This window comes from Tursiops truncatus, chromosome 19, assembly GCF_011762595.2.
Source record: "Tursiops truncatus isolate mTurTru1 chromosome 19, mTurTru1.mat.Y, whole genome shotgun sequence".
Classification (NCBI taxonomy): domain Eukaryota; kingdom Metazoa; phylum Chordata; class Mammalia; order Artiodactyla; family Delphinidae; genus Tursiops; species Tursiops truncatus.
The window spans coordinates 28,889,660-29,033,838 of NC_047052.1; the positions used below are offsets into that span (position 1 = coordinate 28,889,660).

The 144,179-nt window shown below is 44.0% G+C and overlaps 3 protein-coding genes across 4 annotated transcripts; all 3 read right to left on the reverse strand.

Annotated features, from left to right (window-relative positions):
- Positions 1 to 21,773: 21,773 nt before the first annotated feature.
- LPCAT2 (lysophosphatidylcholine acyltransferase 2) lies at positions 21,774 to 85,356 on the reverse strand. 2 transcript variants are annotated; one of them, XM_033844210.2, is made up of 14 exons: positions 85,055 to 85,355; positions 77,380 to 77,519; positions 75,880 to 76,097; positions 74,455 to 74,567; positions 72,482 to 72,542; positions 71,312 to 71,370; positions 70,002 to 70,036; positions 66,703 to 66,757; positions 56,730 to 56,812; positions 54,021 to 54,146; positions 52,284 to 52,437; positions 32,185 to 32,283; positions 26,960 to 27,095; positions 21,774 to 23,467 (listed from the first exon to the last, which is right to left on the reverse strand). In XM_033844210.2, exons 1-14 carry the CDS (start codon positions 85,223 to 85,225, stop codon positions 23,283 to 23,285), a joined length of 1,635 nt encoding a protein of 544 aa, XP_033700101.1. In that variant the 5' UTR covers positions 85,226 to 85,355; the 3' UTR covers positions 21,774 to 23,282. The 2 variants fall into 2 exon arrangements, with proteins under 2 accessions (XP_033700101.1, XP_033700102.1); XM_033844211.2 differs by lacking the exons at positions 72,482 to 72,542; positions 74,455 to 74,567 and having other exon boundaries at positions 85,055 to 85,356.
- On the reverse strand, positions 38,573 to 39,602 carry CAPNS2 (calpain small subunit 2). The gene has a single exon (XM_004316757.3). The coding sequence runs from the start codon at positions 39,503 to 39,505 to the stop codon at positions 38,756 to 38,758; it is 750 nt and encodes a 249-aa protein (XP_004316805.1). The 5' UTR covers positions 39,506 to 39,602; the 3' UTR covers positions 38,573 to 38,755.
- Positions 85,357 to 87,858: 2,502 nt separating the features above from the next.
- On the reverse strand, positions 87,859 to 113,414 carry MMP2 (matrix metallopeptidase 2). Its single transcript, XM_004316758.4, has 13 exons — positions 112,962 to 113,414; positions 110,171 to 110,397; positions 109,144 to 109,292; positions 107,972 to 108,100; positions 107,579 to 107,752; positions 104,749 to 104,922; positions 103,727 to 103,900; positions 101,661 to 101,816; positions 100,275 to 100,410; positions 96,096 to 96,232; positions 94,925 to 95,084; positions 90,236 to 90,345; positions 87,859 to 88,762 (listed from the first exon to the last, which is right to left on the reverse strand). The coding sequence occupies exons 1-13, from the start codon at positions 113,115 to 113,117 to the stop codon at positions 88,659 to 88,661; spliced, it is 1,986 nt and encodes a 661-aa protein (XP_004316806.1). The 5' UTR covers positions 113,118 to 113,414; the 3' UTR covers positions 87,859 to 88,658.
- Positions 113,415 to 144,179: the final 30,765 nt, after the last annotated feature.

Here is a 144,179-nt window from a genome sequence, read left to right on the forward strand (position 1 = left end):
CCTTGGAGCCTGTGCGCCACAACTAGAGAAGAGGAAAAACCCGTGCACCACAACTAGAGAGAAGCCTGCGCACGACAGGGAAGAACTTGCGTGCTACAACGAAAGATCCCACGTGCCTCAACTAAGATCCAATGCAGCCAAAAAAAAAAAAAAAAAAAAAAAAATTCTGAGACTGGGATGAAGTAGCAAATATGGGTTGGTATAACAACTATGAGTGTGGATTTGGAGTTTAAAAAAAAAAAAGCTGGGTGGGTTCAAAACTTGCTTCACCATTTACCTGCTGAGTGACTTTGGTTTCTGAGCCTCAGGTTTCCCACCTGTAAAATGGAGATAACACAACTATTAAATAAAACAATCAATGGGATTGTTTTATTATTGTCCCACTACAGGAAGGGACTCGTTTATCAACGCTCTGTGACGTCAGTTACAGTCATGTCCTTGAAAGTAATCTGCTTCTTCCTAGAGTTCTGTTGCCTCTTTGCCACTTTCCCAGTTCACATTAGTCTAGCAGATTGTTTAAAGTGCAGATTCCTGGGCCTGCCCCAGAAATTTAGATTCAGTGGATCTGCATCTGCCTGTCTGTGGCATGTTTAATTCCTGTTAAAAAAATATATAATTCCAGTATTAGTGATATGTTTCATAAGCACAGTCCCAGTTTGAGAGTGGCTATAGCGATTCACACTGGCTTTGCCCTACCTGAGTGCCGTCTTTCCCGAGCACTGGGGCTTCTTCCCTTTGCTCTGGCTACACTTAGCAAAAAACTCGCAACCACTTCCTGGCCGAGCTGTCTTCTCCCTGGGAGGGGTGAACGGGTGCCCTCTAGGGCATGGAAGGAGAAGAGCTGCTTCCTGCTCACTGTCTAAGGGACAGTTGTAGAGGTACCAGGAGCAGCCATAGAACCCCCAGAGCAGGTGTGTGGGATGGGCAAGGGGATGGAGGTGGGAACTGCACCCTCATCAAGGTGATTGTCAGGAGGCCTCAGCCCAAGGAAGCCAAGGGCTGTGGGATCTGCCCCCAGCCTGGGCTGGTCCCGCTCCGCCCTCGTGCCCAGGAACCTGAATCTAATAAGCCACTTAGTGACGGCAGCACAAGCAGTAGCCACACTCTGTGCACCACAGACAGAAAACACCAGCCTGAGGCACGCCCTTACGAAGCCCGTCTCCTCCTCTGCCTGTACCCTTGACCCCCAAGATGAAAGTTGAGTGGTTTTAGGGCAAGGGCAGGGGAACTAGAGAGCAGGGCTCAGGGTAGTGATTTTCTGCCCCTCTTTATGGTAAACACCATCACCCTCCCCTCCTAGTTTCTCGGGAGACCCCTGACACACTGGCCTCCTTTATGTGACAAGCAGGCAGAGTGGCACTCAGCTTTCATACTAACTGCTTGGGGCTTCAAATCCTGGCTCTGTTCTTACTAGTTGTGTCAGCCTGGGCTGATGCGTGCCTCAGTGTTCTGTACAATGGTGCTCATCATAGTACTTACCTCACAGGGGACTCGTAAGGCTTAAATGCACCATGACTGCCAAATGCTTCGTGTTGGGCACATACTAAATACACAAAAGACATTTGCTATATATTTGGCAGTCTTTCCATTCATTGGTTTTAGGTACCACGCTAAGTATTATTTCATATAATACTCACTATTATTAGCCCCATTTTACAGATTAAAGAATTAATGGTATTAACCAATAAAATTTTTAAAAATTTTCCAAAAAGAACAATAATGGTGAAAGTGGTTAAATGCCTTGCCCAGGGTCACATGGGTAGGATGGGACAGAGGGTGGGATTTGAACCTAGAACTAGGCTGGCTCCAGGGCACACGTTCTTAACCATTGTTCTATCCTGGTGGCTCAGGGTCTCCCTCTTTGGTCCCCACCTTCTTCATCCTCCTCACCTTCTCACCTTCCCCCTTCCCCACTCAAGCTTCCCATTCTCAGCAGGGCTCCTCTCGCTTTTTGCCTGGGAACCCGGAGGCTGTGGCTGATGCAGTTCTGAACCCCAGCATTGTCTGTTTGCAGCCACCATCTTCTCTGGCCCTTTCTCCTCAGAGCTGGAGTCCTTCCCTCTCCAAGGCTTACCTCCTCTCCACTCCAGTCCCTTATGTCCCCCCACCTCTGGGACCTGCCCCAACACCATCCTGTTTCTCTTCTACTTCTCTTCTCTCCTCCCCTTCCCTCTGTCCTACCCAGGTCTTCTCCACCTGATGGCATCCCCCCTCCTTAGTGCTGTATCACGCTCCTTTCCCTTCCTCCCAGGTAACTCGAAGAAGAACCCCCCACTCACAGCTTCCGTGCCTCACCCCCAACCCCCAGGGTCACACAGAACAAGCGCTCAGACTCTGACTCCTGACATGTGGTCCAGGGCTCTTCCCACACGCCACATCTTCTCTGTGGAGCATTTATCAGACTAGGTAGTCTGGGCACACCCTGAAGGGATGAAACAAGGGACGGGGAAGCTGAGATGAGGAGGCTGGCGAGACTTTGAGGTCTCGGTGGAGGAGGGTCCAGGCTGGGCAGAATTCTGGGTGACAGAGTCGAACACAGGTCATCATTAGGTCATCCCTGCTTATTCCAGGGGACACAGAAATGCACATACTAACCCTCCAATGCACTGCTTTCCTTGTGAGGAGACCGGGTAGCCAGTTCATACTGCCCAGGCATAGATGGGGGCTGTTGAGTTGAAGTCAGTGCAGACACTCGGACACCCCCGCAAATATACTGCATATTTCTGCTTGCGTGTGTGCCGGGGAGTGTGAGGAGAGGGGGTGGTAGAGGGGCTTGTGGCCTTAGGAGACTGAGGGACAGACCTGCTGTCCTCATGGGGGACATGCAGTCAGAGAGGGGAGGTGGCAGTTATATTCTCTGTGACCCAAGAGCAGGATCAAAGCCCATAAACACACACTGCAGGGAGTCAGCCCCCAGCTCCCCGGAGCACAGGAGGGGGCTTAAAGAGCTGTACCGGGGTGGACGAGGCCCCCCTCCCAGGCGTGAGGGCCCGGCTCCCAGAGGCGTCCAGGCTGAGCCCCAGCGTGAGAACAAATCACATGGTGGGGACTGTTTGCCTGACAGTTTTCCAGGCACTCATGAGGCCTGGGAAGAGGGTCGCAGGAGGAAGGGGGCTCTTCCTCAAGGCTTTCCCAATTCTGCCAATCATTGCTAATCATTTTACTAATAATAATCCCTCCACTTTTGCCTCCCTGTCTCCCAGCCCACTCCTAACAAGACCTACTCCACTCCCCAAACCACTTAGAAGGCAGGACAGCCAGGGCTTAGAGGGACCTCGCTACCCTTTCCTGAAGTAGAGCAGCACCATGGGTCGTGAGATGTTGATGATTTAGGCCCATGCAGCCCCTGCTTTAAGTGCCTTTGCCTCATATAGGAAGAAAGTGTGACCCCCTTCCCACTGTAATAGAGAAGAACAAATCTGACTCCATATTAGATCTGTTTCTTCTGTTTTAACCTTTGTATTCTATTGCTTTTGCTTCCAGTTAAGAATGTTGCCTATAGCCTGAAATATACAGCACAGCCCATTCTCAAGGTCGTGACCTTTAAGGGTATAATACTTTCCCATTCATATAGAGATAAAAAGTTGCGGAACAGAGAGAATAACATTTTCTTCCTTGGAGGTTTACAGGAACATCCTGACCTGACCTACATGGACAGCTACAAGAACAAACGATTCTGACACCAAGAAGTTTGCAAGAACAAGCCACGCTCCTCCCTCACCTTGTCTTTAAAAATGCTTTGCTGAAACCCTTCGAGGAGTTTGGGGTCTTTTCAGGCATGAGCCACCTGTTCTCCTTGCATGGCCCTGCAATAAACCTTTCTCTGATCCGGACTCCAACGTTTCGTTTGGTAACACCATGTCCTTTTAACCCTGACTATTGAAGTAGCACCTCTCTCTCCTTCACTGATCCCCATTTCAACAGAGGGAAGTGGGGCTCAGGATCAGACCCTTCTAGCCCAAACAGTGTCAAAGTACAATTGAATAACAGTGTTTCATCTCATTGCATATCTATTGTTACGCTTACCATCTATTTATAGCATGTGGTAGTGGTTTTCGATTTCTGATATTATATAAAGTTTCTTTCATTATTTATTACTTAATGATTTTAAACTTATGACATATCTCAGACTTACATAAAATTATAGACACTCCTATAACAAACAACTAACTAACTTAAGAAATAAAAACATTAGAAATATGGTCGAAGTTCCTGAGTCTCTTTCCCAATTGTATTCCTCTCCCTCCCACCTGCCCTGGCCTGCCACCATCCTTATATAATATTGATTATTCCCAAGCATGTATCTATGTTTTCACTAGATGGATGATAGATTGATAGGTAGATGGATGGATGGATGGATAAAGACAGAGACAGATATAGGGATATATATCTAAAATTATATGTGTATACTCCTAAAATTATCTTACATATATGTGTGTGTGTCTATGAGGTTTAACACACACAGAAAAATACAGAAAAGTGCAATAATTATGAGTGCATTTTTTACATAATGAATATACTTTAAAAAAAATGACCAGCACCCCAGAATTCCCCTTTGTACCCCCTCTCCGTCACCATCTCCTCCCTCCTCCCCTCTAATGGCATGGACTAGTTTTGCCTGTCTAAACAACAGAAAGTATCGTTTTGCATTTTTTTTTAGTTTCTGCTTTATAGCAAAGTGAATCAGCTATACATATACATATATCCCCATATCTCCTCCTTCTTGCGTCTCCCTCCCACCCTCCCTATCCCACCACTCTAGGTGGTCACGTAGCACCGAGCTGATCTCCCTGTGCTACGTGGCTGCTTCCCACTAGCTATCTATTTTATGTTTGGTAGTGTATATATGTCCATGCCACTCTCTCACTTTGTCCCAGCTTACCCTTCCCACTCCCTGTGTCCTCAAGTCCATTCTCTACATCTGCATCTTTATTCCTGTCCTGCCCCTAGGTTCTTCAGAACCATTTTTTTTTTTTGCTAGCTGATTTTCCATGAATGGTTGCTAATATAGGGTCTAGCTCAAGAACAAACATTTTAGAACCAATTATATCTTTTTTTTCTTTTTTTTTTTAGATTCCATATATATGTGTTAGTATACGGTATTTGTTTTTCTCTTTCTGACTTACTTCACTCTGTATGACAGACTCTAGGTCCATCCACCTCACTACAAATAACTTTGTAGCTTTTTATGGCTGAGTAATATTGCATTGTATATATGTGCCACATCTTCTTTAACCATTCATCTGTCGATGGACACTTAGGTTGCTTCCATGTCCTGGCTATCGTAAATGGAGCTGCAGTGAACATTGTGGCACATGACTCTTCTTTTTTTGCGGTACGCGGGCCTCTCACTGTTGTGGCCTCTCCTGTTGCGGAGCACAGGCTCCGGACACGCAGGCTCAGCGGCCATGGCTCACGGTCCCAGCCGCTCCGCGGGATCCTCCCGGACCGGGGCACAAACCCGTGTCCCCTGTATCGGCAGGCGGACTCTCAACCACTGCACCACCAGGGAAGCCCCACATGACTCTTTTTGAATTATGGTTTTCTCAGGGTATATGTCCAGTAGTGGGATTGCTGGGTCATATGGTAGTTCTATTTTTAGTTTTTAAAGGAACCTCCATACTGTTCTCCATATGGCTGTATCAATTTACATTCCCACCAACAGTGCAAGAGGGTTCCCTTTTCTCCACACCCTCTCCAACATTTATTGTTTGTAGATTTTTTGATGATGGCCATTCTGGCTGGTGTGAGGTGATACCTCATTATAGTTTTGATTTGCATTTATCTAATAATTAGTGATGTTGAGCATCCTTTCATGTGTTTGTTGGCAATCTGTATATCTTCTTTGGAGAAATGTCTATTTAGGTCTTCTGCCCATTTTGGGATTGGGTTGTTTTTTTTATTACTGAGCTGCATGAGCTGCTTGTAAATTTTGGAGATTAATCCTTTGTCAGTTGCTTCATTTGAAAATATTTTCTCCCATTCTGAGGGTTGTCTTTTGGCCTTGTTTATGGTTTCCTTTGCTGTGCAAAAGCTTTTAAGTTTCATTAGGTCCCATTTGTTTATTTTTGTTTTTATTTCCATTTCTCTAGGAGGTGGGTCAAAAAGGATCTTTCTGTAATTTATGTCAAAGAGTGTTCTGTCTATGTTTTCCTCTAATAGTTTGATAGTGTCTGGCCTTACATTTAGGTCTTTAATCCATTTTGAGTTTATTTTTGTGTATGGTGTTAGGGAGTGTTCTAATTTCATTCTTTTACATGTAGCTGTCCAGTTTTCCCAGCACCACTTATTGAAGAGGCTGTCTTTTCTCTATTGTATATTCTTGCCTCCTTTATCAAAGATAAGGTGACCATATGTGCATGGGTTTATCGCTTGGCTTTCTATCCTGTTCCATTGATCTATATTTCTGTTTTTGTGCCAGTACCATAGTGTCTTGATTACTGTAGCTTTGTAGTATAGTCTAAAGTCTGGGAGCCTGATTCTTCCAGCTCCGTTTTTCTTTCTCAAGATTGCTTTGGCTATTCGGGCCTTTTGTGTTTCCATACAAATTGTAAATTTTTTTGTTCTAGTTCTGTGAAAAATGCAAGTGGTAGTTTGATAGGGATTGCATTGAATCTGGAGATTGCTTTGGGTAGTAGAGTCATTTTCACAATGTTAATTATTCCAATCCAAGAACATGGTATATCTCTCCATCTGTTCATACCATCCTTAATTTCTTTCATCAGTGTCTTATAGTTTTCTGCGTACAGGTCTTTGTCTCCTTAGGTAGGCTTATTCCTAGTTATTTTATTCTTTTTGTTGCAATGGTAAATGGGAGTGTTTCCTTAATTTCTCTTTCAGATTTTTCATCATTAGTGTATAGGAATGCAAGAGATTTCTGTGCATTAATTTTGTATCCTGCTACTTTATCAAATTCATTGATTAGCTCTAGTAGTTTTCTGGTAGCATCTTTAGGATTCTCTATGTATAGTATCATGTCATCTGCAAACAGTGACAGCTTTACTTCTTCTTTTCCCATTTGGATTCCTTTTATTTCTTTTTCTTCTCTGATTGCTGTGGCTAAAACTTCCAAAACTATGTTGAATAATAGTGGTGAGAGTGGGCAACCTTGTCTTGTTCCTGATCTTAGAGGAAATGGTTTCAGTTTTTCACCATTGAGAACGATGTTGGCTGTGGGTTTGTCATACATGGCCTTTATTATGTTGAGGTAAGTTCCCTCTATTCCTATTTTCTGGAGGGTTTTTACCATAAATGGGTGTTGAATTTTGTCAAAAGCTTTTTCTGCATCTGTTGAGATGATCATATGGTTTTTCTCCTTCAATTTATTAGTCTGGTTTATCACATTGATTGATTTGTATATATTGAAGAATCCTTGCATTCCTGGGATAAACCCCACTTGATCATGGTGTATGATCCTTTTAATGCACTGTTGGATTCTGTTTGCTAGTATTTAGTTTTGCATGTTTAACATTTATACAAATGGCATCATTCTGCATGAATCTTTCTGCAAATGTTCTTGAGATTTTTTCATATTGATACTTGAGTTCCTTTCTAAAACAAATGTATTTAATTTAGAAGAGTGAGTTGATTTAAAGGAAAACATCAAGGGCACACAAGGACGAGTTGAACTTGGACGGCCAGAGGAACAATGGCTCTAACTCCACTGCCTTCCCCCCTTACAGATGTGAAAACTGAGGAGAGTAAAAGTCATACCCTCAGGTCACTTTGCAAGTTCGGGACACAACTGGGATGAGTGCCCCAGCTCCAAATGCTAGAGGCCAGAGATCTTTTCTACTGTGTCATGTTGGCAAGAACTGTCTCCCTCACCCCACCCCACCGCAAAAGATACCAACACTATTTTCTAGCCAGGGTTAGTTCTTAACCTTGAACTGCAGAAAGTAAACTGTTTTTGTGAGTTGATTGTTTGAGAATTAAGCCTGGGATTGGGGTGTGTCGTGTGGGGGGAACAAGACAGCTGTCCAGCCTTCAAAGTTATGACAAGGCTTCCACTTGGCAGCCCACCTCGGTGACCTATATTTTAATATGTGCTATTAGATTATTGCTAATGAGACATCTTAGGGATAAAAGAATTATGCTCGCTGCCTGGGCTGTGGTAAAAGTAGAATTGAATTAAGGGCTGAAATCGTTTAGGACTCTGCTAGACAACCTGTCCCCCAGGCTGGGCCTGAATGGAGATATTAAGCTTTGGAAATTACACAGGAAAAATAAGTATAATTGATCTAAGGTAACTTCACTCGTCTAAATTAAATAATGTGATTGTCACAGGCAGAAAGGATGGGGATGAGGAGCCGGACAGAAAAGGCTCACTATCTGCAAACAAAGTTATAAGTAAAAGCCGTAGGGAATTGACTTTCCCCTGATGAGCTGAGCACCCTCCCGATGGCTCCGAGTGTCCACTTGGGCATCAGCGGGAAATGGATCTAGTCTGGGCATCATAGAATAATCTGTGGTGTGGCAGGGACTCAGACCACCGTCTTTACCATCTCCTACCTAACACCTGAGCACTTCTTCCTCTCCTCGGCCTCCAGTGTGGGAAGCTCCTGCCCGCTCCAGCCCCCTAGTCAAGCTGTCCAGTGTCTGTCCAGCTCTCGGTTAAAAGAGATTTCTCTGCTGGTGGCCAGCCAGCTGCTTTTGTGTAGCATGTGTCCAGCCACATGAGTCCTGCCCTCTGGAACACCAAAGGTTGGTGCAATGCCACCTCCCTGGAACAAGGTCCCACCCCCTCCTGAGCCACCTTCATCATAGCTCAGTTGTGTGTGCAGTGCCCACCTGAGGCCAGGTCTTGAGTGACATACTTCATTTGCATAACTTCAGAAGACCTGGGTCCCGTCTCCAAGGACCTCATGGGCTGAAGGAGGGAAATAAATTATATTCCTCACTCTGACCTAAATATTTGCATTCCACCAGCTCTTTCATTGATTCTACGTTATTTGAGGGCAAGGCTGGTCCTAATGCTGTTTATACAATGGCAGATGCTACCATCACATGCCTGCCAGGCAGGGCCGATCCTGCCCACCTGTGAGGGCGGAGACTTCTCCCCTCCTCCATCCACTCCATCCAACCATCGCGCCCCACTGGCAGCTCCCTTTACCTCCCCAGCTCCTGTCTGTCCTCCCCTGGACCACAGAGCTGGCTGCCTGGAAGGTGAGACTGAGGGCTCCCCACCCCCAATCTGCCCCCCAATATTGCTGCTTATAATGCATTAAAACCCACAGTTAATCCTTTTGTTTTAGCTACTACCCTCTTCAAGCTAGACACCAACTAGTATATGTAGATATAAGAGGCTTCCTTTATCCTTTCTCTTTTTCTTCTCCCATTCTTCCACCCTCCCTCTTTCCTTCCTTCCCACAAGTATTTCTTGAGCAACTATTACACATCAGGAACGGTTCTATGAGCCAGGATTGTAATAATAAAGAAAACAGATGAGGTCCCTCTTAAACTCAAGCAGGGGGAAGACTAGAAAGAAATAAGCAAGTAACTAAATCAGCTATCAACAGATACTGACAAAGCCTTGCAGACAATACCAGAGCAGTGGGTTAACTCAGAAAACCTGGGAAGGGCCCTTTAGTTGGGTGCTCGGGAACGCCTTCTCCAAGCCCTCCCCAATGAGACCAAAAGGTGAGAGGGACCTAGGTCGGCAGGGAGCAGGGAGGGATGACTCAGGTAGACGAAGCACCGTGTGGGTTGGAGGGAGCTAGCAGCAAGGGGCAGTGCCTCCCAGGGGTGTGGCCAAGGGCAAGGGAGAGGAAGTGGAGAGGTGGGCGGTGGCCTAATTTTAATCTGCTTCTTGGCCACCCTGAAGAGGATGGCATTTACTCAATGCAGTGAGAAAGCCACTGAGGCCTTTATACAGTGAGCAGCACAATCAAAATTGTATTGAAAGGGTCTGTCCAACACTGTGTGCAGAGTGCCGGGCAGGGATGGGGCAGAGGCCTGGTCAGGAGGTCCTGGAGTCACCGGAAGAGAAGAGGGGGCAGTGTGGAAGGGGGGCTGAGCCCTTCCTCACAGGCAGGAGAAGGAGGACAGCAGGCGCAAAGGGTGGTTTTAACGACGAGTCTAAATCACACCCCAAAAGAACAGTCTGGGGACATTTTCTGATCCTGAAAAAAGGTAAAGAAATACTGAAAGAGTAAATGGACCTGCTCTCTCTAGTTCCTTACACACGTGACCACCCTGGCTCAGAAAACTGCCTAACCTTCCCAGTCCTGCTGGGAACCCTGCTGGGCCTCTCTGTGTCTTTCAAAGTGGGCCAAACAGGTTCCATGCCCCTGAACCACCCAGGGATGGGCCTGCTCTCTGGGTGGGTCTGTGAACAGGGCAGAACACAGAGCCTGGTGGTACTTAAGAACATCCCCAAACCTCACCCTGTGAACAAAAACGTGACTTTTAGTGTGTGGGACAGGAGAAATCTCTACTTCTCAAAAGCCAGTTATTGAGTTGGAGAGACTCCCATATTAATCTCCAGAGATGATGTTTTTTAACGCAGAAGCGTGAGCTCTATCTTCAGTGCTGTGAACTTCTTTTCTATTAAGTTAGGAGAGAACATGAAGCGGCTCTTGCACATCTCAATCTTCCCTGTCGCACTTGGTACAGGGACCGTTCTTTGGGCCTCCGCTTTCCCTTCTGTACGATGCATGCAGTGTTTCCCAACATCTAGTCTACTTCTGTTCTGATGTTCTGCGTCCTTACTGAGGGGGAGTGATGAAATGGACTGCTCAACACTATAACTGGACGTGAAGAAGATCACTTGCGCAAATGGTGAGCCCCTGGTCTCGTTGGGTCCTGGGGTGGGTGTGAGGGCTGCTATTGACCGGGAAGGAATCCAGTGATAGGTGAAGGCCGGAGCAGGACGTCTGGCTGCCGTGAAGGACTCCCCTAGCAGGGTGTAATTAACTTTTCCTGACTTCTCCTGTTGTGTTCGTCACCAGGGGTCTCTGGAAAGCCTTCATTACTCTCCAAGTGTCGATTTTCTTTTTTCCATTTCTTATTTTTTCCTGTTACCTTCAGACTTGGAAATTATCTCAGTGACTCAGCCATTTGACTTCTTATTAATTCCAGGATTCCATGTCCTATCTGCCCATTTTCCTTCCTGTTTCTCAGAAGCCTGGCTTGTACTTTAGTTCTTCCCGGCAGCCACAAATTAAGGCACTGTCAGTGACTCCCTGCTACCTTCGCCTCGAAAGTGTCGCAGTCCAGGGTCACTTTCCACTCCTCATAGTTCCTGTGCTGAGAGTTCTAAGTCCCATTTCTAGAGTGGAAAGAGAATTCTGAAGTTTCTGCATATCTTCTAAAACAAAACAAAATCAAATCCCAAACAAACAAAAAACAAGACCCCAAATAAAGCAGGTCAATTGAACTGTGACTAGTAAGATAAATCACAGAATTTCTAGGATGGATGGAACTCCAGAGTCTGTCCAAAGTGATGCTTCTCTCCACCATATAATCTCCAAACGGTGGGCACTGAACGTGTGCTTGGATGCCTCCCACGACGGAGTGCTCATTTCTTCCAAAGGCAAGCGACTCCACCTTTAGACCTCTGATTGCTAGGGAGTTGTTTCCCTATAGCTTCCACCTGCTGGCCCTGGGTTTAACTCTTGGATCCTCACAAAAGAAGCTACTTCCCTCCAACTGTAACAACCGGCGGGTATTTGAGGACAGGGATAACTACTCCCTCTCCCTCCGTTTCACCACGCCCTCGCACCTTGGGTTTTCTCTTCTCTGGGCCAGGCATCCAGCCCCAATGCCTTTAAGTGTGTCTTAAGAGACTGATTCCAAATCATAGCTTCTGGAATTGCCTCTGGAATTCAGCAGCTGCTAGGGACATCAACGCTAATTGCTTAAGAGGCCACACGACACATTTCTTCCCCTCCTAGCCCTTGACTTTCTCAGGTTTCCTTGATCTGGTTTGTAATGATCGCATCCCAGTGAAATGCAAACATTCACACTGTTTCACTGCCCCAGAGAGACCTGCCCATTCTCCGCACCAGAGAAGGCCATAACCCTTTGTGATCACTTAGGAAGGTGCCTAAGGGCCACTAAAGCAGCTGTGGCCACGCACAGCCAGATGTCAGGGTGGATGGTGGAAGGAGTTAACTCACCAACCAGTGCCTTTATGGGCCCACCTTGAGGTCCCAGTGTTTTACTTGGCCCACCCAGTGCTTTATAGATCAGGAAATTTCACATAAAAATCTAGGTCTCTGCAGAGAAAACAAACTTATTGTTATCAAAGGGGAAGGGATGTGGGGGGAGGGATAAATTGGAAGTATGGGATTGATAAGATGCACACTCCCATATATAAAATAGATATACAACAAGGATTTACTGTACAGCACAGGAACTATATTCAGCATCTTGTAATTCAGTATAATGGAAAAGAATAGAAAAAGAATTTGGATAACTGAATCACTTTGCTGTACACCTGAAACTAACACAATATTGTAAATAAACTATACTTCAATTAAGAAAAAAATCTTGGTCTCTGGCTTCCCATAAAGCTTGGGGAGTTATGTCTGGCCACCCTGAGTCTTGGAGAGGGCAGGAGCTCTCCAGATCACTCCAGACCCCTTATATCTTGACAGCCGTACTCACTTCCCTCTCTGCCGAGCCTCCGTGGCTTTTAAGTTTGCAACCACGGCCCTCGGCCCTTCCACTCCTTTGTCACCAGTGTTGCCCCCGCGATGTGGTGCTGCCTGGGAAAGAGTTATCGCTTTGCCTCTACACGGGGCTTTCCATGTGCACTGACCTCCCCAGCCATCGCTGGCCCTCTGTCTGAATTCCTACCTATGTCAGTGTTGCCAGGTGATTCCTGACCAGATCAGGTGCCTTTGGGCCATCCTCCTGGTCTAGCATTTGAACCTGATCAGATGTTCTGCTGAAATAGGCAGGAGGGTTAGGGAAAGAACCATGGGTTACCAGGCTAATCTGAGTGTTAATTAACCAGTTGCCCTCAGAACGTGTGGTCACATGCTTCTCTGGTGGAGGCCTGGGAATCTGAAGGGCTGTTGCTGAATCTTGTTCAGCGCCATCTTTGGAAACAATACATTTACCAGAAAGGACTGTATGAATTTCCTAGGGCTGCTGTAACAAAGTACCAAAAACTGGTGGCTTTAAACAACAGTTACTGTCTCATGATTCTGGAGGCTGGAAGTCTCAAATCAAGGTTTCTGCTGGGCCTTGCCCACTCTGAAGGCTCCAGGAAAGAATCCTTCCTTGCCTGAGGAAGTATGGGCCTTAGGTGTGGCTCAAGGGCTGCCATGTGAGGGATTAAAGCAAAGGAGGTCTCTTCAAGGTACCACTTCTACCCTTATGTGGACTTCACGAGCATCCTGAGCCCTCTCCCATCTCTTGTCGCGTCAGCTTTCTCCAAAGGCCCTGTGTGGTCGACAAAGCCATGATGATGATTTCCTTTTAGAGAGGCAGAAATTGAGCTCAGAGAGATGAAAGTGGCTTCTTGGTGGTGTGTGGGAATCAGAGTTGACCTACGAGTTAGAGGACTTGGAACACTAAGCCAGCTTGGTCCCCAGAACTCTGCCCCCAGAGCTGGATCCGGCAGTGACTTCGCCTCATGGGGTCTCAGCTTCCTCATTTGTAAAGGAGGCCTAATGCTTCTTTTGAGACACTGCTAGTAGGACCCAAATAGGTAGCTTCATTTTGATAGTACCTTGAGAATCATTAAAAAAAAAACCCCAACTTTCTGGACCCATCATTCAAATGATCTACTGATTCAATGAATGAATGGAGACAAAGTTAAGGTATATGTGTGACTATTATGAGTGAGCTCAAGGCAGAAAACAAAATCATTCTCCAAAAATGTCCTCTGAGGGTCAGGACCCCATGATCTGGTTCCTTCGCTTCTGAGCCATTTATGGTTTACATTTGAATGTTCCCACAACTGTTCTGCATTTGCCAACATTTAATGCAGGCATTGCAGGGTGATGATGGGGAAAGGGGCAGTTCTGGCAGATTTAAAAGCAGCTTACTAGCAGGTTGGGTTTCTGTTTACACACAATTTAAACAAAGAGTCAAATTGTCACTGGGGAAAGTGACAGTGCTTCTCTCTCAGGATTTCTGTGTTTTGTTTCTTCACCAAGAAACTCTGAGGTTGAGAGTATTCAGTTACTTATTTGTCCAGAAATATCATGGCAGAGTTGAGGAGATAATGCGAGGCCCATAAATGTGGCAGAATTTGGATGAAGAGGAAATGTGCTATGTAAAGATGACACTGATACGGTACGGTAGGGTTGGGAGATCATTGAACAAATGTTGGATTCTATGGCGGGTTGAATCTATTGCCTGAGAAAACACCTTTGTTCAAATAAATTTCCTGTATCGGAAATCCGTTTTAGCCTCCTAAAATTTTCCCTGTTCATTTTATTTGACAAATCATTTGTTCTCCTCCACCCTGTGCATCTGAAAGGAAAGTAACCCTGAATGGAGTGAAAAGTGATTTCAGCAGGCCCTGTCAGTGCTGTTCATAAGGCCTGTGTTTACCTTTCAAAGGAAATTCCTTTTCCGTAACCCGTAACAATTGTGCCGAGCACAGAGATTTTGCTTCAATTATCTCAATTTAATTTGGAGTGCCTTCTAGTTTAAAACACTGACAAGCAGGTGATTGAATCTAAGAAACCTGGAAAAATTTGCAAGTTTATATTATGAATGTTTTTCACTGAAGAAAACTCTGTGTGTGTGTAAAATAAATTTAGGGGAAACTTTGGGCTTTTCTACTATAGAGAAGTGGATTACAATTCAGCAATGCTATTCAAACAACCACTTTGGAAGGGATCCTTTCCTTCCCCCACCTCCAGTTCCCCAAATTATCACTCACTTGAACTTTCTCCATCGGACACATATGCTTCATCTTTCTATACGGCAAAAATGCATCCAACAACTTGTGAAGCTATCTACTGGGAAAATCAGTCTGGGTTAAAACTTACTAATGTTAAGAATAAGAAAGTATATCATTAAGATTGTACAGACATCAAAAGGATAACACAGGAATATTAAGAACAAATTTATTGTAATAAATTCAACAACTTAAGTAAAATAAATAAATTCCTTGAAGAATGCAACTTATACTGACTCCACCAAATGCTAGTGAGAATGTAGAGCCTTCAGGGTTCTTATCTATTGCTGATGGAATGTAAACTGGTACAGCTACTTTGGGAAAAACGTCTTATAGTCTTATGCTTTTGGTGTCAAGTCTCAAAACTCTTTGCCTATCCATAGAGCCCAAAGATTTTCTCACACATTTTCCTCTGAAAGTTTTATAGTTTTTCATTTTACATTTAAATCTGTGATCATTTTGAGTTATTCTTTGTATAGGGTGTGAGGTTTAGGTTGAAGTTCATGTGATACTCTGCAAGTAAATTAACTACCTGGCAGAACAAAACTCAAAACTCTGTTAAGGATGATAGCCAAATCTAGACACTCAATACAGTGGCATCTACAAGGTACAGGATATAGTACAAAATTACTTTCATAAATAAACTGTACACATTTGTGTACAAAATAATTTGTATAAAGACACGTGAAGAAGGAAAATATGACCCATTACCAGGAGAAGAATCAGCCAATATAGACCCAGGAATGACAGAGATGATGAAATAGGAAACAAGGACTTTAAAACTACTATTATAAGTATATTCCAAAAGGTTAAGAAATCTATGAACATAATGAGGGAAAGAAATATGGATTTCTCATTAGCCAGGTAGAAACTAAGAACCAAATGAAAATTCTAGAAGCAAAAGTTGCAGTATCTGAAATGAAACATCTGCTGTGCAGATTAGATGAAGAAGAATCAGTGAACCTGAAATAAGAGCAACAGAAATGACCAAAATTAAAGTACACTGAGAAAGACTGAAAAAAAATCCCCATTTGAGGTCCCACTCAGTGACCTGTGGGATAATCCAAGCAGTCTAACATATGTGTAATTGGAGGAGAGAAAAGAGAAATATGAGGGGCAGAAAAGTTATTTGAAAAATATAATAGCTGAAAAATTTTCCAATATGATGAACTCTAAACCTATAGATCCAAGAAGTTCAGTAAACCCCTAGAGGATAGCATAAAGAAAATCACACCAAGGCAAATCACAATAAAATTTCTCAAAAATTTCTCAACAGTAATAAAGAAAAAAATGTTAAAAGTAGCCTGATGGTGAAAATACATTATATACAAGAGAGCTATGAAAAGAAATATTTCTAACTTTCATCAGAGACAATAAAAGGAAGAAGACAATGGGATCTTTAAAGTACTGAAAGGAAAAAAAATGTTAACCTAGAATTCTGTATCCAGCAAAAATATTCTTCGAAAAGGAAGGCAAAATAAAGACACATTTAGACAAAAGAAAGCTGAGAGAATTTATTGTCAGGAGACTTGCACTACAGGAGTTGTTTAAGGACATTTTCCAGGCTTAAGAAAAATGATGGAAAGGTGGAATTAGAATGCCAGGGACAGTAAATATGTAGATAAATAGACCTTTTTTTCTAAATTTTTAACTTGACTATTCAGAGCAAAAATGATAAAAGTGTCTTGTGGGATTTAAAACACATAGAAGATATATTACAATAGCACAAATGATGGGATGGAGTGAATTGGAAATATATTTGTAAGGTTCCTATGTTATAAGTGAAAAGTATACTATTATTTGAAAGTAAACTATATTAATTTAAAGATATCTATTGTAAGCTCTGGAGAAACCACTAAAAATAAATAAGTACAGCTAAGAAGGCAAAAGAAAATAAGATAATAAATGACCAAAAAATATTGATTAATCCAAAATAAATCAGGAAAGGAGGAAAAAAGATCAAAGAAGATCAAAGAAAGTCAGACAAAATATAAAAGCAAGACCCAAACAGACCACAAAACACTCACTTAAGAGATGCATATTAAATATAAAGTAAAAAGACAGAAAAAGGTAAACATGCGAACACTAAGAAAGTTGGTGTGGTTGAAGTAGCTATGTTAACAGAACAAGTATTACTGGAATTAAAGAGGAATATTCATGATGATAAAAAGGTTATTTTATCAAAACTATATAACAATTGAAAATGATTATAAACCAATGGCAAACTCCAGACAAACTGACAGTTGCTAAAACCACAATTACAGTTGGAGATTTCAACATCCCTCTTCAATAATTAATAGAACAAGTAGACAAAAAACAGTAAGAATAAAGAGGACTTATACAACACTATCAAATAACTGGATCTAACTTATGTTTCTAAAACATTACACCCAACAACTGCAGAATACACATTCTTTTCTAGTACACGTGGGATATTCACCAAGATATATCATAGGCTGGGCCATAAAATGAGTCTCAAAACATTTAAAAGAATTGAAAGTTTTAAAAAAGTTATCAGAGGAGGAGTTTTTCCCCCAAGCTAGAACCCAGGCCAGGACAGAAAATTTCCTCAGAGTCTTCCTTTACCAGAAGATGAATTTTCGCAGTTCATTATTTTACTGAGGGTGTAGCCCTTCAAGTGTCTTTTTTTTTTTTTCCTCCCCTGAGATCTCAGTTCCAAATCCCCACATCATATAAAAACCTTGTCTTTTGTTTCCCATAGCCACAAAATACAACCCTCTTTGTTACTAAGATTGACGAATATCCCCAGGTCAACTATAACTTATGCCTTCACACAGTGCTGGGGTCCAGCTCCCTTTTCATTTTTGGCCTTTGAGCATTTCCCTTAGTATTGTGCATGCTCAGCTACACATTTCAAATATGTTGGTGATATTTTGTTCAACATTCTAGGGGTTTTGTGGCCAGAGGGTTCTCAGATTATCTAGTTTCCACGTTTCTGGAACCTGAAGCTTGTCATATAAGTTTTTACTTACTTTATGGGTTCAGGTTACCTTGGCCTAATCAAAAGTCCCTTCACTTAGGAGCCAGGCAGCCTTGGGTTTGAATTCCAGCCCTGGTACTCACCAATTATGTAACTCTGAGCAAGTGACAAAACCTCTCTGAGCCTTATTTTCTATATTAGTTTTAGGGATCATAATCCCAGGTTTTCAAGTTTGTTGTAAAGATGATCTCTATTCTAAATACAATACAAGGCACAATAAGCGAAAGATAATGTTATCATTATTCATTCTTCAAATACTGAGTGTTCACTGTCAGGTACACCCTCTTAGTGCTATGAATAAAAGACAATAAATACATGAATAATACATTATATAAACATATTTTAATATATAAATATATATTTGTTTTATATATATATATATAACAACAACAAACCCCCCAGAAGTTTAAGTGCACTACCAAAAAGGATAATGGGATTGAGACTGCCCATAGAGACAGAGTGAGCTTTTTGATTAGGTGATAGGAGATTCCCATTTGATGGTGTGACATTTGATTTAAAATCTGAATGAAGTCAAGAATAAAAAATTTAGATGAGAGGTGATGGTTGCACAACTCTGTGAATATGCTAAAAAAGCTGAATTGTAGGGCTTCCCTGGTGGCGCAGCGGTTGAGAGTCCGCCTGCCGATGCAGGGGACACGGGTTCGAGCCCCGGTCCGGGAAGATCCCACATGCCACAGAGCGGCTGGGCCTGTGAGCCATAGCCACTGAGCCTGTGCGTCTGGAGGCTGTGCTCCGCAACAGGAGAGGCCACAACAGTGAGAGGCCCGTGTACCGCAAAAAAAAAAAAAAAGCTGAATTGTATACGTTACATGGGTGAATTGTATGGTGTGTGAATCATATCTTGATGAAGCTGTTTTTCTTTAAGACTGAAGGAAGAAGAGAAAACAAGGTGAAAATCTTTGGGAAAGAGCACTCCAGCTAGAGGGAACGGCAGTACAGAGACCATGAGGTTGGAAGGGACTTTCATCAGTTGGAGGAAAAGAAAGATTGGGTGGTGGGAGTTTAGTTAGGGAGGAGATTGGAGATGGTGGAGATCTAGACTATGGTAGGGGACAGACCAGGCAGGGCCTTGTAGATCATGTTGAATACTTGAGATTTTATCCAAAGTGCAATGGGTAGCCCTTGAAAACATTTAACTGGAGAAGTGATATCTGGTTTATGCTTTCAAACAATAAACTTGTGCTTTCTGTATGGCAAGAGGATATATAGGAGGGCAAAAATATAAGCAGGGAGACCAGCAAAGGGAATGCTTCACAATAGTTAGAACGAAGGTCCTAGATATTGCAATTCTGGCTTTGTCCTCAGTCCCTCAGACTCTCCTTTATTGATCATAAACTTTATTCTGAGAGCAGAGATGTGACAGAAAAGGCCACTGCAGCAGAGGGACCCATGAAAAGTAGAGAATTCATGCTCTACCACTACCCACAAAGGAAAAAGGTTACTGTAGTACCCTGGCATTCACCTCACCTTTGGTTTACAGTAACTTGTACTATTTCTACAGGAAGGTTTCAGGGTTTTCAGCTGATCTATCCTGGGCCACAATGAAGAGGGTCAGGAGGGTTCACTTTTCTAGGCTGGGGTTGGCCAATCTTTTTCCCCATCTCAGCCACTGCTTGGAACCATTCTGAACTACCTCTGTCTCTCTTTAAGAACTAAGTCAAGGGCTTCCCTGGTGGCACAGTGGTTAAAAATCCACCTGCCAATGCAGGGGACACGGGTTCGATCCCCAGTCCAGGAAGATCCCACATGCCGCGGAACAACTGTGCGCCACAACTACCGAGCCTGCACTCTAGAGCCCGTGAGCCACAACTGCTGAGCCCCCATGCCACAACTACTGAGGCCCGTGTGCCTAGAGCCCATGCACCTCAACAAGAGAAGCCACCGCAATGAGACGCCTGCACATCGCAACAAAGAGTAGCCCCCACTCGCCACAACTAGAGAAAGCCCACATGCAGCAACGAAGACCCAATGCAGCCAAAAGATAAATAAATAAAAAATAAAAAAATAAAAAAAGAACTAAGTCAAAATTTCCCACAAGTAGAAAAATACACGGGCAGATGCTCAATCTATAAATTTTATAAATCAGGCAGCTTTGCTGCTTTATATAAATGATTAGAAGCATGGCCTTTGGAATCAGACAAAATTAGGTTTAATTGCAAGCTCCGCCACTTAATGAGTAACTTAGGGATAGTTCTAAATTTTGTTTAGTAAAACTAGGGACAACAATACCTATGCTTCATTGAGTGTTTAAATGTGTTGATGTCTGTAAATCACTTAGTACAATGCCTGATACATAGTAAGGATGCCAGATTGGTAGTATTATTATTATTACTTATTGTAATAATTAGTAAGTCTGTTACTTTTACAAAGGGAAAAATACCTTCAAAAAGATGAAGTCTACTTACCTTTAAAAGACATGAACCTGTTAACTACTACATGAGGTTAAAACTATGGAATCAAAAATAATCATTTCAATTTTTTCCTGTAATAAAATTAATTTAAAATAAAGTTAATAATTATAAAATCTTTAGCCAAAAAATTTTTCATTTTGGAATTCAGTAAGTATAAATAAGCCCCTTAGCAAACTACTCATAATTATAAACTATTATGGAGTATGGAGTTGATTATTTTTAATAGTCCCAAAATGAAAATCAAACTCACAGTTTCAATATTTGAAGAAAGATCACATATATTATGTTATAGCTATATACTATGTTATAGCTATATACTATGTTATACTCTGAAGGAGTATTAGGTATACTTTTAAAAATTTACATTTCCAGGTAATTTTAATGATACTGGAAAATGTTATATTGCAAGTGAAAAAGCAGTATATAAATATCATCTACATTGTTTATGATATGTATACGTGATATGTATGTTGGATATATGTCAAGAACTTTGTGAGGGTCTTCGCCTCTATCAACTCACAGCATGGCATCGATGGAATACTCTGGTATAACAATTTACCAAAAATGGAAAAGTCCATTCAAGTGAACAGAAAAGAAAAAAAGAATTATAAACATGTATGCTTTCCTAGGGGATGGTTTCTTACTAGTGTCTTTTAATCCTCTTTAGTGATTTCTTTATAAGAATTCCACAAGGACCTTTGTGGTCGAGAGCCCATTTGTTCCAATACAGTCAATGGTGTATCAATTAACTGGCATCAACTAACCACCTTGCATCTGTAACAGTCTGAAAGGGAGAGCTCCCGAGTCTGGGAGTCAGATATCTGTACTGCTGTGCCTCATGCAGACAGCAGACCATGTGTCTTCTAAAAGGGGCTCTTTTAAATATCCATTAGAGGTAGCACTACTAGCGATCACACTCAGCCTTCCAACACTCTAAAAGCATTGGCAAAGGAGAATTAAATATGCATAATGCAAGCAACTTGTTCTATAAGCATTCAGTATGCTGTTATCCTTCAATAGAACTGTTCTGATGGAAATTTTTATGGTCTTTATAGGTCTTAGGATCTAGTATTTCTCATTTCAAGGAGTAACCTCGTTTTTTCAAACTATTATATAAAACCACAGTGCATTTAACTGATTTAGTTAAATTTAATTTCTTACTTTAAATTCTAAGAGGAGAAAAAACTCTTTGAAGGAAATCTTTGTTTAGATGGCATAAAAGTAGAGGCCTCGTTGGTAGTAGTACTGACAGTCATGACTTGTGTTATTACATACACCCTACCAGTCAAAAGTTAACTTCTTTAGGAATAATAACTATTGCTGCTTTGGCTAAAATTTGAGTCTTTCATTAGAGTAAAATTATGTCTGACATTTCATAAGGCTTAAATGCAAACAAAAATGATTAATCACATTCATAAATATGCAAACTTACGTTCAAACCATGATATTAAAAAGGTATATTACATTTGAGACAAAATGGCAAAACCAGAATTTTTAATTGCCAAGAATTTTATGTAGCAAGTTTGTTCAGTAACATAATAAAATAGGAATATTACATTGGCAGAAGTGGAATTAAAGAACATAAAATATTACTTTAAAACAGGAAAACAATGGGATCACTTTCAAGAGCCTCACAGCAAGCTTGTAATTTAAAATGCTACCTTTTCATGATTAATGGGATTAATATGTGGGTTTTCTGTGATAAAAATCATGGTACCTGAGTAATACATACATTCAATTGCATATGACAACCAATATTATAAAGATGTACTTTCCTAATTACTTAAGAAATTGTTTTCAGCTTATTCAATGCTCTGTCTAAATAGCTTAAGATATGTAAAAAGCAAACAATCATACTGTTTCATCCTTCATACTTAAGGATGAAACTTTTTAGTAAGCATGTGTGACTATAATAAAATAGCACTTGAGGGAAATTATTGCTTAACCTAAAGGAAAAAAATATCACCGTTAAATTCCTGCCTGGGGGTTAAATTGTGGTCTTGCATTAATAAAGTAGGTTTTTGGATTCCTTAGCTTTCGGTGATAATTTGGAACCTTTCGTATTTTCCCTGTAGATATTTCAGGCAAGCTCTAAAATTTGAGAGGACACAATAAAATAAAACTCCCACTTAGATGATAAAATATATTAATTCTAATAATATATAAATAAAGTAAATCTGATTCATTTACTGGGCAAGGGCTACATTCTAAACTACCCAACTAAAATTAAACTAAACTCTGTGGCAAACAATTTTTCTCGTTAGGCAATTAATGTTACCTTCGATAAGGCAATTCCCACACAGCCTTTGGCCATAGCTGTTGTCTTTAAAACAAAGTTCTAAATCTGTAGATCATGCAAAAGGTTATGATCTCCTTAGCAGGTGGTTAAGGAAATCTACAATAGGGATGCATGGTCAAGAGAATATGAGTTTTTAAGAAGTCTCATCTAATTAGCGGAGCTCTCCCTTCCAATCCCCCCATTTTTAGTGATCCAAGAAACTGAAATGCAAATGGAAAAAATGAATCTGTGAAGTTAAAGGTATAAAATTCTGCAACGTTCCTCAGACTCTTCATTCTTATTTCTAGAATGGGAAGGGATTAAAGCTAACCTTATTTCTTTAGAGGAAAGTAAATGAAAAATTATTTATACTTTTAAAACTTTTTGCAGCATTGATTAATGCTCATCAGTAAATAAGGGAGACCATTTCATTCATTTGGATATGCAAATTAACCTGGAAAATCCATAAAAACATCTTTATTGCCAATAAGCCCATCAGTATAGCAAAATATAATGTAAAAGAAAATGAATATTACTTGATAAACACATGTGAATAGAAGCATTTCAATAAGAAAATCTATCATTTTTTTATAAAAAAGCTTTCTATTTTAAACATCATTACTCAATCACAAATAAAATACTATGAGTAAATGCCTTTGAAATTTCAAGTAAAAGCCACCGCATTTTCCTTATTAGGAATGTTTGCTTTCAGTCGTCCTTTTTGTCTGAGGTACTCTCTTCATGACTTTCAGGGCTGACTTTATTACTTACGACTGAAGAAGTTGCTTGGACTTCTTTTGGTAATGAAAACACATGGCACGTCTGGAGGTCTAAGTAGGTTGTAAATATCTTAGCATATTCTGGATGCTTTAGGGCAAAACTTTTAAATTCCTCTAAAAGAGGAAAAAAAACAAAATCCAATAAATTGAGGTGAATCTTCTTTTGGCATGATGCAGATTAACACATGATCTTAATAATACAATGATCGTAAAAGTCTATTACTCAACCCCTATAAATTACACAACCACTTTGGGAGATAGTTTTTTCCATTATCTAGTCAAGTTGAAGATATACATACTTTATTCCAGGGTATATAAGTGAGAGAATTTGTGCGTATTGTGCTCTGGGAGACATGTATGAGACTGTTCATAGCAACATTATTCATAATAGGTAAAAAATGGAAACAATTCACATGTTTGTCAACAGTTGGAATGGCTAAGTAAATCATGGCATATTTGTGGAACAAAGTGCTACACAGCAATGAAGATGAATGAATAGCTGTGTTGTAACAATGTGGATGAATCTTAAAACCATAATGTTGAATGAAAAAAGCCAGATGCAAAGGAACACATATTGTATGAGACCATTATGTAAAGTTCAAAAACTTAGGCAAAACTAAAATATATTTAAAGATGTGTACTTTTGTGGTGAAATGCTAAAACAAAGCAGGCAAAGATTCCTTTTTAAGTCAGGTCAGCAGTTCCCTCCTTTAAGACAGAGGAAGGGGTTCTATTTGGGAATAGGCACATGGAGGCTTCTAGAGTTATTGAAAAGCTCTATTCCTTGACCTGAGTGGTAGTTACACAAGGGTTCATTTGTAAAACTTTGTTGTGCTCTATGTTTATGTTTTATGTAATTTTATTATTTTTTTGTAATAGAAAATGTTAACAAAATTTATTACCCAGGACTCTCTATCACTGGCTTTTAAAACTATTTTAACCTTTAACTCTGGTAAAGAAATAAACCATCTTGAAAAGCTGAGCCCTGACTTATGATCAGTAAGGGCAAGTAGCGTGTACAATATTCACTAATCATATCACAAGACCCCTGAGTAGTAGGCCTCCTTTTATCTCAGGTGTTTGAGATTTAGGAAGTGAGGTAGAGTATAGAAGGCTTACAAAATTAACCACCAGAATTTGAACCCAAGCCTCCGGTAACCTGGAGTTTCTGAAATATGATGCTACCCTCAAGTTTGACATTTCTCTCTCCTCTTCTGTTTGGACGGAGAAAACTTTATTGAGCTTATATAGCAAAGTGAGCTTGGTCTTTGAATCAGCTTGCTATTTGACTCTATAATAAAAGGTTTTTAACCCAATATCCTATTTCTATCCATTCACTAAAAAAAAAAAATCCTCTGATAACCAAGTGTCTACTTCATGGCACATTAGACTATCTAGCAACTCTTGAAGATAAAAACAGGTCTTAGTGATGAGGAAGTCACCAGATAGAGCTCAGATCATTCTTTGCAATTACAACATTATTTTGCATTGACAGAGCACTTTATATTTCCAAATCAGGCAAGCTATTAATTGTTCTTTCTTAACATCCAAAATAAAGATTTATCTGAATGAGTCTATTTCAATGACAAAGATACAGAGGACATAAGTGACTTCTAAGATACGTGGGCAGGAGTGTTGATCTACTGAAACCACGAGCTTTAATTTTAAGACTTGTGCTCTGGTCAAAAGATCAAGGCTCTCTGTCCTCTTTGGGGATGCTAGTGGCATTAAAGAGTAACTCATTTCTAGAAGTGCTGAGAGCTGGCAATAAGTAGAATTTAGGCATTAATTTGGCTAAAGGAAAACCAAGAATGAAAACAATTTAAACTATCACATTTAAATAATGTAAATGGATACATTCATGATACATTTCTATACCTATTCTTTCATAAAATCATACTTAAATACCTCAAACATTCCTGCAAAAAAAAGTGGGCTTGCATAATATTGGGGAAAGGGAGATATTCTAAAAAGAAAAAGGTTGAACTCCAAAAAACAGAGTAGATTTCCCTAAAAACATACTAAAACTGACAGGTAAAAATATGACTACCTACAAATAATTCTTAGTATTAGTTTCCATTGAAATAGCTATTCCAAATACTTTTTCAAAATTTGTAGTTTGGAGTAATACAGAGTATTAACTATGCAATGAAAATGGTCAGCGAATTAGTACACATGGGGTTTTTGACTCTTAAGTTTTTTTTGTTTTTTTTTTTTGTTTGTGTGTGGTATGCGGGCCTCTCACTGTTGTGGCCTCTCCCATTGCGGAGCACAGGCTCCGGATGCGCAGGCTCAGCGGCCATGGCTCACGGGCCCAGCCGCTCCGCAGCAATGTGGGATCTTCCCAGACCGGGGCACGAACCCGTGACCCCTGCATCGGCAGGCGTACTCTCAACCACTGCACCACCAGGGAAGCCCAGACTCTTCAGTTTTATATCAGTATCTACTTGCCATTTTATCTTTTTTTTTTTAAATGAACTTAATAGATAAGTGCACTTAATTACCTAAAATAGAATAAGGACAGCCAAAATGACAGTAATTAAAAACAGAAGAGTAGGGCTTCCTTGGTGGCACAGTAGTTGAGAGTCCGCCTGCCGATGAGGGGGACACGGGTTCATGCCCCGGTCCGGGAGGATCCCGTATGGGGCCCGTGAGCCATGGCCGCTGAGCCTGCGCATCCGGAGCCTGTGCTCCGCAACGGGAGAGGCCACAACAGTGAGAGGCCCGCGTACCGCAAAAAACAAAACAAAACAAAACAAAAATCAGAAGAGTAAGAGAAGTCTATGAACTAATTCCCCCATCCCATGAAAGTTATCGGGTTGAAACTCTTTGAACACCAGAAGGAAAAAGGCATTCAAGAGGAATCCCCCTCTGGCCCATGAGAGAAGACTGGGGAAGATAAGCCACGCTGACAACTACGACCATATCAAAGCTAAGGCAGAGGCCTCTCCACTGAGGTGTGTTTCCCAAGGACACTGTGAAACTGATGAACCATCCCTTCAGCCCTTAGGGGACTTGTCTTCATGTGTGGACTCGAGCCATCAGGAGAAAGGCTGGTCACTGGTGGACGGACCTGCCACTTGGCCACAAGGTCTTCCTCCACGATAGTCCCTACCTCACAGGGGTGCCATCAACATGATGTGAGATAATGAACGTGAAAGCTCATCTAAGCCACTAACAGGAAACATTAATAGATGGTTTAGCTACTGTTATTACTGTGGGTGCCTCAGTCCATATCCCTCTACTGTGGCTACAACTCTGACATTCTCTAGTAGATGATCTTAGGTAAGTCACCTAAATTCTTTGCATCTCAGTAACATAAGAACAATGAAGAGTACTGATTGAATAGGCTTGCTATAAAGAATAAATGAATTAATACATATAAAATGTGTGAAGAGTGCTTAGCATACGGTAAGTCCTCAATAATTAGCTTCTACCATTACACCACTACTACTATTATTACTATCATCATCATTGTTACTATTACTTCTATTGTTAACATATTAGTGGGGGGAAACAACACTCTTGTATGAGGGTCAGTCATAGTCTGGATGTACACTGTATACTGTACAGTACACCGAACCAGGAGCCAAACTGCCTACTCACCATATGAAACAGAATCCCCCTGGGCTATTTCCTTGAAGAGACCAGAAACATCAAGGTCAGGCACTCCAAGGGAAGCCTGCATAATGGTGGCGAACTCTTCCTCTGTTATGAAGCCATCCTTGTCAACATCAAAGAGCTGAAGGAAAAAGAAAATAAAGCCTAAGAATGAGCTCCTCCAGAGCAATGGTGGTATGTAATAATCTTAAAAAATAAACTGTTTAGTAATTCAGACATTCATTGTGTGGGGGGCTAGGGATATATGTCCATAAGTATGGTATCTGCTGCCTTCACAATACTTATAGTTTAGTGGTAGAAAGAGATAGGATTAAAATAGGGGCTATAGGGACTTCCCTGGTGGTCCAGTGGTAAAGAATCTGCCTTATAATTCAGGGGTGCAGGTTCGATCCCTGGTGAGGGAACTGGGATTCCACATGCCGCGGGGCAACTAGGCCCGCACGCCACAACTACTGAGCTCTCGCACCTTAACTAGAGAGACCCCATGCCACAAACTACAGAACCCACGCTCCCTGGAGCCTGTGTGCCACAACTAGAGAGAAGCCCGTGCGCTGCAACAAAAGATCTTGTGTGCCGCAGCCAAAAATAAATAAAATAATAAATAAATCTTTAAAGAAAAATACGGGCTACGACCATAGTAAGTACAAAAGCACATGGAAAAAATAGGGGATATAACCACAGTAAGTACAAAAGCACATGGGAGTCCTGTGTAAACAAGATGAATCCTACCCGGAGAGGTCAGGGAAGGCTTTATGACATTTGAGTTGGGTCTTAAAACATGAAGAGATGTTCCCAGAACATACAAGTACTGGCAGGCAATTGCCTGGGGCTCAAGTCAGGAGAGAGAAAGACAAGCAAGGATCAGATCATGATGGCCATATAAGGCCTCATCTACCCCTGCAGGATTATGATGGGAAGGGCTGTGGGGTGATTGCCTGTGAACTGAGGGAGCTCTGAGGCAAAGTGTGGAGGATGGAGAGAGGGCAGAAAGTTGAAAGGACTAGAGGCATGAAAAACAATTAAGAGTCTGGGGTGGAGAAGCAGGAAGGGCAGGAAGAGACAGAATTTATAAGGAAGCAAAGACAGGACTTACATATCAGTTAGAGGTCTGTAGTGATGGAAAAAAAGGAGCTAAAGACGGCTGAGGGATTCTAGCTTGGGCAAATGGGTGAAGGAGGGTTATGTTACCAAGAGTGGGAAAACAGGTTCCCAATGAGATCAAGGGTTAGACCTGGAGAGCTTAAATTTGAGTCAGAAGTGCCAGGAGGAAGTTAAGATTGAGCACATCAGCTCAGGAGAGTGATGAGGCTTCAGATATGAATTCAGGTAAAGATTGAAACTACAAGTGTGTTTGAGCTTCTCTGTGGAAAGTGCACAAAGTAAGGCAGAGCCCTGGGAACAGCAAGGGTTGAGGTGTGTGCAGGGAAGAGGAACCGGCCAGAAAAACTCAGAAGCAGCAGCCAGAGACATGGAGAAGCAGAAAGAAAGAGCATGCATCTTGGAAGCTAGGGAAGGTTTTCAGCAAAGAGGAAGAAACTCTGAGTGTGGTAATGGCCAACAGAGTAAAATGGCATAGGAAGGCCAAGCAAGAAGCAAGAAGGTTTGCTGGATTTGGCAATTAGGAGATCCTGGCGACGGATGGTAACAGGAATCAAGCAATGATTAGAGAGGTGAGTCATGGAGGCAACAGGCATGGCTCTTCTTTTAAGAAATTATGGAATAAAGCACAGGAGATAAATGGGGTAATAACCACGTACAAAAGGAGGCTGCCTTCAGGAAGGGAGAGACAATATGTTTATAGGCAAAGGGGAAAGGGTGGGATAGTCTGAAAGTCAAGCAGCAATGCAGGGGTAACTGATAGATAATTAATATGACATATTCATAATCCTCTCCAGGGTATTAACATTTTTTCATGATATCAACACTGACTCTTTGCAGGCACTGATCCAACATGTTCAAATCACTTTACACACTCATTGAACCCTAATAATAGTCTTATGTAAGGGGGGGTGTTGTTATTAGCCCTATCTCACGGATGAGAAAGCTGAGCAACAAGGAAGCCAGGTAACTTTCCCAAGGTCACACAGCTTGTAAATGGTCAAGCTGTCACCCAAATGCAGGCAAATATCTACAGTTCCTGCTGTTAAGGTATCCACTTCTGACCAAATACACGATCAAAAACAGGCATTGGATGAGGTGTGATAATCATGAAAAGAACAATAAGCAAATACTGAATAGTGTTTTAATTGTTCACTAGGGTGGGAGGAGAAGAATATAATTCGAAGTTGTGATTTGCTGCTCCCAGATAAGAAGGCACTGGGACGCCTAGTCCATTTTCTACTACTCAGCCCCTAAATGGACGATAAGATAGCTGGAAAGCGCAAAGTGAATTAGCTAGCATTTGTTTTCACAACAGTAGCCCCGGGGCTCTTTATGGGCCTTGGACTTCAGGCGCTAACTGCCAGGATTCAGTCACAACCTCCCCCCACCTTCTCACAAACTCTAATTTTTCTGTAAAAGTCTTCCATTCCTAAAGAATTCTCACCAACTTATCAAATCATCTAAATTTCGTCCTTTGATGGCTCTTCCGTCTGTGTAAGTTTCCTTCACACGTCCATTCTGGGGACTTTTACTTCCTCTCCATTTGTCCTTTGTCACAACTACCCCACGAAAACCCCTCCATTTCTCTCAATTCCTCATCGCTCCCAATAGCCTCCCTACTACAGAGTTCCCAGATCTAAGGTAAATCTCATGATCTGGGCTCTGGTAGAAGTTTTAACACCCCATTTTCCTTGGAGAATGGGGGAGCGATATCTCCCCAGTGCACGGAATGCTGTGGGACTCTGCATCAAAACATCCTGTCTTTCCTAGCAAGCACATGGTCCAAGACCATTTGGACTCTGCCTGGAATTTGAATGATGAACAGCGTTGGAGTTTGCTCACTCTAACAGCAGTGCCCAAGGGAGATGTAGAGCAGCTCCCGCAGCTGGGACCTCTGGAGCTGCCTGCTTTGGAGTATTCCCTGGAGCCTGCTTGCTGTCCTCACAACTGATTCCTCCACCAGAGTCTATGCCGACTGCTTACAACTGAAGAATGCTGACTAATATTCTACCTCTAAAGGTCACCGTGATGATGAAATATGATCAAAGATGGGAAGTTAACTGTGAAGTGTTACCCAAATAAAAGGATGTGAATGCATTCTGTATATATACAAAATGATACTACTAAATGAAAAATAGAAGCATGCCAAAATAATTTTCAAAAACATCATACAGGGACTTCCCCGGTGGCACAGTGGTTAAGAATCTGCCTGCCAATGCAGGGGTCACTGGTTCGATCCCTGGTCCGGGAAGATCCCACATGCCGTGGAGCAACTAAGCCCGTGCGCCACAACTACTGAGCCTGCGCTCTAGAGCCCATGAGCCACAACTACTGAGCCTGTGAGCCACAACTACTGAAGCCCACATGCCTAGAGCCTGTGCTCCACAACAAGAGAAGCCACTGCAGTGAGAAGCCCGTGCACCGCAACGAAGAGTAGCCCCTGCTCGACGCAACTAGAGAAAGCCTGCACACAGCAACGAAGACCCAACATAGCCAAAAAATAAATAAATAAAATAAAATAGGCAAATAGACACTTAAACAAAACAAAACAAAACGAAAAAACCAAAACATCATACACCCCTGAGAAGGATAAAAAAATAACCAAAGTAAAACATGACACTTGCTTTACTGAAGAAAAGAGCTAATTATAGTTTTAGGTTCTTCTTTCCTCTCCCTGTCCCCCCTCAAAACCAAGGTCTAGGCAAGAGAAAAATCTCAGGACTTCTTTAAAGACAATAATTACTATGATTAAGGGCCAAATTTTCTATCAGGTCTTTCATTGGTAAACCCAAAGTGACCACTTGCCCAGCTGACCTTATAATCACACAGACAATCTCAGAACAGAAACAGAAATGTCTGGGTTGGAATAAGTTAGCTATGTGTATAATTTTAGGTTTTATGATGAATAAGTCTGTAAAAGTTTTCAGCTTGGAAAGAGTTCTGGCCCTTGCCTTGAGACCATCTGCTAAGCATCAACCTCTTACGTTCTTTATAGGCCTAGCAGTTAACTCAGTTGAAACCAATCTGAAATAAAAAGTCAACCTGGGGACTCCTCTGTCAAGGACAGAACACATGGAAATTCGTGAGGCTAACCCAGGTGGCCTCTAAGACGTGAGAAAGGACTCTGGGAGGAAGAGAGTCTTTCTAGATGATAGAGGGGAAAACACTTGTTGAGGACACAGTGGGATATTCTTCTCAGAGAAAATAAGGAAGAAATAAGAGTAGGAAAGAGGCATGGGGAAGGTCCTCGGCTGTTATGGTGGATGAAGCAGAGACTCAAAGAGCTGTATGATAAGATTCCACATACACAGCTTGGTAAGTGAGATCAAGTTTTTGTTTTACTTGAGAGCAAATCATGTAAGATTAAAATATGGAAGGGAACATCCCATTCAAATACTAATTAGATAAAGCACGTTTCATCTCCAAAGAACCAAAACACACTTTGGGAATGTACTCTTCCCTCTCCTTTTTGCATATATAAGTGATAAAATGGAATCTGAGTTCTCATAATTCAAACCTCCATTAAGTTCTGCTAGGGATGGGCGACATGGATTTTATTCATCTGCCCCTCAACCCCCCATACTGCTGTGACAATATATGTGATATACAGGAAAACACATAGGGTGGAAACTTGAGACATTTATGATGGTATTCACCTGACACCACCACAACAAAGTAAACTCCATCGGGAAAAGATCACCTAAAATATCTCTGACATACAGAGTGAGAAAATAAGGATGGATCAGAACTTTCTGCCTGGTGAATTGGGATGACTATAGACAGGTGGTGTTTATTTATAAACCTCACTTTGGGGCTCCAAAATGGGGAGGCTGAAAAGAAATAATTTTTAAACTAATTTATGAAATCACCTGCTCTTCAATTTTAATGCTGTTAACTAGGCTGCTTCCAAAGACTTTCTTTTTGCTTAAATGGATGCTTGTCTTTTCTTTATTCTCGGTAGCGATTGTCTTAATCACATTGCCCTCGTGTACATGTCACAGCAGATCTATAAACACTCGTAATAGATGCACTGATTTTCAGATAATACACTTAGAGTCAACACTTGTTTACGAGACAGACCAAGATGATTTCAGTGGGGCTGACAGTACCTTAAATGCCACCTGGATGATCTCCTCTGTGTTGGCAGGGTTGCACAGGACAGCCAGGCCAATTACATACTCTCGGAAGTCGATACTGCCATCATGGTTCTGTGAAAGGATGGTAGAAATCAGTTAGCAGGGCCACTGGTTGAATGACTATTAATCACAGCCCACAAGGTGAAATTCAGACATGCCATGCAGCTCAGCCTCGTCATGCACTGAGCCAATTTGGAAAAATGTTCGCACTGAGATAGAACAGCTAGTGAGTGGCCCACCTATTCCCAACTCAGAAGGAAGAAAAATATATTACTGTTGAGTGATCAATATAAACATTTTATCACTGAGGCTCATTTAGACTGGCTCTATGGCACTCATTGTGGGTTCTTGAGCTCAGCCTTGATGGGAGCCTCTCTGGGAAGCAGGATGGGGGATTTCATCCTAGGTGGGACTGAAGCCTTCATTCCACCATCGATGGTGGGCCTGCCATGATGGCCAACACCAGTGGGTCACTAAGAGACTCTCTCCATGTAGGAGATAGAAGGGAAAGGAAAGGGGCAAATTGAGGCAATAGTCACAGCTACATTCTTTCTCCTTTCTGTGCTTACTCTGCAATAAAGCAGGAGAAAGTAAGCAAACCCGAGCAACTTCAAGGGCCCCTTAGCGATATGGGGCCCTGGAAGATCCTGCACTTCTAAGCCTTGGAAACTAAACCTAATTCGTATGATGTTTATATCTATACACTGCAGCAGGTATTTCTTGATGGTATTATAAAAGAAGGGGTTGATAATTCTAATCCATGCTGACCGAATACAGAGTTTTTCCTACACATGAACTACTCACCTAGATGGGAACACTGAGAAGATGAAATGGGGAGAAAGGAGAGAAAGCTTAAGGAAGAGAGGAAGAAAGGGAGAGAGAGGCAAGGCAGAGAAGGAGGGAGGATGGAAGGAAGAGAAAGAAGAGAGAGAACAAGAAGGAAAGGGGAAGAGGAGAAAGGAAAAGTGAGATGGAGAGTGGAAGAGAAAGATGGAGGGGGAAAGAGGAGGAGGAGGAGGAAGAAAGGAAGAGGACAATAAGCTCAATGATTATAATCCCAGGTGTGGAATCATTTTGGCAGCAAGATCTTCATGTTGTCAGATGAACTATGAACTAGTAACAACAAAGCTAAGTGTGATACTTGATAGGTTAGCAGATGTTTGGCACTGATGAGAGCGTAATCTTTAACTGTGACTGAGTGTCTACATTTCAACCATCAAGAGTTCCTCTAGGGCAGGGATTGCCTTCCTCTGTGCAGTGTATTCCCATTGCCTAGCACACACAGGTAGGTGCTAAAAAACGATGCTACCTTTTCCTCACCTACTCTCACCTACTACTGATACTTTGGGTTCACCTTAAGACACTTAGGCAGTGTTTTTCACTGGGGTTTCACAGATGAGCTTGAAAGGGAAGGCTGTGAAGCCTCTGAAAGGGTATGCCTTTTTTTTTGCTTTTTTGTTTTTGGCTGAGCCACAGGGCATGCGGGATCTTATTTCCCTGACCAGGGATCGAACCCTTGCCCCCTGCAATGGAAGCGTGGAGTCTTAACCCCTGACCAGGGATCGAACCCGTGTCCCGTGCAGTGGAAGCATGGAGTGTTAACCCCTGGACCGCCAGGGAAGTCCCAGCCCTTTTTATATGTACATTTTTCTAGGGAAAAAAAATCTTGTAGCTTTCCTCAGCTTCTCAAAGCAACCAAGACTCACTGTCACCATACTACTTTATCTTGCTGCAGGGTGGGAACTAAAAAGGAATAATTTACCTTCACTTTCTCATCGGAGAAGGTAGAAACAGAGGATTCAAGATTTCCCTAAAGTAACAGGGTTTCTTCCTAGGATTTAAAACTCAGGTCATCCGACTTCCATTTTTGTCTGATTACCAGCCTCTAAGACAGCTGTTTTCTGCCTTTCCTTTAATCGACTTTATTGAGGTATCAATTACAGTCAATAAAAAGCATCCATTTTAAGTGTACAGTTTGATGTTCTTTGAAAAAATGCAGACACCAGGGTAACCACCATCACAATTGATGGCTACGATATTTTCATCACCCCAGAAGTTTCAGAGTTTTAAGGGACATAATTTTCCTTGTGCCACTAACGTTTAATTTTCTTCTGTACTATGGAGGGCTGTTGTTCATTAGGCCTTAGAGGCTGAACAGCTTATGGTACCATGAATATATGCTCAATAAAGGTAAATTTATTCTGCAATTGGTTTTCTCCACTAAGCAACATAGAAGTCTTGAATAGAAGTTCTGAAGTATAATGAACCGGTTTGCAGGGCAGAAATAGAGACACAGATGTAGAGAACAAATGTATGGACACCAAGGGGGGAAAATGGCGGGGAGGTGGGTGGTGGTGGTGTGATGAATTGGGAGATTAGGATTGACATTTATACACTAATATGTATAAAATGGATAACTAATAAGAACCTGCTGTATAAAAAAAATAAAATTCTAAAATTCAAAAAAAAAGAAGTTCTGAAGTATAGATATAAGAATGACCTATGAATATATTCAATATCCTGTGATAAACCATAATGGAAAAGAATATGAAAATAAGTATATATATGTATAACTGAATCACTTTGTTGTACAGTGGAAATTAACACAACATTGTAAATCAACCATACTTCAATTAAATAAATTAAAAAAAAAGAATGATCTATGGACACTGAAGATATGGTCATAGGTAATATGATTGGAAATACGCCTTTGATTTATTGTGAGGCATCCAGTTTTTATCTATATTACCGGACCCTATGTATAATACAGGTCAAGCATTATAGCTTATTTTTCAGATGGAGGAAGAGAAATGTAAAAGACCCTTAGTATTACTGCTATTCACGAATAAAGGTAATATTCTGGACCCCTGGTTTTCTTTAACAGTTTTATATGAGTGGCTTTGACCGACAAAAGAATATTAAAGCAGACTCTTGATACTCAATCACATGAGAAACTATATGTAAGTTTTCATCCTAGTAATGTGAAGGAAAAAAGGCAGCATAGAAATTATTCTGAGAGATTTCATTATAGGACTAATAAAATAATACATTTTAAGGTTCCAATTTCAGAATAATAAAATTTAGAACTGGGAGGAATCTTAGAAATCATCCGTTCAACTTCTTCATTTTTACTAATGAAAAATTGAGATGTAAGTTTTACTTGAGGTCACAAAACTCACTATTGCCACAATGACAATTAACATTTACCTAAACATTTACCTGACTCCCAATCATTCAAATTAAAGCAGGCAAGTTGATAAAATATATTCAAAAACAGATAATAAAAAAGTATACAGCAAAATACACTCCTTTAATTTTTCAAATTCAAATCAGTCCCATGGTAAAAAATTATTCCTCAAAGCTGTGGTTCTTTCCTTTAAAAACTAATGGAACTCCTCAGGAAGAGTATTATTATTCAAATTCAATAAATTCTCAGTTATCCAGGAGAGTCAGGGAAGAGGTATTCTGTTTACCTCAATATTCTTATTTAGAGCATATTTCTACCCACCTGCATAATTGTATTATCAATTTACTAGGGATTAAATTGTTTTAATCTACTTAGCATTAAAAATAGACATTTTAAAAAAAGTAATTCTGAAAGCACTTCAAGATTAATATGTACATTAAGTATCAGTGCCCTGCAGGTGCCTCAGCAAATATTTTTTAAGGCCTGACTATGGGTTAGTTGTGCAATATTACTGATGAAATTTCTGATTGAAGTTGATACATAAATCAACTTTTAAATCACATGCACTATTACTCAAAAAATATTTTAAAAGTGACCTTTAAGACGATATACAAATTTTGAATGTTTTTGGACATTTGCTGTTCTTAGGTACAGAACACACAGTTCTTTTTCCTGCTATTATAGGTTACAGAATTCAGTGTATTAAATCAAGACTAAGGTGTTTTTCAAAATCATATGGGATATTTTGAAATTAAAAAATGTAGCTGTATAATTTCACATTTAAACAAAATCATTATTATTTTCAACTTACTACATTGATTGTATTGCTTTTAGAAATTTGAAAATGAGATGGAGTTATATTAATGAAAGCCCTTCATCTTAGGCTATCAGTAGTCTTCCATGTAGAAAAGGCAACATTTGAAAAAAATTATCAGGTGAATACTCCCTCTTACACTGAAGATGTGTCTTTAAAACACCAACTAAAACAAACAAACAAACAACAAAAAAACCCATTGGATGGAAATTAAGAAATTCAATCACTTGTTAGGCTATTGGTTCTACACAATGCCAAAGGTTTGTTTACTTGGAAAAATCCAGATTTCGGACTAAATTTTCTGGGATCCACTCTAGTGCCTGGGGATATTTGTCAAATTTTACACAAATTCAGAAAAGAACAAGAGAAACTTAGGTAACTTCAGGATGTTTTGCCCTGTGCATGCAGGAAGAGAATCATAAAAGTAGGTAATCCCTTAACTTGAAGAGCAAGAGAAATACTTAATACCACCCCTAGTGTGAGATAATTGTCTTAACTTTCATAAAACATTTAAAATGAAGTGAGGGGAGAAAAGTGGGGCTACGTTTTCTTTTCCCCAACCATCATGTGGAAAGATTAAATTATAAACTTAATATTCTGAGACCTTAAAAGGTATCTTGGCAGATTTCCCCTTTCCTGGCTATATTACTACAGCCATGCCTAACATACTAGTGGCCATATTCTAAAACAGGGATCCTGATATTAATGTGCGGTTGCAGCCTCATTCTAATATAACCACACCTGTTTTAAGTAGCTCCCCAGACCAAGTTTAAATTACAAGTCCCTTGAGGAAAGCGGATGTGATCTCTGGGCTTGGCTCAATTCAGAATTACACGCATGTGGTATTTCATAAATATTATGTGATGGTGATAATGGTGTCCACAGAGGCCAAATGCCAACCTGTCCTATTTTCACTGGGGATTTCTAACAGGCAGCTGAGGGCTGTTAACAGGCCAGTTACATCATTTCAACAGTTACAGCTTTCCTCTAAATGACTCAAAAAGGAAGGATTTATCTTCAAACTCAGGATGATCCTCCAAAGTAGATTGGGAGAGAGGGAATGCATTAAAACCCAGAGAAGCAGGAGGGTAGAAACCAATTAAATAGGCAGATGAACAGAGCACTTGAAAATGCAGCCTCTCTAGCTGAGTCTACTGGCCCGGGATTCCTGGATTCTCTTTGCCCCGTTATCACCACCTGAATCAAAATGAAAAAGCCAAACCAAGGGCCATTCACAAGAAAGGCACAACTACCCCTGCTTTTTGGGTGGCAGTTTCTCCATACTCCTATCTTCTTTCTTTTGGAAGCTGGCAACACTGACTCCTGTGGGGACCTCAGTTTTCAGCTGAGACTAATATGAAAAATACAGTGAAGACAGACTAACCTTAAAGCTGTGGCTGTCAACCTTGGTTGCTCATCAGAATCACCCGGGGAGCTTTAAAAAATACTTATCTCTGAGCTCCACCTCTAAAGATTTGTATTTAACTCATGTGGAGTGGGACTCAGCTCAAGAGCTCTCCCGGTGATTCTAAATTGCAGTCAGGGCTGAGAACCACTGCAATAAAGACTCAGCAACATTTATATATATTTATACATCTCTCTATCGCTTTAGATAGCAAATAACTGGTTATGATTTGTGTACATTTTCTTTGTTTACTTTTTTTCCTGTCTGCAGTTTTCAAACAAATGAAAGAATATTCTTTGCTCTGAGGCAGGGCAAGACGTGACAAGAGCTGGCTAACATCAGCAGGGCGTGCCTGATTTGAGGTACATGTAAGAGCGATCACTTTGATTCATTAAGGCAACCAGAGACATTTCAACTATAAGTACACTCTTTCATTCCCCAATGCCCTGATTCTCTTTACAATTATATCAAAACAAAACTGTTACATGCTTATTTTGCTAGAGAAAAGGGACTAAAGAATTCTAGATTTTAGATAGTTGTTCCACCATTAAAAAAAATACTACCTTTTATAAAACTGCTTAATTTCACATTTCTGAACCTGTTTCTATACAGTTAAACAGGTTACCAGGAAAACACTTTTTTTTTTTAAAATGTAATAGAAAGACCTGATGTGAATTAACAGAAAAACAGGTTTTGAATTTCCTGCCTCCTCACCTTTTTTAAAGGAGAAAAATATATCTCCTGAGAGCTTTCTTGATTTATTCCAGGATTTTTTTCAAAATTTCATTCTTAACAATAACAACAACAGCTTTCCTGCTCTTTGGAATTCATTCACCAAATAAGAAATGATCTATTAACATCTACTCCGTTACAGCCTGCCTTGCATTCCCATCACATATATAAGTCCATATTAATCCTGCGTCTCAAAAAGCCGACATACAAACCACTCAGAACATTTTTCATGAAAAATCTGTTTAATTAAGCAGTAAAGGGCAGCACAAGTTCAGAAATAGGTCGGGTTATGAAAGAACTCGGCAGGAAATGACAGCTTTGGATGGGGTAACCGCAACCGTGCAGAGAGCATGGCTAAGCTTCCAGCACTCCTGTCCCCCAGGGTAGTCCCGACTTAGTGCCCACTTTAGGAATACATGGTCAGCTGCAGCCATTCTTGGATAGACACCTGAATCAGGCCATCCGCATCTCTATCCAGGGATTTGAAGGCACGAAACATGGCATCCAGGCGAACCAGGCAGCTGATGAAGTTGTTAAAATCCATACTTCCATCCTCATTGGCATATCGGCGGACAATCATTTGGTAAAGTTGTTCCTTTAGCTGGAAGCCTGCTGCCTGCAGAGCCCCCCGCAGCTGAGAACTTCCCAGAGACCCAGAATGGTCCCTGTCATATTGCTTATAAACACGCTGCCATTTCTTGATGTTGCTCCAGAGATACTTAAATTCTTTGAAGCCCAGCTTTCCAGTTGTGTCACTGTCCATGATGGACACGATGCTCCGGCAGGTGTCAAGACTAAAGCCGTCAGACTTCAGATCCTTGTGCTTAGACAGGACTTTGTTGAGAATATTCATTAGGTGAGTGGCATCCACTTCCATGTCTGGTCCAGCCAGCTGTGCAAATTGTTGCCGAAACCGCCTAACTTCCTCACTTTCATTGGCCTCCACGTTGGTGAAATGCTGCTCAGTGGGTGGTGGTTCCGGGGTATACTGAGCAGCTGCAGTCTCGCTGATAAAATTCACAATTCCTCCAACTATCCCTCCAATATTTCCTGCTCCTCTACTTTTCTGACTGCCTCCTCCAAGAAGGTCTCCAAGAGCTTGTCCAAGACCTTGACCTTGATCTCCTCCTTCCAATAGAGACTTTACAAGAAACATGCTTTTGGTTTACCGAAAGAGTAAAGGGTAAAGGCTGCTGAAATCTTGGAGGTGGTATGAGAGCGATGAAATGGAGTCTAAGTAGTTTACATGTGGAAGAACTGGCTTTTCTGTACTTGCTTGCACTGTACAACACCCTGGGTGCACCTCCTACCCTAGTTGCCTGAATTCCACTAGGTCCTAGCACCTGCCATTTTTCAGAGGGCGTCAATAAAATACTCCTAAGTTATAGTATGTCTGACAAATTAGAAGAAATCATATTTTTAAGTGTAATATATTAAACTATACATTTCTATATGCTGTTAACTATTTTTAGTTCTCTTTCTCAGCACCTGAAAGATGACGTGGAGTTTCCTAACAGGAGAAGGTAAATGACTCAAGGATATCAAGAATTTCTTTTCTAAGGAATATTTATTGTTAGGGTACAACTGAAGAATTCTGGGGCACTGGAAAAATATTTACCTAATTCTCTTCCTTTAGCAAAGATCTGCAGCATCCAACGTTCTTAAGAAAAACTTGGAAGGGGGATTTTTAAAATGCAGGGTCCCCAGGTCCCATCCTCAGAGATTCTGATTCTGTATAGTCTGCTGTGGGGCTCATGATTTACGTTTCTGGAATCTTTTGGAAGTGTAACATTCACATAGAAAACTGTACAAATCACAAATATATAGCTCAAAGAATTTCATATATATATATATATATATATATATATATATATATATATATATATACCCATGTCATACACCCCGATCAAGAAATAGAACATCATCAGGACTTCCAAAGCCTCTTCATGCCTCTTTCCAGTTATTCTCCTCTCCCAAGGGTAACTAACCATTGTCCTGACATCTAACACCACAGATTCATTTTTGTACCTTAAATAAATGGAATCATATAGCATATACTTTTTTGTATCTTGTTTTTAAATTTTTAATTAAAAAATTTTAAAATTGTGGTTAAATACATGTAATGTGCAATTTACCATTTTAACCATCTTTTAAAAAATATTTATTTATTTATTTGGTTGCACTGAGTCTTAGTTGCGGCAGGTGGCTCCCTAGTTAGTTGCGGCAGGCGGCTCCCTAGTTGGGCTCCTTAGTTGTGGCACATGGGCTCAACACTTGAGTTGCAGCTCGTGGCCTCCTTAGTTGTGGCAGGTGAACTCTTAGTTGTGGCATGCATGTGGGATCTAGTTCCCTGACCAGGGATCGAACCCGGGCCCCCTACACAGGGAGCGCAGAGTCTCAACCACTGTGCCACCAGGGAAGTCCCCCATTTTATAATAGTTTTAGCTCTTATGCTTAGGTCTTTGACCCATTTTGAGTTAAATTTTATATATGGCATAAGGTAAGAGTCCACTTCATTCTTCTGCATGTGGTTATCCAGTTTTCTCAGCACCATTTGTTGAAAAGACTGTTCTTTCCCCATTGAATGGTCTTGGCACCCTTATCGAAAATCATTTGTATGCACACACACAGGTTTATTTCTGGGCTCTCTATTCTATACCATTGGTTCATATGTCTGTCTTTATGCCAGTACCACACTATTTGGATTACTGTAGCTTTGTAGTAAGTTTTGAAATCAGGAAGTGTAAGACTTCCAACTTTGTTCTTGTGCAAGACTATTTTGTCTATTCAGCATCCTTTGAGATTCCATATGAATTTTAGGATGGATTTTCTGACTTCTGTAAAAAAAATTTTTGTCGGGATTTTGATAGGGATTGCACGGACTCTGTAGACCACTTTGGGTAGTATTGACTTCTTAACAAGATTAAGAATTCCAATCCATGAACACAGGATGTCTTTCCATTTATTTGCGTCTTTTTAAATTTCTTTGAACAACGCTTTGTAGTTTCCAGTGTACAAGTCTTCTACCTCCTTGGTTGTTTATTCCTATTTTATTCTTTTTAATGCTGCTGTAAATAGAGTCACTTTCTTAATTTCTTTTTCATATTGTTTATTGTTAGTGTATAGAAACACAACTAAGTTTTTTTTAAAAAAATAAATTTATTTATTTTTGGCTGCATTGGGTCTTCGGTGCGGTGCACAGGCTTCTCACTGCAGTGGCTTCTCTTGTTGCGGAGCGTGGGCTCTAAGCACGTGGGCTTCAGTACTTGTGGCATGCGGGCTCTAGAGTGCAGGGTCAGTAATTGCATTGCACGGGCTTAGTTGCTCCATAGCATGTGGGATCTTCTCAGACCAGTGATCGAAACTGTACCCCCTGCATTGGTAGGCAGATTTATTTATTTATTTATTTATTTATTTATTTATTTATGGCTGCATTGGGTCTTTGATGCTGCACGTGGGCTTCCTCTAGTTGTGGTGATCAGGGGCTACTCTTTGTCACGGTGCACGGGTTTCTCATTGTGGTGGCTTCTCTTGTTGTGGAGCATGGGCTCTAGGCTCGTGGGCTTCAGTAGTTGTTGCATGCAGGCTTCAGTAGTTGTGGCTTGCGGACTCTACAGCATAGGCTCAGTAGTTGTGGCGCACGGACTTAGTTGCTCTGCGGCATGTGGGATCTTCCCAGACCAGGGATCAAACCCGTGTCCCCTGCATTGGCAGGCGGATTCTTAACCACTGAGCCACCAGGGAAGTCCCCACAACTAAGTTTTGTGTGTGGATTTGTATCCTGCAACTCTGCTGAATTAGTTTATTAGTTCTAACAATTGTGTGTGTGTGTGTTGTCTGCAGGATTCTTTTACATATAAGATCATGTATTCTGTGAGCAGGGATAATTTTTCTTCTTCCTTTCCAGCTCATATTCCTTTCATTTCTTTTCTTGCCTAACTGTTTTGGCTAGGGCTTCCAGTACTATGCTGAATAGGAGTAGTGAAAGCAGGCATCCTTCTGTGTTCCTAATCTTAGAGGAAAGGTTTTCAGGCTCAAACCATTGAGTATGCTGTTGGCTGTGGGCTTTTCATATATGGTTTTTATTATGTTGAGGTACTTTTCTTCTATTCCTAGTTTGTTAAGTGTTTTTATCTGAAAGGGTGTTGAATTTTGTCAAATGCTTTTTCTGGATCGATTGAGGTAACTGTGTTTTTTCCCCTTTCATTCTGTTAATGTGGTTTATTACATTGATTGATTTTCATATGTTGAACCACCCTTGCGTTCAAGGAATAAATCCCACTTAGTCATGACGTAAAATCCTCTTTATGTGCTGTTGAATTCTGTTTGCTAGTATTTTGTTCAGAATTGTTGCATCAATATTCATATAGGGGACTTCCCTGGTAGTGCAGTAGTTAAGAATCTGCCTTCCAGTGCAAGGGAGATGGGTTCGATCCCTGGTCAGGAAACTAGATCCCACATGCATGCCACAACTAAGGAGCCCATGAGCCACAACTAAGGAGCACATGTGCTGCAATTAAGTAGCACACGTGCTGCAACTAAAGGAGCTGGCGAGCCGCAAGTAAGGAGCCCGCCTGCTGCAACTAAGACCAAAATAAATAAATAAATAAAAAATTCATATAGGACATTGGTCTGTAGTTTTCTTTTCATGTACCGTTGACACTTGAACAATATGGGTTTGAACTATGTGCCTTCATTTCTACTAGGATTTTATTCAATAAATACATACTACAGTACTACACTTGAGCTTGGTTGAATCTGTGGATGCAGAATCATGGATACATAGGGCCGCCTATAAAGTTATATGGAGATTTTCGACTGCATGGGGTTTGGTTCCCCTAACCCCTGTGTTGTTCAAGGGTCAACTGTACTATCTTTTTCTGACCTTGGTATCAGGATAATGTTGGCCTCATAGAATGAGTTGGGAAGTATTCCCTCCTCTTCAATTTTTGGGAAGAGTTTGAGAAGGATTAGTGTTAACTCTTCTTTAAACATTTGGTAGAATTCACTAGTGAAGCCATCTGGTCCTGGGATTTTCTTTGTTGGGAGTTTTAAAAAAAATTACTCATTCAATCTCCTTACTAGTTAGGTCTGTTCGTATTTTCTGTTTCTTCATGATTCAGTCCCGGTAGGTTGTACATTTCTAGGAATTTGTCCATTACATCTAGGTTAACCAATGTGTTGGCATACAGTTGCTCATAGTACTGTTTTATAATACTTTTTATTTCTGTAAATTTGGTAGTACTGTCCTCTCTTTTCTGATTTTGTGTGTCTGGATTCTCTTTGCTCAAAATTACATTTGTGAGATTTTATATTTTTAATAAGTATCTTCAGAAGTCAGTCTATGACAGATAGTCCCAGATAATACTTTGAGAAACCTCACCCTTGATACTAGGTAGAGTCAGGGTACAAGCCCTTCAGCAGTCTTTGGAAGTTCTATTGGTAAACTCAGGGAAAAGTGGCCAGGACATAACTAAGTCCTTATATCACTCAGCATTTTGGACCTTAATTTCAATCTGCAAACTGATGATAATAGTATCTCCCCTGCCTACTTCATAATGATTCAATTTCTTTTATTATGTTTCAGGACTTGGACTCAATATTTAGGAGAGAAAGATGAAAACATCAGGATTGCTGTCCTCAAGGATCAAAGAGACCCACAGAAAACTAGGTGTTGTAACTATAATCTGAGGTCTATTTTCACATTTCTACTATTAATACTAAACTATTACATTTGTATATAATATTCTTTGGTATATCGATTTTATAGAATTTCCATGAAAGACATAAAAGCATTTGAAATAAGGAAAGGAAAACTCAGAGAAGTTAAGCTACTTATAAAAGGTCACACAGCCAATATATTGTATAGGATTATCAAACCAATATGGGTGCCCAAAAGGGGAACAATAAGTTCTGCTGAGGAAAGGAAAGGAGAACATTTACCTACAGAAGAGGTAATGTGTAGGCCTGACCATAGGCTAAGTCAGAGTTCTCCAAAAAGACAAGATATATATATATATAAAGGGGTGGTGTAGTGAAAAGATAGAGGAAGTAAAGCATGTGTGGTATTCAAGAGATAATGAGTAGTCCAGTGTGATGAGAGTTTACTGCTGAGAATGATGGGAGATAAAGGCAACTCAATAGAATAGAATGAAATTGGAAAGGACTCTGAACTGCCATGTGACAAAGTCTATCTCACAGGTTACTCTGGAAACTACTAAGGCTCAAATATGAAGTCAAAAGGAGATTAAACGTAAAATTACTTTATAAACTGTACAATTCTAGAATTAAATAATGATTATTCTAGCTATTATTAGGGAGAGAATAGTAGCTGGGAGACACTGCTCTGTGTAGGACATGAGAGCAATGTCTCCTGCCACACTTAGTGGTTTATAGAAAACTCTCCATCAACTGGTTTTATGGCACAATGACTCCAATAACTGGTCTCATGGGCACCGTGAAATGGTCTCTGTAAACACCAAAGGCCAAATGTCTTCCTTTACCACACTGAAGAAGCACCACAAAAGGACTTTCTTCCCTTTAGGGGATCACAAGGGGCCATCTGGCCTCAGACAGATTTAAATCCATTCATATAAGCTTCTGAGGAAATTACATGGGCTTTGTTTTTATAATATTGCAAATTAACTTGACAGCATCCATTGTCATATAAAATGTGCCTCCTTATGACCATCTGAAGTGTTTTTCGCTGAAGTTTAAATCCAATTCCTCTCATTTATTTTCTGCTAAGATGGAAAGCATTTGGCTAACAGTTTCTCATAAACCATCATAGAATAAAAGACTGTTATTAGATTAACAAGCCTTTTCTTCTCTGGACTATTTAATCCCCTAAGGCTATTTATTAGAACATTAATAGGAACTTTGGTTGCTGTCTGGGGGAACTCTACTGTGCAGCTCTGGAGAAAAGGAGTAGGGGAAGAGGCCATATTCAATGGAAAATTTAACCCTCAATTTGAGGGGGAAGAGTTATTGAACTTAAAAAGTTAACAGTGACACACGAATGCTACTAGCAACACTATTCATAATAGTTCCAAAGTAGAAACAACCTAAATATCGACTAACAGGTGAATGAATAAACAAAATGTGATAAACTCATATAATGGAGTACTATTTGGCAATAAAAAGGGATGAATTACTGATACAGGCAACAACATGGATGGACCTCAAAAACTTACAATAAGTGATAAAAGCCAGACATGATACTGTATATTGTAAGATTCCATTATATGAAATGTCCAGAAAAGGCAAATCTATACAAGTCTCTATTCTAGTCTTTATTCTAGACCAGGTCTAGAACAACACAGGAGGACTTACTATAGTGGTTGCCTAGGGTTGGGAGATAGGTAGGTGACAGGAATTAACAGTTAATGACACAAGGAATCATAATGGGGTGATGGAAAAACTCTAAAACTGATTTATGGTGCTGGTTGCACAACTTGGTAAATTTACTAAAAAAATCATTGAACTGTATGCTTGAAATGGCTGAATGCTATGATATGTAAAATATGCCTCAAGAAAGTTATTTTTAAAAAGTCCAGAGATGGTTTGTAGTAAAAAGAATACTGAACTAGGAGTTCCCAGTGCTGCAACTAATCAGCTCTGTAGCCTTGAGCATACAACTTCCTCTTTTGGGCTGGAAGCTTCCTGAGAAATGAGGAAGATGGGCAATTTGACACTAAACATCCTTTCAGCTCTAGAATGCTGTGAGTCTAGATCTTCACGTGCCATGAAGTGGTGACTGCAGCTTCGTTCTTACCTTGCATTCAGTTTCCTTCTCATGCCCAAGTATTTTTATGTTATATATGACTGTAATTTAATCTTTTTCTTGGGTCTGGTTCTACAACTTTTAAAGACATACTTACATACCCTTATCCTCACTTTGACGTATTGTCTGGTTTTCAAAAGTATTCTGGTAACCTATCAAATATGTTGCTCCTCCAGACAGAACTCCAAGGTGGGGGGACTGAAGCAGGTCTCGAATAACACAGGACACACAGCTCCCGCTGTCAGTGAGGGCTCTCTGTCAAGTGGGGCTTTCACCTAACTGCAACATGATCTGGACCAGACCTTCCTAATTTATTGATGAGAATGTCACGTTGGATGAAATAAAAAACCTTTCTAGAGTCCATATAGATAATATCTATTTCTTCTTCTTTATCATCTTGGACTGTCACTCTGTTATAGGAGGAAATTAAATTGGTCTGACACAATTTGCTCCTTACAAAGCCCTGTTCTTTACCTCTTTATGCTCTTGGAGGAGGCCACTGCTCACTTGTTCCAATAAAAAATCGAGCTTTAATCAATGCCCTCTCCTTTCTGTTTCCTCTAAGTGTCTCCTAGGTAGATTTGCATTGAGAAGCCAAAAAGAAAGCATACAATTCTCATGCTTAAAAGGATATTTCTAGTGTAAGAACACTCAGGGAGGGAAAATATTATGCTGGACTGCATGGGGGAGTTAAGTCACCATGAGAATTGAAGAAGGAAATGGTCAGACATATAGGCCATCAAACTTTCAGGATGACTGGTACAACTGGATCGGAATGTTCATCTAGCCCACTCAGAAAGTTATAGCTTTCTTCTGTTAATTATATCATATGAGCTTTAGATTTCATATAACAAATCCTGATTAATTGAGATTGGAATCAAGATGAGTTCTTTTCACATGAGCTATGAAATACTAAAGTACACATCAAACCCGAACTGGAAATTTAAAGGATAGAAGAAAGGGGAAGAGGGGGGTGGAGGAGGGATAAATTAGGAGCTTGGGATTAACAGATACACACTACTAGATATAAAGTAGATAAACAACGAGGTCCTAGTGTGTAGCACAGGGAAAAATATTCAATATCTTGTAATAACCTATAATGGAAAAGAATCTGAAAAAGAATATATAAATATAACTGAATCACTTTGCTGTACACCAGAAACTGACACAACATTGTAAATCAGCTATACTTCAATTTAAAAAATAGGATAGAAGACCTTACTGTTGCAACCATTCACCTCTGGCACTGTATTATGAAAGCAGCCATAGACAGTACATAAACAAATGGGCATGGTTGGTGTCCCAATAAAGCTTTATTTACAAAATAGGCGTCAGACTGGATCTGGTCTATCAGCTGTAGTTTGCTGACTGTCACCTGCTATATTTCCTAAACTGATGAAAATAAAGCATGCTGGTAAAATTTAAGGACTGATCGAAGGATTGCAGTCAAGGCTTATAGCCACCATCGTTCCACGTCTGATTTAAAGGGGGTCATTCTGAATCTTTATTCTCACCAAATCTGTCTACTTCTTATTGACATCCTCCCCATTTCTAACTAGTGGTATATCTTCATCTTCACAGATGAGAGACTGATTTCTAATCACTCAGCTATAGCCTGGCATGAGCTCACTCTCTTTTTACCAAAACCATTATGCACACAACAGACCACAGGCTAAGAAAATTTAGATAGTTGGTTACTATTTCCATTCTCTAAAAAATGTGAAAACTGTCCTGATTTTTCCCATTTCGGCCTTCTAACGGGTACTTGGTTCTTCTGGCATTACTATGTCCTTTGTTTAAATATTAGAACAGGAAAGTGTGTGTATACTTTAGCACTTTGACAATCCATCATTTTTGGCTATTCTGGAGATCTTTTATTACTCTTTTGCATTGTGTGGAATGAATGCGTTTCTTTATCCGAGTTCTTCCTGTCTGCCCTGTTCTTGGCATTAGTTCAAGTGTTAAACCATGAGCAAATAATGAGCATATAATAACAAGCATCCTTGCTTGCCCTTCCCTGTTAGAGAAGGTAGGGTGCTGTATTATGCAGATTTTCAAGCTGAGAGTTAGGACAGGGCATTTATGTGGCTTAAGTGACTGAAAAAAAACAGAGAAATCTTTCTGAGTGGGGTGGATTAACTTTTCTATTCAGTTGTACAAATTATACTGAAAGTTTAGGACCAAATGTCCCACAAAGTCAAAAACATTTACAATCCTGCTCTTTGCTGAAAAAAGCCTGCTGATCCCTGAAATATAGCTTCGCCACCAGCGAATATACATACCGTTATGGTGATGTGTGCCAGATGGAACATGACCCTGAATGTATCATGAGATGTGCAGATGAGATGACTTGCCACTAGCAAGAGGTAAGAGGTAGATAACATGGTATACTGTCAAACTAGCAACAAAGATGATATGTGTGCTGCAATATTTGAGGACTTTGTCTCATAGGTATGTAAGATACTGCTGGCAGGGCAGCACATGGCTCTGCTCAATAACACAGCGTTGAAGAATGAATGAAATAAGGTGATGCTGTGTAGATATTCTTATAACTGTACAAATGTGTTATAATTATTTCTGACTTAGCCAGTGTTGTTTCTCAGTCCCATTAAGTGTATTTAAATGCCTTCAAGAGGGTTGGCAAAAAAATCTAGTCTTGAAAACTGAATTATGAATATAAAAAATGTTGAGAAGCCACTGTTTTAAACTACTGTCTCAGCTCTCAACTGTCTCTAACTCATGTGGACTTTTGACTAATCCCTATCAGCCTCTGATTCAGAGAGTTCAGTGTACATTTGGGAAAATAAAGAAGCTGAATGAAACCTAAAGATGAAAAGGGTCTTCTTTTCCTTTTTTTCAGAGATGAGACCTCTCCACAAAAAACTATCCTAATCCAATGAGCCATGCTATGCTTTGGACCATGAATGCCACATTTCTGTTGGACCTTGAAACCATCTGCCATCGCATATCTGACAATCTAAAAGAACACATCAGATTGTCAGAAGAAACTGAATGGACAGCACATTTTCTTTTTTTTAGGACAGACTGAGATGAAAACCATTATGAAGTTTTTGCAGACTTGCCAGGAATGTATGTGGGAAGAAGGAGTAAGGGGACATGGAGAGATATACAGATCTCTCCCCTTCCCCAAAATACCAACCACAATTGCACCAGACCTGGGGAGAGATTGAGAGAAGAAAAGAAGGAAGGGGAAAAGGAGAATAAAGTGGGAAAGGCACATGGGAGGAGCCCTCTGCCCTGCAAAAATTTATAGCTACTGAAATGAAAGAGCAAGAGGAACATCCCACCCTCTCTTTCCCACCCTTCTTCCTCCCCCACCCCTCATAAGTATTGAGTTTAGCAAGATAAGCTACTCAGAGAGAAATAAACTATGACGTTACTGAACTTCTTTGTCTTTTCCGTGGAACATTTCCCAGCTAAATCCCTCCAAGAGAGCATGGAAGTGGGGATGTGCACAGGGTGTGGCAACGATTACATAATTCAGCTTCTCAAAACAAAGCAAATCTTCACAGGCACAGACATGCAGGTATGTTAAAAACAAAAAAAAAAGGAAAGCGAGAAAGACAGAGAGACAAAGAGAAGAGAAAAGGAAGAGGTAAAGAAAGGTCAAATGCATTAGTTGTTAATTCTCCAGATTATTTTCTCTACCTTCCAGTATGTTGGAGATCAAAAGTGTTTTAAAGACCAACTCATGGTCTATATCTAAAGCTAAGTCTATACACTATACAAAGAAGTGAAGAAAACTTAACAGTTACAATTGATACGTGAGCTGATTGAAGCAGTCCATGCAGAAGTGTGATTGACCACACTGGCCACAAAGGCTCACCAGTCTCCAAACTGCTTGGAGCTAATTGTATTCTTTCGTTCAGAGTGAGTCAATCTGGCTAACTAGGGCTTATTGTAATCCTTGGTTTACACTCTCTTCCCCACTCCCAAATCTTACCACATATCCCAGTGCTATAGAAACAATGGGGCCACTGGCAGGTATCATCAGTCATCAAAAGACAGAACTGGTGTCAAAGCAATCCTGTTATTGCTGTTATGACAGTTTGACACCTGAAAGACAGGGCAACTTCTATGGAGACTATTTTTTTTTTTGCGGTACACGGGCCTCTCACTGCTGTGGCCTCTCCCGTTGCGGAGCACAGGCTCCGGACGTGCAGGCTCAGTGGCCATGGCTCACGGGCCCAGCTGCTCCACGGCATGTGGGATCCTCTCGGACCGGGGCATGAACCCGCGTCGCCTGCATCGGCAGACGGACTCTCAACCACTGCGCCACCAGGGAAGCCCTCTATGGAGACTATTTTTAATCTTGATTAAAAATCCTGATGAGCATAAAGTCTATGATGTGCTTTGAACTTCCCTCTTGGTCCCTGTTTCATGTCACTTCCCATTTCCCCATCTCCTGTTCTTATTTGTATGTCCCTGCCATATTCCCTCCTGTCACCAAGTTCATATTTATAGAAACTTTATTTAAAATTGCTTGCATGGTTTCCAGAGCCATATTGAAAAATGCTATACAAATCTCACAGAAATACTAGTAACAGTACAAGTGAAAAGTGCCTGTATTTTCCCAACTTGCACTGTTACATACCATAATTTACATCTCCTTTTCCCTAAATCTTCATTACACTTTAAAGTAGCACTATTGCAGTGACACATTACCATTTCACGGACAAGGAAAAAATATTTGTATGCTGCAACAAGCACAGAAGAGAGGCTTGTGCACTCCATACGGAAGAAGGTTGCTTACCTGTATCATGTTAAAGAATAGTTCATCTAAGGGACATCCCTGGTGGCGCAGTGGTTAAGAATCCACCTGCCAACGCAGGGGACACAGGTTCGAGCCCTGGTCCGGGAAGATCCCACATGCCGCGGAGCAACTAAGCCCGCGAGCCACAACTACAGAGCCCACGTGCCACAACTACTGAAGCCCGCACACCCAGAGCCCGTGCTCCACAACAAAGAGAAGCCACCACAATGAGAAGCCTGCGCACCGCAACGAAGACTAGCCCCCGCTCGTCGCAACTAGAGAAAGCCCGGGCCCAGCAGCGAAGACCCAACGCAGCCAAAATTAAAATAAATTAAAAAAAAAAAGTTCATCTAAGAGAATAAGTCACAGAATAAGTCATTAGGAATGTTAGTGACCTCTGGGTAAGAAGAAAAAGAAAAGCTCTGTCCTGGTTTCTGTCAGCAGGCTATAATTTCTTTGCAAAGTATCTTTTCCCAGTGGTTGATAGAGACCTGGGACTTCTGGTGCCAGCCAGGATGGAATGAGCTTAGTTTAGCCTATCTCTCCTTCTCACTACAATTAGAAACTCTGATCGAAATACAAAAAGCACTACCTCTGGATAAAATACCATGGCAGGAGGAACTTGAAAAACAACCAGATAGGCCTGAAGGCAGCAGGATGAAATTATTAAATTGTTGAAAGTGAAGAACTCTATACAGAATTCCATATATGTACAACAAAAATATCCCTCAGGAATGAATGTGAAATAAAAAAGATAACAATCCTAAGTATTTACCCAACCCTAAGTATTTACCCAAGTAAAAGGAAAACTATATTCACTCAAAAACCTATACATGAACGCTTAGAACAGTTATATTCATAATTGTCCCAAGGTGGAAACAAACCAAATGTTCCTCAATTGGGGAATGGATACACCAGGTATGGTACATCCACACAATGGAATACCACTCAGCAATAAAAGGAGACAAATTACAGATACATGCAATAACGTGGCTGAATCTCAGGTGCGTTATGCTGAGTGAAGAAGCTGGACTCAAAAGGATATACTAAATGATTCCATTTGTATGGCATCTGGAAAAGGCAAACCTATAGGGATGGAGTGATTGCCAGTGGTTAAAGGTGAGGGAGGGGCTTGACTATAAAAGCCTAACTACAGGGAATTTTTTTTTTTGCAGTTGTATTATTATATTACTATTATTATTGCTACTACTACTATTAAGCTGAAAAACAAAATCATGCAATTAAACAATGGGCTCAGCCTTGCTTCTTCTAACACTGACCTAGCAAGTTTTTCTAATGCCTGCCATACTGATTTATACCCTGTGGGGACTCACGAAATAAAACTATTTGCATGTTAAAGATTAAACTTTAACCTACCCTGTCAAAGAGCGCAAAAAGTTGTCTCAAGACATCTGAAACAGGCAGCTTCAAATACTCCGCAAATTCTTCAATTCCGATTCTTCCTCCTTTAGAGGAACTTGCAATAGCGGCATATTCATCCAAATGCTTACGGATCCCATCCCAATCTAATCTAAACAAAGAGTTATGAAGATGTATTAGCGTTTTACAATCCACATGGACATTTTGTGAGTTTTGTTTTATTCATCTGTCTGAGGGAAAAATATATTCAGTGTTACATTTGAAAAGGAGAAGAAAACGAATTAAAAAATTTTTTTTTTGCGGTACACGGGCCTCTCACTGTTGTGGCCTCTCCCGTTGCGGGGCACAGGCTCTGGATGCTCAGGCTCAGTGGCCATGGCTCACGGGCCCAGCCGCTCCGCGCCATGTGGAATCTTCCCAGACCGGGGCACGAACCCGCGTCTCCTGCATCTGCAGGCAGACTCTCAACCAGTGCGCCACTAGGGAAGCCCCAAAAACGAATATTTTAAGGCACACTTTGAACATGGATACAGACTTCTAATTTTTTAAAGGATATTAACATAACTATAATTATCCCAAATATCTGAGGGAAAGAAAAGTAACTGGGAAAAGGAGCAATGTGGTAAGATAATAAATGACTCATGAGAAGAAAAAAAGAACTCACATTTTAATCTAAATATTACTTAGTAAGTCAACAGTACTTACTGAGTTGTTAAAAAAAATATACAATTCTTGCTTTCAAGCTTTCCGGATGATAATGAATTCACATTTCACAAAATGTTGTGATGGGGGATTCATTAGACTTTGTACACTTCCTCCAATATTAGTTATAAAACACTTTAAAAAACACTGGAAAATATACTGTAGCTTACATCACATCCTGTAGAGTTAAACAGGTGACTTAACATATACTTCTACATCCAATTTCAGTAACTATCTAATTTTTTCAAATCTATTGGAATATTGTAAAAATATAACATCAAAACATTGCTATCTAGAAGATATAAATAATGTTTGCTACATCAGTTATCAAAAAATATTTTTTAATATTGAACTTTAATACAGTAACTGGTTCTGCAGCTCCCTCCTAGGGAGGATGCCAAGGTCTACTGAGTTAATAAATTCTGCAGATCCCTGTCAGGGCTGAAAACAATGAACTGTAATCAGAGAGGGATGTGGGAGTTACACCTTCATACCGGGAAGTTCAAAGGGAATGTTCTAAATGGTTTAAACCAGATCATTAAAATCACAATTTTTTTTTTTTTTGCCTTTTCAAAAAAATTATGTACCCAGAAGGAGAAGGTTGATCTAGGGAAGTATTTAAAATTCAATGATAGTCAGAATTGCTGCTCTACAAGTCAATTCCTATTTCACATGAGGAGTTCTGACCACCTCGTGCCAGTACCATATAATTATGCCATCTTTCTTATAAGAAGGTGGCAGGACCAACTACTCAGCTGTTTCTGGGTAGGGAGGCAGATCTGTGCTGACTCGTGTTTACTATCTCGTTCTCCTCTCATGACCAACGCACATATTTCTAAGTTAGCTGTTCTTGAAAAAACAAAACTAGATGAACTAAATGGGAGATAAATTCACATCCCTGGCTTTCTTAATAAACACCACGTAGGCTCTAGAGTTTGAGCACTAATGAAAGCAGAGAAAATAAACATAAGAGGAGTTCAGGTCTCTTTTGGACACCTTTAGGAAAGCGTGGTAATTTTAAAATATGCTTACTTCAATTTCCGGCTGATTTTGGTAAATTCCACCAACCCAGCTTCCATAGGCAGTGTTAGCTGTCCTGCTGAAATCATCAATCTGCAGTCTTCATAGGTGTGATCTGTTACTGGAATTCTCAGAGCTCTAAAGTATTAAAAAACAAACAGATTCAACTTTTTAAAAAAGGTGATGGTTTTTCATTAGGCCTGAATTGGTCAACAAACGACAGTAAATGGAAAAGTATTTACTACTTTTTGAACCAGTGGCTTTGGCTTATTATTGCCAAAGAGATATATTTCTCTACTTCACAGACTTATTGTGGCTCGAGTTAATCTCCTTATGTCTGTGTGCTTCTGCCAGCTAGTCATTTTTGTTCTGTGTTTTGACTACAGTGATAATAATAGTTGAGTTCAGTCCATGGAAAGTAATGAGAAGACTTAGGTTCAAGTCCTATGGAGTCTTTTACCAGCTGGCACTTAACCTAAGCCTCACTTTTCTCATCTGCACATGGGAATAATCACTTCCTCCACAGGGTTATTTTAAGGACCAACTAAGAATGCCTGTGGAAGTGCCATTTAAACAGATAAATGGTACCTGTACATATTATAAGTGAATGGTCTATCCATATTGGTAGCTAGCTGCGTCTTTCCATCTTTTAAGACTGAAGATCACCTTCTTGCTACATAGCAATCTTCAAAAAATACTAATGAGGACTGATTATAAGATCATATTTCTTCCAAACCTAAACACCCTCCATCCTCAAAGGAGTGCACAATACCGACTACCTCCCTCCTGCTCAGAGATCTACTTATAGTGAAACAGATTTGGAAAAAATACATATTAACAAGAACTTGAAATAACACTGGAGTGACAAGAAGAAAATCTGTGCTGTACATAAAATAATTTCCTGCAGATCCCTCTTGGCTAAATTTTTATTCACACACATTCAGTGACAATCATAAAATTATGTCATCAACTGTTATTTGATTTTGTTGAATCATGGCTAAGAACATTCAATTTTCAATGAATGCAATATGAATAAACATTTTTTTCCTACCTGCCACTAAGCTGTTTTTGATTAATGACTATTTGGGTGTAAGAATATATAAGGAAAATAAAAATTAAAAACACTTCAGGAATTATGAGTAAATAGTAGAACAAAACAGTTAAGAGCTTGGGCTTTGGTAATAGGAAGCGTGAATTTGAATCCCAGCCCAGAAACTCTCACTACCTCAGAGCCTCCATTTTTCTCACTTGCCTCAGAGCTGCTGTGAAGATTATGTTAGGTAACACAAGCAAATGGCCTAGCACAGGATTTGGTAAATATTTATTAGTGGTCGACCACCACTACTTACCTCGGCTTTGCTCTTTACCATTTTCAAATGCTTTTAACATTTCCTACTTGACTCTCATAATAACCAAAACTATGAGAAAAGCCAGGCAAGGATTAGAATTCCCACTTTACACATGAGGAAAGGAGCCTTGGAGGGAACTTATCCAAGGTTGTACAGCTAACTGAGGTCTTTCTTACTCTTTATCCAAGGCCCTTCTACCTCCACGCCTCCAAATCCAGGAAAAGGCTGCTTAAACAAACCTTTCCTGTTTTTAGGCAGGTTTTGGGAAGTCAAACTATCTGATATGAATTCTCTCAGTTCCTAATACTTATCTTCCTTCCTAAATTTTGGACATAAGCTAGTATGAAAACATAATGGAAGAGGGAAGAAAACAATATCAAAGCAAATTTTGTAGCTGCTCTAGAAACTAGGTAAATCAAGTACATGTAGGGACACGTAGTAACAAAAGTTTTTCAGCCAAACACGTAAACATTTATTCTTTTTTGAAAATAAAGTTAGTCTCCTGTGAAATATTAATATATGTAATATACATATAATATATATAATCTTGCTTATAATGCCAAATTCAGCTATGAAGCTCAATTCAGAGTTCTCATTGCATTTTTACTAAGAGAATAAATACTGCTGGCTTATTAGCTCCAAACCTACCGTTGGGCATGACTGAGGGAGGTGGTGCTTGGGGAGAGGGTGCACACCTGGAGGGTTCTGAGGCTGCCTGGGTGGTGGGGATAGTATAACACACTCTTTCATTACAGGAGGAGAGGTGATTTATCTAATCAGGATAGTGGCCAGTTCAAACTCCCTTAAGTGCAGGAAAATACTTGCCTTATGTTTTGCAGTTTCTAAATCCTAAATTTATAGCCATCCCCTTAATGAGGGTGACTTTCCCCCTTTTCTATGCATCTATTGCATTCCCTTGCAAACTTTTCCCTTTTTGGTGCTATAATCATTAATGCCTTTGAAACACGTGGCCTTGGCAGCTATATGGAGGCTGAGGGGATAGAAGGTGGGTCACAGCAGGAACCACTCAGACCACCATTAGCTTTGTCTGACAGCGACTGGCCAGCTTGGGAGAATTCACCCTTTGGAGGTCACTGGCTGGTTTCTCCTGGTTCATGTACCCTCCCTGTTCACCTTCTGGCAAAGCTACGTCTGCATTAGTTTGGGGTTACGTCAGGGAAAATATTTATAGATTGTCTTACTGACTGCATTCCTAGGCACATGATTTTTCCTTACCAAAATGAGTTGGGGAATGAGGCCCTCAGACAGAAAAAAACAAAGACAAAAAACAAAAAAACAAAAACAATGTTAAATGCCATTTACCAATAATTTTAAAACTATTTACTGATCATAATCACATATAGATACTTACTCTGCCATTAAATTCCGGACTGTACTGGCAAAAAGGACAGGATCACTTTTTTCTTCATCATTTGGTATTTGAACAGGCATAAACTGAAAGGCAAATATACCTTTCCATTACAATTGTGAGGCCTAAGACTTTAAATGCTAAATTAATTTATAAGCTGTCATTATATGAAATCCCCTGCCTTTCTAGCACACGGGTTATAGGATAGAATGTAAAGAGCACTGTGCTTGGACTCAAGAGATCTGAATCCAAGCTCTGGGTCTTTCTGTGTGTTAACTAGTATGACCTTTAACTTTTCTGAACTGTCTCCTCAACTCTGAAAGGAGGGCTATGACCACCTATGTCCTGGGTTGTGGTGAGGATGAAATGAACCAATGTCTGGAATTCTGGAAGTTGTAAAGCTGAAACTACTCAGATCTTACTCTCAAAGCTGCATTTTCTCCCACCTACCCTCTGTGTGAAAATGTTATTAGTGGTAGTACTTTGTTTTTTGTAGTTTATCTTCTCTATCCATTCCTATATCAGCCATATTTTTATCACTTGATCAAGCTTTATGTTTGATCATTTCTTCTGCTTGTTTTTGAACCCTTATATTGGTTTTCTACCATTTTTGCTTTATCATTTTAAATTTTACTCTTTTTTCTCCACTTGATAATCTGTGATACCTCATTTGTACTATTCTTGTTTTTAATTATAGTTTCCTAACATTAACAAGCTTTCAGTGCTATATTTAAGTCATTGTACATTTTTTGAGCACCTACTATATACCAGGCAAGATGAACAGGACCCTAATTCCCACTCTAAAGAAGATCCATATTTTAACAGGATAGACTGACACAACACACACTATCATTACCCCTAATGATAGGGCTTAAAAGCTTAATTAACTTACTTAAAGTTATATGGGTCACATGACTAGGATTCAGCTCAAGGCCTGTCAGACTTTAAAACCCTTGTTTTTCCCACTAAACCATCCTTCCTCGAGTATGAGCACAAGGGATAGGAAACGATTAATTTGGTCGGGGGCTGGGAAAAGCAACCAAAGAGGTTTTATAGAAGAGCTAATGCTTGATCTTGACTTTCTGAGGATAAACATGATCTTGCCAATTCCTACTGTTTATTAACTGAACCAGGCACCACGCTAGGTTTTTTATATGCATTATTTCATTTTACTAATCCTCCCAATTCTAGTCATAAGGAATTGGGGATCACAAAGATTAAAAGACGTGCTCAAGATTTCATGGCTCATTTCCATTCAACAAATCCTGCTTAAGCACACTGTTATATGCCAGGCATCACACTAAGCCTTGAAAACATGACAAGGAAGTTCTGCCCTCAAGGAGTTCTTCATGCAGTGGGGAATAAATGTGCGATACAGTGAGCTAAGTCCACCATTAAGGGCTACCATCCTTCAAGAACCTACTGTGTACTGGGTACTTTATATAAGGGGTTTTATGTGCGAAATCTTGCAACAATTTCTTGAGGCAAATTCTACCATTTCCCTTTGATAGGTAAAGAATGTGGCTCCAAGAGGTTAAACGATATAGCTAAGCCACACACAAATGGCAGGGTCACAATTTGAAAGAAAAGTAAGTATCTGTATAAATAACACCACTTTCAGACTCACATGGACCTGTTTTCAAGCTTGTTAACCATGTTTAAGAAGCCTACGGGGGGCTTCCCTGATGGCTCAGTGGTTAAGAATCTGCCTGCCAATGCAGGGGACATGGGTTCGAGCCCTTGTCTGGGAAGATCCCACATGCCGCGGAGCAACTAAGCCCGTGAGCCACAGCTACTGAGCCTGTGCTCTAGAGCCCGCGAGCCACAACTACTGAGCCGCAGCTACTGAAGCCCACGTGCCTAGAGCCCATGCTCCGCAACAAAAGAAGCCACTGCAATGAGAAGCCCGTGCACCGCAACGGAGTAGCTCCCACTTACCGCAACTAGAGAAAGCCCTCGTGCAGCTATGAAGACCCAAAGTAGCCAAAAATAAAATAAATAAATTTATAAAAAAAAAAAAAAAAAAAGAAGCCTACGGGCAATAGTGACTCAGAGATGAAGTTTAAGCAAGGGAGTGAAATGACCCAGTCAAAGTTTTTGAGCAGTAACTTTGGTGGCAGGGAGTGGATAACCAAAGAGGAAGAGGCTCGGAGCAGGGAGAACCCCTGGAGGCAACCACAATCACTCTGTGAGTGATGGTAAGACCATGAATAGAGGGAGGCAGGGAGGGTGTACAGGCCAGCATGGACCCAACTGGCATTTTTAGGATAAAATGGACAGAAATCATAGGCTAATGTGCTATTTGTTATTTTACTTCTCACATTTATTTTATTAACATCCTCTCCAAGAGGACAGTGGCATGCTGCGGAGACAGCACTAGGCCTGGGTTGATGCCTTGGCTCTGCGATCCTGGAAAAGTCATTTAGACTTCATAGGCCTCAATTCCCTCTCTTGTCAAAGGAGAAGTTTGAGTAGGTGCCGTCTAAGGTCCTTTCCAACTGGACTTCTAAGTCTATCTTTTCACTTAGTATCCAGTCATTCTTTAAGATGGAAAAATAAACTAAGCCACCAGAGGTCCCCACATCACTTATATATCCAGAGCAATGAAAAATCTTTGCAAATAAATATTTCTAAAAATTCCCTCCATCCTGTTCTAGTAAAATCTCTTATAGTTGCTTAGGATGAAATCCAAGGAAGAAAACTATGTTAAAATCAATGTTCATAAAAACCTAACAAAATAATACAATCAATTAAAGTTTTAAATTGCCATTTAATTCTTCATTAAAAAAAGCTAAATACTCATTTATAATATATTTGATTGGTAGGTCATAAAAGTTCATACTGAAAACCCTAAAAAATAATTGCTGTTACACTGTTAACCAAACACAATACAATGAACTATGGGTTTGGTTCCTTTTAGTGCAGGGAATATATTCCATAAAATGATTTTTAATAATGCTTATATTGGCATGGCATCTTATTCTTGAGGAAAATAATTCCCCTGAGAGTTCAAAATAGTTAAAAGCCTGGATTTGATACTCACTGGTCTTGGAGGCCCCCATGCCTCCTGAGAAGCAATTCAATGGAAATTCTAATAAAAAGTCATCTCTCCTTGGATAAGATCTTGCCCTCTATATCACATTTCCAATTTGTACAACGTCATTCAAGGGTCACAGCATGAACATATCTTTTACTTGGGAAGGAAGATCAGCCAGAGAGAGGGGAACATGATTGTCATTGTCTATTACTGAACGCTAATACACACCTAAATACCCCAGTGACCCCAGGACCACAAGTTATCCTTTCTACCTTTATCTTCTCTCGTTATCCCCAGTATCCACATTGATGGCCCATCTTGATTTCACACCCCTTCATCTGGCCACAGATATTCTCCTCAACTCTACCTTGGCCATGGAAAAAACATGCAATTCTAATTCCTCCTCTGACAAGTTCTTCCATGAGAGTTTCTCCTCATTATCTATTAGTGTTTACTTCACCCCTAACCTGGTCCTGCAGAGACCCCAAGAAACTGACGGTCACCCTCAGGAACTATTCATCCCTCTCTGCCACCCCCTGCTGACAACATCTGTCTGCCTATCTACACTGTACTTTGAGAATCAGACACTTCTCTATGACCCTTCTGTCACCTAGAATCTGTCACTTCTGCCACATACTCGGTCACCTCTCCTGATCCCGCCTCCCTAATCCTGTTAGAGAGTGATGCTAACTGAGAGATGCTAAACAAAGGTACAAAATCTTACTGGCTGAGGCTACTACAAATTCATGTTCAGTTCCTTGGAGCTGCTTGAAAAATTATGTAATTTCCCAAGGTGACCATGCTGCCTCCAAACATAAAAAAATACTTTTTTGTTTCTGTTGTCAAACATCTTCTTTTATCCTTCTAATCTGTGTAGGTGGGCCAAAATATGTGATCTTAACATTGGGTCTATTTCTTTAATGTTTATGTGATAGGTGAGGATCAAGTTACTTAAATCGAACCTCACTGCTGCTTGGCAGGCCTCTTCTGTCCTTCTTTGACCTGCTGCCATCATATTTTCCTGTTTCAAACGTGTTCCTTGCTTCTCAAGTTGCAATTCCACTTTCATCTCAATAATACTTCATTTTCAACTTTAGAAAGAAGACAGTGAAGGAGTTCAGGACATGCAACTGCAAAATGTGCCACTTGGGTATATCAATTATTTTGAGCTGTAGGCACTTAAAAACAGCACTGCAGGGAGAGGTTTTCTCTGAACTCCCCTTATCTGCCCATGACAGATCCTCCAAAAAGAACTCAATTGTCCTAAATGTGCTCCTGGGGAGTTTCATCAAACAGGGAAGACTGACTCTCATCAGAGGGGAGGAGACTAGAAGTCAACATCACACCCAGACAAACTTTATCACACACCATCATGTCTCCCATCTGTTCTAAAGGCCCACTCGTCTTTCTTAAAAATCATTTACTCTCCCCTAAGTGGCCTATGCCCTCCCTCCCCTGCTTCTTTTTTTCTTTTTCTTTAATTTGAAACTTTTATTTCTGCTATAAACTATGTGGAAGCTCTAATTCATCTTGTTTTTAAATTGGAGTAAAATTGCTTTACAATGTTGTGCTAGTTTCTGCTGTACAATGAAGTGAATCAGCTATATGTGTACCTATAACCCCTCTCTCTTGGACCTCCCTCCCTCCCCACCCCACCCATCTAGATTGTCACAGAGCACCAAGCTGAGCTCCCTGTGCTATACGGGAGGTTCACGCGTATTTACGTCAAACCTAATCTCCCAATCTCCCTCTTTTTCCCCGTGTCCATATGTCCATTCTCTACGTCTACGTCTCTATTTCTGCCCTACAAATAGGTTCATATGTACCATTTTTCTAGATTCCACATATATGCATTAATATATACTTGTTTTTCTCTTTCTGGCTTACTTCACTCTGTATGACAGACTCTAGGTCCATCCACATCTCTACAAATGACCCAATTTCGTTCCTTTTTATGGCTGAGTAATATTCCATTGTATATATGTACCACATCTTCTTTATCCATTCATCTATCGTTGGACATTTAGGTTGTTTCCACATCCTGGCTATTGTAAATAGTGCTGCAATCAACATTGGGGTACATGTGTCCTTTTGAATTATGGTTTTCTCAGGGTATATGCCCAGTAGTGGGATTGCTGGGTCGTATGGTAGTTCTATTTTTAGTTCTTTAAGGAACCTCCATACTGTTCTCCATAGTGGCTGTATCCCCTGCTTCTTTTAATATGGTATATAAGCTCTCAAATCTCACTTTTTTGGGTATTCACTTTTTATTCCCTGTGATGCCCTTGTGAATATCATATTAAAACTTAATAAATCTGTATATCTTTTCTGCTGTTAATCTGCCTATTATCAGTTTATTTCACAGACCCAGGAATCAGACCTGGGTGGGTAGAGGGAAGTCTTTCCTCCCTGACAGCATCCTGTGTAAACTCTGTCAGTTCCCTTTCCCGTTGCACCTGAGATGGGCTCCACAGCTCCAGCCCCCTCCTCACTGCAGTATCCCCTCTTCCCTCACCCTGCTTACTCTGTACCATCCTGACCCAGATGAGGAGGAGACTAACTGGCCTGTCTCCCACACCAGCACCTCTAGTTTGCACTTTTGGTCCCAGAGCCTCCTACCTCTTCTTGGGCCTTAGACTGCACATAAGATAAAGCCCAAATTCCCCTGCCTATTGTTTAAGACTCTCCATTACCCAGAGCCAGTCCTTTACATGAATACTCACTACCAGTGAGACTGGTGTATTCATTGTTTACTGACCACATCAAGCACATTCCTTTCTATTAAATAAGTGATGATGAGAGGGAGAAAGATTGACGAGTGATGACGCTACAATCAACTTTTTCTTCTTCTAAGGAACAGAAAAGGATTTTAACAGGTGAATCTTAAGAAATGTGCAGTTCTGGGAATTCCCTGGCAGTCCAGTGGTTAGGACTTGGTGCTGTCACTGCTGGGCCTGGGGTTCAATCCCTGGTCAGGGAACTAAGATCCCGCAAGCCGCGCGGTTCAGCCAAAAAAAAAATAAGAAGAAGAAGAAGCAGAAAAGTGCAGTTCTCGTTCTGTTCGTGATTCTCCTTTACAGTCTTCAAAAGGAGAAATGCAAAAGAAGAAAGGTTTTATGAACGTTAGCTCCTTGCTTCCCCAAAGAACAGGAAAATCTAGTTGATAAGGTGAATAAAGGTTAATGCCTAACTCACCACATACTAGCACACAAGCAACCTGATTAAATCCTCACAACCCTATAAAATAGGTATTAGTATCCCCCTTTGACCAGTGAGAACACAGGCTTAGAGTGGTTTAAGTAATTTGCTCAAGCAAATACAGGTAAGTACTAGCAGAACTGGAACAAAAACCCCAGCTAACGCTCTTCTTGTAGCACTCTATTTCTCCACTTACAAATTCCAGAATTCTACCAAGTTCCAGAAGAAATTACCTCTGTTAGAACAAGTACATATGGGGTGTGTTGTGTGTGTATGTATGTATGTATTTGTGTGATGGTTTTCTAAAAGGCCCGTTTTAGATTAAAAACTACACATCATTTTAGTGCATTCGGATATTTAAATAAACTATATAAATGTATTTGAAACTTCTCTAAGTAATTAGCTTTAAGAGATTTAAAAAGTGATATATTTCTATAGGTGTTGATCATAACACTCATTATTATAATCCTTTCCTACATCAGAAATTTTTTAATGAAAAAAAAAAACCTCTTTCTATCACAAGGCAATGAATTACCTACCATTAAGTAATGCCAGCAGCCACTAGAAGCTCACTATAAGCTTTGCCAAGGAAGTTTCCTAAAGCAAAATATGTATGTCTACAGACAAATCATTTTTATGTATCTCTAATATAATGGATGGCTTTAAAGTCAACATATTTTGAATGCAAACTAAGACACAGCCCATGAAAAAGGAAACTGATTGTAGAGTCAATGTGAATGTCATGTTTCCATTCAGAAACTAGCTGTTATCCAGAGTGCTATATAGTCTGACTTTGCTTATATTCTCTCTCATGAGATAAACTAGAAGGCTCTTTATTTATGTCATATTTTGGGATGTTCCCTACTAGCTAGCTTATTCCGTATGCCCCTAAGCCATATGCTTATTAAGGAATACTTGTGGAGTAGCTGGCTGATAAAAGTGATCACTAAAAGATGCTTTAAGTACACCCACTATGCCACATTATGATTCAAAGAATAACTTTCAGTAGAACCGTTCTGTAGACACACATGGCATCATTGTTCAAAGATGCCACAAGACCAATTACATAGGGCATGAGGTTTGGAACTTGTTGTATTTTTAAGATCCAAGAGTCAAGAAAATAATAACCTTTTCAAAAATAAGTCTTTTTGTTGGGGAAGCAGAGAAGGAGTGGGTAAGGAAATAGTCCTAAATACTATATTCCCTAGATTTTTAGATATCTGATCATTTTGGTAATTAAAGAGATTGATAATCATCATTAATGAGGGGAGACTTGTGAAACTAAAGGATACAGCCTTCAACATACTGAGAAGTCCTTGACTCACAAGAACAAGGGTGTCTAAATGGACATTATAGTAACAATCCACTCATAGCTCATTTTAAAAACCATAAAGGTAAAGCTATATTCTTGAATAATACATCTTGAATTAGGTTTACCTAATTAATATTCAAGAAGGTCTAAAAACACATGTTAAAAATAATACCTAGGATTTCCATCCATTTTAAGAAAAAGGAAAGCAGAGGAGGTGCTTTTGAATAACCAAGACAACTGAAATTGTAGCAACTAAATGTACTGAGACTTCTGACTAAGCTGCATTGGGGCAGTTCAAGCTGGGCCTCCTTTGACGTGGTGGAAAAGCTGGAGCCTCAGAGCTAGTGCCCAGCCCCTGAGAGTCTTGAGCCAAGGTGTGGGTATACTTAGTGCCTGGCAGTCTGCTGGGATACATTTTCCAGTTACATCCCAACAGTGGGGAATTAAAATATTCAAAAATCATAAAGTAGTTAGGAGTCCCCTGGGTGAAAGGTAGACTCATAAATCTCAAATTAAATTACAGTTAAAATAAGAATACCCAATTTGAAGCCTAAAATTTCCATCTTCTTACCCTGCACCACAATTCTTATATATCAAATCCCTACCTATTCAGCTTTTTTCAACTGGTTGAAAGCCATTTTGTGTGTGAAGTTATCGAACAAAGGATATATTCTTTTATTTGCAGAAAATATTACCCAAACAGGTCTGAGGACAGGTTGGAGAATGCAAATATTATAATTGAAAAGAAAGAAGGACAGCCATGACATGGAAAGGAAATGTGGTAATAGTGGTCAGGGCAAAAGCATGAGGAATTTGCAACCTCTGTTGTAACACAATTTGACCACTGACACGCGTGCTAGACAAAAAAATGTACAGTTCTATGTGCATTTCCACATCTATTGCTAGATTTCATCTTAGCTAAAGAGGGGTAAATTCAGAGGAAGGAACAGCATATATATATAAACAATATCTTCCAAATGTGCAGAGAATATGGGTTTTCTTGTTTATTTATTTATTTTTAGAGAAAGAAAACAGGGCTAGCTATCTGAGCAGCTTTTCAAGAAGGAAGAGCAGTGCTCAGTCGAAGTACTTAGAAATAATAAGATATTTCTTTCTACCGGGGTTTCCCAAAATGTATTCTATGGAAACTGGCTCTAGGAGGTATCCAGAGAAAAAGGGGTTCAGTGGTCAAACATTTCAAAGGCACTGAGAAGTCTTGAGAAAAGAAACCTGATTCATTTTATTTACCCTGGTACTTCCTAAACTTATTAGGATACAGATTAGTTTTTTTCTCTAGAAACATCTAACTATATTCCAAGATTTAGTGTTTTCTGGTCACACTGAGAGATACTGAGCTGGTTTTAAAAGTGGGGAGGTGTGGCATATAATTAGTAAACAGGTATTTTCAAGGCAGGCAGACAACCTGCAAGTCTCAAGAAAAATTTCACTGAAGTTAAATTCGCTTTGACATAATTTGCCCTCCTACATCATTTGGTAGTGCTGACAACAACTAAATGGCTGAACAACCAAGCCATCCAACAAAATAAAACAGGATTCTTGTGACTTCCATTCCACAGTCCTTCACCTGGAGAACTGGCCCCCCGCTCAGAACTCTGAATTACATATGTAAACTTAAGGTTTTCATTACAAAAGCCATGGATGCAATTGGAAAATCCAGGCAAGAGTCTGGAGAACCACTATTCTGACCCTCTCTCTTCAGAGGCTACCTGAGGGTATCACTGAAGCCAACGAGATTCTGAATTCAGGGGTCCATTATTCCATGTCATTCCTGGAAACTAAGCATAGTTCTTGGAATCAACCTTCAGAGTCTTAAAAATCTGGTCAGAATTTTCAGAACATTCTAATCACTCCTCCAGTGTTACAGCCTGCTACTGTAACTTAAACTGAAAAACTGTCCTGTGAACGATGATATGAGCTGCCTTCACGGCTCATACAACATGATTTCCTCAGGCTCTCCAATGTGCAGATTGATTCCAAAAGTGAGGGTTTCTCACTCTGTACCTCTCCCACAATCTCTCAGCTTTCACAGAACATACTTCTTCAAGAAGTTGTGGGGTTCTACCAGCTACTGTAGTCCTTTGGTCAGCATGTGAAGGCATATCATACAACTTGGCAGAGGTCAGCACTAAAAGGATTAAAAGATAGGAACGGGTGATGCAAATCTGGCCAGCCAGGGTGGTGACACGCTGGAAGTTCCCAGAAGTTAGGAAATTGTGTTTCCTAACACAGTTCTAAGGGCTAGGGTTGACAGATGGTTTAGGCACACAATTTGCAAAAGACCAGGGCTTATTTTCAAGGTGGCAGATTTAACTTCTAATCTTTCTACATCTGGTCTCTCTAGACTAAAAATTCACAATGAAAGGAAAGGCCAAATCTTAGGCTCCAAGGCTACATTTTGAACCACTTACCTCAACTTCCACCTTTGTGAAGGGCTGGCAGCAAGTGAGCACACAAAGTTGAATGCTGAGGAGAAAAAAAGAGAAGGCCATCTTTATGTGGTAATACAAGTACCATCTAATATTACTGAACAATCTTTTCTTTACATACAAGCAACCCCATGTCACTCTTTGTATGTATTCTGCATTTATAAATGCCACACTGTAGCTACAACACTTTTTGGGTTTAGAGAACTATTCTTGATATTCAAAAGTTAAATTGCTGAATGCAATACCAAATATGTATTTGTGGGTCAGAGCCGCAGCTCAGCAGACTAAACCCCAAATTTGAAGTCTTCTTGACAGCTAAGACTCATAGGCCTAGAGAAACTAACCATGGTCACATCTTAAGGTACATTAATATGTTTATAGAAAAACTGCTGAGTAGAACATTAGTAAATTCTTTTCTAATATTAAAAAAAACAAAAAACCAGTGGGCCTTTCCTTAAAAGCAGAAACTTTATCATCATTGTCCCAGTTATTAATAAATGTTTTAGCTATGGGGAAATTTTCTGAAAAGTTTCAGATTTCATTGTAAAGCTAGACGACGGCTTTCTTTTTTTTTTCTTTTTTTTTTTTTTTTGCGGTACGCGGGCCTGTCACTGCCATGGCCTCTCCTGCACGTGGGATCCTCCTGGACCAGGGCACGAACCCATGTCCCCTGCATTGGCAGGCGGACTCCCAACCACTGCACCAACAGGGAAGCCCGACAAAGGCTTTCTTTAAAGTGGTTATAATCAATCCTCTCAAAGATAATTTTTGAAATGGTTCCTACTTGCAGCTTTCCAGTGTATATTTAGACTCTCTGGCTAAGATTTCTACGAGATTTTTATTTCGCCTAATGTAGACGGATGACCCAGAAGTCAGGCAGGGTACATGTTTAAGAAAACAACCAACCAAGCTTTTTCTGCTATTAAGAAATTAAAATATGATTTACCTGTAAAAATTGCTTGAAGGGACTTACTTAAGACAAGGAATTTAGGAATTTAAACAAGGAATTTACTTAAAAGAAGGAATTTAGGAAACAGGCTTATTAATTCCATAATTCATTATAAATTGTTAATGTGTCAGTTCTCATATCTTCTGTTTGAAAGGGAAAGAATCTTTTACTATCAACTCCAAGCCACAAAGCCAATCCATATTATCTATCATTAAGTAAATTGTTCTTTAATGATTTAAATTGAGCTTTGGAATTCAATGACTTGAATACATATTTTGTTCTGAAAATTCTGAATGCTGTTAAAGAAAAAAAAAAATACACAAATGAAACCACACACAAGATCTCTTTAAACTTGACTTGTCCACACTACAGACAAACCAAACAACACTTCTTAGACTGACATGAAACAGCTTTTCCAAGGCTTTCCCTTCTTGATGGTTAGTCCCTGAGTCTCCTCTCCCCTAGGACATCTGCTTTGGTGTAAAATCCCTTCCCTAGATCCTGAGTCAGAGTAGTACTTGGAGCCAGGACAATTGAGAAAACTGATTTAGAAGTAAGAGACACAGTAAATATAACATGAAGACCAGAAGATAAAGGTGGAAACAAGAGGTTACCACACGTAAGTGTGATGTGGCACTTGGATAAAACAACGTTGTATCTTTAGAAGATTTTGTGTTTGTTTATAAATCCTAAGAAAACTTTAACTCTGAAAATAACTTTTTTTCCTCTCTTTCTTTGCTGAATTCTATTTTTCCCCCTCTGTCACACATTTCTCAGGTTAGAGCCTAGATTAACTCAACCACTCTATTTACCCCTGATCTCCCTTCCAGAAAAGCTTCCTATTTGACCTTCACATCCACCAGCCCAGCGGCAAAACCAAAAAAAGTCACAATGAACCCAAAGTCACTATCTCTATGAGGACTTAACTTGTAAAGGCCCCAAGGATGACACACCTCTGGAAATATAAATATGTTATCCCCTCAATTTTCAGGCACTTCTTTTTCTAAAATGCTCTCATACTACTTGTTTCTCCTACTTTCCCCTTGTATAGAAGTTGAAAACCAGGAATTCGTAATTAGTAATGACAGGAAATATGTATTCTAGCCAAGGGAATAGACTGATTTCCTGTAGGGTTAAAGATAGCATAATGTCTAGATACCTTTTACAATTTATGTTCCTTACTTTTGGTGTTGTTTACTTAACTTCAACTACCAGGGACTGAAGTATAACAGGAACATAAATGTCTCAGGCGTATCAATGTTTATTAACACATGTAATTGGCCCATCTATTCTGATTTAAATGTATCATTTCAAAGCAACTTACATACACAAAAAAATGGAGAAAATAAGTATGTTTTAGTTAAAAAAATCTAATTTTCAGAAGTTGTTTGGATTGTCTACAATGTACTTGAAGGCAAATGATGATTTCTTTTAAATATTTCCAAGTGATCGTCACCTATCCATCAATAATTTGAGCTCTGTGTATAACAGTACCAAAAGGCATTATTTCATAAGTCCTGGGAAAGTCCTCAAATCCAAAATATAAACAGGCTGTCTTTTTAAAATTTTTTTAAGTTTGGGGAAGGTTTATTATTTTTTTTCTCTTCTGCCACCCAAAGCCAGCCAGGCTCCTTGAGGTGAACATAGATGGGTGTCGACACTCTCCATGCAGGTAAAGGACCAAAGGAGGCACGTAAACAGGCAGGGGAGCCAAACAAAAGAACTTCTTGAGAGTAAGTAAGATTCTACATGTTCTGCTCTTTTTAAAAGGTCTAGTTCACTTCAGCTAGCTTAACAGTGAAACTGTATTCTTCTCTTCAACATTTATAGAAACTGCTGATCCTTAGGCTCTTAAAATCCAAGAGTGGAAGTGAAAGTTTGGTTAGCTATTTCCTCAACTCAAATCAGACACATCACAACTATTTCAGGCCATATGACTAAAATGCTCTGGACTGTTTAAACGAATACAGTAAAATAAAGATGGAGACACCAGATAATGCTAAATTTGCAATGGGAATGAAATTACAAAATTTAAGCTGAGTAGGATTCAAATGAGATCACTGGAATGTTTCTTAAGAATAGGTAGATAAACACTTGAGACCCATTAGAACATGACAAACAACTAGAATTCTGCACATGGCAGACACTGGGGTTTAATGGGCAAGATAGTTATGCTCTCTACAGAAACTTTTCAGTTACAAGATTCAAGGATCTGATTAGAAATCTTTACTTCTACAAAAACAAGGCTTTTTTTTTTTTTTAAAAAAGAACAAATTCTTTTTCTTCACTCAAAAAAAATTTATATAAACTAATAATAATATAAGCAACTTACAATTTATATCCTTGCCATGTCCATGTCACAGTATCCTAGAATAACAATAGTATTAAACTGTTAGTTCAGAGAAAAAATACCAAATAAAACAAAAATTTTATTTTGATACTGAATATACTTTCTTTCTGAATGAAAAGCAATATGCTGAAAAGTAAGACAAGCATACTATTATTGTTAAACAAGAGTGAACTGATCTATAAATTCTTGGATCACATATCTACATGGCAAAGATCTGTCTTCCATATGTAACCACCTATCTTTTTATGGAATTAAGTTGCTTTGAATTTTTTTAAAAACTTGTGCATGCTTAACTATTTTTCTCCTAATATGAACATATCTGGGTAATTAATTGGCTTACAAAAACCAGAATACATCAGTTCTTAAAAAAAAAAAAGTTTATTTGGGGAAAAAAGACTACAGTAGTGAGGTAGTGCACAGTGAAAGAATTTGAGTAAATGACAAATGCAAACCCACAGGTAGAAGTACGCTGAGTAAAAATTTGATGAATTTTAATTTTTTAACTACAAGTGTCCAAGGTTGAGAAATAAGCCGCTGATAGAAAGTTGAATGGATTAAGAACTCAATCTTAAATGACACAGATGATTAATAATTACATTCTGCCTTTTAATGTAAATTCTCTAGTAAAGAAAGCTCCTCTCCAAAACAGAACATCCCTCCCCCTGCCAAAAAACCACTTTTTTTAGGAAAATGGTGACGCAGTCAATACCCAGAAAAAGACAAAGCTCCTCGCTGGAGCAGAAGAGTATTTCCTGACCCAACATGGACTTTCTATAGGATGTTAGGTTCTTTTCAGATATTTCCTTATTTAAGCTACTTGCCAAGTGTCACACAGCTACGAAGTACTGAGCCCGTAATTAAACACCAAGCCTCTTCCAAATTTATCCTACTACTTCAATCCTTCTCCACCAGTAATGACCAGTGAATCAGGAGATTTCTCCTTCTAAGCTTAGTGAAAACTACAAATTTATGAGAGTTTTCTGAAGTCCAGTCTAAGAGACCCTGAATCTGAGACTTAACCATACCATCACAGTGACTACAGGGTAGAAGCTAAGGAAATATCTTCCTATAGCTTAGTAATAGCAAAAGCAATATGTCAAATTGGTATCAACCAATATGTTCCTATCTTGCAAATTTTTAAAAACTAAATTATAGCAAGGAGAATGAGTCTACCCATCTGCTCCCACCATTTATCTATTCATCTATTTTATTTTTTCAAACAAAAGGGGTCCTAGAGAATTTGTGCTGTTTGGAATGTTGAGATTCTTCCCATAGTAAACTATGATGCTTACCAGCTTGTTTGGGTATCTGAGGAGAACTGGCTGTACTGGAACTCCTGGAATGAAGGCCCCTATAACCATATAGTGAAATTTTATAACATGCTCTTTATATGAACACAAACTTTACAGTGAATTAAAAAATTAATAATAAATGATGTAAATATGTTAAATGTTTTAAGAGTACATATAAACTATTGGCTAAATGTTGGTAAATCCCTAGTGTTAGCCAAAATGACAGATTTTTGAATTCAGAATTATATAAGCAAAATATTAAATGTTATGCCTAAGTCACTTAAAATATTACTTATATCTCCATTTGTTTTCATTTGCCAAATACCTATTATTCAACAGGATTAAAAAAAACAGTAATGATGAAACCAAGACAAAGAGAAAATAAAGAGAAGAAAATCTAGTTGAAACCAAATGCTTGAACCCTAAACTATCACACTTGCTAGAATTGAGTTCTAACTTTGGCTCTGAGCATTCTAGCAGCCAATACGAAAACATTTTAAAGTATTAATAATTACTGTGAAATGACATATGAAATTACAAATTACTATAAAATTCACAACTTCATTATATATATATATATTTTTTTTGCGGTACGTGGGCCTCTCACTGTTGTGGCCTCCACTGTTGCGGAGCACAGACTCTGGATCCGCAGGCTCCGCGGCATGTGGGATCTTCCCAGACCGGGGCACGAACCCGTGTCCCCTGCATCGGCAGGTGGACTCTCAACCACTGCGCCACCAGGGAAGCCTTCATAATATTTTAAAAAGGAGTGAACCTTAGAAGGAACTGAAGGTATTTTAATGATAATTGAAGTAGGTTTTCTAACTTGATGACACAGGACCCCAAGTGTCTGTGAGGGTTATCTTTGGAGGAGAAGAAAAATCTGCTAGTGGCTTCTGCTCAAACACACACACACACACACACACACACACACACACACACACACACACACACACACACACACACGGGACATTCCAAGGAAGAAGGGGTTATGATACCAAAAGAGAAAGCAAAGGAGTGAGTTCTGTGGATCCACATCATTCAAAACATTTTATCAGAAAATAAGAAATGCTCCAAGCAAACTGACAAGTTATTTTGTATATTTATTATCAGATCATTGAGAAATCTTCCATACTACTTTGTCACAATACATAATTTAATTGATCTCACCTGGTTTAAAAGTAATCAAACAGGAACGATTAGTACAAGTACCTTCTGGGAAAACTAGTATCTTGGGAGAAAAGGAATAGATTTAATATTTCAGTCTAATTAATAGATTAGCTCTTTACTTGCTTTCTTAAGACTTTGCAAATAGTTGCCAATTTTTATAAAGCAAAAATAAAATAAAAGGCTAACACCTGATTCTAGTGAAAGCTAGAATCTGATTATTTGGTTTTGCTCTAAAAGAAGTGTAGTCTGACCATTAAGATAACTAGAAAATGAATTAAAGCTTTGAAGAGAAAATACACATAGTAAATATTTCTTAATGATGATGCTAATGATCTGAATAGACTTCGAAGAAGATGTAGACCCTGAATCATGGTCAAAGTGTACATTTTAGGCAATATTAAATGCCTTCTTCTACTGCTGTACACCTTAACCAAATCATTTCCTACTTCTTTGTTTCAGTTTTCCCATTAAATGATATTCCCTCTTACAACATATAGCTTTGGGACGTACTGAGAAAAAAGGAGGAAATGCCTACAATATGCTTTATGCTTACTTCAATTCGTTGACATATGGAATACAATTTAATGTCCTTTTTTGAGGAGGTGTTTTTAGCTTTTAATATACTTCTTTATGTTTTCCACACAAAAGACAGGCAGTACAGTTCCTCATTAACTGAACAGCATAGCAGCTTCATTTCTCTGAAGCTTTTAGAATTTAGCAATGAGTAAATTGCTAGGCACATAAAACAAAAAAGAAAATCCCTGCACTAACAGCAGTTAGTAATGGGTATTTTATAATAATTAGAGAAGGAAAACATTATTAAGCTAAATTGTCACAATAACAAGTTATTTGTAAAATAAAAATTGTGAATAGGTGCAGTTCCATCCTCCAATTAAAAAAAAACCAGGTTTCTTACCCCAATCGGATACAATATCAAATATGATTCATGGAGTGGATATTCTATATACTATGAACAATAAATTAATATAGAGTAAATCATAAAATCTCAAGAACTGGATGGGGCATTAAAAGTCATATAGCATCTCTAATGCTTGAATTCTTTTTACAATATCCCACCCAAGTTGTTGCTTAGCCAGTGCCTGAACATTCCAGAAAGAGATTCCAAATCAGACCATTCTAATTCTGGACAGAAAACTTGAGATGAGCAAAATGAACTGAAATCTACCTACTTGTTAACTTTCACCCACAAGTCCTAGATACATTCCTTGGAGCCAAGAGCAAAATCACACCCTTATTCCAAATGTCATTTCTTCCCAGTGACTTTTTAAATCATTCCTTACATGCCTTGGTTTCTAAAACCTCCTGGTTGGTCATATGCCTCTTGGTACTTTAACAACTACAAATCACCATGAGTGGCCAGACCACCTCAGGACCATGAGTTCTGCTAGAGATCACTTGTTTTCACCTGGGCAAAGATAGAGGGGTACTTATCAGAATCATCCATGAGGCTCCATTTATGCAATAAATGTTGCCCCTTCCACACCTTCAAAAAGCATTCCAGGGGAAGGAGGTGGTGGGATGGTAAAATGTGAAAAAGTTCTACAGGTGATTCTGATATGTCCCTGAACTAAAAAGGCTGTCTAAATACACTTCAGATAAACTTAAGATTTTAATCATTTCCAAAATAAACCCACCATATTGTTGAGTATAACTGAGCTTCAGTATCTCATCTTTAAAAGGGTAAATAAATTCAGAGGTAGAGAATTACTTTTTATTAGACAAAGTAAAAACCAGTTCAAAGAGTTTGGAGAATAAAAAAGAATGATACATTTAATTCCACAGAGTATCTCATGGGGAAGAGGACTTTTTAATATTCACTCATTTATTCTGCTTCTAGACATCTAGCAGAAGGTGTCCCCCAGTATTGGATCTGTGGATCCAAATGAGTATGTATACAAGTGTACAATAAATAAATTTTCAATATATTTAAATAAACATCTACTATGTTTTACCTGGGGCCATTCCCCTCCTGATGTGGCCCGCCTTATTATTTCATTTATTGTGTTTTTTCGAGAATCTGGATCTACACGGGACACCAACACTGGTTGCAGAGCCCGCAATATTCCTTTAAAACAAATGAAAAGTCACAACTAAGTCATTTTTGGGGCTAAAGCTACGACAGCAATGATACCAGATAAATCATAAAACAAATTGTATGGAAAATTAAAATGACAGCAAATCAAAGAGAACAACTTAAAAAAGCCCTCTAATTTAAAGTTTATTAGAACTTAGCTTCCAGTTTCAAAAGGATAGGTGGATATTTAGACCTAAAAATATTTCACTGATTTAACAGAAGTTAGCAGCAGGAATATGAAAAGAAGCAAATGCAGTTTTCTCCCTAAAAGACTTCTTCCTCAATTGACATTAAACATTTGGAATATACTATAAGATTATCTTGTTTTATTTCAGGAATATCCTGCAAACCGATTATGTGAAGTCATAGTACACGTGGGTAGGAGGCAATTATTATTTATCTTACTAAAATTTTCAGCGCAATAGTCTTTTAAGTAGGTAGCTTCCTAGCACATGCAAAATAAACCTCAATTTACCAAAAGACTATTGCTAAACAACTTTTGGGGAAAATGTCATATTACACAAAGCAAGGTGGTTACCTTAAGAAAAAAGAGAGAGAGAGAGAGAGAGTCTGTCTTTCTTAGATGAATGACAAAGCTGTAAGAACTACTATTATTTCTCCAGAGTACCAAGGCAACATCAGGCAGTTTTCACACGCACTTTCTCACCACTTGATGCTTGGCAATAACCTTGGGACAACTGGTAGCAGTTACTTGGAGACTAATCCCCTGGGGAGAGAGCAAAGCATCTGGTGGGAAAAACATTTCACTTGCTTCATTATTTTTTATGGCAGGAAGCATTAATTTTTCCACATCATAATTTTCAAAGAGTTACACATTTGTCCCTCATGGAGATCTGGACAATAATGAAGAAAACAGAGTTAGGAGAAAAGACTTAGTGCATTTATTTATCAGTCTAATACGCTAAAGAGAAATTCACTGAAATAGCATGTAACCAGTGCTTTCACAGATTCTTAGATTAAATTCTCTCTCCAAAAAATCTACCATGTTTGGTATTTAAAAACTGTTCTTTTTGGCTATATTTAGGAGCAGAAAGAGGTGATGGTGCAGTGACAGAGTTTAGACTTAAAAAGAATGATAAGGGTACAGATACGGAAGTCTTTAATCTTTTTTCATAAATTCATTCTTGTGATATAGTACCTCATTAAAAGCAAGGAAATATGTTTGAAGTGTTTTATTATTTTAAAGTTTTTAAAAAGCCTACCAATGAACTATACATGATTTTCTAAATTGAAAGCATGAACATGAAAATATTTTATCTCTGTTATCTTATAAAGTACTTACTGCCAATCAGAGGCACCTGCACATTCTCATGTCGAGATACTATAGAAGGTAACCCAGCCACAACACAGGCAATTCCATCAAAGAATGTTGAATGAGGGGCAACAACAAAAATTGGTGCTTCCACAGGACTTGCGATCTTTCCTTTCACGGTAACTATAAATCCCATTGAAAAGAACATGGCATGGCCTAGAAACTTCAAGACTGGCTGAGTAATTGTCCTTTGGAAATAAATACAAAAAAGGACATAATTAGCTTTGCCAACTGCAGCTAACAGCAGGGTTTTACTCTAAAGCACAATGCAAAAACCAAGACAAGCTGGAGCACTTCATTTTAAAACGTGAGCTAAGAAGAATAGCTAACACTTCAGTGGAGCTCTTTCTGCCAGGCACTGTTCTAAGTAATTTATGCATATTAATTTCTTTAATCCTTAGCCCAATTTTATGAAATAGATAGCATTTATTATTATCCCCATTTTACAGACATGAAAACTGAGTCCCAGAGAAGTAATTTTCCCAAGGCCATGTGGCTAATAAGTGGCTCCTTTATTCTGTGACTATAAAGTAATAAGAATGAATCTTCAACATGCATCCACCACTGAGAAATCCAAATCAGTACTGTCCTTCAAAGGAGTCACCTTGGAAATCTATATTTGTGTAACAAGGATGCTGCTACCTCCCAAAACACTTTTAGAACCGGCATGTGGAAATTGTCCTCAGAATTATTTTAGGAATAAAATTTTAAAAGTAAGCCTTATTACCTATATCATTATAGCCCTTAGACATCATCAAGAATCTTAAGAAGTAAATTTACCATCTCACTTCTCTGGAACAAAGAAATTTCAATTCCAGAAATTGAATTATTTACTCTTTAAAAAGAACCTGTCATTAAAGATTAGTTAATTCATCAAATTGTGCCAGGAATTGTGTTGGACACACAAGACAAGTAAGATCCAGGTCTCTGTCCTTGATAAACTCAGTTGGGTAGAGAAACAAAAAAATAGCCCTGGAAGTACAAACACATGACAGACATCTCAGTATGTGAATAAGCGTTATAGCTTTGCATGAAAAATGTCTCCCATAAGACATCCAGTGGGAGCTTTAAAAAATGGGCTTCCTATAGAATTCTCTCAAAATTCACATAATAATATAGCGAGGCGCTATTAAGCAACTAACTCCTGGGAAGTTTCTCTAACTTTAATTTCACGGTAAGGAGAAGTGAGACACAGAAAACCAAAGAACTTTTCCAGAGGGCACAGGGAAATGACCGATCTCTCCTTGCCCTGTAGTTTAGAGTTGAGATCTCTATTTATTTAAAGATAAAGAGCTTATCCCTTCACAGAATTTCCATACCTCTTATTTTTTATTTTTAGTGACATAGCCTGTAAAAACTATATTCCAAAATATCCTATATTCAGAGTCATAATTGTTGTTCACTGACTAAACTTTGACAAACTCTTCTTTATCTTGATTTTCCTAATATTTAGACATAGTTATTTCTTACCTCTTCCAACCAGTTATTGGGTGGGTCAGCTTTTCAGGACAGCATGTTGTTGAAATTGCAGCAAATAGCCACGCCAGTAATAAAATTAATGCAAGCAACAGGGCACGAATTGGAAGCAGGATAATTCCAAGAAAGAAAATCTGAAATCAAAGTTGATTAAAAAAACAGATGACATTATTTTAATGCTGTAGTTATCAAACAGAAATACATAAGAGGAAAATCTTATGCTATTCATGCATTCATTCAAAGATGAATTGGGCATTACCCTATACCAGACAAGGATCTAAGCACAAAGAAAATAAGACATTGTATCTGACCTCACAAAGCCTACAAAGCAGCAAAAGAAACAGGGAAGAAAACCAAGTACTGCCTGATCTGTATATCAATGAACGTGAATAGGGCTGCTGAGGGAACAAAGAAAAGGTTTGTTGGACTTAGTAGTCAGGGAAAGCTTCCTGGAGGAGTTGAAGCTGAAACGTCTTGCTTTAAGAAGCAAGCAGAAGCTGGCAAGGTAAGAGGGGGAAATAGTTTTTTGAGAGCTATAAGTAGGATGAATATTAGTAAAGGCATTAGAGTGTGAAGAAGTAAATGTATTATTTTATATACCTGCCAGTCCTTTATAACTAACAATAAGGAGATGGGGGAGGAAATACAAGAAATAATAAAAACTAAATAAGAATAAGAATAAAAACTACATAAATAAGAACAGCAAATAATACTGAGTGCTTACTACGTACCAGGCACTCTAAGCACTTGGCATGTAGTAACTTATCTGAGTCTTACAACCTTAAGCTGTTTTACATACAAGAAAGGAGTGGCACAGAGGGAATTAAGTTAAACTGCTTAAGATCACACAGTAAGTGGCAGAACCAGGATTTGAAACCAATGTGGTTATAAAACTCTTGCTCTTAATCCTATCCCATAATGTCTTTCAAGTGAAATAAACTATCCTTATATATCACAAATTGTCTTCTTTTTTTTTAGCCAATTACACTACTCAGACAGTGCAGCCCTTCTTGTCTCTATTGGCCCGTAATGTGAATCTGAGCATCATCAAATAATTTATGAGAAATGCCAAAAATATTGTAGTTATCAGATCTCTCAAATTATATGTGTACATGTGTATGACTGAATTAAAAATTACATACAGGGCTTCCCTGGTGGCGCAGTGGTTGAGAGTCCGCCTGCCGATGCAGAGGACGTGGGTTCGTGCCCCAGTCCGGGAGGATCCCACATGCCGTGGAGCGGCTGGGCCCGTGAATCATGGCCGCTGAGCCTGTGCATCCGGAGCCTGTGCTCCGCAACGGGAGAGGTCGCAACAGTGAGAGGCCCGCGTACCGCCAAAAAAAAAAAAAAAAAAAAAAAATACAAGGAAATATACAGATCTTAAATGTATAATCAATGAGTTTTGATAAATGTGTACTCTTGTAAACATCACCTCAATCAAGATACAGAACACGTCTGCCACTCAGAAAGTTGCCTCATACCTCTTTCAGTCAATACTTATCCTCTTAGGCAACGAATGCTGGATGTTTATCATCATATATTATTAGTTTTGCATGTTCTTGAGTGTCATATAAATGGAATCATACATTATGCATTCTTATGTGTCTCACTTCTTCCACTTAACATAATGTTTTTGAAATTCAACTATGTTGCTTTCGATGTCAGTAAGTCATTCTTTCTGACTGCAGAGTATTATTCTACTATATGACCATATGACAATCTGTCTATTCTCCTGTTGATGAACATTTGGGCTGTTTCCAGTTGTGGGCTATTATGAATACAGCCACTACAAACATTCTTCTACAAGCCTTTTTGGGAATAGTTGCTTTCGTTTCTCTTAGGTAAATACCTAGGAGTGGAATTGCTGGGTCATAGATGTAGTTTAACTTTATAAGAAACTGGCCAAACAATTTTCCAAAGTGGCTGTATCACTTTAAAGTGTCACTGGTAGTGTATGAGAATTTCAGTTACTGTACATCCTTGCTGACATTTGGTGTTTGTAGTCTTTTATAAAAATCAATTTTACTAAGGCATAATTTACATAAAATAAAATGCACCTATTTTAAGTATGAGGTTTTCAAATGCATAACCCTATGCAGACACCACTATAATCAAGATATAGATCATTTCCATCATCCAGAAAAGTTCCCTTATGTCTCTTTGGTTTTTTTTTTGTTTTTTTTTTTGCGGTACACGGGCCTCTCACTGTTGTGGCCTCTCACGTTGCGGAGCACAGGCTCCGGACGTGCAGGCTTAGTGGCCATGGCTCATGGGTCTAGCCGCTCCGCAGCATGTGGGATCTCCCCAGACCAGGGCATGAACCCGTGTCCCCTGCATCGGCAGGCAGACTCTCAACCACTGCGCCACCAGGGAAGCCCCCCTTGTGCCTCTTTGCAGTCAATATATCCTCAGTGTATAGCAACCACTGACAGTCAGTCTTTCCTTCACTATAGTTTTTGCCTGTTCTATATTTTCATATAAATGAAACCACACAGTATGTACTCTTTTATGTCTGGCTTCTTTCACTTCATATTTTTGAGATTCAACCATGTTGTCATATGTATCAGTAGTATAGTCTTTTTAATTGCAGAGTAATATTCCATTGTATGAATATATCACATTTAATCTATCCATTAATCTGTTCAGGGACATTTAGCCTATTATAAGTTTTTAGCTCTTATGAGTAAACATTAATGTTTGAGTCTCTATGCGGACATACATTTCCATTTCAAGGGGAGTGAAATTGTTGGGCCAGGATATGCCAAACTGTTTTCCAAAGTAGTTGTATCATTTTATATCTCCACCAACAAAGTATGAAATTTCCTGTTGCTTCACATCCTCATCAACATTCAGTGTTGTCAGTCTTTGTAGCCATTCTAGTGGGTGTAAAATGATATCTCACTGTGGTTTTAATTCATATTTCCTTGATGAACAATGATGGTGAGCACATTTTTTCATGTGCTTATTGGTCATCCCTTTAACCTAACTGTCTGTTCGAGTCTTTGGCCCATTTTTATTGGGTAGTTAGTCCTTTTCTTATCAATTTGTAGGAGTTCTTTATATGTTCTGTTTATAAGCCCTTTTTCAATACATGTATTGAAAATATTTTCTCCCATTTCATGGCGTGCCTTTTCATTTTCTTTATTTTTTTTTAAACTTAATTTATTTATTTTTGTCTGTGTTGGGTCTTTGTTGCTGTGTGTGGGCTTTCTCTAGTTGCGGTGAGCCGGGGATTCTCTTCATTGTGGTACACGGGCTTCTCTCTGTGGTGGCTTCTCTTTGTTGCGGAGCCTGGGCTCTAGGTGCACAGGCTTCAGTAGTTGTGGCACACTGGCTCAGTAGTTGTGGCTCACGGGCTCTAGAGCGCAGGCTCAGTAGTTGTGGCACACAGGCTTAGTTGCTCCATGGCATGTGGGATCTTTCCGGACCAGGGCTCAAACCCGTGTCTCCTGCATTGGCAGGCGGATTCTTAACCACTGAGCACCAGGGAAGTCCGCCTTTTCATTTTTTTAATGGTATCCTTTGATGAGAAGAATTTTAATTCTGATGAAGACTAATTTATCAATTTTTATTTTCTGTTTAGTTCTCTTCTGCATCCTTTCTAAGAAATCTTTACCTATCTCAAGATCATGAAGATATTTTATATTTTCTTCTTCTTCTAGAAGATATATGAGTTTTGCTTTTATGTTCAAGACTATGATCCACCTTAAATTACTTTCTGTGTAGTGTGCAGAAGGGATCAAGTTTCTTTTTTTTCCGTATGCGGGCCTCTCACTGTTGTGGCCTCTCCCGTTGCGGAGCACAGGCTCCGGACGCGCAGGCTCAGCGGCCATGGCTCACAGGCCCAGCAGCTCCACGGCACGTGGGATCCTCCCGGACTGGGGCACGAACCTGCGTCCCCCGCATCGGCAGGTGGACCCCCAACCACTGCGCCACCAGGGAAGCCCGTGAAGTTTCATTTTTACCCATAGATTTATCTACTTGTTCCAGAACCAATTCCATCCCCCCTCCTTTTTTTTTTGGCTGTGCTGCCGCTTGCGGGATCTTAGTTCCCCAACCAGGGATTGAACCCTGGCCCCAGCAATGAAAGCGCCGAGTCCTAACCACTGGACCGCCAGGGAATTCCCCAGAACCAATTTTTGAAAAGACTTGACATTCCCCGATAAATTCTCTTGGCCACTTTGTCAAAAATCAATTGAACATACATGTGGGCTCTCTATTCTGTTCAATTGATCTATTCATCTGTCCTTCTGTTCATACTACCCTACCCTCTTAATTGCTGTAGCTTTCTAGTAATTCTTGACATAAGGTAGTGTATGTCCTCCAACTTTTTCTTTTTCAAGCTTTTTTTGGGCTAATATAGATCCTTTGCATTTCCACATAAATTTCAGAATTAGTCAGCTTCCACACAAACAAAAAGCCTGTTGGGATTTTTGTTGAGATTTCAATGAATCTATAGATCAATTTGGGAGGAATTATCATCTTAATAATGTCGATTCTTCAAACTTATAAACATGGTATATCTCTTCATTTTACGTAAATCTTCATTAATTTCTCACAATGGTATTTTGTTGTTTTCATTGTAGTGGTCTTACATGCTTTTGGTTAATATATTCCTACGTATTTCAGGTCATTTTATTGCTATTACGAGATTATTTAATTTCATTTTGCAATTGTTTGCTGCTAGTATATACACAAAGTTGATTTAAAATTTTAATCTTTAAACATTATTAAGATGACAAAATCAATTCTGAGTAACTCTGTCGAATTAAAAGGATTACCCATTATATTGCCATTTGCTAATATGTCATCTCTGTAGGAAGGCCTTCTTTCAACACTCTATTGGGATTATTTTCCTCTCTGGATTTACTTCATAGCACTTACTAAAACATGGAATTATATATTTCTATACTTGCTTGTTTAACTTTTTCAGTGAAATACAAGCTTTAAATGAGCAGGGTCCTTATTTCTCTTGTTCATTGCTATGTCTCCGGGGATTAACAGTGTGCCTGGCACATAGTAGGCATCCAACAAATATTTTTGGTATGGTAAATGACCCCACAATTACAACCACTCATTTTAATTCCATATTCTATTGAGGAAATAGAAGCTAGGCTAATTTTTTATATGCCATTGTGTAGCAGACCCTTAAACGGTCATAAAAGAGAAGGGGAGCAATAAAGCTAAGCCCTATAATGAGACACAAAAGTCACAACAGTCCTTAAGCAAGACATTGATCATCATTTAGGATTAAATTTAGTCTGATTTAATCATATCAAATCATACTTAAATGCAAGTATATCAATCTTTTAAACTGGATAATACAGACAACATTGTTTTTCAATCATGTCTATTTAAATTTTCCTTTTACCCAGACTGTTCAAGCCATTGAAACTACCTTGGAATCTCTGGTCTACATGCATTTTTAATTTTTTTTTTTTTTGAGGTATGCGGGTCTCTCACTGTTGTGGCCTCTCCCGTTGCGGAGCACAGGCTCTGGACGCGCAGGCTCAGTGGCCATGGCTCACGGGCCCAGCCGCTCCGCGGCATGTGGGATCTTCCCAGACCGGGGCACGAACCCGTGTCCCCTGCATCGGCAGGCGGACTCTCAACCACTGCGCCACCAGGGAAGCCCAAATTTTTAATTTTTTAAAAAATATCGAGATTATATTCATTTCTATCCAATCCAAGTGGTAAATTTTAAGTGCAGTATACAATTGTAGATAACAAAGAGCATTAACTATCAATATTAAGATCAGCAAACAATACCAGATTCTTTCACACATTATCTCACTTAAATTTTAATCCCTCTTCCATGTATTATTATTCCAATTTAATAGATGAGGAAAGTGAAGTTCAGAGAGGTTAAGTGACTTGGCCAAAGCTATACAACTAATAAATGGCAGGGCCTGAGCAGGTTTTCTGACTAAGACTAGTGATCTTTCCATCATCCTACAACTCTTGCAGGGTTATTTGAAAGTGCTCTCAAAATGGTTGCAGGCATGCTATTAAAAAAAAAACAAAAACTCAAAAACTTAATAATTTACTCCAGGTACAATATAAATACTTATAAATATGCCACTTTGAACCTCTCTCCAAAACATGAAGCCAAATAGACGGACATGACTTTCATTTAAGTATGACCGATTTGACTGAATCAGACCAAAAGGAACCTTGAATGATAGTCAATGTATTTATTGTTTCAGAAGTTTTAAGATATAAAGGGAATATCTATCCATTTAAAGACATGAAGATCAAATTTTTAAACATTTAGTTTCTTTACAAAGAGGTATTACTACATTCACTATCTTCCTCTTCCTCTCTCACACCTTTCTTCAACCAGACACCCATCTACCATTATTCTAACCACCACCCCATGCTGCTTAGCCAAAAAGCGCGTATGCGTTTTTTCCTGAATATATTCATTTATATATATACACTTAACCTGCTTCCATCGTAGAGAACAACAGTCTCAGGGCACACAAGTATGCCGTGCAAAAATGACACTATTTCAAATCCAAAGTAAATAAATGAGTGAGATGGACAGGAAAATATTAAAACCATTTTTTCCACGCAGAACACAAAGGACAAACGTAGCTTGCATAGTCTATCTTGTTCTCTGATCACTAACTTCACCAAACAGGAAGTCCAAAGAGCGAGTATTACAAGAAAGAGCAGCATTTTACAAGAAAAAGGAAAGGACAGGAAACTTCCTTTTTGTATGTAGCTGTTTTTAAGAATGAAAGAAAGTCTGAGCTGCTTCTCATCCTTGAATGTAGAAGTGTTTGGGCGAAAACTGACTCAGGACCAAAAACTCTTGACTACCTTGAGCTGCCCCACAGAATCCCTTTTCTTAGACTGTGATTTCCCGTCCTTGATGCCCCTGCTCAGCCGGAGCATCCCAGCCTTTCTTCTTGTTCTAATTCCAGACCTGGGTTCCCTGCCTTCTCCCTTACTCTTCCCATCCCAAACTGACTCCTCTCCTTCCCTGCGGCAAAGCGAAAACTTCCCCAAACCCGCTCTCCTGGGCTACGATGACCTCCCACTAGACTTTCACACACTCCAGTCGAAGTTCTCCCACAGTCGTTGCCTCTTCTCAGCATGGAATGTTTCCTCTGCCAACGGCCCGCCTGCTCGGCCTCCTCCTGTCTAGGACCTTCCTCCAAGGCCCACCTGTTCTTTGCGTCTTCTTTTCTCACACACGCCCCCAGACCATCCTCCAAGGGCCCTCAGTTTTCAGTCCCGCATCTCTGTCCCCTGCAGACTCATGGCCCCTTCAAAAGCCCTCTCCCCTCAGATCTACATCCCTGTCTTCCTCAGAGCCTTGCTTCCCAGACTCATGCCCTCCTCAGCCACTCCCCTCTGACAACAACCTCCCCTGACAGGCCCAAGCTCCCCTCAGACTGCCTCCTCTCTCAGACCCACGTCCCTCCCCTGAATCTGCGTCCCCTGTCAGACGTCCCTCCCCTGGATCTGCGTCCCCTGTCAGCCGCCCCTCACCTGAATCTGCGTCCCCTGTCAGACGTCCCTCCCCTGGATCTGCGTCCCCTGTCAGACGCCCCTCACCTGGATCTGCGTCCCCTGTCAGCCGCCCCTCACCTGGATCTGCGTCCCCTGTCAGCCGCCCCTCACCTGAACCTGCGTCCCCTGTCAGACCCTCGCCCCGCACCTGGATGCGCCTCGCCGCGCCCAGCCGTGTCTGCTGCACGAAGGGGTTGCGCACGGGCGGCGGGAAGAAGGACGCCTGGCGGGGCACTCTGGGCGGCCGCTGCCCCGCGTTCCCGACGCCCGCGCCGGGTCCCGAGGCCGCCACCGCCGCCGCCTCAGCGCACCGGTTCATGGCCGAGCCCGGCGCCTCACAGGAGCGAAGAGACCCAAGCGGTGCGCGCGAGCTGCCGCTGCCGCCAAGGCTTGAGGGGGATCAGCTTAGGAGTCCGGGGTCTTTGCGCAGGCGCCAAAGTTACCTACCCGCCCTCCGGTCTCGCCCCGCCCCCTCCGGCTCTGAACACGCCCAGGTCCTGGCCCCACCCCCTGAGCACACCCCCACCCTTTTAGGTTGTCCGGCTCTTCCTCTTGGGGTTAATAGCTCAGCCTCCTTGGGGGTGAAGGTTTTTCCTTCAGAGCCAGGCACCCCACAATGAGAGACAGTTTAGGCTGAGTTCTCTGCTTTAGGGTCAGGCGGACCTGGATTTCCTTTTGCTTTTTTTTTTTAAAGAAATTTATTTATTTATTTATTTTTGGGTGCGTTGAGTCTTCCTTGCTGCCCACGGGCTAGCTTTAGTTGCGGCGAGCGGGGGCTGCTCATCGCGGTGGCTTCTCCCATTGCAGAGCACGGGCTCTAGGCGTGCAGGCTCAGTAGTTGCTCCGCGGCATATGGGATCTTCCTGGACCAGGGCTCGAACCCATGTTCCCTATATTGGCAGGTGGATTCTTGACCACTGCGCCACCAGGGAAGCCCTTCCTTTCGCGTTTACTGGCTCTTTGACGTTGGTCAAATCACTGTCTCCATGAGACTCCGCTGCCCCCTTCGTAATCGGGGATAAATGGAGCTCACATAAACAACCTGAATCCAGCAATTCAAGTAGCAACCCCTGGGCTGTTCCTGTAAGAGGGTTAATTATCCAGGGTGGGTTTGATTTCTGGTGTATGTTTTGGTTTTGCTTAAACCCGTTTGGGTGGGATATTTATCAGTTACCGCTAAGACTCCTGACTAATATAGAAATTGGTACCAGGAGTGGAATCTCTTTCACTCAAAATATGGACTGACAATGGGGAGATAGTTCTCCAAAGGAAAATTGAAGCTGTAATTACTAGAAAATGACAAAACCACCACTGCCCTCTGCACTATATGAGGAACCTGGCCTCAAAAAGGGAAGTGACTTGAGCTGTGGTTCCACTTCACCCTGAAGAAGTTCAAGGGCCTATCTGGACCTTTGTTGGTGGGGCTGAGGGGGAGGATTTTCCCAGGACCTGAGATCAGTTGGTCAAGCCCTGAGTGGCTGAGAGGCAGATGGAGATGGTGAATGATTTATCTTTACTGGTCAACTGCTCACAGCAGGCTGGAGGCATGATGAGAATCTGACTCTGGGCCCTGGGACAGCTGCTCCTTCCAAGGTGTCCACTGTAGAATCTCAGAATCTTCCAACCCTACCAGATAGATGCAGCCTTCAGCTACTCACTTAACCTCTCTGAGCTTGCATACTCATCTCAGAATGGGAAGACTAATTCCTAACCCATAGGATTGTATTGGGTTGGCCAAAAAGTTTGTTTGGGTTTTTCCACACCATGCTATGGAAAAGCCCAAACGAACTTTTTGGCCAACCCAGTAGTATCAATTAAGTAAAATAATGCATGGATAGTGTTCATAGAAAAGCACTCAAGAAATGGCACCTTTTAGGTATTACATAGTGGAGCAGCTGAATTTTCTCAGTATTTAACAGAGAACCTTAATAACAACATATTACAGCCATGATATAAAGTGCCCCAGCTTTGGGGTCTTCAAGTAGAGGGTGGCAGACCCTTATGGTTCTTTAGCACAGAAGGCAGTCTCTCCAAGAGCCCTCAAGGACCGGAGCGATTGGGCAGGCCACAGGAGAAAACAGGACTCCACCAAGGTCACTTTCAGAGAGACCTGTGCACTCATCATCCGCTTCCCTACCAGCCCCACCATGAGAGGCCTGAAGTAATAGTCTATCGGAGCCAGAAAGGGCCTCTGAAATAACCCCAGGCCTTAAGTTTCTGTTCTGTAGCAGCTCCAGAATTTCTATATAGGAAGGGATTAAAGATGGGCAATCTGCTGGAGAGGAAGGTAAGGAGCTTACGCATTAATAGAAGCTGTGTTTAGAAAGCACACACATTTCTCCCCTAGTTGAGTTTACTTAGAGGGTTTTGGGGGAGGTGAAGGTTAATGCTGCTGAGGGAGATACTCAGCTTCCGGCTAAACCTTCTTCTCTAGGTCATCTTTGGCCTTGAGTCAGGATGTTACCCAGTATCTATGGTATCCTGGGAAAATCACTTTTCTCCAAGCCTTAGTTTCCTTATCAATAAAAATTGACTAATAATATTCTCCCTTCTTTAGGTTGGTATAAAGGTTAAATGAAGTGATGCACGTGAAGTGCCTGGCATGTAGTAAGCATTCTATTAATGGAAGGGGTATTACTGTTGTTCACTGTTATTAGTATTAGAATTGGTGTTACTGTCAACAAAGAAACAGACTCAAGAAGAGAGGAAACCTTGAACAAGGACCTGCAATTAAATAACAGAAACGCTGCTGTTCCAGGGCTCTTTCCATGGGACAGAGGGACTCCAGCTCACCCACCCTGAGTCTCTCGCTGTTTATTTGGGCATCTGTGACCTTTCCAGCATATGTTACCTGTATGCTGCAGGGAGCGAAGATTTAGACTTTCTAAGTTTCCTCTTCTGGCTGGGGCTGGGGCCCCTCTCTAGTCTCTGCTAAAACAGCCGGCCAACATGGCCACTCAATCGGTGTCTTTATTCATACTTGTTGATTTTTCCCACGGGGAAACTGCTGAAGGGAGAGGAGGGGAGACTGGGTGAGGAGCCAGGGTTTGGTTTTCCTCCATCCAGTGGAGTAAGTGACAGAGGAGGGACATACTAAATAGAGTGACCAAGGGGACCATCACTACGTGGGCTGAGATGCATTGTGCAGTGACTTCAGATAACCTGAGTCCTTCTGTCAGGAAACGCAATTTCAAAGTGGAAAAATAGATCAAAACAAAAACAAAAACAAAGTGCATACAAAGCAAACTGCTAATGTAGGGACGGTTCTAAGGCAGCCAGCAGTGAGAAGGCCAGGTGTCTGGCGTGGCCACCGGGCCATGCCCCTCTCCCACTGCCCCATGCCAGGCCAGGCTGTCGGGCCACCAGTGCCCTCTTCAGACAGTCTCTGTTGGCTCCAAGGGTGCTGTAAAGCCACAGAAGGTTGTGGAAGGAGAAGAGCCTGAAGGGTGGCAGCACCAGGGCAGCCCAAGACAAGGCTGCATTGAGAATATCAAAGCATCTCTTTGGGGGTGGCTCTGGAGGGCTGGTGAGGTGTGGAGGGGGAGGGGCACCTGGGACGGGTACAATCAGCACCTTTCTTGGAGCACAGGGCAGAGCCACTCTGTGGTTTCTTAAGTTACCAGGTGGGAGTGAGAATGCTGATTAACTACAGAGCTGAGGGCTGCCAGGCCCATCCGGGTCCTTCCCTGGTGCTCAGGGCCCGGTGTGCAGAAAGTGATAGAGAGGCAGGCCCTGGGGGAGGCAGAGACAGCTCAGCAGCCCAGCCAGTCGGACTTGATGCTTCCAAACTTCACGCTCTTCAGACTTTGGTTCTCCAACTTCAGGTAATACGCGCCCTTGAAGAAGTAGCTGTGACCTGGGATGAGAAAGAGAAGAGGCTGTGACCAAGCCATCCTCAGGCATTATGGCACAGGGAGGGTTCCTGAGAGTTTTACAAGTCTGCCTGCCATAGGGAAGAAGCTTTTAAATCACAGGAGACCCCTGTGAGGCTGGAAGAAGGGAAACGGCTGTGGAATTATGCTCTCTGAGTCTGTTTCTTCATCTTTAAGATGTGGATAACGATACCACCTCTTAAGGCTTCTGAGGATTAAATGAGATGATATATGCTATAATTAAGATAAATAACAGAACTCCACTGAGCACAAGCTCCAAACTAGGCACTCTCCTTTTCCAGAGGTGGCAAACCAGGAGGCTGCTAGCCCCATCGGGCCCACAGATTGGTTTTATTTAGCTCACACAGTTTTTTCTTTTGTTTTGTTTTGAATAACTGGCCAACATGTAAACATCTGGAAATTTCATATGAGAATACAGATTTCTCACTTCCTTTTAAAAGAGTTAGAATATCTAATAACACTGCTCCCCTTTTCTTGCAGGGCAGAGATCGCCAGAAGCCGAGAAGCAACTGTCCCCTGAAAATGAGCCATGTGCTCTCTGGTGCTCCACAGACCCCACCACTCCCTACTGTCTGCCCTGCCTGCATCACTTATTCAGGCCACCAGCTTGGCCCCTGTGGGCTTTGGAATTTCTTACTCTGAACATATATGATCTCATTTTCTTCCTTTCAAACCCTGGCATATAGTACGTGCTCAGTAGACGTTTATTTCTGAAGATAATCTTTAACCTAGCACCTGATTGTATACTGCTTTTTCCTGGACATGTAAGACCTTTAGCCCCTGGAGGTCAGGGCCATGTGCTTAGCGTGTGATAGGAACTCAAGAAGCATCTTTGCGAAATTTAATTGAAATCTCCTCTAAAAAGCCAAACTGGACTCATTTCCAGGGCCCTAGAGACCTCCCAGAAGCCTCCTCAGGAATATGGTTTCCAAACTCCAAACTCTATCCCTCGCTGGTTTGGTGTTTCATTCAGCAAGGGACCTGGGACAAATTGAGCCGATGGGCTACCTCTGCCACCTCAGCAGCAGGGCCTAACAAAGTCTGTGCTGTCTCAAATGGAGCCATCCTTCTGCTAATAGGAAGCAGTCACAAGGCCCCTTGCGGAACCCAAAAGGGCCTGGATCAAACCCCAGAATGAATCCAGGGCACTGAGCCCAGGTTTCTCGCTCCCAGCAGGCCTCCCGCCCTCCCTGCTCCCTGGCTCCAGGCTCTGCAGCTGTGAGGGGCCTTTCTGGGTCTTATAGCCTGGAGCCAGCTGAGTGAGCAGAGGTCAGGGGTCTGGATGCCTTCCCAGCACTGGGTTGAAGGGGCTGGTTTGTTTTCCCGGGGCGCCGCATGCTTTCCTGCACAATAAGGGAGTGTGTGCTTGCGAGGAGCAGGGCCCTGGCTGGGGGGCAGGGAGTCCTAGAAAGTGGACAGAGGCCTGGGCAGCTCACCCCCGCCCTGCAGGTCCACCACGGCATCCAGGTTATCAGGGATGGCGTTCCAGGCATCTGCGATGAGCTTGGGGAAGCCGGGATCCATTTTCTTCTTCACCTCATTGTATCTGCAAGGAAATGGCCATGGTGAACTTGTGGGAATCCCTAAAGGCCAGCCCTTCCCCAACTTGATGGGAGGGCAGGGATGATGGCTCCTGCGTGAGCCTGGGAAGCCAGACCTAGCCCTTCAGGGAGGCCATTGACTGGAGCTGAGGGGCAGGGAGTCAGATCTGGGTGAATCCTAATTCCACTACTCACTAATCAGGTGACTTTGGACAGCCCCATGAAAACAATCTTGTGATTACTGCTCACGTTTTTTTTTTTTTTTTTTTTGCGGTACACGGGCCTCTCACTGTTGTGGCCTCTCCCGTTGCAGAGCACGGGCTCCGGACGCACAGGCTCAGCGGCTATGGCTCACAGGCCCAGCCGCTCCGCGGCACGTGGGATCTTCCCAGACCGGGGCACGAACCCATATCCCCTGCATCGGCAGGCGGACTCTCAACCACTGCGCCACCGGGGAAGCCCACTGCTCACGTTTAAGCAGTGTGTTACCCACCTTCCATATACTTTCTCAATCCTTTTGACAACGCTAAGACACAGTCACTACCATAATACCCATTTTACAGACCAGAGGCTTAAAAAGGGCACCCAGTTTCTAAGTGGGAGTCCAACCCTGGCCTATCTGGCTCAGGGCAGCAAACTGCTCTCTGGGCCTCAGTTTTACCATCTGTAAAATGGGTTATAATTAATTTAATGTATTTAATTAACATATTGGAAACAGAGTAAAACATGCAAAGTGCCTATCCCAGTATCTGGTACTGGGTAGGTATCTGGGAAATGTTAGTTCCCTTACAAACTCTGATCCCTGCTGCAGTACAAACAGCACTGGCCCAGGAGCCCAGAGACAGGGTCCGGCCCCATCACTGCCCTTCACGGCTCAGCTTGGACAAATACTGCTTCTTCATCTGTCAAGTGGAGTTGGCAGTCCACAACCTGGGCAATGATCTTGGCTGGGACAGTGAGGTTACAGTACAAGGTGGTGTGTGAACCCAAGCCCTGTCAGTCACAGGGTGACTTCCTGCCACCTCAGTCCCAATTGCAGTTCTCAGGGCAAGTCGTTATCTTGGGCTCTGCCTTTAATTTGTGTAAATACCTTGAGTATTAGTTGGCATATTCTTCTTTCTGGCTAGCAACATCTGTGTCTTTTTAATTTGGAGGGAGAACTTTTTAAATGCTGGGGTTATTTTGATTCCATTGCTTCTCCACTTACACTCAATATATTTATTATTCTGTAAATATTTAATGAGCTCCCACCATGTCGCTGTGGATATTGTAATCAACAAGATAAAGTCTTGCCCTCATGATGCTGATTTTCTAGATAGATCTGTGTTTGAATGCCATCCCGGTGACAGCCAAGCATCAGCCTCATAGCTGACTCTCTTCTTCCCTACAGCCAGCCTGACGACCTCCGCCCCAGATGCCAAAAACAGCTTCCTCTCTGAGTCCCCTTCTACAGGGGTCTTCCCCCTCTGCCCATCACCCTCAGAACTGCCAGAAAAGCCTTCCTAATCCCAGTTCTGTCATGAAACTTCTTCTTGCCAAACCTAGCATGCTTCCTCATGACCTGGGGTACCAAAACCAAGTTTCCCAGCTCAAAATTCTAGCAATCCGTCCATGTCACCTGCACTGACCTCCCAAACTACATTCTCTAGAGTGATGATGGCTGAGAGCTATGTGTCCTTGAACTTGCCCTCATTTCTTTCTCACTCTACCCACGGAAGGTAGGGATAGCAGGAAGCAACCCCATTTGATGGATGAGGGAACTGAGGCTTGGAGAAGTGAACCAATTTGCTTCCAAGTTCTTTTCCTCCAGGAATAGTACAGCATGGAGCCATCAGAACATGTTGGCTCTGAACAGAACCACACCTCTTCACATTCCTCTCTGTCCCCAGAGCCTCCTCTGGGAGCCTCCTTTCCTGCTCGCTGGTACACTCTTTTGAAAGGCTTCTCTGTGACCCTCTGAACTTCTCCCTCCTGGCTGTAGAATTGCAGTGCAGAGCAGGTGTTAAGAACACAGACATCGGGCTTCCCTGGTGGCGCAGTGGTTGAGAGTCCACCTGCCGATGCAGGGGACATGGGTTTGTGCCCTGGTCCGGGAAGATCCCACATGCCGCGGAGCGGCTGGGCCCGTGAGCCATGGCCACTGAGCCTGCGCATCCGGAGCCTGTGCTCCGCAACGGGAGAGGCCACAACAGGGAGAGGTACGCGTACCGCAAAAAAAAAAAAAAAAGAACACAGACATTTGTGTCCAAGCTTTTTCAAAGGTATATCCCTGAGGCACTTCAGCCTGAGTTTCTACACTTAGAAAATGGAGTTAATAATAGCATCTACCTTAAATGAGAAATACAGGTGAAATGCACAGCCCTGGGATGTGGTACAGGTCCCATCACAAGAGCCATCACTATTTTATTTGTATGTGTTTATGTCTCTTCCCCTCACGATATTGTAAGTTCTACCAGGCAGAGAGAGACTATTTCTTGACAGCTGTCTTCCAGCACCTAGGTAATTGTCTGGCACATAGGAGATATTGAATATATTATTGTGGGTTTAGTGGAAGCTTCTAGAAGCAAGGGCTGAGCACTCCCTGGCATGACCTAGGGTTTGCCCAGTCTGGAAGCAGCTGCTCGTCCTCTGTCATTCTGGAGTGCTCTCTCCTTCTCCAGAAAGGAGGCCTGGGAATCGGCAGACTCCACCAGGACCAATGTCTCGAGCTCATTAACTACCTCTCTTGGGAAAAAGATCTGTCTCCTTTGGAAACCCCGCCCAGATCCTCCAGTAGATGTTTCAGTTCTGCTGCTTTTAAGGAAGATTCACAGAACTTCCTCTGTGGAACAGGCTGTCCATCCCAGATCCAGGCTTTGTGAGGTGGGCTTGCTGTGGAAAAGGACTGGGAAGCAGATAACTCTGCCCAAAACCCAGCAAGGTACCACCACAGCGTGAGCATCAGTGTGTGTGTGTGTGTGTGTGTGTGTGTGTGTGTGTGTGTGTGTGTGCGTGTGCGCGCGCGCGCGCGCGCATGGACACGTCTGTTCTCATATGTTTACATTCACCGTACGTGCTGGGGGTGATTATAAATGTCCTCTCAACACCATGATTCAAAGGCAAGGGGTCTATGATTCTGCTCTGTGCGGCTGGGCCTCTTGCTGTGCGCGATGCTAAGATCTGGAGATTCGGAGCGCCTCCTGTGCCGAGATGCCCTTCCCCAGTACGTGCGCGTGCCTGAGTGTTCTGGAGCCTGTGGGCAGAGTGCCTGCTCCGCGTTTTCCTGGCTGACTGTTTCCTTTCTTGAGGCTTGAGATATCAATCAGCTTAAGTTGCTAAGCATCTTAGCAATATGTCTGGAATTCCACCCTGCCACGGCAGCCTGGGACATAAACAGCTCCTGAATGCAGGGCAGCTGGGGGCGGGTGGTGGGGAGGAGACGGGAGGAGAGAGGCCTTGGGAGGGAAGCAGGATTGTTCCAGGGGTGGCAGACAAAGGTCCAGATGCAGCCACGGGAGGAAACGTGGGGACGCGAGGAGGGAAGGAGGAAGACCACCCCTCCCCCACCGACCCGATGACCCTGAGGGTACAGTGCAGGGGGCCCAGGGTTAGAAACCAGAAGAAGCGGTTATAATCCTATAATCTGTGGCCAACACACTTGCCTATAAATAACTTAAGACAAGTTGGTTCATTTCTATGGACCTCAGATTCCTCATCTAGGAAATGTGAAGATTTAAAATCAAACTCCTGAGGTCTGGGCTGCCTCTCACTAACCTTTCCTGGAGATCAGGCTCCCTGACCCTCAGGCCTGACCGTGGCCTCTCAGAATCAGACCCTTCCCTTTAGACGAGTTGGAGCGGAGAGTTACCTGCTTCCACACTGGCCCCCGGCCAGCCTGTGCCCACAGCTACTGAGCCTGCGGCAGATGGGCCAGAGGGTGCCGCTGTTTTCACTGAGGCTGAATTTGGATGCTGGCTCCAGTGGACACCCGTCTCAGTTTTCATCCTATGTTTGCTATCTGCCATCCCTGCCTCCACCACCCCCATCTCTTGGGACCCCACTATCTCAGGTATAGTGTAGAAAAGTGAAGAATGTTCTCTGGGAGCCAGAATTCCAGGGTTTAAATCCCAGCCTGCCACTACTTGGCTGTGTGACTTTAAGCTAGACACTTAACCTCTCTGAACCTCTTTCTTCACCTGTAAAATGGGAGGAATAGTAATAATAATATCCACCTCATAAAGCCTTTGGAATGGTGTCTGGCACATAGCATCAGAGTAGCAGCTATTATCTTTATTTTTATCACTCCCTTCTTCAGTGATTCACTCTAAAATATGGGGCTCCAGACCAGATGGACATGGGCCCAATCCAAAGACTTCTGAGAAGGGAAAGGAGGATCTAACCAGAATTGTACCAGTAATGTGCCCAAGAATAGCTCACCCTTTGGTGACTTTTCAGAGGGCCAATAACCCTGGCAGATTAGAGACCAGAGAGGGGGCATCCATGGTCCACCAGCCTCCAGACTTAACCCAGGAGGCTCAAAGCCCGTGCCTTCTCTCTGTCCACGCAGCTGGTGGTGCCGCTTTCCTTCGCACCGCCCTCCCTTACCTCCAGAATTTGTCTCCAGCGAAGATGTACGTCTTCTTGTTCTTGCTCCAGTTAAAGGCAGCATCCACTTTTTGGACATCAGGAGGAAGCCCCAAGCTGGTCAGCGGCTTGGGGTACCCTCGCTCCAGGGTGCTGGCTGAATAGACCCAGTATTCATTCCCTGGGGTGGAAGAAGAGGGTGGGCTGGTGGCAGGTGCTGGAGGCTGTTCCTCCCACCATCCATCTGCTAGGGACCCCACTGTGGCCTTTCTCAGCAGGGACACAAGTTCTGCCCAGTTCCGCATTCAGTGTCCGGAATCAGGGTCCACATATAAGGTTTTACAAATCGGTTATGGAAGGTCCCTGGCCAAGAACGTAAGTGGGAGTGAGTCCTAGCCTGGCTCCACTTACCAAGCCAGAGACTCTAAGTGCCACACCTGTTGTGAAGAGGCACCTTTTTCTAATTTGCACAAAGGTCCCCTGTGAGCCAGCGGCTGCCCTCATCACTCCGGGCTGGAGGAGCTGGGAAGCCGGCTGGTGGAACATGCACCCGTGGTGCTTCAGTGCCCCCAGGAAGCCACCCCTGGGCCTCCACCGCAGCCCTTCCTGAGCTCCCTCCTAACAGCCTGGTTTTCTGTCTCCCCCACTAGTTCATGAGCTCCCTGAGAGCAGGGGCTGCATCTCTGGCACATGATAGCTGCTCGAATAAAGATTAAATGAGCAGGGTTTCCCAAATGTTACCCATGTGACCCTACCTCGGTGATTTTTACCACTTATAGAGTCTCCTCATATTACTTAACTCGAATTGACATTTTGCTTTCAAGGAATTCATTTTGAAGTCTATAGAAATAAATTTAAACATTAAAAATGAAAACAAATAGGTGTTTAAAAAATTCTAATTAAAATTGTCATCTGCCAAAGGCACTAGCATTAGGAAGGTGTTAAAGACACCAGAACTAAAGTGTCATTTTCCCTCTGGAAAAGGAATCAGAAGGATTGAAAAGGGATTAAAAGGTTATTGAAATGGTCATTCTGTGGGCCAGTGCTAGTTGATGCTGGGTGTCTGAACCCATCTCCCAGATGATGGTTGAAAGAGCGGATCCATAAAGGAGAGGGAACACCCACCAGTGCACAGGAATCACGGTGCAGTGCCGCCTGGAGCCCAGGGCCAGGCAGCTCCCCTCCCACACACCTGCAAAGAATACAGCCTTCTCCTCCTGTGGGGCCTCGTATACAGCATCGATCTTTTCCGGGAGCTCAGGCCAGAATGTGGCCACCAGCAGGGGCCCCATGGGCTTGTCACGTGGTGTCACTGTTCGCCAAATGAACCTGGGTGGGGGAAGGGGACACAGGAAACCAAACCTTCAGTCACTCTGCAGTTGTAACTGCACATGCCTCTATAAGCCCTCTCAGAAACATCCCTGGATGATTCCCTGGGAGGTGGGGAGGTAAGATCAAAGAAAGGGTGGAGAAGGACTGGAGAATGGGCAGAGCCCCCTCTGCAAGATGCCAGGGCTGAGAAGCAACCTTTTGCTCGCCCTCCTGCTCCCTCCTCCAGGAAGCCTTCCCTAACTACTTCTGTCCCTTACTGTGTTCTCCCTCCTCTGAGCCTCTTAAAATCATCAACACTGAGTGCCCAGAAGAGTAGTTTGATTGTTTGTTTTTTTAAGTGTCTTATCTTTCCTGTCAGTTTCAAAGCCAATTCAGGCAGAGGCTGATGGCGCTCAAAAGTATTTCCTGAATTGAAATGATGGATTCAGGCACTTTGGCAGGAGTAGTAAAGAGCCATCGTTTATTGAGGGCCTACTAAGTGCCAAGCACTTTATGTGGCTTGTAAGATGTCGATTTCAATGTCAATATTATAAGATAATATGCACTCTCAGTGGTCTACCCAGCATCTATTATCTTATTTCCCTATCATCCTCCCTCACAAAATTCCCACATTTATGGCCCCTCCTTTCCTATAGGTGGACCCAATCCCCATTCTGATGAGTTTAAGCTACTGGTTCTCAAAGTGTGAGCTCCAGACCAACACCTGGAACTCATTAGAAATGCAAATTATTGGACCCGACTCAGGACCCATGAATCAGACTCTGGGCTTGGGGCCCAGTAATCTGTGTCTTAAGAGCCTTCCAGATGATTCTAATGCATGCCAAAGTTTGAGAACCGCTGATCTAAGCCTATCGGAGCTTAGCATTCCCCGGCAACTGTTACTGATTCAGCAGTGGCCATGTGTCCTATGTTGGCACAATAAGATTGAACACATACACTTATAGTTCACATCTGGAGATCTGTCTCTCTCTTTCTTTTCTCCTGGATGTTTGCAAGGAAGTTTATAGCCCCAGTTGCCACTGGCAGCCATTGTGTGACCCTGAGGGACCCAGTCTTAGGATGAAGACAATGCCAAGGAGAGCAGTGGACGAAGACATCATTGAATCAGTGACCCTCTTTCTGCCCCTGGAGGCAGCCCTACCCCTGGACTTTGTACCACGTGGGAGTAATTTCTTTCCATTGTTTAAGCTGGTTTCAGCTGGGATTCTCTGTTACTTGCAGCCAAAACATCCTGATACAGGAAAGTATCACAATCCTTATTTGGCACATGACGCTCAGAGAGGTAATGGAATTACCAGGATTCAAATCCACATCTGACTCCAAAGTCTGAGTTTAATTATCCTACAATACTGCCTTTCTTGTCCCCCACAATGCCTAGCACCAATTTCTGCATATGGTCAGAGCTTAAATTTTTTTTTTTTTTTTGGTGATACGCGGGCCTCTCACTGTTGTGGCCTCTCCCGTTGCGGAGCACAGGCTCCGGACGCACAGGCTCAGCGGCCATGGGTCACGGGCCCAGCCGCTCCGCGGCATGCGGGATCTTCCCGGACCGGGGCATGAACCTGTGTCCCCTGCATCGGCAGGCGGACTCTCAACCACTGTGCCACCAGGGAAGCCCAGAGCTTAAATATTTACTGATTAATTCAAGGAGTCCGTTAAACACTCATCAACTTCCTTTGAAAGAAAGTGTGATGTGTCAGGCCAGGGATGGCTCCGACCTGGGCCTAGGCACTGCACCCTTTCCCAACTCTGTACTCAGATCCGCACGTGTGGTCAGGGCTTCTTTAGGGAGAAGTGCTCCAGACCAAGGGTGGTGCTGGGGCACGGAGCCCCTGGGCTCACCTCTTCCCCAGCCCTGTAATGGGGGCTGCAGGACAGCACTGACATCTGTTGTTACATGTCCTGGTTTGGGCATTCATGGCCTGATGGACCTGACTTCTCATTGCATTTTGGGTCTCATCTCACTCTGTATTCTTGCCCTCTCTCTCCCTACTGGCATCTGCCCCCCGGCACCTAGCCCAGCGCCTGGAGCAGAGGAGCCCCTTCACAAGAGCTTCTGGAACATCTTCAGCCTCACCAGGCTCTCCCGGGGAAAGCCAGGAACTTTCACATCTCTATGGCTTTGTTCTTGCAGTTCCCTCATCTCAAACACGCTCCCACCCTGCCAGCCCCATCACGTCCATCCGCATCTGCTTCTCCTTTAATGTTTCCCCTTGAGCGCTGCTTCACCTGCAGAGCTCTTCCTTCACGTGGACGTGTCCACAAAGCATTTTGCTAATGTCTCTTGCAGTCACATCTCTTTCATTCTGCCATATCAGTCCTCTATGCCTCTATTCCCTAAACCAGACTGGGGTTGCTCAAACTTTAATGTGCATCAGAATCACTGGGGAAATTTTCTTTTTTTTTCTTTTTTGGCTGTGCCACATGGCTTGTGAGATCTTAGTTCCCCTGCCAGGGATTGAACCCAGGCCCTCGGCAGTGGAAGCTCAGAGTCCTAACCACTGGACCGCCAGGGAATTCCCATGGGGAAATTTTCTTAAATGCAGACGCCTGGGACCCATTCCCAGAGATTCCAGCCAGAGGGCCTGAGGGTGAGGACAGAAACCCACACGTTTAACCCTCACACTCTAGGTGGTTTCTGTGTGGGAGATCCACTGACCTCTTTTTGAAGACACCGATTCAGGCATTAAGCAGCCCCTCCACCTCTGGAACAACACCTTGCACCCCCAGTTCCCAAAGCCTAGCAAAGGATTTGGCACAGTAGATGGCAAGTAATTATTTGTCGATAATAACAGCTAGTATACTTGAACGCACTTAGTCTGTGTCAGGCACTGTTTTAAGCACTAAGCTCACCTAATCCTTACAACAGCCCTGTGAGATAGGTTGGAATATTCATCCCATTTTAGAGATGAGGAAATTGAGGTTAAAAAGAGATACACAGGGTTTCCCTGGTGGCGCAGTGGTTGAGAGTCCGCCTGCTGATGCAGGGGACACAGGTTCATGCCCCGGTCCGGGAAGATCCCACATGCCGCGGAGCGGCTGGGCCCGTGAGCCATGGCCGCTGAGCCTGCGCGTCCGGAGCCTGTGCTCCGCAACGGGAGAGGCCACAACAGTGAGAGGCCCGCGTACCGCAAAAAAAAAAAAAAAAGAGATACACAATTAACTTGCCTATAATCATGCAACTGGTTAGTAGCAGGTCCAGGATTCTAACCCAGGCAATCTGGCTCCAGAACCATTCTCTCAGCTATTATGCTCTATGGATGGACAGACGGATGGATGATGAATGGCTTGATGATGGATATGGACAATGGATGATGGATGGACAGATAATGGATAGATGGATGGATGATGGACCCTTTAATGTAGTCCTAGATTCTGCCTGCCTTTAGGATGGCTGGGTGAGTCTTAGCCCCTGATGGATTGAGTCGGGGCCATATTTATAGCACAAAGGACACCACTTCTTTCTACTCTGTGGTTACTTGCTCCCATACATAGAACATTTTAGGTCAAGGCCATTCCAGGAGAAGGCCTGTGGTAGACTGGATTATTGTTCCTAATTCTTCCCTCCATCCCTAGTTTAGAAGTATACATCCACGTGTGTTGTCCCACGACTATGCAGTACCATCCCCTAGAGTAGGTATTGGGCTTGGCCATGTGATTTGCTTGAGCCAGTGGAATATGCTCAAACACGCTGAGACTGAAGGCTTTAAATGTGCTTGTGTGGTTTGATTCGGCCTCTTGTGCTCCTGCCACGTGCCACAAGTCGCCGCTAATCCCAGGAGAATGAGTGACACACAGAGCATACCTGAGCCCAAACTGCAGCCCGAAGCCAAGGCACCTAGTAGACCCACAGACTAGAAGAGGGCACAAGACATGCCTGTTGTGTAGCCACCAGGATCTATCTGACACGCAGCAAAAATGGTCTCATACAGGCCATTCGGTGAAGCCCACAGTAGGATCCTTGAGCAAGAGATGGGCACGAGAATAACAGGGAAGGGGCAGAGGGCAAGGAGGACAAGAAGCGAGATCCCGCACTTACCGGTCCTTGAAGAAGAAGATCTCCCCACGGATCTGAGAGATGCCATCAAAGACGATGTCCTGTTTGCAGATCTCAGGAGTGATGGGGCCCAGTGTGGGCGTGGGGCCGGTGCCAGTGTCAATGTCAGGGGAGGCCCCTGGGGGAGGACACCTGACCTCAGACTCAGACTCTCCCCAGCTCCAGGGGTTCTCCCTACCAGGCTGAGCCCCTAGGCTGGCCCACCCAACCTGCGAAGCATCAGAAGAATAGTATTCTGGCCTCGGTGTCAGCCCAGGGAAGACGGGGGACGAGGCCTGGACTTGGAGAGAGGAGACTGAACAGAAACCGGAATCCTGTGGCCCTTCGCCTTCTACAAATGCTCTTCCCTGACATCGTCAGAATCAGGCCTCTCTACATCCCTAAGAGGTAGGCATCATTATTACCCCCATTTTACAGATGAGGAAACTGAGGCCCAGAAAGGTTGTATATGACTTGCCCAAATATTTAAACCCAAAGCTCATGTTAGTAAGCCCACAAGAGAGTCACGGTGGTCAGAGGGGATACTCGTGTGTCCAGCACTGGGGGGTGTGGTACTTCCTTCACTCCTTAGGATAACCAGCCGCAGTTTAGAGATGAAGAAACTGAGTCGAAAGAGGTAAAGACCGGCTCCATCTTTTGCGGCTGGTGAGTGGCAGAGGCAGCACTCGAACCCACAGCCTCTCACTCTACTGCAGTTCTTTCCCGAGTCCAATGTTCCCCACACTTCATCACTCCAGAGCCAGTTCCATGATTTCAGCTTTGTCCAGGTACCACCAGTACTATTCCATATTGACTTTTCTTTTATTAAAATGGAGTTACTTTGTAAACTCTGGCCTCACTGTAAGCATTAATATAAATAAAATCCCTAGTTTCAGGTACTAGTTGTATTGATCCTATTACACGTTAAAATAGAAGAATCGTTAGGAAGACTAGAAACTTGCACCCCTGTATCACTAAGGGCATTCCAGGCACTGGGAAACTCTACCCTGTGTTTAGCTAATTCTCCTGGATTCTAAACCTCACTTGGATACATAAACCTGGTTGATCTTGGGCCAGAGGGTTACCTTTCTCATATCTCAGTTGACCCGACTAGAAAATGGAGAGCCCATTTCTGCCCCGCCTGCCTCACAGCATGGCTCTGGGGAACCAAGTGGGGCACAGACACTGGTGTTATTTGGAAAGGAAAGGGCTGTCCAAGGGCCCCCTTGGAGAGTTGCTCTGACACACCCAGACCAGGTTAACACTCCTGCCCTTGTCTCCTGCAGTCCTAGACAAATGGGACCTGGATGGTTCCGCTCCCTGGGCCTCCATCCCCGGTGGCATGACCTCCCCAGATCCCTGCCCCAGGGACCCCAAGCTGAGGCTTACCATAGAGCTCTTGAATGCCCTTGATGTCATCATGCGACAGGCGGAAGTTCTTGGTGTAGGTGTAAATGGGGGCCATCAGGGCTCCGGGATCCTCTGAGTGTTCCAGCCCCATTGCATGGCCAAACTCATGGGCTGCCACGAGGAACAGGCTGTACCCTGAGGCCCGCAGGGAGGGGAGGAGGGACAGAGAGACAGGGAGAAAGATGAGAGAGAAGTCAGGCCTGGCCCCGGCGATGGCGACACTTGGGACGGAGCATGGAGGTGACATGTACTGATTTTTCCTTCTCCCAAGAATTCTGGGGTTAACAGACCATGCCTATGGTTTTCAAGGAGAGTCAACCAAAGTCCGCTTGTCCCTTTCCAGGTGGGCTGCACGTGTGCTAGAAAGGGGAGCACGTAGCATCGGCAAATCCTCTATGTAGAGACCCATTTGTTAAAAATCCTGTTTCCTGGCTCTTTGTTTCTCTATAAAGACTTAGGACAAAACCTGCTCTGTGGGTTCTCCAGAGAGGTAACCCCTGGGACCACCATTTCTGCTCCAGGGGAAGCAGTAAAAAGATTCTTACTTGGAGTGGTTGCCCAAGCTCAAGCCAGACAGTGGGCAAACCCTACTGTCACACCCTGCTGTGTATTGAATTGTGTCCCTCCAAACCCCACGTACCTGTGACTATGACCTTATTCGGTAATAGAGTCTTTGCAGATAAATTAAGATGCAAGTTAAAATGAAGCCCTACTGCAGTAGGGTGGACCCTTAATCCAATGTGACCCATGTCCTTATAAGAAAAGAAGATACTTAGAGATGAACATATAAGGTCAAATAACAACAGAGGCAGAGATTGGAGGGATACAGCCTCTAGAGGGAATGTGGCCTTACCCACACCTTGATTTTGGACTTCTAGATGACTCTAGAAGTGCAAGAGAATAAATTTCTGTTGTTTGAAGCCACCTGGTTGGCGGTACTCTGTTATGGCAGCCCTAGGACACGAATACACCGCCCCCCAGGTGCACCACACCTGCTCTGGAGCCTCAAACCACTCCGGTAGGTGGAGAATCCCACCTTTAGGTAGAGACTGCAGCAGGTAAAATCAGGATATGTCTTAGCACGGCACTTGGTGGAGGATGAGAAAAACTCCTTTGGCCAGCCTCTGTCAGCTGGCGTTCTCCAAGTTCCATCTCATTGAGAGTAAAAAGAAGAAAAGTAACTTAAAGAGAGGCTGACCTAATTCTGGCTGGCCCAGGACCAGCACTCTCACCTGGCTATCTGGGGCCTTGAACCCAATGACACTGGGCCCTGCAGCCTAGACTGGGCACAGTGTCCCCAAGGATTCTGTTCATTGCAGTGACCACACAGTACGGTCATGACCTGTCTCCTGGTCACTCTCTCGCTCCAGCCTGTGAGTCCTGGAGGGCAGAGAACTGTCCCAGGTAGCTGTGTTTTCAACACCCAGCACTGACGAGGACCCCTCCATTCACAACTTGGCAAAGGACGGTGCCCGTGGGGCAGGAGGGCTGTGGACGCAAGGACGGTGCCCGTGGGGCAGGAGGGCTGTGGACGCTTCCCCGTGCTGCATGCAGGGTGGGGAGAGCAAGGATGAGGCTCCTCCTGTTTTCCTCTCTTCTGCCCACCTGGCTCCCTGTTGGAGTGAGAATGCCTCGCAGGAGAATCATCTCTCTGGGGCAGGGCTCCCTGTGCCCAGCATTGAGACATTTTGGGGTTTGACAGACCCACCTGGAGGGGTACAGATGTGGGAGGGAAAAGCAGCATCTCCTCGGGAAAGCTGGTTCCCACCCAGGAATCGGGTACTGGGATGGATGGGGTCTTATTTCGGAGGCCATGTCTCTGCCCAGAGAAACAAGGCCAAGGCAGGGACACTGTCTCCACGAGGAACGGACAGCATCTCTGCCAAGTGGGTGGGTCTGTTGTGGGCAGTGTCTCTACCAGGGTAGGTGGGTGTCTGGGGGGCAGTGTCTGTGGCTGAGGTGGGTGGGGACTCTGGAAGATTTCCAGCCCAGTTGCGGGCGGGGCGGGGTGTGCAGTGTCTTTGCCCAATGGCCAGGGCTCCTACCTTGGTCGGGGCAGAAGCCCCACTTGCGGTCATCGTCGTAGTTGGCCGTGGTCGCGCACCACAACTTCCCATCGCTGCGGCCGGCGCTGGTGCAGCTCTCGTGCTTGTTGCCCAGGAAGGTGAAGGGGAAGACACAGGGGGCACCTTCCGAGTTCCCGCCCACAGTGGACATGGCTGTGGGGTTAGGGACATGGGTCAGCGGGCAGCAACGGGTCTGGGGCCACCGACAGGGAGCAATGATATGATGCAGCCATTAACAAACCAGGCTTACTGAGTACTCGCTCAGTCTGGGGCACGTGGTCAAGTGCTTTACACACTGCTCACCCGCTTGGCCCCCTCCAACAGCCCTGTGTGGTTGGGACCCTAGGTTAACCCCCATTTCATGGATGGGGTGACTGGAGCTCAGAGAGATTAAGTAACTTGCCTGGGCACATGCTGCTAGGAAGTGGCAGGGCTGGGATGCAAACCCAGGCAGCCCGATTCCAGAGCTTTAATTAGCCTCCCATGGATGGGACCACAGCGGCTAGAGGCAAAGGGGGCTGGGCAGAGCTGAAGGTGTCAACACGTTTCCCGAGACCGGGAGCTCCATCACACATGGTCTCGTGGGAGACCTACCTGTGTCTCCTGCAGAGAGCAGGGCTCAGCAAATGTCTGCTGAAGGAAAGGAGGAAGAAAAGAAGGGAAGGAGGGAGGGAGTCCTTATTGAAAAACAGAGACCAAAGGAGATACAGACTAAGACAAAGACAGGCAGGCAATAGAGACATTGAGATCAGAGAGAGGAAGAGACAATTGCCAGGGAGGCTGCGAGAGTGCGGGTCGTTCAGAGGGTCCTGGGTGGACCTGACATCACCAACCGATTCAGCTGAACTGGCTGTCGGTGCCCAGCGTCTGTCCTGATTTTGGTGTCCGTGCTGGACCAGCTGCTACGCACCCTGACTAGCGCCCCGGTCCTGGGGAAAGGAGGTGGGGACAGGGCTCCCGTGGGCTTGCTATCGAAGGACAGGGAGAGGCGTGACACCTACCGGTCTCGGGGCAGAAGCCGTACTTCTTGTCGCGGTCGAAGTCCTCGGTGGTACCACACCAGCGGTAGCCATCGGTGCGGCCCTCTGTGGTGCAGCTGCTATAGGATGTACCCTGGAAGCGGAACGGGAACTTGCAGGGCTGTCCGTCGGCGTTGCCACCCATGGTGAACAGGGCTGGGGTGCAGGAGAGAGGGGGAGGGTGCGAATGTGAGGGAGACCGCCCACCTGCCCACGGGAGCATCCGCTGGGCACCTGCATGGGCGCAGAGCTGCTGCCCACCTGCCTGCTCATACCAGGGAAGTTGTAGCATTGGTAAAACGTTAATTCTGAGCTCCCAGGGTATAATTACCCCTGCCTACACGGCCAACCCCATCCTTCCCCTGGGACGTTATGGACGGCCCCTCCACACCAGCAATAAAATAGTAAATACCTGGCACACAGTGGGGCCCTCAGATCCCTGCCCCAGCCCCAGGGTCACTGTCCACTCTGCCTGGTTGTTGCCCACATCCCTGAGGATTGCTAAATATATCATCCATGGTGGGCAGGATGGCAAGAGTCTCTCCGTTTGATAGATCGGGAAACTGAGGTTTGCAGAAGCTGGTTCCAGAACTGCTTATGGTCATAGAAACGGAAAAACTGGATGAGGGCTGTAACTGAAAACTACAAAACACACTTAACCGCAATTTCTCCCTTCCTCGCTCTGTCACACACGCTCGTGCATACAGAGAAAGCTTCACCTCCTTTCAACCCCAGGCCCTCTCCTGGATGCTGCAGTCCCTGCACGAGGGAGGAGGACAGGAGAAGGAGGGCACGACAGGGAGGTGGTGTTTTGGGGGACCTTTCAAGACACACCCCAGGCTCCCACTCTGACCTCCCCAAGACATGGGCCATGACTGGAGAGTTCAGGGCAGACAGTGGGATTAAGAGTCTGGGCTTGTCTGTCTTGGGTTCTTCCCCTGCTCCCCCTACCCTCATCCACCCTAAAGCTACAAAATGGTGTGTCTTTGGATTTGCCAACTAGCAAAACCACAAGTGCGTAACAAGGACCATCTGTGCACTACAGTGCCAGAGGTGACCTCACCAGCCCCGTTAACTCCGCCATGGCCAGAATTGAGCCCAGTCCATGGCGCCCCCAGCGCAGGTCTTGGGGCCCCATACCCTCACTGCTCCCGTCTCCCCAGCCTAGTGACCTTCTCCTGCAACGCCAGAAACAACGGGACGAATGGAGGAAGAAACACTGAGGCCAGATGCCTTGGTGACCTCAAAGTGGGAAAGGCAATTGTTAAATGTGTCATCCATGGTGGGCAGGATGGTGTTAACCTCAATGGAGGCCAGTCTCCACCTCCGGCCTTCCATCAGCTGCATTTCTACCACCTAGGAAGCCCCCATCTCCTCTCAGATCCTGCCCCCAAAGGGATGGAGAGAAGCAGACGCTGACTCAGCAGTCAGGAGGGGCTGAGTAACCAGAACCTCTGCCCCAAGACCCAAACACGTGCATGTCGTGCGTACTTGCATCTGGCTAAAGACCAAATCAATGGCTAATGTTCAGGGCAGGGAAAAACCCTTCCCTGACTTATGAATTCCAGCTGTTTCTACTTCTATTATCAAGACATTCTGTTCTAAACACAGGGGTTGACACATGGGAGGGTTAACGCCATCCAAACCCCTACCGGGAAATGCAAGGTACATTAAATATTTTTGGTTTTAAATATTTCTGACTTATTGATGGTCAATGCCTTGAACTCTTAATACAAAGTATTGCGTGCACTTTGGTACCAAAAGCGTAAACAGGAACACAGTTAACCAGGTCTTTGTTTTTTTCCTTCTGTCAACATGGCTGTACTTAGGGTTCAGTTGCAATAGTCACAAGAGATTCACAAACATGTAAAATTACAGCCAAGAAGACAGAGGCATCTATAGATCGAGGAGTCTTTATGGGATAGTGAATACTTTTAAAAAGTATTTTAAAAGGTTTTGGACTTTCTCCCCTTTTCCCCAAACTTTCTCAGCTTTCAATTGCTAGAATCATTAAACACGATGACTTGAAAGAGTATGAAGTACGTATGCTGTCCTTTTATGATTTCTGATTATGAAGTGTGTCAAGGATAGATAGATGAAAAAGGATTGAGTGTGTATGTCAACACCCTCATCTTTTTAAAAACTTTTCCCTCTATGTTGCTTCAAAATATCTGAAGCTTATGTCTGAAGCACACACAAATACTGCATCAAACCTAATGCCTTTGCCAAGACACAGAGATGCAGCCACAAGCAAAGACAGATGGAGACCAAGAAAGGCAGACGCAACAGCTCCCAGACACTCCCCCACCCCCACACACATACTCAGAGTCCAAATCAGAACCAGAAGTGATGGCTGAAATTCCCCAGGTTGACGTCCCCAAGCCGGGCTGGGTACCAGGCCTTGGTGTCTGAGTCTTGCCTCCCAATCCCACTGCTAGGCTTCTCATCTACCCCCAAGCCTCTCCTCATGCCCTTGAACCTCCAATCCTGCTGGAGGGTAGAGAGTGGTTCTCTAGAGATCCGCTGGGCATTTTAATCATTCTAAGTTCCGCTAACGCATGTTAGAAAAAAATAATTAGTGCATCAAACTGGTGAGTTCAAAAATATTATTACGAATGATAAAACTTAAAGAAAAAAAGGAATTGATTTAATGAAAGTATTAACTGAATAGTGGAACAGACGAGAGGGGCACAGTGATGGCTCAGATCAGGACATGGGGCCTGAAGAAGGGGACACTGGTTCCCTGGCAGTGCCAGGCCCGGGGAGTGTGGAGGCCAGGAAGGTGGAGGCCTGGGGCCAGGAGGACACTCACCTTCATGGGGGCAGAAGCCGTACTTGCCGTCCTTGTCGAAGTTGTAAGTGGTGGAACACCAGAGGAAGCCGTCGCTGCGGCCCGTGTCCGTGCAGCTGGTGTACTCCTTGCCGTTGAACAGGAAAGGGAACTTGCAGTACTCCCCGTCGGCGTTCCCATACTTCACGCGGACCACTGAGGGGCCACACAGGGTGGAGGGTGAACCTCTCCAGGCCTTTCTTTAGAGACCAGGATTGTGACTCACCAGGGTGTGTGACCTCCCTCCCCCTCCCATCTGAGCAGATGGAGGGGTCCGCGGTTGCCAGGGAAGCCAAAGTCCTTGTTGCTAGGTGACAGGGAGGCATGCAGAGGACCGGCGAGGAGGCTTGGGCACGTGGATGGTCACTTTCTTACCTTGCCCTTCTCCCAGGGTCCACAGCTCATCGTCATCAAAGTGAGAGTCTCCCCCAACGCCAGGGCCTGGGGCGAAGGCGTGAGCCAGAAGCCCGTCTTTGCCGTCGAAAGGGTACCCATCTCCATGCTCTGAAACACACTGGATCTCAGCTTCTAGCTACCCCGCTGGGCACTGAAACCCAAGCACATGCCATCCATGGTTGGGGCCCTTTAGCCCACCTAGCATGTGTCCCCTTCCCTTGTCCTGTTGGGTTATCCAGGACTGGGGACACAGTGAGTCTAGAGTATTGCCTACTTGACTGTCACCATCTTATGGTCTACACTACTCCCTCAAGTCTACACAGCCTTCAGAATCTCTGCCACCAACCTTCACTGTCTACACTACTGCCAATGACACTACAGCTATCCACACACCTACACTACCATACCAGTCTCCTCACCACCCACCCTCCTTGTCCACAGTGTCTATACCATCTTCCCTCAATCCACACTGCTCTCTCTTAGCCGTATCACCTCCCTTCACGTCACACTATCCAGTGGCCACAATACTAACCCTCATAACCGCTTTGCCACCCAGGGCCACATGCCTACACTGTCTCCTGTGACTGTGCCACTTACCCTCATCACATACCACTCACAATGTCTACACTGCCTACCTTCGTGTCTACACTACTGCCAGTGTTCCTACCCCAACACACACGGCACCCTGGACCCTGGGTTCTATTCCACTTACTCTCATGTCTGCACTGGTCCAGCTGCCCCACTCCCATATCTAGAGTTCCTCAGTGTCTCTGAGTGTCATCCAACAGAACTTCCTGCCATGATGGGAATGTTCCTTGCCCAACTTAATAGTCTGATGTGTCTACTGAAATCTGACTAGTGTGACGGAGAAACTGAATTTCAAATTTTATTGAATTTTAACTAATTTAAAAGTAAGTAGCCCTATGGATGCAGGGGCTACCATGCTGGACAGGAGATGGGGAGCCACATGTTTTCAGGTTCACACCGCCTCCAGGGAGTCACGTCACTGCCTTCCCATCAACGCGGCTCTCCAGTGTCTGCATCTTCTGCCCTCCTAGCTAAGCTGGAAAGGAGTCCCCTGTGGCTCTCTGATGTCTGGATCGCCCCCTTGTCTCTGCACTGAGTCCCCTGCTGGCCCCTCTTCTGCCTACCCCAGCGGCCAAAGTTGATCATGATGTCAGCTTCTCCATCATGGGTCCGAGAAAACCGCAGTGGAGTCACATCACTCCAGACTCGGAAGGCACGAGCGAAGGCATTGTCCACTGTCTCGGGGTCCAGATCAGGGGTGTAGCCAATGATCCTGGAGGTAGCAGAAGTGCATGTGAGTGTGTATGGGTATGCAAGGGAACGTGAGCGTACCTATGCATGTGAGTGTGTGTGCATGTGTGCAAGGGTGTGTGTGTGTATGCAAGTGTGTGCATACATGGGAGGGGTGTGAGAGTCTGTGTGCACGAGCGTGTGCATGTGAGTGTGGATACACAGGCAGACGATGTGTGTGCATGTTGAGTAGAGCTCCCTGGGAGAGGAGCCCGCCCAGAGTGCCTTGAGGTCCCGCGGTGCCTCAGATCAGCCTGTATGTTCAGGCCCTGCCTCAGGCGTCTCTTCCCTCCCTCTGGCCGAGGGAGAAGGATGGGGGTGTAAATAGTGCATTATGGAACACAGCACAGAGATCTCATCCTTGGAGTCCAACATGAGCCGTACGGAACAGAGCCCGCAGCCCAATTAACAACCAACTATAACAACTCTATAATACAATAAAAAACCCAATTAGCAACCAATCATCAAGTTCCCTTTACCCGCCCCAATGACCTCATCTGATAATAATAGTGACTAGCATTTATTACACTCTTACTACATGCTGGACACTGAAAGCCCTTTATACATATGATCCAGTTCCCAAGCCGTAAGTTAGGCTTCGTTTTAACCCCATTTGGCAGATTGGAAAGTCAAGGCTCAGGGCGCTGAAAAGGAAGGAGTCCAATGCCGCACAGCCAGTAAGCGTGAGATTCAAGTCCTGGTCTGTCTTATTCCAGGTCCTAAGAATTCTGCATGCAAGCTCCTTAACAGGCCAAGTCCTCCCAAGATAGCTCCCGGGTCCCCGGAGCGGGGAGGCAACGCCCAATGAGACGCGGTGTCCCTTGGCCCAGGGCCCTGCCTCCCGCAGCCCTGCCCCAGCACCTGTAGGTGATCTGGTTCTTGTCCCACTTGGGCTTGCGGGGGAAGAAGTTGTAGTTGGCCACGTCGGGGTTGCCACAGCGCGGCTTCCGCATGGTCTCGATGGTGCTCTGGTCCAGTTCACCTGTCTGGGGTAGCCCGAAGAACTTCTGCATCTTCTTCAGCGTGTCCTTCAGCACAAACAGGTTACAACTCTCCTTGGGGCAGCCATAGAAGGTGTTCAGGTATTGCTGGAAGAAGTAAGCACCCCGGCACAGGCAGCCACGTTAGGATGGCATAGTACTGATCAAAGGAGTCAGGGACCCAAGGGCACTGGGTGGAGTCCCAGGTTCCCAAACCAGCCCTGTCACCCACTAGCCGAGTGACATAAAAGCTGTAGAGAGCACGGCTTGGGAGCACGTGTTGAGTGCTTACAATGGGCCCAGGCACTAATGTCAGCTTGTGTTAACTCACTGAATGCTCACAGCAACTCTATCATGTAGACAGTCCATCACACAGGAGGAAACCAAAGCACAGAGAGGTTAAGAAACTTGCCTAAGATCACACAGCTCACAAATGGCAGAACTGAATTTGGACCCAAGCAAACTGGCTCCAGAGGCCAGGCTTAGAACTGTACCTCTCTACCACCCCTCTGTACCTCCATCATCTCTTTTAATCCACCAAACTGCTGATGACATAGGGATTACTTTCCTCACTTTTCTTTAAAGAGATTCAAGGGCTATGTGCCTGAGCTCCAGCAGCAGTCAGTCCTGGGTTCAAATCCTGAATCTGCCAATTTCCCAGAAGAAAACAGTCCCGTCCTTCAGGTCCTGTGCAGTGGGCTCTGCCCAAACGGAGGCCAAAACCAAACAGGCCCCTGCAGGGCATCGGGGACCCATCAGCTCACTTATTTGTTGAACAGCTACTTTTTGACACGTACCAGGTGCCAAGCCTGGTGCTAGTGCTGGGGGTCAAGTGGTGAGCACGACAGATGTTTCTAGTCTCTAGGGTTCAAATCCCAGTGTGGGGAGGCTGATGGACCACAAAGAAGTGAAAAGTTAAATATGTGATAGGAATGGTGGGAGAAGCCAGGAGATCTCATTACTGGGGCCCTAACCTTGTTTGAGAGGGTAGTTAGGAAAGAAGAAATAAAGGGTATAAGAATAATAATGATAATAACAATATAATGACTAATACTTATTGAGCACTTACCATGTCCCAGGTACCCTTCAAAGTGTCTAAGATTACCTCTCCTCGAACCCCAAGACAGGTACCATTATTACCCTCAGTTGGCGGAAGCAGTTGAGAGAAGTTAAGTCACTTGCCCAAGATTTACTAGGCCAGTTGGTTCGTGCACCCCCAGATTTGAGGCCAGGCAGACTAAGTTCAAAGCCTGGCTTCTCAAGCCCCGGTCCCCACTGCATTGCCTCTGGGCAACAGGGACTTCCATATGCTGTAGAAAGCATGGGGACCCAGGTAGCTTTGTCAGTGCTCCAAAGCTCCACCCTCCCCCTCAGCCATAGCCCCCTCACTATGCAGACCACCTCCTATGCAGACCCTTGAGAAAAATAGCCCCCTAAAAACGTAAGGTCTCCCAACCCGTTTGTCCAGAGAAGGCAGAGACCTAGATGCTGGAAAGGGGGCAGGGGTGGTGTCACATCCAGAGAAGGGGCCCCCCAGGTGACCAGGGGGCACGAAGATCCTGTCCTGGGCAGTTTGGAGACCACGCTGAAGGCGAATAGGGGCTTTCTAAGGTGGCTGAAGCAACACGTGGCAGATGTCTTGTGCGCTGGAAAGAACATCTTGAGGGGTCCCCAGCCCGAGGCGCTTACAGGGTGAGGGGGAGTGTCCTTCAGCTGCCCGCATCTCTGCTTGTGCAATGTGGTGGCCTGGATGCCCCTCTGGCCAGGCGCGCGCGCCCGCGCCCGCGCGCGCTCGCAAAACAACATCTGAGCCGCAGCTCGGAGCCCTGCCAGGAGGGAGGGCTCCCTGGCCGCTCTCCGACCCCAGCCGGCCTCAGTCCGCCCCCGCCCCACGCGCCAGGGCCCTCGTGCCGCCCCTCCCTCCGCCCTGCCGGCCAATTCTCTCCTTCTGTCCTCCGACCCTTCTGGAGAAGTTCGAGGAAACTTTCTGAGGTCCAACTCTTGACCCTCCTTGACCAACTTGCTCATTGAGCCACTGGAAAAAGCGCTGTCCTCTTCCCTCCTGCCCCCAATACTTGCCAAGAGGTCCCGGGGAGCGGTTTGTCCAAGGCCCCTCTCCAGATGTGTGCCAAAGGTTCCCAGACGTTTGCCAAAGTTCCGCTTTGCCCAGAGCTCCCACCCTCACGCGTGCAAAAACTTATCCAAATTGTGTGCCAAAGGCCCCTCTTCTCTAAGTCCCACAGGGGTTTAAAGGATCCTCCACCGTTTGCAAGAGACCCCTTTCGGCTTTTTGCCAAAGGCCTATGAGGACGCTGGCCAACGGCCTCGTTAGCCAACCCCCCAGATGTGTCCAAGAGATGCATACAAAGCCGCCCCCCTTTGCCAAATCCCGGATACTAGTCAATGTCCTTACTATTTGCAAAGGGGGCCCATTCCAGCGGTTTGCCAAAGCAACCCCCGCGCCCCCCGCTGTGTCCCGAAAGTTGCCAAATTGGGCTTCTCTTACCACAACTCCTCACCCCCTCCTCCTGCGAACCAGACCACCCCATGCTGTTTGCTGAAGCCCCTCCCCCACGCTGTGTGTCCTCCGTGGCGATGGGGGAGGGGTGGCCCTTCCTCTACCTCCGAAGTTTGTCTAAACTCGGTTGGATGAGGCTCGCTTCGGAACTCACCACAGCCAACTCTTTGTCCGTTTTGGGGGCGACATCTCCAGGAAACTTGATGATGGGCGACGGCGCGGCGGTGGCGCGGCCCAACAGGCAGCCCAGGACGCAGAGCGCCCGCAGGGGGCCGGCCAGCGGGCCCCGAGCCACTCGCGCCTCGGTCATTGCGCTCCCGGGCCCCGCGCGTCGCCCGGGGGGTTGCTGGCTCGGTGCGTGTGGCCGCGTCGCCGCCTGGCTGGCGCCTGCTCCCCCGCGCAGCGCTGCGCCCCCAGGGGCTGTTCGACTCGGTCTCCTCGGCTTTGCCCGGCTCAGCGGCGCATGGTCCGGCCCCCAGCCCTCGCCGCCGCCGCCAGCTCTCGCCGGTCCTGGCAAAGCCTTTGTATGTTTAAAGCCCCAGATGCGTAGCTCCAGCCACCGCCGGAGGAAGTCTGGATGCAGCGGAAACAAGGGAGGGCAGCCGCCAGATGTGGCCGGCTGGGCTGGGAGGGCGCTGGCAGTGCGGCGCCGGGTGGAGGGGGAGCGCTCAGGCCCGCCCCTCTCCGCCCCATTCTCCCTCTCGCCCTCCTCCTCTTTTCTCCTTTCTTCTCCTTTCTCCGCCTCTTTTCCCCTCAGCCAGAGCTTTGGGCCTCTTCGAGAACCATCAGTGCGGCGACCTTCCAACCTTTACTCCCCAATCCGGGCGCAAAACCTATGGAACCTCTGCTGAGAAACATCTGGCGCGACCACTCTAGACACTTGAAGTCCTGAGGCTGGAGAGCAGCGGTTCTTGGAGGGACACACGGCGGGGGGCCGGACGGCCTGCACTCCCAGGGGTGTAGGTCAGAGATGGGGAGGAAGGGTCAGGAACAGATGATCAGCTGCACCTGTAGATCGTCAGAGAAAGAGATTTTAGATGATTAGAGATGGAGACAGAGAGATGAGAGAGATAGGCAGAAATGGGAAGAGATACAGAGATGGAAACAAAGTGAAGGCCCCTCCTTCCTCATCTCCCTCCTCCCTCCCCCTCCCCTCCCTCCTTCCTTCCTTCCTTCCTTCCTTCCTTCCTTCCTTCCTTCCTTCCTTCCTTCCTTCCTTCTCCTTCCCCTCTTCTTCCTTCTCTGACTATTTAAGCATTTACTTGGCCTCAGGCATAATGCTAGGTGCTAGATAAACGCTTGGAAACCCAGCAGTCCTGGTCTCTGTCCCTGAGGAATGTCCCCTTCCTCCCTCAGGAAGGAGAATTCATTAGGTGCTAAGCTGTGATGGGGAACTCCAGCAGGTGTGGGAACACCTGACCTCAGTCCCTAAACTAGTATAGATGGTCAGGGAAGGCTCCCTGGAAGAAGGGACTTCTGGGCTGACACCTGAAGAGCTACAAGACTTGAGAGTATTGGGGTGGGGGGAGGGATGTGGAAGGCACAGTCTAAGGAACAACATTTACAAAGGTCCAGAGGTGAAGGACAGCAAGAGGCACTGGAGAAGGACGTTCCCTCTATCTGAAAACTGGGGGGGAGGGGGGAGGGTGAGGAGATGGGACTGGGGGTCGGCAGGGACCAATTTGAGGAGAAGAGTCATGGGCTGAAAGGGTCAGCAACAAGCTGCCTGCGAGGGCCTTGGAAGTCAGGGTGATGAATCTGGTCTGTATCGTAAGAACCAGAAAAGCTTCTGCAGCTTGGGTGTCAGTGGGTTTCAGAGAAGTACAGGCTTGCCTGGCAGGCATGTGCTGCTGGCTGGCCAGGAGTCAACCTGAAAGGCACCCCTTGGGAAGGACTTCGCTCCACAGGAGGAGCCCAGCCCAGCATCCTGACCCAGGGAGAAGCCTTGGCTATTTGGGGGAGGGTGAGTCTGAGGTCAGTGGGAGAGGGGGTTGCCTCCTGGCTAGGCCCCATTTGGCTCAGGTCCACATCCTCTGGATAACCAGAGAGCCAAGTTGGAGAGCAGAGAGCTAGGAGTGAAAATGGAAAAAGTTGTCTCACTGAAGCAGGGCTTACAAACTCGTGGCCTGTGGGCTGAATCCCGCCTGAACAGCACTTTGAAACTTGGGACACTTCATCTAAAAATCTGACTTTCTGGTTTGCTTTCAGAAATCCCCCCAAATCTGGCAATACTGGGTGCTGATGTCCACATGGCAACAATTAGCTGAGGCATGTACTTTGGTTTGCCACAGTCCCCACCATTCTCTATTGCCTTGCATGTGACTCAGCTCAGTTTTGCTCATTTACATCACTTGTCCCATTTGAGGTTTAACATTTTCCCGAAAACCTTTGTGAGACATTGGGTACTTCTGGCACAGGGCAGCTGTGACTGTGCCTCTTCACAGTCTGTGTAGTTTGGGCATTCCAAGGGCATTGGTGCCCAGTGTAGGTGCTTGGTGTCCATTTAGAGATGGTGACAGCTGCAGAAGCAGGTGTCCATTGTACCCAGCAGAGCAGTGGCGGTGCGCAGTAGTGACTAAGGCCCAGGGGACCAGGAGATCATAGGCAGTATCTAGTGGAAATGAACTTGTCGGCGAGTGCACGCGATACACTCCAGGACCCCTGTGTATCCCTTTAGCTCTCTCTGCCTTGGCAACCTGCCATGGTCACCCTGGGAGCCATGGTAACCCCGGGAGCCCCATGGTGATGTGGCAGAACCACAAAATGAAAGCAACCAGTCCCCCTGTAGACTTGGTAAGTGGAAAAAGAAACTTTGACATAATACTATAAACCACTGACATCTGGGGATACCGTTGGTATTGCAGCATCTTTCAGCCCATACTAATACAGGTAAAAATTGTGGGCCCCCCCAAAAGGTATGTTCTACTCCTAACCGCCAGTACCTGTAAATGTGCCCTCATTTGGAAATAGAGTCTTTGCAGATATCACCAAGTTAAGATGAGGTCATACTGGATTAGGGTGGGCCCTAATCCAATGACTGGTGTCCTTATAAAAGAAGAAATTTGCACACAGAGACACACATGTGACCATGGAGGCAGAGTTTGAAGTGACACAGCTGCAAGACAAGGAATCCCAAGGACTGGCAGGAGCCCCAGAAGCTGGGAGAGATGAGGAAGCATTTTTCTCTAGAGCCTTTGACGAGAGCATGGGTCTGACAACACCTTGATTTTGGACTTCTAGCCTCCAGAATTATGATAGAATAAATTTCTGACGTTTTAAGCCACCCAGTTTGTGCTACTTGGTTACAGCAGCCCCAAGAAATTAATGCAGGCTTCAATGAAGTGACACCAGGATATGGCATCGGTTTCTGCCATGCATTCATTTATTCATTCATTCATTCAGGAAAACTTTAATGAACACTGTTCCAGGTGCTGGGGTACAGCAGCATCAAGATAAAATTTGAATTGATGAAGAGGGAAAACAAGGATGGGAGATACCAAACAGGAGAAGACTGGGCCCTGGGGAAGGTAGTGGCCATCTGTTGTTTATTGCTTCCCAAGATCCTGTCCTCCTCCTTTTGGTAGCGGCCCCTTAATTTTCCTTTGAGGAAACCTCCTCTAAGCAATTCTTGGTCTATGAGGTTCAGTGGATGTGACCTACCTCCTGGATCGTGGGTCCATGTGACCCAGGCCTGGCTAAAAAGCAGATCCAATGTCACTGGCTAGATGCTGGTCCAGAAGGAGGCTTATGAGTCCATTGGAGCCCATGAAAAGTAATTCTGGGACATTCACTGGAGGTATTTGGGATGTAGCCTACACTTTCAGCTATAAATGGTATGAGGCAATGGTGGAGGAGCCCTTAAGGACAGAGGCTTCCTAAGATTGAAACTACACCAAAGAGAACAGAAATGGTGATGCTGAGCTCCTGCTGGCATCGGCTGAACTCCTGGATCCAGCCCTGCCTGCAGCCAATATATCCTGAGCTTTTTCGTTTGTGAGTCTATATAGCCTCTCCTCCTAACTTTGTATGTGGTTTCTTTGTTTTTTGCTTAAGTCTGTTTGAGTTGAGTTTCTGTTGCTTGCAACCTGAGATTCCTGACTGATACAGTGAAAGACTTAGCTGAGAAATCAGCACCAGTCAGATCCTCTGCCTGAGGTCACAGCCCTCCCTCATTTTGTCTCTGTCTCTGGTCCCAGGGACATCTGAGAAGCAGTCCTGGGGGCACAGGAGTGTGCCAACACACTCCATCCTAGAGGAGCATAGCAGGACCTTCTCTGGGGCCAGGGAACCCCAGGTACCTTTTGGTTTCCTGCTGGGACCCCAACCCTAGGCCCAGGCCTATAGATTCCAAACCATGTCCTCTCCATAGAGTCAGGAGCCCAGGAGGGAGCAGGTGGCACTCTTGCAGGAGGCTAATTCCAGGAGTGCTTAGTGAGGAAGGGATTAAATACAAAGTGTGCGGGTGGAAGGTAGGGGGGACTAATGGGCCAGAAGCAGGACCGTGATCATCTGGCCCAGAAGGTTGACTGGAGGGCGCAGTTATGGGAGAGCAGGTGCCTTTAACGAAACGACAGCCCAAGAGACCTCCTGCCGAGGGATCCAGGAATAAACACCCTCCTTTGTTCTCTTCCTTCCCTCCCTCCTTTGCGGGGCTCCCCAGCGCGGGAGGAGCGGGCCCCAGCAGTCCAAGGGGGAGGGAGGTGGAGCGCCACCTGGAGGAGCAAATGGAAATTGACCAGCACGCCCGCCATCTCCTCCCTCCTGCACTTTTTATCTGCAGCTAAGCTGGCTTTCTCTCTGTTCCTGAAAGATGGCAACCCTCTGAGACAGCCATAGATTTTCTTTCAAGGAAGAACATGCTGTTCAGTGGCAAAGAGTGCAGTGAGCTGACTGCCTACAGCTGTAGGAATCAGCCCGAGCTTTTGAGCCTACACCGTGTTCGTTTGGTCAAAGCCCCAGATGATGACTGAGCACATAGGGTACCAGGGCTCCAGAGCTCCCCTCTGGGGCCACTTGATCTTTTTGGAGGAGCTGCCTTGGAGGCTGAGACTCTCTGCCCCATCCTGCTTCCCACTCTTTTTCTTTCTCTGGTCTTATCCTCCAAAACTCCTTGAACTCCTGACCCCATCCCAGAATGTACTTCCTGGAGGGCCCAACTGACATGCCTGTCCTCTTGGCCTGCAAGTCTTCTCATCTGTTAGGTCTCAGCTCAGATGCTGCCTCCCCAGGGAAGCCTTCCTTGACTGACCAGCCACAGAAAGGATCCACCCCCTGTGTTTTTTCCTTCCAAGCAGCTACAGCTGTCTTGAAACAATCTTGTTAACTTTAATTTCTTGTTTGATTATTGACTCCTGTACTGTGGCCCTAGTACCTGGAACAGGGTTTGCGTATAGAAGGTATTGAATTAATACTTGTCAAATAAATGGTTGAATACGTTAATGAATCAGCCCTAGATGTGGGGAGATGGAAGGGCAGGCCCAGTGAGCAGAGGTGGGAATGGTGTGGTGGTCCCCAAGTAGAAAGAAAGGCCAGAATGAGCACCCGGGGCTCTGACCTGGAGTCATTTTGGATGACTCAAAACTCTGGGGCTTCTCTTGTGTTATAAAGACACAGGTGGTCATCCTAAGTCTTCCCTTTTCTGCCATGTGGAGGTCAGGTGAGAACAGATTGCTTTAGGTTTTGGAGAGCCGCAGGGCAGAGTTGTTAATTTGTAACCAACAGCAGGAGAAACTCAGGGTAGATGTCAGGTAGACTTCCCAACAGTGAAGAGAAGGAATGAGGCCTTAAAGGGTCCATAAGTTAGGCTGAGACAACGGCTTCCCTAAGGGACCTCGGGGAGAGAGAGGACAGGTGAAACCCTGTTTGGCCTAACCTAGACTAGTTGAGTGGACACAAAGACCTGCAGACAGCAAAACGATCTTGACTAGGCTGAGAAAGACAAGTGGGCCATCGACCTCCGTCCTTGTCATCCCCACCTTGCCCATCGGCCCTCCATTCCCTCGCCACCATGCCCACACGGGGTCTCTGAGTCCCCGGGTCACCGCCTCCCCCGGGGCTCTGCCCCTGCCCACTCCCCTTGCCTTTGCTCTTGTCTAGATACGTGGCTTCTGGCCATGATCATCAGGACAGAATGTAGTATGGGCGCAGCCCTTGTTTGTGCCTGCTTGGCCCCCATTCTCCTTTCTCGTGCACAGCACACTGGGTTCTCATTTGGGAAACCATACCTTCCTCCCACGTGGCCCAGGCCTGGCCAGTTGGAGTATCCAGCCCTTGGGGCACAGGAGCCACTTGCCAGCTTCTATCTGGAGGGTAAATCCGGCCTCACAGTGGGGGCAGAAGAAGACGACACAGACTGGGGGGCACTACTTTAGACCCTGGATCCAGCTTTACCTGAAATCATCTCGCCTTGGGTTTCTTAGTCTGAGGGACCCTTTTAGACTTCATCTGATTTGGGTAGCATTTCCGTTATTTGTACCTGAAAGTGTGCAGGGGAATCCCCGCGATACCTGGGAAGGTTTACCACTGAGGTGCTTCTGCTGGCAGGATGCAGCCCCGGGGTAAGCGTGCTCAGTGGACGAGACTGTGATGATATCGACTTGGCTGTCTGTCTGCACATCGCCAAGCCAGGCAGAGAACCCCCTTCCTCAGCTCCTGGGGGTCGGTCTTCCTGTGCAGGCACCACGCGGTGGAAGAGATGGCAGAGTGCAGATCTGCCCCGTGGGCTCCAAGGCATCTGCGAGGAAGGGTCTACATTCCCACCGCTGCTTGAATGGCCCCGAGAAGCGTGGGTTACAGGTAGGTGGATGGAAACCAGGCAGTGAGCTCCCTGTACTTGTACTTGGACGTGTTCAAACAGGCTGCCCCTGCCCCACCCACCCACCCCATTCAGGGAGGCTGCAGAGAGGAGTCCTGAGTGATACCCTGCTGTGGGCGCAGTGGTGTCCACATATTTGTCATTAGCAGCCTTTGCAGGCTGCCTTTCTGTAGGGTGGGAGGCCACGGGCGGTCCGGGGAAGGGGAGGCCCAAATCGTAGCATAGTCTGCGGTTATGGGGCTTGCCCGAGCACTCAGGGTACCCCAGATGACAGGCAGGTATAATAGGGGGGAAAAAAGAGAAAAGGAATTAAGAGGCTGTCAGCTAAAGAAAAAACTAACGAGCATGTCAGATCTCCACGGATCCTTGAGAAGGTCTCATTACACCTTGAAGTTTAATGCAAGTCACCACTGGAAGGGAACCTGAGTGCTGACTGCACGTCAGGCACTGGGTCAGGTCTTTTATGGGCGTTGAATTCCCACGGTGCTCTTTTGACACAGGTCACGTGGTTAGCATCTCCGATTTACAGTGGAAGAAATGAGGCAGAGAGAGGAGGACTTTGCTAAGGTCATTGCATGCAGCATCAGCACCAGGATACCCCTCGGGGCTCTCTGACACCAGGGTCTTTGCACCCAACCACCACACTACATGGACACCCTGGAGAGATGGGGGAAACGGAGGCACACGGGAAGATTTGCCCAGGCCACACAAGGGAAAGAAAATGAGCCACCCCCAGGGGCTCAATTTGTTCCAAGGACTGAGTGAGGCAGGCACCTTCACACAGGTCACTGTACTCAGTCCTCCCAATGCACTTGTGACTAGGCTACGAATATGAGGGGAAAATGAGCCCAGAGAAGGCAAGTAGCTTGACCAAGGACACACAGCATATAACGCTGGAACCTGAGTCTAGTGAGTCTTTCCCCCGTAGCAGCTGCTACTCCCCCACCTGCTGGGTCCTGTCAGCCCAACACCCCAATCCCACTGTCTTCCACCTCCTTCTAGCACCCCTGCAGCCAAACCTCCCCCTGCCCTCTGCTGCCCTCAGCTCACCGGTTTCACCCTTGCTCAGGGGTATTCTCCAAATGTCCTCCCTCCATGACTCTACCCTGCTTGTAAAACCAGCTCAAAACTCACCCCCAGGGAGCCCTTGATTCAGAGCCCTTGTTCTGTAACTACAGTCAAGTGCTGACTATGACTTACTGACCCTGTGACTCCAGATGCCTTCACCTCATGGAGGAGCTCTCTCTTTTTTGTCCAATAGTCATTATAATCATCTCTCAGGGCTGGGTATAGAATATGTTAGTGTTTATGAAATACTTAACACAGAGTCTGGGGAATTCCCTGGCGGTCCAGTGGTTAGGACTCTGTCTTTCCACCGCAGGGGGCAAGGGTTCGATCCCTGATCAGGGAACTAAGATCCTGCATGCTGCACAGCCAAAAAAAAAAAAAAAGTATATACAAAAAGAACATTAAAATAAAAGTGTCTGGCATGCATGCAGTAGGCACTTAATAATTGATCCCTGTAATGACTGTGCTCCCCACAGGGCTCATCAAGCAGGCCTCTGTGTGTGTGTGTGTATGTGTGTGTGTGTGTGTGTGTGTGTGTGTGTGTGTGTGGGTGGGGTGGGGAGGGTATCGGCTCAAGTGATCAAAAGTCTTTGTTGAGCACCTACTGAATGCAAGGCCTTTACACTGGGGCAAGTGCCAAGACGGGCAGACGAGGTTCTGATGGAACAGGAGGGGTTGGATGTTCATAACCCTGAAATAAAACTAGGTCTCCCCTGACCCCAGATCTCCATCTTGGGGCTATAACCCACCTCAGCAGGGAAGTTTGTACCTCTCAAACCACTGGGATAGTGAGGCCAGGCTATCCTGCACCCAACCCCGCACCGTGGAGGAGCGGCTCCTTCCGCAGACGGGCTGCGCCATCTGGTGGCCACTCTTGGTGAAGCAGCCTCAGGGCTCGGAGCCCGCTGGGTTAGACCGTTATTTAGGCTTGTGGCTCTATCTAGTGGCATTAGTGCGTAACCACACTCAATCAGCTTCAACCTCAGAAATCACCCGAGGAGGTTCGATAAACACTCCAGGACTCCACTTAAGAACTAACGAGCCAGATTTGGGGGGCGTGACTCTGAACTCAAGGAAAGTTTACGTTTGAGAAGCAGGACCGTAAAGGGACTTCTACCAATGTATTTGTACCTGCTCCCCGCCTGTTCAGTAATAAAATCATCAACCTACTTCATATATGAGATTCTCATTTTCGCGTTTAAAGGGGAGGAAACCGAGGTCCACAAAGTGGCAGTCACTCATCCATGACCACACAGCGAGCCAGAAGACATCTCCCCTCCCAGCTCTAGGGCAGGAAGGAAGCATGTTTGCCATCAGGAGACCTGGCATCTGTTACCTACTATTTGCGAATAAATGAAGGGCTCGGCCAAGGTGAGCTAGATCACTGTGGCAGGATCTCCCGGCCTCTGGTCTTATGATGCTGCAGTTTGTTTGTCTGTTGGATTATTACTATAACTATCTTGCTTGCCTCTTCTTCATCCTGGTCGGCATGAGGGTGGGATGGGACACTGATCTGTCAGGGATAAGGACACAGAAGGTCTAGAATAGTAAGAACTTGCATTACGATAATGTCAGGCTCTGCCCTAAGCACCTTCTACGTATTAGTTCATCTGATCCTACAAACACGCCCCTGAGAATATATTATTCTGATTATCCCTTTACACAGAGAGATATCCCTTTGCACAGAGGAAACTGAGGTACAGTTAGTGAGCACTGCCCCAGGCAATCTGCTCTGGGCCCATGCTTTTAGCCAGGGGCCATCCAGTGCCCCAGAGCAGGTAAGGTTTGGCTTCTGCATTTTTGAGGACATCAACATCTTCTCTCTGATCATCCTTGGCCAAGCAACCTTCTCTGTCTGGGTCTCTTTGTCCTTATTTGTTTGTTTCCCTGGTAAATGTTTATTAAAGCCTTGCACTGGGCACTGGATATACAGCAGTGATTAACTACAGTAATTGCTCTCATGGTGCTTACATTCTGGTGGCGGGGGGTGGGGCGGGATAGACAATACAAAGCAGACAAATTAATAAACTAATAAACAAGGTAATGTTCGATGGTTGGAAGACCTGTGAAGATGGGATTGTAACAGGGAAGAGCAAAATCTGATTCCACGTTGGCTCTGTTTCTTTTACTTTAACCTTTGCTTTTCGTTGCTTTTGTTATTATAATCACTAAAAGGATGCTGTCTGTAGCTGTAAACATACATGATGGCCTGCCACAGGAATCCCTGCCCACCTGTGAATGGCTTAAGAAAATAAGAAATTAATACATCCCCTCCCTGATGTGGGCCAAGCCAGGAGATATCTTGCAAGATTAATGGCCATTTTACTTTACTTCCTCCCCTCCTCCCCCTCTCTGTTCTATAAGAGAAACTGGCATCCAGACCCCTGATAAGATGATTTTGGGGGACACTAGGACTCGGTCTGCCAGCTTTCCAAATAAAGTCATTATTCCTTGTCTAAACACCTTGTCTCCCGATGTATTGCCTGTCGTGTGGTGAGCAGAGCGAGCCTGGACTCGGTAACCGGATCAAGATGATCTGATGGGGAAAACTTGAGAATGGGTGGTCAGGAAGGGCCTTTCAGAGAAGCTGATGTGAGATCTGAGTCCTGAAGGATGAAAAGGAACCAGACATGTGCAGAATCAGGGACAGGATGTTCAAGGCAGAGAAGATGGCAGGTGCAAAGGCCCTGTGGTGGGAGCAGAGTGAAGGACACACGAGACATTCATGGGTTTGGTCTGCAAACATCTGCCCATCCCCTTTTTGGGGATACTTCTCTCCTTCCACTGAGGACAGTGTTGCTGGGGAACTTCTCTCTTGCTGGGAAAACAGACTGGGGTACCTGCCTTCCCTTTTCAGAAGTCACATGGGTCCTTGGTGCCTTCTTGGGCCAGGCTCCTTCCTCTGGGTACACGTCCTCTGTTACAAGCAGGGGTGGGCTTGTGATCTGGGCTCAGCCAATGGGACACTCAGGGAATCTTGAATGACATAAATATAAACAGAACACTGGGAGCCCAGGCATGCCAACTGTGGGGTCCCTCGGACCTGGTGTTCCCATCTTGGTGCCTGCCCTGGTTGTCTAGCTTTTGCCACCACGGCTATTATTATTCCAATAAATGCCCACTTGTTTGAAGTTAGCCAGCATCAATTTCTGTTGCTTGCACCCAAATAACCCTAATGAAGCAGTGTAGGAACAAAGGGAGGTGAAGCTGGGGACAGATCCTGCTGTTTGGCCAAGCTAAGGAGTTGGACTGTGTTCTGATGACTATGGGATCCTGTGGATTCCTCTGACACTGCCCTTCTGAGATCTCTTGATTACGTGCAGGTGGCTTCTTACCCGCAGGGATGACCTTTCTTCTACCAACCCTCATCCAGAATTTCTCCCTTCCCCACCCAAGCCAGGTCCCTACCCCTCTCTATGATTAGCAAGCAGCTGCCCTCAGGCAGAGAGAAAAAAGCCAATGGCTTTGAGCTTGAGACGATTTATCTGTTTCCTGTGCCCCCCTGACACCCACAAATGGTCCCTCCATGGCTTAGATAAATGCCTTTAAGACTTTATCCCCTGCCACATTCCAGTGAAAGCAAAGTCAAGTGAGAAGGAAGGAGAAATGGGCAATCAGAACATCCTACATATTATAGGATCCAGGGAGGGCGCTCAGGAGGGGGCCAGAGAGCCCGAGGTTGAGCCGTGGCCCCAGAGCGCCTCCTGCCCTTGAATTCCAAAGCAGCAGGAGCCAATCCCTGTATCAAACAGCCAGCTGGTGACCCCAATCCTTCTGCCCCAGCGGTAAGCTCTGGCTATCGTTTTTCTAAGAATACAGTCAATCCCCTTTCCTGTGAGTTCCACCCCATCCTTCCCCCTCGGGTCAGCGAAACCCTTCAAAGAGGAAAACCCACAGCTCGGCTTTTGTCCGCTGCCCTCCCAGCTGTAGCCCAGAGACCCGCAGGCTGGAGTCCCAACTGTGATGCCCAAGTCAGTCTCCAGCTCCGTGCCCATGTCCCATCTCCACTCTCATCAAACTCAACCGGTCCTTGGCCTCCCCCTTCGGTGACCCGCACTGAGGGGTTGACAGGGAGGTCCCTGACCCCTCCTTCACCTGGTGGAGGCTCCTTGTCACGGAATCCAGGAGAGACTTAAGGGCGGAATTGCAGGCAGGCAGCTAGGACAGATTTCAGGAAGGCCTGGAAAATGGCTGGGGGTTTCCAAAGTGCACGTGTGGGCAGTGCCCCAGGCTCCTGTGGGAATATTCATTTTTCATGCACAACCTGCCCACATCTGTGGGCAGGTTGCTTGGTGATCTCTCCAAGCCTCAGTTTCCCCATCTGTAAGACATGCTTACAATTTTGCGACCTCAGGGGGTTGTTCTGAGAGTTTTTATTGAGAAAACACACAGAATGTACTTAGTATGGTGCCTGGAACATAGTAAACGCCCCCAAAAATGTTTGTAGCAGAAACAAATGTAGCCCAGTTCCAGGTTCTTTGAAGCCCCTGCACATCCACGAGACTGTCTCCACCTCCACGAGACTGTCTCCATTTCTTCCCTGACGACAATATTTCTGTTCTTTGATCCACATCAACTTCTTAATCACGTTGCAAGGATGGGAATGAGGGAAGTAAAACATGCCCGAAAAGTCCTTGAAATTATTGCCATTCAGGGATCAGAAGACGAAGATTAGTTGCCTGTCTCTGTCTCACAAACAAATTAACCAAGTGGCAGCTTTTGGTGCCAACTATGATTCTTGTCGAAAGGATTAGACGTAGTAAATCCAGCTACAATATACTGTGATCGTGTGTGTGCGTGTGGGGTTTTCTTAAAAGCAAATCTGCAATAATCGTACATTTACAACTAATAAACTGGGTCCTTTAATTCCTCTGCAGTAAGCCTTTGAAATATAATCTGTCATTTCAGACTTACAGAACATGACTTTTCATAATTATAATTCTCCAGCACACATGACTACTTATAATTAAATTCACTTTTAAGAAATCCAAAGCTTTTTGTGTGTGTGTGGATTATCTGTTTGTCTGATGTCATAATGGTAAAATGAATGTATAATCTGTTGAATAAATTTGGTGAGTTCTTATATAAAAAACACACTCTGCTATCGATCAAAACCTGGAAAGATAAGATGGTGAACGAAGTCTACACTATTTCTCAGCAACAGGCTTAAACAAAGGCAGAACAAACCCAAGCATGTCGTCTCATCCCTGCCACCTTTTAGGGCTGCTAACCCCATAAAAGAAGAACGTTTGAAAGAGTTGAGAAAACCCAAATGTTAAATTATGGCCAAATGATCTGCTGGAGACCCATAAATTTTGAAAGGCAGTTGAATAAAAGCCCCAGAAAACAGACCCGAAATGGCCCCAAATCAGTGAATACGTGCTGGAAACATACAGACCCATAAAAGGAAGGATAACCACACAGAAAAAGATAAGCAGAGAAAGGAAATGGGAACCTTGAACTCAGAGAAACAGACACAGCATTTGTGGTCTACAGGTACCATCTTGAGCTTTTAATAAAGAATAGCCTAGAAGCTATGTTGCAGTTCTGCAACTCTTGACATAAATGACTTAATGTTTCATTCTTCAGCCAAAGGCCAAGTCTGGATGCACTTGTGGAAGTGTGTGTTCCCTCCTCGTGCCTCCAGAGAAGTAAACACTGCCTCAGAGATGGGATTTCAAGAATGACAGGACAGTTTTCCCCATCAGCGGAAATGTCCTCCCAGGTTGATACCTCTGCCTGAGGTCCAGGAGATCACTGCCAAGGTAACAATTTTTCCTGAGAGATGCTACTTGAACGAGAGTCAAATATTTAGTCAAATATTAGTCAAAAGGAACCTGGGTACCTTTTGAGAGGAAGGGCTCCCTGGGAGAAGAGCCCACCCAAGAGTGCCTTGCAGTCCCATGAAGCCTTAGATCAGCCCGTATCTTCAGGCCCTGTCTCAGGCGTCTCTTCCCTCCTTCTGGGGAGGCATTTATGGAGACATTTCTTGTGGTTATGGCCCAGGTGGGGCACAGAGAGGAAGTTGTGGCAGACTCAGGCAGGTGAGCCTATTAAGACCAGCTTAATAGGTGAGCCTATTAAGACTGAGGTGATGTCAGCACAAAGGTTAGCATTGGCCTTGGGCCTGAAATGAGGTTAAGGACCAGACCAGAGGACTTCCCTGGTGGCACAGTGGTTAAGAATCTGCCTGCTAGTGCCGGGGATGTGGGTTTGAGCCCTGGTTGGGGAGGATTCCACATGCCGTGGAGCAACTAAGCCCGTGTGCCACAACTACTGAAGCCTGCGCACCTGGAGACTGTACTCTGCAGCAAGAGAAGCTACAACAGTGAGAAGCCGGTGCACCACAATGAAGAGTAGCCCCCGCTCGCCACAACTAGAGAAAGCCCGCGCACAGTAACAAAAGAACCGACGCAACCAAAATAAATAAATAAAATAAATTTATTAAAAAAAGAAAGAAAGAAAGAAACAGACCAGAAATGGTCACAGATGACAGCTTCAAGTATCAAAGAAGAAGCCTAAAGAAGGGAAGGCATGAGCCCAAGGTCACATGCAGCTTAGGAGCCAGGATAGGCCTCAAGAACGTGACTTTGGGGATTCCCTTGTGGTCCAGTGGTTAAGACCCCCTGCTTCCAATGCAGGGGGCATGGGTCCGATCCCTGGTTGGGGAACTAAGATCCCACATGCTGACTTTTGATCCTTGGTCTGTGCTTAAAACACACGCGCGCGCACACACACACACACACAGACACACACACACACACACACACACACACACACTATTATTTAAAAACTATATCTGGCTGCCTCCCTCTGTCAAGTCAAGATAAGACCAGAATGGGGCTGGAGATAAGATTGGACTTGGGGGTAGACTTATTTCTATTTCTATCACATTCCCTTATACCTGGGAGCATTACTGAATATTCACTGGATGGATGGATAGATGAATAGATAAGTGAATAAATGGTTGGATGGATAAATGGATGGATGGACAGACGGATGGATGGATGGATGGATGGGTACTGAAATTAAAGAAGGGACAAAACTGAGGCCTAATAGTTGCCTCCTAGGACTGAAGGCCAAAGTTCATCCACATAAATGCTTTATTTTGGTCATAGAGGTGACCCACACAAGGGCTTTAAATATTTAAAAATGTTAAATATTTAAATAATAAGTAGCCACTACAAAACCAGGAGATTTCACATTAAAAAAATACAGATTTCTGGATTTTCTTCAAGAAAAATCAGAAGATGTGGTGACACGCAGCTTGCATCCCACATATAAACAATCTTGAAGCTGAGTAGCAGCTGCCCCTTTCAAGGGGAGACTGATTTTGAGATCACCACAATCCCCACCACTCCCTACTACCCTGCATCTTCCCCACATCCTCAGTTATGTCCCTCGTCCAGCCCCATAGGTATCTGCATTTTCATCTTCTGAGTTAAAAACATCCCTGTGTCGCTCCTGTTTCCCTTGGTTCACCGATGCTGCCCCAGTCACTCTGAGGCTGTGTTTCCTCACTTTCCTTCCCCCTGCTCTTCCACCCCGCCCCTCATTCTGCAGTTCTGGGCTACGTACCCAGGTGATGTTAACCCCTGCCTTCTAACTCGGGCAACTCAAGATACAGGGAAGGCTCAAGCAGGTATCTGCAGCCCACCTCCCTCCAGTCTCCCGAGGGGATGGTAAAGGGTCTGGACAAGGGCTCCCCCATGGCAGAGAAAAAGGGTGGGTCGAGTGTTTGCTCTGAGTGGACAAGCAGGCAGGCTTGCGGGAAAGAACAGCCTACCTTCCAAAAGTGAAAATGGAATGATTCCCGAAAAAGTCCCCAGTTGCATTTTTGTATTTCATTGACTTTTTTTTTTTTTTTTTGCGGTACGCGGGCCTCTCACTGCTGTGGCCTCTCCCATCGCGGAGCACAGGCTCCGGACGCGCAGGCTCAGCGGCCATGACTCACGGGCCCACCCGCTCCACGGCATGTGGGATCTTCCCGGACCGGGGCACGAACCCGTGTCCCCTGCATCGGCAGGCGAACTCTCAACCACTGCGCCACCAGGGAAGCCCATGCAATCTTTTTAAATCTGAAAATTTCTGAATACTGAAATACATCTGGCCCCAACAGTTTCAGATAAAGGTTTGTAGTCTTCTACTCAAAACCAGGAAGTATTTTTAAGGTTAACTTAATCTATGTCCTGCAAACAGATTGTACCTTTTTCTTCCCCCCTGTGCTCTACAGTAGGCCCTCACCAGCCATCTACTTCATACATAGTAGTGTACATACGTCAATCCCAATCTCCCAATCCATCTGCCCCTCCCCCTTGGTGTCCATACGTTTGTCCTCTAGGTCTGTGTCTCTCTTTCTGCTTTGCAAATAGGTTCATCTGTACCATTTTTCTAAATTCCACATATATGCGTCAATATACGATATTTGTTTTTCTCTTTCTGACTTACTTTACTCTGTATGACAGAGTTTCAGTTTAGGAAGGTGAAAAATTTGGGAGCTGGACAATGGTGAGAGTTGCACAACGATATGAACGAATTAGTGCCACTGAACTGCACAGTTAAATATGGTTAAAATAATATGTTTATATTATGTGACTTTTACCACGATAAAAAAGCATTGAAAAAAAACCCAGGAAGACTTTCGCGTAAAACTCAATAGTTCCAGCTTCCTTGAAGAGGTGGCAAGAAGGAATTCCTGGCAGTCCAGTGGTTAGGACTCCACACTTTCACTGCCGAAGGCCCAGGTTCGATCCCTGGTTGGGGAACTAAGATCCTGCAAACAGTGCAGTATGGCCAAAAAAAAAAAAAAAAAAAAAAAAAGTGGTGGAAGGAGGGCCAGCCTTTCCCCACAGTGCCGTCATGCACCCCTGGGGTGACAACTGTTGAACTCTGAGAGGCCCCTGCCCCCTTGGAAAGGGCCTGCCCTCTGCATTCTGGCTTGCTCCCCACTGCTGTGCACCCATAGGCCAAGATAAGCCAAGGATAGAGAAGGTTCAGACAATCCTCTTTCAAGGTGTGGATGTGGGGTGGTGGTAGGGACTGTGGCAGCCCGCAGTTTCCTAATGTCATTCCTGGGTACCTCTGTCTCCCTCAGGCCCACTGTTTGTCATCCCTGTGAAGCTGTGGAATCCTAAGAGCAGAGCTGGACAGTCTCTTCCACTCTCCAGCATCAGTTCATATCACTGTCACAACAGCCCTGGGCGAGCCTTATTCTGTCCACTTTCAGGTGAAGAGACAGAGGGTCCAACATACTCTGTGTCTTGCCCAAGGCCACGCCCTTAGGAAGTGTCGGGGCTGGACCTGAGAGCTTCCCTTGACCATCATCTATGGGTCAGTCTGGAGAAGTGACTGGAGGAGGGGACCCCTTGACCTGGTTCAGGTTTGAAAGGAGGGAGAGGAAGAGAGTCAGTGTCAGGAAAGCCCAAAATTAGAGTAAATGGAGGATGTGAACGTGAAGAGCTTTCCGGTTGTTTGGTTCAATGCTCTTGTTTTCTCCCTGGAAGAGATGGAGGACGTGGTGGTTTAAAGGAGACACAGTAGGCTGGGAATAGAGGAAAGGGTCATCGTAGTCGTAGTAGGGACCTTAACTCTGGACTTTGCCATTTAATATCCTTCTCCCCCTGCAACCTCTTTAACTTGCTTAGCTAGAGGGAGGGGAACTCTGGTCTGTCCATCCGTCCAACCATCCGTGCCTGCGGGTCTTTGTTCTTTCGCCCCCTCCTCCAGAGCATGCCCATGGGTGATCTTTCCATGACACTTTCCCTCTTAGGACTTTGAGAAGTAAAAACCGAGCCCCTGCTGTCGTGTATCCACACTTGAGCCTGGAGGAATGTTAAAATTCAGCTGGAGAGGCGCCTAGTGAGATAGAAGCATAGATAAAAAAAAAAAAAAAAAAAAGGGATTTCAGGCAAGAGGAAAAAATAAAATAAAGAGGCGTCTCTTTAAAATGTCCTGTGAAATGGGGAGCATTGGCCCCTCGGCACAAACGTCCACGGGAGAGGACTCCTTTGGAAAGCGGTGAGTTTTGTGTGAGCACAGATGCATTTTGTTTTCCTAGGAGGAATCGATGATTAAATTATCAGAAACCAAGCTCAAAACCAGGCTGCTTGCATATTCCCCCATACCTCCCCAGTGTCTCCTGCTTATGAGGTGTCAGCTTTATCTCGGAAGCTTTAGTTTAAATGCCCAACACATCTTATTAATGAAAGTAATAAGCTGTTGTTTATATATGTCATAATGGGGAATGACTATTTAATATAAATCTGACATTTAAATTCCACTTAGTTCTGAGATGTGGACCATATCAAGGCGTAACTCTTTACCCTGGAGTAAAAACTCCCTGGGTCTGCATTTTCCAGCATTGAAGTTTTCAAAGTAATCAGGTTCCTTTTTTTTTTTTTTTTTCCAGAGGAACCAAATTGTGAAGACATCTGTTCTGTTATTAATTTCACATAAATCTTAAGCTCCTCAAGGCCAGAAATGAGGCTTCATTCACGTCGAATTAATGAAACATGATTGTAAGTCCCTTGCATGGAAATGCTGTCACACAATTCTGAGCTGCTTAGAGCACTGAGTAATCTCAGAAACTGCCAGGGGACAGCCACGTGAAATCCGCCCTCCCCTCCCCCCAGCCACCCGAACACAATATCTGAAAATATCACAACACTAACCATATCCTGAAAGATTAATAGAGAGATGAACATTTCTGGGAAATGAATCAGACTTTCTCGGTAAAGGATACACATATCCTGGGCAAAAGCAGATTGCATAGTGTAAGAGCTCTTCAGATACAGTTTAATAACTGTGCCCCGGGAGGCCCTATGTACACCCGAAAGGAGGGGGGGGGGTTCCTGAGATGCCCTGCAAGGATGTCTTTGGAGAGGATGTTGGAGATATGGGTCAAATCTAGGCGGCATAGATTTGAGATGGGAAACCTGGGCTGGCCGAAGCATGATACATGTGTTGGGTGTGAGAATGTGTGTGTGTTCATGTGTGAATGAACATGTGTGTGAGTGCGTGTATGAAATCAAGTTTGTGTGTGAAAATGTGTGCGCTGTTTATGAGCGTGCGTGAGAATATGTGTGCGGGTGTCTGTGTGTAGGAATGTGGGTGAGTTTGTGTGAGAGCGTTCATGATTTTGTGTGTGTGTGTGCACGTGTTTGGTGTGTGTGTGAGGGTGTGCGTATCCAGAATGTATGAGTTGGTGTGTGTGTTATATGTGTGGGCATAAGTGGCATATATGTCCGGAGAGCACCCGTGTGTGTAGGTGTGTGAGCTTATACGAGTGTGTGAGTGTGTACATAGGAAACCTCTCTGGATGGACATGAATTTGTCAGTGGGAGATGCATCTCAAATAGCTCAGCACAATCTTGTACCCGGCTGAGCTGTTCTTGAAAGAAACTTGCTTCTGAAACTTGCTTCTGGGCTTTTGCCTGTGTGGGGCATGATTTTTTGGTCAAATAACTGAGATTTGCCAGCAGAAAGAGTGTCTGGAGGGAGACAGGGAAGGCGGGGGGGCCTGAGATTTCTTAATCAAACTTCCAAGTGTTATTTTTGGTCTTCCGCTGAGCTGGGACCCCAAAAAAGCATCTGCATATGATATTTACATCTCAAAGCTTCAGAGCCTCATTAGCTTTGATATTTATTTATTTATTTATTTATTTATTTGCAAAAAGGAATTTAAATCAAACAGAGAGGCACAAAAGCAAAACCTTTGAATACAGGGCAAAATTAATTAAAACAGGCAGCCAATGGGTAGAATGGAATACAACAGAATTCAGAGAAAGGACAATGAAAGTAATTAGACTCTGATGGGAAAAATCCCTCGTTTAGAATCTCCTTTCTACCACCTCCCCCCTCCCCCACCGATGTTTTAGTGATCATCTACTGGTAATGAATAAATCACCAATATTGATATTGGAAGAAAAGTTCAGAATTTGAAACGCTGTTTTTCCAGAAGTTTCCTTCTTCATTTTCCTAAGACTCTGATCTTCCAAACTAAGCCAATCAGATTATTGGAGGTTGTGTTTATTATATTTTGGAGAAAACAATCTAGTCTGTACCAGCAGCCGTCCATCCCCAAAATAGCATGTAGGTGGGCTGAATTTAACTGACAGCAGAGAAAGCCACATTCAAACGCAAGGGATGTTGAACTCCAACAGTTAGCATTAACCCAAGTGGTGGAACCAATTTGTGTATATGAACAGATACAGTCCCAGCCACATTTTGCCCCTGGATGTTTTGAGGCTTTGCTTTACCATCCATGCTTTGTAGATCTGTGAAAAACATTTCCATCCCCCCGAGTTGAAAAACCCTTGACCAACAAGATAAGAAAGACTGTTAGCTTTGTTTAGCATAAGACTACATCAAGGGGTCTGGCTTTCTTGTCAGAGTTCTTTTGAATGAAATGATCAGTTAGTATTTATGCATTTTGTCCTTCTGTATTATGCAATAGCACAAATGTACAACTGTCATAGTGGGACAATTCAATGCATAGCCAGGCTGTCACAAAGTTTTAAAGTTGGCCACATGTGTCTTTGGCAAGTCCTAGGTCCGCTTTCAGCTTCATTTAGAATCTCCTTTCTACCACCCTCCTCCCCCCAAGCCCAGCACTTAAGTCTCTCAGGTTGACCCTGGGTCATTTCCAGCTTCAAGAGAGTGGACTTTGAGAAATACCATGATAAGCTTTAGTTCAATTTTAAAAGATGACGAAAATGCTAATGGGGAAATTTTAGGCTTTGTGGCCGTTGGATGAAAGAGATATTTTTGAACAAAAAAATCATTCCAATGATTCCTCAAAACAATTATTCTCCAATGCATAGAGATAGGCTTGTTTTGATAAGTCAGTAAATTAAACCAGATCTCAGTTTTCCTCTGTGTAAAGTGGAAGGAGTTGAATTGGAACTAGAATGATCTTTAAGATTTCTCAAAGCAGGTATAATTAGTGATTCTGGCACACACACATACACATATATATGTGTGTATATTATACATATAAATTACACATATATATAAATTACATACATATATATACAGAGAGAGAGAGAGAGAGAATAACTTTTCTATGTACAATGAAAATCAAGGGTCTCACTTATAAGTAGTATACGGATTCATTCATTCATTTATTCATTCATGTGTGTCTGTCCCCCATGGGCCAGGTCCTGTATCCCACAGTTCTTCTACATCATTTCATTTAATCCTACAACAACCTTTTGAGCTGGGTTTTCCTAATGGGAGTGATAGTCGATCTATTAAACTATCAATACACTACAATAGGGGCCAAACAGAAAGGACACGGAGCAAAGCCCTTGTCTGTGTCAGCTGTTCATTGCAAGATGAGAAGAGGTGCGGCTTTGGAGGAGGTAGGGAGAGCCAGGGTGGCTGGTAAGATGGAGGGGGGCTCGGGAGGCTATTTAACAACTGACCTGGGAAGGGCTTTCAGTTTTAAACAACCAGGACAAGCTGGACCACTAACCATATCTGGATATGGTTGAACATCAGCCCTGATTTTCAGTCTCCAGATTCTGCAGAGGACAGAGATGAAGCTCTGGGAGCGCAAGTAACCTTCTCAAGGGCAACCCACTAGGCAGTGACAGGCCTGAGTTGGAAGCCACTTTAAGTCTTTAAGACCCCAAAGTTCACGTTCTTAACCATCGTGCTGACTGCAGAGATGCCTGTAAGCTGACCTCAGTAAGTCCCAGGGTAGCCCAGTGCTTCTTTCCCAAGATCCCAAGGAGCTGTTCCAGAATCCAGTTTGAGTCAGTGTAGAGCTGCCAGATTTAGCAAATAAAAATACAGGACACTCAGTGAAATCCGAATTTCAGAGAAACAGCCCTAATGTTTTTGCATATTTTAGCATATTGCATGGTACAGAGTTATACTAAAAAATATTCATTATTTATCTGAAATGCAAATTTAACTGGACATCTTGTATTTTATCTGGCAAATCTAACTGGGGGGTAAGGGAACAGTCACAGGGATGCCAAGACATTTCAGTGCAGAAATATTTTCTTTTCTAGGAGCTCCCTTCTCAGAAGCTGATAGGTCTCAGGGCAGTAGGAAATCCTTCTAACCTCACTCCTTGTACTTTCTTGATTCTGAAGTCAAAATGCCAGGGCAGAGGTCATGTAAGCTAAGACACTGCCTCTTCCGGTCCTCCCTCCACACAAGAAGGCAGAACCCACGGCACGGTGGCTTGGCTTTGAAGCCAGGGAACATTGTCCACGAGGCGTGTCCTCCTCTCCAAAGCACATGGAAACTATTGCCTTCCAGAAGGTCTTCATGGTTAGTCTGCTGGAAGTCTCATGGTTTTTCAGCTGCAGTTATAATTTCTGTAGCACCCCCTGCCCCAGCTCAGATGGTATTGATTAGAACACATTGCTTTTGAAAAGAAAACTGCATCTTAATTAAAGGTTGGCAATCCAAAGCCTGTTTGCAGATGAGAAAAATTAAACAACTACTATGAAGGGGGCAGCGCATCTCCTCTGTCGGTTAAAACCCCAGTCCATATGCTGAGGCTCTCCCGTGTTTCAGGCTATCCCCTCATCTTCATCGGATGCTGTAGGTACAGCAAATAGAAATGAACCACAAGACTAAAGGGAGGAGCTTTCGGAGCAAAAACGGGCTTGTCTTCTCTGGTACTCATTCCCCTTCATGGGCTGCAGCCCAAACACAGTGCCTGGGCTGGGAGTGGGGTTAGGGAAGGTTGTTTGGTGTCCAGAAATCAGCCCCATTGTGCACCCCGGTGCATCGGAAACTGAGCCACTGGTGTGGATACTGGGCCTGGTTCTGGGGCTAGGTGGAGGCTGGAAGGATCTGGCCTTTGCCTCACTTCTGAACCAAGATGGACATAAGCTGGTGGAGGATAAAAACGCCGCTTCTCTGGAGTGGAGGGCTTCTTAACTTGGGTCCCATGGAGCAGAAGCCCCTTAAAGGATCTATGGGGCAGCATTCAGTGAGTCTGTGAACTTAGATGGGAAAAATTTACACACACATGCACACATACACACCCATACGCTTTTATTTTCTAATTCCTAACTGAAAGTTAGCATCTCCTCCAATTTTGAATGTAGGTAACAAACCATCACCATATTGGCACGACATGTGGCTTCTGTCATCAACAGAAATCAAAGATATTTAATGTCACATTTATAGTGGCTCTAGGATATCATAAACTAGACTCATGATATCTTGAAATTCTAATAGCTGTTAGATCCACCTCTATGTCTTGCTATTTAAAGGTTAATAGAAGCACATGAATTCCTATATCTTTTAAAATTATTTGAATAGCTGTCATTTAATACGTTTTTTCTTTGTAATCCTATTTTTAAATTTTATGCCTGTAAAAACATTATCTGTAACAAACCTTGAAGACGTTAAGTGAAATAAGCCTGTCACAAAAGGACAAATACTATATGATTCTACTTATTTAAGGTACCCAGAGGAGTTGAATCACATTCAAAAACAGACATTGTTCTGTAAAGGGGTTCATGGGCCTCACTGGAGCCATGGTACAAACCAGGTTAAGACACTCTGATTCTGGGGGAACTGCCCTTTTTCATACCTGTATATCTTCCCAAGCCTGCTCTACCTGGAGGAATCTTCCTCCCTCTTCAGGGCTCAGCTCAAATGCCACTGGCCTTGTGGCTCTTGTTCTGTCCCCAAGGCTCACCTGGGGATAAATTCTTCATATATCTCTAGGCATCCCTCTAGCATCCCAGTTGGACCCTGCTGCCTACCAAGAGCCTGAGGTTTTGCTCTCTGCTTTAGTTAGGGGTTATCAGGCAAGTATCAGAGAAGTGTTCAAGCCATGTTAGCACCAAACCGAGACTCCTCCTTGGTGCAATGAGGAAACTTGCTTTATGAGTCAATATCACTTAATGCTTTGTCCACATACCATCCACATATATCTCAAGGTAACTTCCCACATTTTGTGAGACATTACATAATCTTAGTGAATCTATACATCCTAGGATGTTTGTACTATCAGGAACAGCATTTTACAGAGGAGGAACTAAGACTCAGAAAGGTGAACTTGTCTGACCCCAGAATTTTTTTGCATCGAACATCCTTCTGTAGTGATGTTCCTTAGGAGAAGCCCAGGGCTGCATTAGATGAAGATCAGAGAATCTGGCTTTGAACCTGACAGAGAAAAACGACAGACTAAACAAGCAAGGACTGTCAGATCCTCAGAGTGGGAAGGACCATCTAGTTTGTCCTACCTGTTTTAGATGAGGACACTGGGGCATGGGGAGGGCACACAGAAGAGCTGAGGCCAGGCTTGTGGCCCCGGTGCCCTGGCACCAGCTCAAGTGCTGGTCCAGGCTTCCATCCTCACACAGGTTTATACAAACTATGGTTTCTTCTTCAATCTGCATCCTGGAGATGGAGGGCATGGGAGAGAGGGTCTGGATCTGGAGCGTGTTCTGCTTCTCAGAACCCATGTCACTTCTTGGGTGGACACCAAAACCGTGGTCGCAATCACTGTGCTAGCCCCTTGATGTGGGTTTTCTCAATGATTCCAAACTTCCATCACTTGTGGCTCCCTTTACAACTTTGGCCATATATGAGTGTCATTGAAACTTATCTACTTAGTGCTCCCACCCCCCTAAATGGACCTGCTTTTATTGAAACTTAAATCCATTTACTTACAAAGTGAAATTTATATCACCAGTGTAAATAGAAAGCCAATAACCATATACATTACTTCCATCAAAAACTTTTTCTTGGGCTTTCCTGGTGGCGCAGTGGTTGAGGGTCCGCCTGCCGATGCGGGGGACGCGGGTTCGTGCCCCGGTCCGGGAAGATCCCACGTGCCGCGGAGCGGCTGGGCCCGTGAGCCATGGCCGCTGAGCCTGCGCATCCGGAGCCTGTGCTCCGTGGTGGGAGAGGCCACAGCAGTGGGAGGCCCGCGTACCGCAAAAAAAAAAAAAAAAAATTTTCTTAAATTCTACCTCGGTATCGCTGCCTAGAATAGACTCAGCACCTTAAGTCTTCTCTCTCTTTGTTAAAACAAAAAGAAAACACTTGCTAGGTGTTAAAGACACACTAGCATCAAATGGAGACTTTCTTGATGTAATTAGGAGGGTCAAAAGGGAATTTACAAGGACATAACGTACTAACTGTGTGAATCAATGATATTTACTGTCTTACCTGAGCATCATCTAAAATCCTTTTGGGTGTCATCTGTGGTCTCTGCATCTCCAAATACTTCATTATCCCAGTACCTCTTTGAAACAACCCTATGCTGTTAGTACTAGTTAGTATTGCTAGTAGCAGTTATTACTAGTAGTAGTTAGCACTAGTACAAGTTAGTACTACTAGTAGTTAGTACTAGAACTAGTTACTACTACCCCATTTGATGGATACAGAGAGGCTGCTCGGTTAGCCCGAGGTGGCACAGCCAGCAGGGGCAGCCCTGCTCTCGTTGACTCTGCGGCTGGGGCTCCTCTCCCCCAGGCTGCCTGACCACAGTGGTGTTCTGTTCCATGGCTACATCTGCCCAGGAAAAGAGCATCTGGCAGTATCCTGTGACTCCTCAGGAGCTGCCTAGGCCAGGCGTCCATCCAAGCACAACCTCCACTGTACGGGGCCCCGTGCTGAGACAGAGTGCCTACCCGCAGCCCCGCCTGTGCAGGACAGAAATGCACGTGCACAATGCTGGACCTCCTCAGACTTAGCGAATGAGGATGACACTGATGCAGGAAAGGAGGAGTGGACAGAGGGGGAAGGAGGTGAGGGCAAGGGATGGAGAGGAGGAGAGGAGCCTCAGGGTCTTCATCTGGAAAACAGGGATAATAAATCCTACTGCAAGTCTGTTCTCTATGTCTGTGAGTCTGTTTCTGTTTCTTAGATAAGTTCATTTGTGTCATATTTTAGATTCCACATATAAATGATATCATATGGTATTTGTCTTTCTCTGTTTGATTTACTTCACTTGGTATGATCATCTCTAGGTCCCTCTGTGTTGCTGCATTTGGTATTATATCATTCTTTTTTATGGCTGAGTAATATTCCATGGCATATATATGTACCACATCTTCTTTATCCATAATGGAAAAGAATATGGAAAAGAATGTATATACGTATAACTGAATCACTTTGTTGTACAGCAGAAATTAACACAACATTGGAAATCGACTATACTTCAATAAAATACATTAAAAAAAACCCTATTTCATAAGAAAGGTGATTGTCAGGAGGATTTGAGCACATAGTAGGTGCTTCACTCTCCCTCTTCCCTCCTTTCCCCTCCCCTCCTCTCTCTATGTACACACAAAATACGCACATGAGTGTGTATATTGTTTTAAGTGAAAAGAGGGATTTTGTAGTTGAGCACATGAGAATAAATGTGACACGTGGGACAAGAAAGACACAGGCAGATACAGCCCCTTGAGTTTCAGGCCAACCTTACCAGAAGGTGGAGTAAGGGGTCCCTCAAGAGGGATCGTCTGACATGGACCAGGAAGTCCCTCATGGCCAACAGCCTGTAATCCCACCATTGGAATCTCACGCCTTTGAGCTTGGCTCTGGCCTCGTTTCTGTAGGTTCCCTAGAGAAATACAAGAGCCGACACATAAAGCAGAAATGGGTATGTCAGGTGCCTTCTTTCAAAAGAGACTCTGGGAAAGGGGGGACCCCAAGAAATGGAAGGAAAGGGCAAAGGACTGGACCTACCCAAGGGGCGTGCCTTTCCCTCCCCCGTGGGCTGAGAGGTCCTGAGGCTTCGGACATGCCTAGGCGTGGGTTGGGTGGCCAAAGCCCGCAGATTGTAAGAGGGCAGAGGAAACCATTCTCAGGGTGCGGGGTGCGTGCTTGCGCGTCAGTTTCCTCCACGTCGGCCTCTTATCTCCCGCAGGCAGAAAGGCGAGGCTGATGTGAAGTGTCGATTACACCCAGACCAGGCCTGCTTCTCATCGCTGGCAAACCACTTCCTCGGGCTCCCTTGAGCTCGGCACATCTGGCAACCTGGTGGGCTTTTTCTCAGGACCAGGGAAAACAAACACAGCGGCGCGGGTGTGCACGCTGTATAAATATAGCCGCGGTGCGCCAAGAAGGCTCAGAGGGGGAGCCCGGGATCAGATGTTCTAAGTTGCTCTGTGCGCTGCAGTAAGCCTGTCTCCTCCGCGGGGCCTCAGTTTCCTGAACTGTAAACTTGTGGAGGGGCGACAAGGCTAGTTGATGTCTAAGAACTCTTCTTGTTCTTTAACGATGTGGATACTCCTCTTGGATAAAAATACAGATACACAAGAATGCACAGAGCAATACTTGTGAATTTGAGTGCGTACTGAAGCCCCATCTCTGCAGGGCCAAATACCTAGACAGTAAGAAAATCCATCTTGACAGAATCTCAATTATCAGCCAAAGGGTGGGAGTGATGCAGACTTAAGGGTCATATTTTTTTGCTCTGAGTTAATGAGCTTAATCTGAACCCAGACATCAGAGTTCAGCCACCGGAGGCCTTCTTTCTTTTGCACTGTATGGTATTTTTTAAAACCGAGTAAACATTTGAATAACAAGATTTCCCATGAAAATTCCAATATCTGACATCTCTACAAAAATCAGCGGATCTGAGACCATCAGCAGGAATTGAGTCAGCCTGTCACGGCCATAGTCTGTTCATCCTTGTCCCTACTAGGTGACATTAATGTCACCGAACCCGGCCTAGGTGTTTGAGTTTGAGACTTTGTTTTACAAGGAGAATGTCTGGATGCTCGAGGCAGAAAGAGAGACACCCCAGTCGGAAGTGTTATTCTCTTCCCTGGTGACTGATAAGGGCACAGCCCTGAGTGTGCCCCGCCTTAACCTGGTGGGCTTACCTGCCTCATCCCAGAGCCGGCCTTGCCCAGTCCCCTCTCCCTCGTCGGCTGTGAACAAGGCTGGGGACATGTGGCTGTCTGAGCCCTCTGGAAGACTGGCTGCCCCGCCCCTCAGAAGCAAGTATCAGCCTGAGCAGGGCTGGGGCCCATATGCGTCCCAGAAACGTCCCAACCTCCCATTTGATATGGGTTTCCTGCTCAACCTTGCAGCACCTACTGCCAACTCGTGGCTTTCATGTCGTCTGCCCAGGGCCTTTTTCCAACGTGTGAAATTGCATTCTCTTTTTTTTCCTCAGGTGGGTCCCCATGCTTGCTGAAGGGGTTTTGAGATTGAGGCTTTTACAAAAAAATGACTTTCTGGGGCTTCCCTGGTGGCGCAGTGGTTGAGAGTCTGCCTGCAGATGCAGGGGACACAGGTTCGTGCCCTGGTGTGGGAAGATCCCACATGCCGCAGAGCGGCTGGGCCCGTGAGCCATGGCCGCTGAGCCTGCGCGTCCGGAGCCTGTGCTCCGCAAGGGGCGGGGCCACAGCAGTGAGAGGCCTGCGTACCGCAAAAAAAAAAAAAAAAAAAAAAGACTTTCTTGGTTAAGGCTTTTGCAAAAATGACAGTTCAGAGAGACTTTTCCCTCCCTGACTTTCAAGACCCCTCCTACCTCGCCTGTCTTAACTCTCCAGCTCTGTCCCCAGCTGGCTGTGCCCTAGCGGGGGCCGGAGAGGGACGGCTGGGGGCGATAGCCAGAGAAGGCTTCCAGAGGAGGGACTACTTGGCCATGGCTGTGGGTCGACTGCTAAACATGGCAGGTGAGTCACGTGAGGAAAAGAGAAGAGCCGGTGGCAGGTCACCGAGGTAGGAAAGTGTTAGGCATATTTTGCGGAGCATTTGGTGGGAGGAATGTAAGGCACCTGCGGGCATCTGTTTTAGGGGCTTGCGGACTAAAGGATGGTGAAGGAGGAAGAGTATGCAGGACCCAGAGTGCCAAGGGCCGTGGATGTCATGCTACACTTTGTCCTGCTGCCAGCGGAACCATTGGAGGTTTAAAGCCACAGAGCAATGCAGTCAGATCTGCTTTTTGGAAACAACAACGGACCGACTGGAAGAGAGACAAGGAAAGCGGAGAGAAAACAACAGCAAGTGTCCACACCTGAGACAGTGGTTGAACTGGATGGTGGTGGCCTGATGGCGGGCGGTGGGTGAGGACACCCACTTGATGGGAGGGACACTTCTCTGGATTGGGTGTGGAAGAGGAGGAAGAGGGATGGGTTGGAAGTGATCCCAACGTGCCTGACCTGGGCTCCTGGGTATCGTGACTCCAGTAAGACTAAAGAGGGGGAGGAGCTCAGGGGAAAACCCAGTGAGTCTGGTTTTACACTTAGATAAGTAATTCATCTTTAAAACAGAGATGCAGTCTTGGATTTGTGGTACCACTTTGCACACTCTCCAAACTAGTTATGGGCGTGCATGCATGATTTTTGAACTCATGAAAGATTCATGCTGTGTTGGCACACAGAGCACTTTGGTGTCAAGGAAAAGTCCTCTTCTTTCTGCCCTTGCTGCTAGGGACCATCACTTCAGCCTTCCAGGCCTGGCTCAAATGTCATCTGTTCCGGCAGAACTCCTCCCAGGTTCCGATTTCATAGCAGCCCTCACTCCATGGACCTAGAGTTCACTGTCAATGACTCTCTCTCAGTGATAAGCATATTGATTTAATCTTTAAACCTGCCATCTGGCACAGTGTTAAATATATCGAAATTGTCACTAAAAGTTGAAGAATGAATCCATGATATTTTTTATATCCTTCTTACAGCTTTGGATTCAAGGCACAGAGAAATGCAGCCACTGGTCCCAGATCACACAGTGAGCTTAGACCAGATCCCCAGGGACTTTTCTCAGTTTTGGTCTTTCCCAGTGACTTCACATTCATGTTTTACAAAACACTTATCTGCCCCACACAGTTATTTAGAAGTTAGAGCCCACATGGAAATTGGGAGTTTTCACAACTAGGTCTGAAATTTTTGTTTCTTTGCATAAGTCAGACAATCTGGAGATATTGAACAGGCTCCTCTTCCCAATTTTCCACACTCCCCACCATTCCCCAAGATTCCCCCAACAGTAGGGAGGGAAGACAGTTGCTGTGTAGTATTGTGCTTGTATTGTTGTCGTTGTTGCTTTTTCCTGCATAGAGGAACATTATTATACAGTCACGCCCTTAACAAATGTGGATACAAAATGAAACTGGAGTGGGCCTTGTGTTTGGAGAGGATGAGAGAGGACATATTTTTTGGTGGAAGTAATGACTATTTCTATGTGCTATCTTTAATATGCAAATGACCCCCTATTTCCCTCACTTTCACTGTTACTCCGGTGCCTAAGGACCCAAGCATCAAGGCCCCTCCCACAGAGGCAGCTGGACACAGTGGTTAGGAGCATGGCTTTCTGGGTGACCTTGGGCAACTTCCTTAAACTCTCCCTGCCTCTGTGTCCTCATTGCAAAATGGGGTGATGATGATAATTGTACTTCTTGGAGGTGGTTATGAGGACTGAATGAGTCAAGAGGTGTAAGGAGCTCAGAAGAGCCCCTGATCACTAGCAAGTGCACAGAAGAAAGGAGCTATTTTTGTCACTATGATGCAGGGTAATATATTGACATTCACTTACTAGTTAATTGGCTTGGTGAACATCTATCGGTAGATGCGTTTGAAAAATGCCAGATTATAAATTTTAAAGGTTTCTTGGTCTAGGTCTGTAACTCAGTGGTTCTCAATCATGATGTTCATGGACTTATCTGGGGAATTCTGACAAAATACTGATGCTGGGGGCCCCACCTAAGACCAAAGAGCAGATACTCAGGAGGCAGAATCCATGGCTCTCATATTGATGACAAACTATGTCAAGTTATGGTCAAGATGGGGCACTGTCTTCAAGCCGGGGCCAGGTCGTCCATGACCCTGATAGTGGGTACTTCCTTAACTTTTGCACTCTGCTGCCTCATTTGTCTCGCCTGACCCTGGCCCTGCCCCAGACCTCTAGAACAGAAACTCCATGAGGGCAGGGATCTTTTTTTTTTTTGGTCTATTTTCTTCCTCCTGCTCTATCCCCAGTACCTGGAAAAGCAGCGAACACAGTATGCCCTCAATAAATATTTATTGAAATAATAGCTGAATGAATGAGCCCATCATCCTAAAGTTCGAGCTACAGCTGCCTCTTTGCTGGAGACAGCTGCGTCTGCTCTACACAAACCAGAGGAGCATAGTTCGGATGCTGAGCGTTTCTAGAGGGAACCTTGGAGGTCAGTTGGGACAGGAGTTCCCAAAGCAAAGGCGTTCGGTCTCACTCTCAAGATGTTTGCCTTACCCGCATCCCTCTTGAAATATTATTTCTTTACATCAATCCATGTTTACTTATCTACGTTTGTCTGATAAAGAAGCCTTTAAAAATCAGTTCTGTAAAGGAAAAACTATTTTTACTTGCCATGAATGGGTAACTGTAAAAATAAGGACAGGGCTTCCCTGGTGGCGCAGTGGTTGAGAGTCCGCCTGCCAATGCAGGGGACACAGGTTCGTGACCCGGTCTGGGAAGATCCCACATGCCGCGGAGCGGCTGGGCCCGTGAGCCATGGCCGCTGGGCCTGCACGTCCGGAGCCTGTGCTCCGCAACGGGAGAGGCCACAACAGG

Coding starts and splice junctions, on each gene's coding strand:
- LPCAT2 (XM_033844210.2), bottom strand. CDS start 85,225: ATGAACCGGTGCGCTGAGGCGGCGGCGGTGGCGGCCTCGGGACCCGGC. Junction 52,438..54,020: donor AAAATCAGCCGGAAATTGAA/GTAAGCATATTT, acceptor CTCTTTGTTTAG/ATTAGATTGGGATGGGATCC. Junction 23,468..26,959: donor GGGGGATTCTGTTTCATATG/GTGAGTAGGCAG, acceptor TTCCTCTTTTAG/AGGAATTTAAAAGTTTTGCC.
- CAPNS2 (XM_004316757.3), bottom strand. CDS start 39,505: ATGTTTCTTGTAAAGTCTCTATTGGAAGGAGGAGATCAAGGTCAAGGT.
- MMP2 (XM_004316758.4), bottom strand. CDS start 113,117: ATGACCGAGGCGCGAGTGGCTCGGGGCCCGCTGGCCGGCCCCCTGCGG. Junction 110,398..112,961: donor CGGACAAAGAGTTGGCTGTG/GTGAGTTCCGAA, acceptor TACTTCTTCCAG/CAATACCTGAACACCTTCTA. Junction 88,763..90,235: donor GGTGGACCTGCAGGGCGGGG/GTGAGCTGCCCA, acceptor TTCTCATCCCAG/GTCACAGCTACTTCTTCAAG.